This window comes from Eurosta solidaginis, chromosome 3 (assembly GCF_040869045.1).
Source record: "Eurosta solidaginis isolate ZX-2024a chromosome 3, ASM4086904v1, whole genome shotgun sequence".
NCBI classification, from domain to species: domain Eukaryota; kingdom Metazoa; phylum Arthropoda; class Insecta; order Diptera; family Tephritidae; genus Eurosta; species Eurosta solidaginis.
Window position 1 is genome coordinate 266152679 of NC_090321.1, and position 124293 is coordinate 266276971.

The window sequence follows — 124293 nt, forward strand, 5'->3', positions numbered from 1 at the left end:
ACAAAAAAACGTTTTATTTTTTACTTTTGTTTTGCCATTTGGCGGTAAGTTATCGTGCGATATTTAAGTTTATGTTGGGACGAGATATTTATGAAGGGCCTTAGACTTCAAAATCTATGATTTGGTCGTCAGAAGATAAATTATTATTATTGTTACATTCATAAATATTTTTTGTGTTCATTAATTTTAAGAGATCGTTGTTTATTTCAAAGTCATGACAGTATTTATTTAGCCAGACCACTTCGTATTGTCAGAAGCGAATTCAACATAACTAAGGGCGTCGTTCTGTATTGCGAACGATAGCTCAGACGAACGATTTGCCTCCAAATGATTTCGTCTATCAATATTATTCTTTATCTTTTCCGTTCGGTCATTACGTTTCTTACATTATGACAAACAGGAAGGCGAAATCAGCTGTCAAATGATATGTCACCATCGTTGAAAATATTGTTATTACACTATCGATTCATCTCTGAGGCGACACGAATGTTCGTTTCGTAATAGAGAATGAGAACCTAAATTCATTTTGTTCCTGTGTTTGCTTTTAATAAAATTCATGTTTAAAAACGTTCTTTCAACTTCAGCATTACTTAATGGCAGCAAAAGAAATGTAAGCACAAAATCGACAAGCTCTTGGAAAGGGTTTTCATTTAAAGCATTCTTAAACTCTTTAACCTCGAACCAAAAACTTAAAGTTAAAGCCACATTTTTCCAATTTTGGAATTTTTGCATTCCTAACCTAGTTATCAGTGCTATACTTGATTTTTTCATTTGTGAAATATGAAAAAATTGAGGTTTTACAATTCTTAGTGTGTTTTCAACTGAAAAGAAATCTATTTTGCTAAGCGTTTCTATATTTTGCGGCAAGCGTTGCCTTAATTGCGCTGTTAATTTAATTATGAAGTCGCGACATATACATATTACGTATCTTTCTTTCAATAAATTCGCCTATACATTTATCTTATCTTTTAATTCCAATATATTCTTCAAAGGTATAATGAAAATAAAGTACGGGAGACAATTTATTATAATCTGTAGTTAAAGGGTCGAAACCCTTAGAAGGTGACACTATGCTGTTGCACAAGCTGGAAAAGCAAATGTACAATCTCATGACACAGTTTATCGATTGAAGTTTTTGTTATCACTTGAGTACCGAGTTGCAATATGATATTGTAACGAATTTACTGCAAATCCTCTTATTCGCAACCTTCTACTAACGTTCGTATCGCTAAACGGTTGAATAAATAACTCCAATATTTAATAATGCAAAATGGCCTTTATTAAAGTACTTCACAATAACACTGATACTTCACAACCAATAGCTTGCTTAAACGAAACTGATTTTCATGCCTCTACTGTTGCTGCCTTTTATACTCTGTGATTTCTCGTTCGCATCTTCTAGGCGTTTCCATTTCTAGAACTAACTAGTTGGTTATCAGCTATAAAATTACGTTTATACATACAATTATAATTGCAAACTTTTTGGAGTATCTCACATAAGATATCTGCATGTGTTTGTGCGTCTCTTCTCCGCTGCGTGTACGTACATCTGTGTAGACATAACGATTGATCTATTGATGTGCATCAGTGAGCTGCAATTATTCATGTTTTAAGGTTATTAGTGGACTAACCAAAAATTAGTATTAGTGCGTACACCAACAAAGAATATCAAGCACTTATATCCACTAAAACACATTTACATAGTCATGCTTCGTAAAATGAATAACCGCTCATAAGCCACGAAGCAGTTCAGTACTCAATTGTCTTATTGAGCAAGAAAGTCAACTGTGTTATACGAAAACACTAATTTGAATCAGTATGACTAAGAGTACAATAAAATGAATATAGTCATATCAGTCTTCTGACGCTAGCAACATAACGATGTGCACGAAACTAAACTGAATACAGCGCTAAAGAAAAACCGATCACCAACATGCTACTGAGTTAAAGCGACTATGATTTCAGTTTATACTCAACAATGTCATATGTGTATGGGACATATGTGTTGCGGGGCACTCGTATGTATTTTCTATTTTATGTGCTAGTCACTCATAGTATTTGTCTGTACTTGACTAAGTACACATTTAGACACAATTTTTTGGCTCAAGACTAAGTGCACTAATTTTATTAGTACTCAAAGCAGACCTCTGATGTGCATATAAGTCACTGCTTAGCATCGTTTAGAGCTGACAGTACCCCTTAGTGTTGCTAATATTCGTAACAATATATAACGAAACAAATAAAATAAAACTTCACACATAAAACACATCACAAATTTCACATTACGTATTGCCGAAATAGATTTGGAGCCACAAAGGGGCAAACATTTTAAAAAGGGCCAAAAAAAGAGCTAGGAGCTAAACTGGAATTTTTGGAGCTAAACGCAAAAAAGGGCTAGATCTAACTCCAAAAGCACCAAAATGGCAACACTGATGTTTGCGGATAATGGGAAAGACACACATAAGCGCTTTGACGTCAAAAACTGTAACGTAAACACTCGATAAGAGAAACTTTGTATGCTAAATATTTTTCACATCTGCTAAACAAACTTAACACGGCGTGATTCGAATGAGGCTCATATTTCTGTACCTTTCGTTTGGTAATTATTTTGTCATATCTTATTTTGTCTTTTGAAATGGGTGGCAATGTTTTAAAAATATCCTGCTTTGGATTCTATGCGTCAACTTAATTTTATATTTCGGATCGAGATCGTATCTAGTTTGTATTCGAATCGAGATGGTATACTTTTGGGGCGATATAGGTACTAAGTATTATCGGGACTATTTTCAGATCTTGTGAATATTGTTTTCAGTACCAATTGTGGCCTAGTTTGGACGTTTTTCGTAACCATTTCGGGGATGTTTACGATATCACTGCGACATTATTTCGGGATCAACTTTAGGATCATATCTGCGCAATTTCAGAATCGGTCACAAGATCACTCCGAAACAGTTTTGACATATTTTTCAAGTTCAGTACACGACGCACACGATTATAATCCCGAACAATACTGAACTGGGGCGTAGTGACCCGAAATAGATGCAAAATTATAGCGAAATTTTGTAGAGTTGAACCCGTTAACAAACGCAAAATTGTCCTGATATAATCCTGAAATAGACCCGAAGTTCTGGTGAGGTGAATCCGTAAACAAACATAAAATGGTTCCAAAATGAATATTTTTCCGTGATGAAGTAATAGAGTATTAAATGTCGATGTTTCATTATTTATCTTAGATGAAAATAAAAATATTTTTTGAATTCAGTGGTTATCTATCGAATTTTGTTAAAAAAGGACGTATCTCAGATATTATATTTTGTTAAAGGCTCTATCTCAGCGAAGTCGTTAATAAAGTCGTATCTCAGAAGGCTGGTTATAAAGGTCGTTATTAAAATAAAAAAAGAAAATTTTGACAGGAGAGATATGAAATAAATTTAGTTTAATTTCCTTTCACAGTTCGTTAACTACTTAAAATGTTAAACTATACTAAAGAAGACACATGTGTTTATACTCTGGTTTACCAAGTTATGTCTTTTGCGAATAGTAAAAAGCAAAAAAAATAAGCTAAACTCAAAGCTTTTTTAAAAACGAAATAATTTTTTTAGTTATAGCCTTTTTAACCGCTTTTCTAAGTCTGACGACTACGTGATCAATATAAACTATGCTAGCCGAGAAGCAACTTGTATTCTCATATATTTTACAAGCTTCGAACGTTTCTAGAACTCTAACATCTTTTAAAATTTCCCATAAGAATGAATCTTTTATTGTAGCAACGCTTCTCGCTTCCACTGTGTCGTCAGCCTAAGATACGACGTTATTAACGTCTCGCTCAGATACGGCCTTATCAACAGAATATATTCGATATGCCCTTTTTAACAAAACTTTTAAGATACGACATTTCTATTAGGATAGGTCGATATATTCACATACATCCACATACAAACAGTGCGACCAAAATGTCATGGAATAGAATGAATTATTGAACAATACGAATAAATGCATTTAACTCAAGTATCACCGTTTGAACAGGTGGAAGTACAAAATTTTTCCAGCTTGATTTTTAAAGCACCATCTTAACGTAAGTACAGCTGCAAATAGCTGTGAAAGTTATCAGAAAGTTCTATCACTTATTTTCTTTTATTGTTTATTTTCGTTTATTTTAGAGACAAATTAAATGAATTATGTATGCAACTCTAACCAATCTCAAAACAGTTTTTGAAAAAATGTGAAAACTCGAGAAAATTTTAAAAATCTGCATGAATATTTCAAATTTTGTATATATAGTTTTCAGAATTGTTTAAATATGAAGTTTTTTAGAATTATCATTCATAGTCTCTCAAAACTAGATGTACATTGGAACGATTTTCCGTCATCCCTTGTCAAATTTGGTTTTGAGACAAACCGGTTTAGGCGTTGTGCCATCATCGTGTCGATTTTCGTTCTGATCTGTTGTTGTCATTTATCCTGTATTTATAGTTCGTAGGTATTGGTATTGTCAAAATTGATGCTTGTGTATATTTAGTTATGTATGTGTGCTGTGTGTTCATTCAGAACCGCGGGTGGTTTACTAATCGATTTGTGTGGCTGACTGGGGTAGGTAAAAATCCATAATTTTAGTCGTTTCTTTGTGGGTTTGTTGTTTTGGTGTGTTAATTGTTTTGTGTTTGTCTGGACCATGACAACAGCAAATGAAGCGGCTTTGGGAGTGTTCGAGAGAAAAGTTCTTCGAAAGGTTTATGGACCTCTACGCGTTGGCGATGGCGAGTACCGAAGAAGATTTAATGATGAGCTGTACGAGCTATACGCAGACATCAACATAGTCCAGCGAATTAAAACGCAGCGGCTGCGCTGGCTAGGCCATGTTATGCGAATGAAAGATGATGCTCCGGCCAAGAAAGTGTTTCTATCGGAACCCGCCTATGGAAGCATAGGTAGAGGGCGGCCCCCACTCCGTTGGAAGGACCAGGTGGAAAACGATTTAAACTCCCTTGGTGTGACCAATTGGCGCCGGTTGGCGGAGCGAAGGAGTGACTGGCGCGCCTTGTTGGACGGCCATAACCGTTTAGACGGTTAAGCGCCAATTAAGTAGGTAAGTAAGTGTTTGTCTGTTGTACCTGTGTGATTACTTTGTTTCTTGTAAACAAGTTTTAAAGGCTTGAATATTGTGTCAGAAATTGTGTTTATCTGTTCGTTTATTATTCTACCGTCGAATGTTTTCTGTTTGTAGATTTCCATGTTTTCGAGTGCGTTGAGACGTCGGCCTTTTGCTTGTATGTGAAGTATCTTAACTGTTTTATTGATGTTTGCTGGGGAACATTCATTCTCGACCATGTGATTCGCGAAGTTAGACTCGGGGATAATGTTTGAATTCCGTATTTTTTTGTTGTAATCTCTAATATGTTCTCTTAACCTCGTTCTTATTTGCCGTCCTGTTTCTCCTATGTAACTATGTGGCATCCTCAGGTAAGCTCGTATACGCCGTGGCTGCTAAACGGATCCTCCGAGTTAGTGTTAGTTCTTAGTTTTCGCCCTAGATTGTTTGATGTTTTGAATGCTGTGTTAATGTTGTATTTTTTAAAGAAGTTTGCCAATTTTGGAGTGGCAGTGCTAAAATCTTATGGGTAATACTCCCATACTGCTAGAATAATATGCTCGCAATGAGTTCCCAGAAAATATTCGGAGAGAGAGAAAGGAGTCCTAAACTGGAGCGTTTAAGAACTTTATGAGCTCATTTGGGACTCGCCCCTCGGCAGTGTTTAGCAAGCACTCCGAGCGTATTTTTGCTATGAAAAGCTCTCAGTGAAAACGCATCTGCCTTGCAGATGCCGTTCGGAGTCGGCATAAAACAAGTGGGACCCGTCCCGTTAATTTGTAGGAAAAATTAAAAGGAGCACGATGCAAATTGGAAGACAAGCTCTGCCTAAAATCTCTTCAGGGTTTATCGCACCTTAAATTTATTTATTTAATATTATAAATCTGGATGTTGATGTGGGAATGTACAGACGTTTTCTTGGCTCTATCACGCCAGAAAGGCATGACCGTCTTAAACGAAATGAGGCACAGACATAGCCAGGAAGGGAGTCATATGTGTTGGGGTTTAAGCAATATGAGAAAAGTGGGTAGTGTTTGCATCACTTCGCTTGAGGACCACTTCAAAATAGTTTCGGTACTGTTTTCTAGATGAATCCGCCCAGCTACTCTGCCTTGATTGAGTCACAAATGGAACCATCTGGACATACAGACATCCAAATATCCTGTCACCCAAACTTTTACTTTAACCTAATGCAAGACTCCTCTCCAAAAACTCTGTGTACAGCGAGTCTTTCGCCGTGAAAGCGAGGACAATGAAACATTACATTACAAACACTACGTTTTTCAATTCGGCGGGACAGTGTGGTCAGAAAGGATACTCCTCTATTCTATTCTACGCTAATTTGGATACTCTTTAAAAATGCTGTGCCCACTCAATATCTGCTTGAGGGGATGGTTTATTTCGCATTGCTTCCGCTCGTAGGATTCTAGTATATTAGCACAAGCATGAAGTTCCATCTGTGTATCATTCGATAATGTATCAATCAATAATATTTGGCATGTGGATTGGATATAGGTCCTAACAATTTTTGAAAAGGGGGCCAATGGACAACCATATCTTCTATCTTTACCGTGCTCATTTAGTCCCGGCTAATTACATGTTTGCGGCTTTGACTATTATCACTGTAGATAAGTGTTATATTAAAGAAATTGGAGGCGCACTAATAAGTCCGTTCACAGCCGTGAACAACAGTACTTTTAAGCGTGAGTATCTTTAAAGCCGGAAGACCAATACTGTAGATTCGCCTTGAGCTTAACCCTTTTGATCACTCAAGCAGACATCATGCCCTACGTAGCGTTGCTATCAGCCTTTGGTTTCATGGGGACATCAGCCAGCTGGGAATTGGTACTTTTTTATTGAAAAAGTTCGGACATACCAGATGCATGTTCTAAATAAAGAGTTCGTATGATGTTCGCCGTAGTCATACTCAGATAAAGGAGTTCTCAACCGAGGTTTTGATATCTTTTCCAAACCCCATGCCCTGGGCAACTAACTGTTCCCCATAGCAATTGACTCTTCTCATTTTGAAATGACGATTATGCATTTATAATTAAATGTTCCAATTTCCCTATAACGATATTCCATGTTCGACTGGTTATTCTTATTTACAATTGACTAATCTCAATTACAATTTTCGCCTTCGCATTTCAATTTGCTAACAAGTGACTATTCTCAATGAAAAATTACGCTTTCGCTTGAAAATATAAAATTGTTCTTTAACAACTGGAAATGGAGTTTTTGTGCATGTTTGCCAATGAAAAGTTGCTTAACTGTTAAGCGTATATAACGTCTTCGATCTGGCCTAATGATTCTGATATATCGATGCATCAATATTTTGAATCACTTCTTAAAATACTACACTTATACATATGTATATAGTAAATTACATGTGTAGATGTGATGATAACATGTCGTATCTTTGTCAATCAAAATCAAGTGAAAAGTAAACTAAATCGGAAAAAATCAAGACGATTTTTTTGAGAACTAAAAGTAAATGTGAGAGCAAGTAATCACCAATTGCAATGCCTAATTATTTAAAACGTATTCTGTTTTTCAAAACGTGCCAACAACAATAATTTTAACAATAGGGCACAACCATAGTGTATGTATGTGTGTGTTTGTTTGTTTTGCTGTGTGTTTGTGAGCGCTTTCAAAGTAATACCAGGCATATTCAGCAAAAAGGTAAGAGCAACAGAACTAACAAACACTTAAATATGCATATATGTATAGATATGAATTATACATGGGCAACGATCACAGACGGACGCCCACAAACCAAAAGTCGCTTTAAAATCAATTGGCATAACAATTAGAGTGACGGCAGCGCGGTAGTGATCCGCAAAACGTTGAGCATTTTGTTAATGAACGGGACAGACTTTGCGTTAGAAAAAATATAAATTTCAGTTAAGAAATGTTAGTCACAACGAAAGCAGATAGTCATGGCTGAGTGAATATTTGAAAGAAAATCTTAAAGTGCCTGCAAAAGAGAAAATTAGGAAAATGTGTCAGCACGCTTTACAAACATACAAAATTACATAAGTGAGTGTGTGTTTTAAATCATAGGGAGCAGTAAAATGACGGTCGAAGTCTAAAATGAGATACACATATCTTCGACAAAGGCTTAGAAAATTAAGACAACTAATTGAAAAAAAAAATAAGATATTTCAAAATTTTTTTATGTTTAGAAAATTACAAAAAAAGATAACAAAGAAAAAAAGAAACCAATTATAAAAAAATGTGTTTAACTGTTTTTTGTTTAAAATAAGAAAAAATTAAGTAACAGAAAAAAAAAAGAAAAATCAAATTAAAAAAATCTTTTTTGGGCATTTTTTTCTGTATAAACTTAAAATAAATTGTTAACGAAATAAAAAGTGATGCTAAATTGCAACTCAAAAAAATTTACCGGCCAACGGAAAAAATGAAAACAACTAAAAACAAAAACCAAAACACAAAACACAAAACCAAAAAAAAAAAAAAAAAAAACTAAATAAAATGTTAAGTAATAAAGAAACTTTGTTCAATTTTTCGTACTTTTGAAATTTAATTTTTGAGTTACGAAAAAAAGTATATTGAAAAAATTAATTAGAAGAGAATTAATTAATGAAATAAAGGAAATTAGTCTTAAAAACAACGCCAACAGCAGATTTATAAAAAATAAAAAATAAAAACAAATAAAAATACTTAAATTTTTTTAAATATTTTTTAAAGAAATTATTTTTATAACTGTGAGTTAAAAAAAAATACGTTTTTATTAAAAAAAAAAAGAAATAGAAAATTTTTAAGAAATCTAGGTATTTTTTAACCCAAGAGAAGAAGAAAAACGATTAAGTGAATTAAAGAAAATTAACTAATGGAGTGAAGAAAATTAAGTTAAAAGAGCAATTACAATAAAAAAGAAAAACAAAAAAGAAAAAATATTTAATTAAAAATCTCGAAGTTTTCAAAAAACGGATGCTTGAAATTATGTAACTTTTTTATTTTTCGAAGAAAAAAATTTAAATAAACTATTTTCAGGAAAAATATAAAAAAGGCGATTAATTCTTCCTCAGATTCTCCAAGTATGTTTGTTAAAATAAAATGGTTCTTCGTCCGAAAAAATTCTGATATTTTCGTATGAAATCTTAAATAATGAAGAAACAAGAAAACAAAAAACGAAGAAAAAATCCGTAAATTTTTCTATGAATTTTTCGGTTTTATAATACAGCTTTAAATTAAATTAAAACAAATTAATTGATTGAATAAAAAAATTAGTCGATGAAATGAAAGAATGCGAAACAAGAAAGTTTTAATAAAAAACAACTTAAACGCAAAAAATTAATTTTAAGAAAACATTTTAAATACATTTTTATTAAAAATTAAATTTTGTTTTGTTTAAAGCAAATGTTAACCAAAATTGATTTATTCAAAAATGAAGTAATGAATTAAATAAAAATAAAAAAAGTAATTATTTTTAAATCAGAAAAAAAAACAATAAAAAAATAAATGAAACAATTTTTGTGAAAAGTCGTTGGTAAAAATAGGGACAGTGAATTAAAAAATATTGGTGTTTGCTTCGGATTCTAAAACTATGTTACTTTTTTAAATTAAAAATTGTTTGAAATATTAAATAAGAAATGCATTAATGAAATAAAGTAATTGAAAATTAAAATAATGAATTAATAAAATAAATAAATGAGCTTTAAAAGAAATCAGTAGCATTAATAAAAAAATAAAAGTAGTTTAAATAAAAAACAAGTAAGGAAGGTTAAGTTCGGGTGTAACCGAACATTACATACTCAGTTGAGAGCTATGGTGACAACATAAGGGAAAATAACCATGTAGAAAAATGAACCGAGAGTAATCCTGGAATGTGTTTGTAGGACATGTGTATCAAATGAAAGGCATTAAAGAGTATTTTATGAGGGAGTGGGCCATAGTTCTATAGGTGGACGCCATTTAGGGATATAGCCATAAAGATGGATCAGGGTTGACTCTAGAATGCGTTTGTACGTTATAGGTATAAAATGAAAGGTATTAATGAGTATTTTAAAAGGGCGTGGACCTAAGTTTTATAGATGGACGCCTTTTCGAGATATCGCCGTAAAGATGGACCAGGGGTGACTCTAGAATGCGTTTGTACGATATGGGTATCAAATGAAAGGTGTTAATGAGCATTTTAAAAGGGAGTAATCCTTAGTTCCATAGGTGGACGCCGTTTCGAGATATCGCCATAAAGGTGGACCAGGGGTGACCCTAGAATTTGTTTGCACAATATGGGCATCAAACGAAAGGTGTTAATGAGTATTTTAAAAGGGAGTGGGCCTTAGTTCTATAGGTGGACGCCGTTTCGAGATATCGCCATAAAGGTGGGCCAGGGGTGACTTTAGAATTTGTTTGTATGATATGGGTATCAAATGAAAGGTGTTAATGATTATTTTAAAAGGGCGTGGGGCTTAGTTCTATAGGTGGACCCCTTTTCGAGATATCGCCATAAAGGTGGACCAGGGGTGACTCTAGAATTCGTTTGTACGATATGGGTATCAAATGAAAGGTGTTAATGAGTATTTTAAGAGGGAGTAGGCCTTTCTGGACCAGGGTTGACTCTAGACTTTGTTTGCACGATATGGGTATCAAACGAAAGGTGTTAATGAGTATTTTTAAAAGGGAGTGGGCCTTCGTTCTATAGGTGTTCGCCTTTTCGAAATATCGCCATAAAGGTGGACCAGGGGTGACTCTAGAATGAGTTTGTACGATATGGGTATCAAATTAAAGGTATTAAAGAGAGTTTTAAAAGGGAGTGGTGGTAGTTGTATATGTGAAGGCGTTTTCCAGATATCGCCCAAAATGTGGACCAGGGTGACCCAGAACATCATCTGTTGGATACCGCTAATTTATTTATATATGTAATACCTGCCAAGATTTTAAGGGTTTTTTATTTCGCCCTGCAGAACTTTTTCATTTTCATCTACTTAATACGATAGGTGTCACAACCATTTTATAAAGTTTTTTCTAAAGTTATATTTCGCGTCAATAAAACAATCCAATTAACTTACCATGTTTCATCCCTTTTTTCGTATTTGGTATAGAATTGTGGAATTTTTTCATTTTTCGTAATTTTCGATATCGAAAAAGTGGGCGTGGTCATAGTCGGATTTCGTTCATTTTTCATACCAAGATAAAGTGAGTTCAGATAAGTACGTGAACTGAGTTTAGTAAAGATATATCGATTATTGCTTAAGTTATCGTGTTAACGGCCATGCGGAAGGACAGACGGACGACTGTGTATAAAAACTGGGCGTGGCATCAACCGATTTCGCCCATTTTCACAGAAAACAGTTAACGCCATAAAATCTATGCCCCTACCAAATTTCAAAAGGATTGGTTAATTTTTGTTCGACTTATGGCGTTAAAAGTATCCTAGACAAATTAAATGAAAAAGGGCGGAGCCACGCCCATTTTTAAATTTTCTTTTATTTTTGTATTTTGTTGCACCATATCATTACTGGAGTTGAATATTGACATAATTTACTTATATACTGTAAAGATATTAAATTTTTTGTTAAAATTTTACTTAAAAAAAAAAAAAATTTTTAAAGTGGGCGTGGTCCTTCTCCGATTTTGCTAATTTTTATTAAGCGTACATATAGTAATAAGAGTAACGTTCCTGCCAAATTTCATCATGATATCTTCAACGACTGCCAAATTACAGCTTGCAAAAGTTTTAAATTACCTTCTTTTAAAAGTGGGCGGTGCCACGCCCATTGTCCAAAATTTTACTAATTTTCTATTTGGCGCCATAAGTTCAACTCATATACCAAGTTTCGTCGCTTTATCGGTCTTTTGTAATGAATTATCGCACTTTTTCGGTTTTTCGAAATTTTCGATATCGAAAAAGTGGGCGTGGTTATAGTCCGATATCGTTCATTTTAAATAGCGATCTGAGATGAGTGCTCAGGAACCTACATACCAAATTTCATCAAGATACCTCAAAATTTACTCAAGTTATCGTGTTAACGGACGGACGGACGGACGGACGGACATGGCTCAATCAAATTTTTTTTCGATCCTGATTATTTTGATATATGGAAGTCTATATCTATCTCGATTCCTTTATATATGTACAACCAACCGTTATCCAATCAAACTTAATATACTCTGTGAGCTCTGCTCAACTGAGTATAATGACTTAAACGCAAAATAGATGAAATTTTATGAAAAAATTTCAAATAAAATTTTACTAAAATTTAAATTTTTTTGTTTAAAAAATTTTTTACAAAAAAAATTATTATTTTATTAAAATTATTTTTGAATGAATTAATGAAACAAAGAAATAAAAATTTAAAAAAAATTTATAAAAAAAATAAAAAAATATTTTTTTTAATTAAGAAAAAAAAAAAAATAAAATAAAATAAAATAAAATAAAAAAATAAAATACAATTATTTTTTTTTAAGGAAAGAAGGTACAGTCGATTTAAAAAAGCTATTTAACATTTTTTTTTATCAAATTGAAATAATTTGATATATTAAAGTTTCCTGTAAAATTTAAAAGAATACGTTGGTTGGAAAATATATATATTAATTTCAAAGACTGAAATCGTGAATACTGAAGAAAATTGGAAAAAAATTAACAAACAAAGAAGAAAAAATTCATTATTTTTTGTACTGAATTTTCCGGTCGAAGATGGACAGTCTTACTAAAATCATATCATCAGTTAAAGGAATTTAAACATTGAAAAAATAAAAATTTAACATGTTGTTGTTATTGCTATTGTCGTTGTTGTAATCCTTGTAGAGGCATTCGATTCGGGACTGGTTTGCGACCTTAGCAAAAAAAAATTGATTTGCTCAATTTCGTAAAAAATAGATTACACAACTTTTTAATTTTTAAATACTAAACAATAAAAACAAGCCTCAAGGCAAATTACTTCATTATTGAAACAGCAAATGTATTAAACATAAAAATATTTTATAATTAAGATATCAACTTTTAACGAGCTTAGTGCCGTCACGCCTGCAAAAAGTGCAAAAATTGTTTTTTTTTTATTTTTTATTTTCTTGCCAAATTTCGCATTGAATCCCAAGGCTGCATAAAAAAAAAACAAAACGATTCAGGTCGTTGATGTTTTGGCGCCAAGAATCAGCTTTACAGCAGTGATAATATTGAAAAAGCCGACATGTTCTGTGATTCTATTTAAATTTTTTGTTGTTGTTGTGACTTTTTTAAATTTGTATCGAGCGCAAAGAGCAGGTCGCGTGATATTTATATTTTTTAATTAAACTTGCTTTTTTTCAGACTTATTTTTTTTTTTTTTTTTTTTAGTCCTTTGTTATCATTTAATTGAATTTCTAATATTCTTCGAGAATTTTCGCCACTACTGTTCGCAAAAGTAAACGAAAAACTTTAAATAAACGAATTTATGTAAATTCCACTATTAGTCACCATTAAAACAGAAACATTACACAAGAAATGGATTAAAATTTTTGTAAATTCATTTGCTAAGTTTTTTTTTGTTTCCCTAAAGTAAGCTATCGTATAATGTGTCGTGAAATATGTGGACATACATATGGCTGCATATATATTTGTATGTAGGTAAATATGTATATGTTCAGTACCTTATAATCTTAGTGACGTGATAAATTATTTAAACAATAACACGTTATGTCTACAACCAATTACTTATATATATGTGTGTAGGGTTGTGTAGGAGTTAATTTTTTAATACCGTTACTTATGTGGACTTTAGGTATGTTACGAAGCTTCCGATTCCGAAACCTCAGAAATTTCGATTGATGCAGACTTGAGGTTCTGTTTCGAAGTTATCAAGGAAGTTGATTTATAGAATTTTTTTTTTAAGTAACGATAGCACGCTCCATTGAAAACTTTTCGCAGCATATATTTTATGTACATCAGCGAGCAAAAAAATTGCAATTTTTATCAAATTTACTTTGCTGAAATTCCTTTTCCTTGTTCAAGATATCTTAAGAAAAAACTTCAATGTATTTTTCAACCACAACTGTGCAGGCCAACTTTAATAACGTTTTTAAATAAAATTCGCAACATCGAACAAAATTTTACGCAAACGAACTTTTAATTTTGAGTTACTGGAAGATTTTTGAGTATGCAGTTTTATACCCCGTGACTTTTGATCATTTTCTCTTTTCCGACGGATTTTCTTCCATGCGAAGGGCGCGTAATTTAATTTATTATTTGGAAGTGATCTGAAACACACTTGGAAAAAAAAAACCTACCAAAATGAATGCGAATTTTGAGAGGCCTGTGGCCCCTGACAAAAATTGATGGGGATACAAAACTGCATACTCAAAACAATTCAGAGAACTACAAAGAAATAGTTGGTGATATTCGTTAAATTTTTTCTTGGTTTGCTTAGTTTCAGGTACAACATTCGCAAGGATTTCAGGTTAATGTTACCCAACACTGGTTCTGTGAAAAATTTCTCTCCGCACTTCTATGTGAACACAGGCAATTTTTCCAAAACCTTTTTGATTTTTTTTTTCAAAATTCTCGTCCTTAATTAATTTCATTTATTTTTAAAACACTTTATTAAAGCAAAAAAAAAAAAAACTGTTTGGATAATTTAAAAAAACAATAATCTGACATATTTTTGCTCACTGGTGTACGTGCCGACAGACACTTGAGATTGCTTTTTTCTACCGATAGCTTATGATTTAATCATTTGCTTGGATTTCATTTTGGTAAATATTAATTAATAATTTTGTCTGGCTCAATCAAAATTCAACAGCTAATTCAAATGACTGACTTCACGTATTCACGGCGTACAACAACAAATAGCATAGAAGGCATGACACCCCCATGTGCCATATGTACCTCTGCACTTACTTCTCTGGACAGTACTCTCACTTCTTTCTGCTGTGATAGTTCTTGTGTCAACCGCAGCTCCTTCGATAGCCCTGAGCAGGATAAAGCCCTTTCATTGTCTAGAAAGGCGCCCAGAGCAAATTGTCTGTGCTCTAGTGACCCTTCCATTCATTTTGCAAGATAATTTAGATTCGGTGGAATGCCGACAGCTACATCCGAGTTGTACTATCCCATATAAACAGAAACAGGAGAAAATTCGATAGATTTATGCATCTGAAGTCCGTAGAGGATTTGTGAACACCTTTGGAATGTAAATAACTTTAACCATGTTCCAAGTTTGCGGTATATAATCCAGTTTAAGGCAATTCTCACGGAATTTTGAGGTTGTGCAGGAATAATGCCATCCGGTGTGAGACTTGTACTACTTAATAGTCTGCAATAGTTTTTTTCGCGCTGGAAGATGACATGCTTTTTTACAACACCGACGATCACAGGCGGGGCACGCAGTGTTTCCTACGCAACTGAGACCACAGTAAAACTATTTCCATCAGAAATGTGAGGGATTCCTTTCTGCTCAAAGGATTAGGATTTGTTTCGGAAAGTTTACCTGAACATTGCAGATTTGCTGCAAGCCTTCAAATATTCGCAGTAATTTCGCCATGAATACCACTGGCACTTTCTGCTTTCAGACTACTATATCCTCAACCTTACTTGATCTATCTCATAGTCCGAGCTTAGCTTATTATTCCTGGTGGCCTCTTGGAAGGACAAGTCGAAGCACTTGCTGTCATCCAAGAAAGAATTATTTACGCCTTAATAGTCTCGTCATTATTGACGAATATACTTAAATTCAAGAGTGTAAAGGACTTCTTTTGGAAGACTGTTTGAATTCCAGTATAAACAATGAAAAGAATGCAAGCTTAGAAATGAAACAGAAAATAACTTTTGGTTTTTAATCAGGACTCAGTTGGCAATTGAAAAGAAATGACAGACGGAAATCACGCTCTATAAGTTAGCATACTTTTCCTGATCTCTTGTTCGGAATCATGGACGTTGTTGTGAGACGATGTGATGGAACTTACAGTGTTGGAAAGAACGGTTCTCTGAAAGAGTTAAAGTCCTGACCATGATGACGGCGACCACAATGCAGAGGGGTACGATGAGTTGTTCGAGCATAGCGCAGAATGAACATAGTGCATAGAAAAAAATTGCAAAGGCTTCGCTGGGTCAGTCATGTTACGGCCCATAAAGTATTCCTATCGATACCGGTATTTCAAAGCAGATGAAGAGGAAACGTCCATTCGCCCGTGAAAGACAGGTGGCGAAAGAATTGATCTCCATTAGTGCTGCCAATTGTCGTCAGCTATCGCGAAATAGGTTGCTCCAATCAATGTTGCCTACTATTGTCTTTTGGAGGCTCTTATATAATCGAAATAGTCTTCTCACAAGAAGGCTTACCCTGCCCCCTCGATAAGTTTTCAAAGAACATGCCTTTTCAAATGCCTTACTTATTGCTTGCGTAGGTGAAATTTTCTACTAGGACGTCTAACTCAGTCTAGGATAAGGCCAAAGTTCAGAAGGCTGGTTCGCTTCTACACTTAAGGTCGCCGCTAGTTTTTCCCAGGTTAAGTTAGCAGAGAAGTGAAAACATTGGTGATACGAAAAGGAGTGCTTGCTTAAAATCTGACAGCTGAGTTAACAGTTCTTTATTAAAAAGTGTGAGACCCAATACCACCTCAGCAGATCCCTTAATCTTCTTTAGAAAATAAATGAAGACAACCCAAAAGCCTTGGTATGAAAGCTCCATTAGATGAGATGGTATGAATTCATTCACCAAAAATTAGACGGGCTCATCTCCGCATTGATTTGTCGATGATCTTGTTAAAAAGAATGACTATCTTCACAACGCTTCCATAAGTAATTTTAATAAACGCTATTTTATGAAAGCAGTATTTTTTTTACATGTTATGTACATGTTATGCACTTAAATTGACTGCTAAGTGCATAACTTTATCTACACTTATAAAGTTGTTTCGCATACAATTAGTACTAAAAAGTGTCTAACTTCAATATTCTCCACTTTGAATTTTGGTAGGTATGCATTATACAATATAACCAATAAGGTTTGTATACATTACTACTATGTGTTATTGTCGATGATGTTTTTTTAGTGGCAAATATAGATGTATATGCATTAAAAGAAACGGCTTATAATAGGAAATATATTTCAGGGAAATTCTGATTAGTTTCGGTCTCTAAAAACTGTTCAGAAGGGCAAGAATTTAAAAATATAAAAATATTTAAGTGAATATTCGCTTTAAGCTTCTGGAGGTGTTAGTTATGAAACATGCGCAATAACAGCAGCAAAAACAGCAAAAACAACAAAAACAACAGAATTAAAAGCTCTAAAATAATTGAAAAAAAACGATGAAATTTCTTTTACACCTTTTTCATTTTAAGTTCAGAAAGTTGTAATTGAAGTTTAGAAAATTGCAATACAAGATCGCAATTTTCCTTTTAGTGCAGAATTGGGAATGCTGAACTACATTTGTAACTTTCTGAATTTCTTTTCGAATTTTCTTAACTTAAATGGCAACTTTCTGAATGAAAGCTTAAAAGGGTGTAATTTCTTTGAAACCATTGAGTAAAACTTATAAAAAAGAGTCAATATATCAAACTTATAAAAGTAAATGAAAGCTACATAAAATATATTTAAAAAAAAAAAAATACTACCTGAGGAAGATGCAAAGATGAGTTAAAACGCGTTGGAAACCAAAACAGCAGGCTGAAAAGCAAAAACCAAAAAAAACACCAAAATGAAGCGAAAAGTTAATTAAGTGTTCAAAAACCACCAGATAATAGACGAGACAAATTTATGTACATATGTATATTAAAAAAAAATTCTAAAATTTTCATAAAATGTTCAAGCTTTAATTAAAATCCAAAAACCATTTGTGATATTAACCACGTTCACTAGAAATATTAAAAAAAATAATAATTAAAACTGGCGTCAACTAACTATACTGAGGTGTCGCATACGGCGCGCACCTCCTCAACGAAGCTTCATAAAAAAATGCGCAGCTGTTTTGTGAAAATAAATATTTTTCGTCGTCAAAAAGCCACATACGGCATACCTGAAAGTGAACACTTAAACAACGCTGCTCATGTATTCGACGAGCAAGTGCGTCACAGTCGTGCGTATGGAGACGTTGTTGGTGAGCGAAAGGGTGATGTAGAAAGGGGTAGTGCGGGTCATGAATTCAACGACGCTAACAGCAACAATACCAGTAGGGCGCAATTTAACGCCGACGTCGTTAAAGCCAAATACCCTAATAACGTACCCAGTGATAAGCTTAAGGAGTGCACTCATAAGGGCGATGATAATAATGAAAGCGATAAGGCCACCATTATAAGTAATGCTAAAAATACGATTATTGATAGTAAAGTCAATGAAATGCTGAATAAGCAATCAAATCTTTTGCCGCAAAATGAAGAGTTTGCGGTGAGAGAGCACGAGGGACGAAATGATAATAATAAATCAAAATATTTTAAACGCAGCGCAACGTCGCCAAGTCTAGGGGGACAAGCGACTGAAACACACGCATGTGGTGATAAGGCCAGAGGTGATATAGAAATGTTGAGTGACAATGACAAATGTGAGGTTAAGGCGTATCGTAGCAGCTATGGGGACGAAGCGACTGGTAATAACAACACAAACAATGCGCGTAGTGTTGGGCGTAGTAATGGCATATTTCGAATATTTTTGGGTGGCAGCAAGAAGAAGAAGAAGAATAAAAAGGGAGTAGAGACGAGTGAAAGCGAAAATGAATTTGGTATGAAAAAAAGAAAGAAAAAAGAATGTGAGATGGAGGGAGATAAAAAAGCACCGCTAGCGGCGATGGAGTCACAACAATTGGGCGTTGATGAAGATGAAGGCAGAACATTAACGAAAATCGAAAAGCCTATAGACAATGCGCCAAAAGCGACAAAAGAGGCTTGTAGTAACAAAGCAAACAATAAGGACGATTACAAAACAAAAACGACGCAAACAACATCAAGTGTGCTAGATAAAACACAAACGGAAGGCAAAACAAATAATAATAACACGGATTCGCGGCACCCAAACGAAACTGAACCACAAACGAATGTAATTGCAGTCCCCACAGCACCTGATAAAAGTAGCGAAGCACATAATGAGCAAAGTTACATAGCCGAATATAAGTCCTTTGTCGAGGACGAAAAACCAAATCTAATTGGCACACCATTCCCCGAAACGGAAGCTTTTAATTTTGAGAAAGTACTCAATCGTACAACGAGTAAATGTCATTCTAGCGATGTGCTATTACCACTACTACATACGAGTAAACAAGCTGACACAGGCGCCGCTGCTAGGTTTTACCTTACGCCATATAACAACACGAATCCAAATCCTCCAAAAACTCCAGAAGAGATCGAATATGAAGCAAATATTGCAGCAGAGAGTGTAGATGTTATGACACCATTACCAAATACCGCCACTTTCACCGCCGCACACAAATCGTTTAGTGTGGGACGTCCACATGCTTCAGATATCGTTGATATGATACGCAATTTGGATACGCACACTTTACGTATTAATAATATGACAATTGAGGAAAAAGTTGATCTTATGCGTCGCTTTGAAGAAGAACAGCGCGAAGGAGAGGAGACCTCGCATTCGCTATCGCAACAAAGCAATCAACAAAAGCAATACGCTCAAAATTCCTTGAGGCATTTCTTTTCGTCAGGTACACTTAATTTTAATTCCTTGCGATTGTTGACAATAGAAAATCGCTTTGCAGCGCCGGGGTCAACGCAAGCAGCATTCAACACCGCATCAACAATCGTACAACAATTGCAGGGTGGCGTCACTAGCGAAACAATATGTGATTCGGATGATGGTGAGGAGGTTGTGCTGCGTCGTAAGCTTGTTGATAACTCCGACGCCAAAAAATTGACAATGTCTACATGCCTTTATGAACGCAGGTTGCCGCAATGTCCCAAATTAAAGTTATACGTGTATTCACAATATAACGACAATCGTCTGGAAGACAGTGGAGAGGTAAGATGTATTTTATAGCTAAAAGAGAGTAAGGTTGTAAAATTATGGTAAAATGCGACTTTTTATAATGCTAAGGAGCTTATTGTATAGCTCTCTGTGGCACCGCTTTCACAAAAGTTCACATTTAACACTTTGTACACTGAAAGAAATGACACTAGTAAAATCATGCAAACGTCCTTGTTGTTCTTGAATTCACTTATATTCTTATATACTGATTTCAAAGATTTCATTTATAATTTGAGCAGCTAGCAACTTTTAATATTATACAAATATATTAACTACTTTCAGCGCGTAACCGAGTAACCGAGCACCGTGAACTCCCTACTTTGCTCTGTTATTTTATTATCATGTGCAAAGCCTACGATATTAGACTCACAAAGTGGCTCATATCTCTGAAGAGAGAACACTTAAGGCTCACGATGGGCATACTAACTGGACACTGCCTTCTGGCGGTACATGTGTTTATAGGTTAAGCCCCGCCAGTAACAGCAGCTGTAGAAAGTGCAAGCTGCAAAAAGAAACAGTTCAGCACGTTCTCTGATCGTGTCCTGTGCTCAGGAGGACTGAAGCGAAAAGGGCGCAGAATTGACAGATCCCGAAGCAGCAATTAAGCTAGGTCCTAGAAAACTTCTAGTATTTGCCAAGAGGACGAAGTTATTATATAACTTACGTCCTGACACCTTATTGGGATTCCTCCGTTTGGTCGTCAAACTAAATTCTGGTAACACAATGGACACATTCAGTCTCTGTGAGATATTTATTGACCAACCAGTTCAATCTACGTTAGGTTGGCAGATAATTTCCACTTTAACTAGACGTATTTTGAGCCTTGGCAACACTAATTGTTTGCCGGCGCCATCTGCCGTTTTCAATTGAAAGTTTGACGTTTTTAAGCATAACCTTCTTCAGAAAATTTTCACATTTGAGCCCAACTTGTGTTGTTTATAGTAACTTAAAAATTGTATATCAGGGAAAAAATGGAATTAACTAGCGGAAATTTTTGTGCAAAGATTTTTTATGACTTTCGCCGTGGATTATCAAGACAGGAGTGCTTTGAACAACTCACTTCCACTTTTGGTGATCAAGAGCCATCCTTTACCAGTGTGAAACGCTGGTATAACGAATTTCATCGCGGCCGCCGTTCGCTCAGGGACGAAAGTCGTGAAGGTCGTCCAAAATCAGTTGTTGTGCCACAAAACATTGACGCTGTGCGCGAACTTATATTGCAAGATCGTCATACGACTTATCGTGAGATTGAGGCATCCCTGGGCATTAGTATGACCAGCATCAATAAGATATTGCATGAACATTTAGCTGTGAAAAAAAAAATTGTTCTCGTTAGATCCCGCATAATTTAACAAAAGCTCAAAAAGATGCTCGTGTCAATTGGTGCAAAGAAATGCTCAAGAAATACAATCGCGGAGCATCAAAAGCTGTATATAACATCTACACAGGTGACGAATATTGGATTTATGCGTATGAGCCCGAAACAAAACAGCAATCCATTGTATGGGTCTTCCAAGATGAGCCAAATCCGACAAAAGTGATTCCTGCGCGAATCACTTCGAAGCAAATGATCGCCTGTTTCTTCGGAATAGCTGGACATGTGGCTACCGTGCCATTAGAGCCACGAAGAATGGCGAATTCCGAATGATACACAATCATTTGCTTGCCAGTAGTGCTTGGTGAAATACGGAAGAAGAAGAAGCGGCAACGAAGGATCATTCTTCATCATGACAATGCCAGCTCTCACACATCGTTTGAAACAATCGTCTATTTGACTGGCCAAAACATCCAATTAATGAGTCACCCTCCGTACAGCCCTGATTTGGCGTCATATTACTTCTTTTTATTTCCGCAAATCAAGAATAAATTGCGTGGCCAACGTTTTTCGTCGCCTGAAGAAGCTGCTGATGCATTCAAAAACCATGTTTTGGAGATACCTCAATCGGAGTGGAAAAAGTGCTACGAAAATTGGTTTGAACGCCTGTAAAAGGATATTGATTATCATGGAGAATACTTCGAGAAACAATAAAGCCATTTTCGATAATAAATTACTGTCTTTTCATTATTAGGCTCAAAATATAAATAGCAACCCTCGTATAATGTCAGGCTGTCTCTTTCACACACACACATACATATAACAAGAAGGAATACAAACACTCAATTTCCTTTGATAGGAGTGTAATAACGAAATCAACTTTCGAATAAAAGTTTGTATGAATTATTTCGAATGAAATTTCATGTGTTTGAAAATGAGAAAACGTGCTCTATACCTAAACAACCGAAAATTAGTGCAATAAAAAGATTTTCAGATGTTTCCAAAATTTCCACCCAAATATGCACTTGCATGTGATGTTATAAATAAACCTAGAGAATAGCTATTCAAGTACTTAAATAAAATAATTTCTATGCGTATTATGAAATTTTGAGATATAAGCATTCAAGTATTAAGTGTATACAAACAATAGCAACTGTGTAAACAAAATTCATTCATCAAGTCAGTCTAGTTCGCTCAGCTTCATTGTTGTATGCTGCTAGTTCATCCAGTGAATTGCTAGGTATTCATGCATACATATTTAACTACTTGCTAATAAATTAAGTAAATGTCAAATTGAACAAAAAATTAGGTTTTCATGAAATCGCTTGTTGTAGCTTTCAGGAACATGAAATGGTATATTAACTTTGGTCCGATGTTTGTAGCGTTGAGAAATATAGAAGATAGACTCACCATTAAGTATACCGAATTGATCTGGGCGACGAACTGAGTTGATATGGCCATGTCCGTCTGTCCGTCCGTCTAGAGCTTGAGCGAAACGGAGGGGTGTGTATGTGGGGCTGCATATGAGGATTGGGTGCATGTGTTGTGCGAGTGCCCGGAGTACTCGGACATAAGGGATTTGGGTAGTTGTGGGGTTAATGCTGATGAAGGTAGGGTTGATGTTAGTGGAGCGCTCTCCACTAGTCGGACTATTGATTTGCTCAATAGGTATGCTTTTGAGGTGTTTAGACGGAGGAGACGTGGTGGTGACCGTGGTGGTTAATTTGTGTGTGTGTTCGTGGATGTGGGGGGGGGGGGGGGTTCTAACCCCACCTCACCCCTAGGCGGCCGGTCCGGAGTAGGTGGATACTCAACCGGAAGTGGCTTCGGCTGCGAAAGTCAGACCAAGACTTTAAAGTGGTACCACGGGGAACAGATAGCCCGCGGAGCTTGCTCCGTTTCTGTTCAGTTGCGGTTGGCCCCTTTGGGAGCATCGTGGTGGCTGTGGTTGATATCCGAATGCGGTAAGAGTTGGTCAGCTCGAATGTGGATTTGAATTGCAACCGGGTGCCATGACCCATAGAATGGAAGAGGTGTTAGATAGGCCTCCAACCCCACCAAGGTGATGATGTGTCCACTCACATTATCGATTGGTACCAAGGTAAGCGAGCCTTGGGGGCTGTTCAGACCCGCTTTGACCTGTGTACTTGGTACATGCGTGAGGTTAGGTCTTCGAAGACAGGCACTCACGTAAAACCTACACTCGCTGTCCGTCCGTCTGTCTGTTTGAACGAAACCTAGCCCCTCAAATTTTGAGATATCTCAATGAAATTTGGCACAAGGATGTATTTTTGTATTATATTAGACATTTGTTGGATCCGGTAGGACCGGACCACTATAACATATATCTCCCATACAACCGATCGTTCAGATAAGATTTTGGTCATTCCTGCCGCAATTTAGAAAGTATAAACGTGAGACTCGATGATATATATTCTAATATATCATAGAAGTTATCCTGAAAAAATCACTTTGATCGGAGCTATATCCCATAAAACCGATCGTTCAGATAGAAAGGTTTTTGGCAATTTCTCCCTTAATTTCCAATATAAAAACGTTAAACTTGGTGATATTTATTCTAATATATCATAGAAGATTTCATGAAAAAATCATTTCGATCGGAGCTATATATAATATATATTCCATACAACCGATCGTTCAGATAAGGGGGTTTTTTGCCATTTTTTATTTTATATTTATCTTAAAAATCGTTTAGGTGTTTACATCTGTTCACTATATATTTCTTATCTTATACATCCGATTATTTGGAGATTAGGAACGGGATAAAAAAAATCTTTCAAAATAATTTGGGCAATAAATGTTAAGGGAGTTCAGAGTTTTGTGCAAATGGTCTAGCATCATTGCATTGCAAACTTCGTTAGTATATTTTTTACAGTACACTAACAATATACACGGTTATGCATTTGCTACGTCATTGCAAAAACGCAACAAAAAAACCGTAATTAATTTTTTCAATATTGAATAGCAAATCATTTAAGGGAGTTCAGGATTTTGTGCAAATGGTCCAGCATCATTGCATTTGCAAACTGGTGTACTTCATTTGCACAATACACTAACAAAATATACGACTATGCTTTTGCTACATCATTGCAAATACGCATCATCAAAAATGTAAATATTTTTTTTCCAACTCTGAATAGCAAATAAGTAACTGTCAATACAAACAAAATATAAGAAATGGGGGGGGGGGGGGGGGGGGGGGGGCGTTCACTATCCGTATCTTTTATTTGCTATAGCGTCAAATACACAAAATTATGAATTTCATTATTTTTTATAAGTCATCCGAAATTATTTTTGTAAATTTTTAGTTTGCTCGAGTCTACGATAATAATTTTATGGGGCTTCTTAGCAAAAATCCCTTTTAAGCAAAAATCACAACCCCATATCTAAGGTCTGATGATAATCTCTTCTATGATACTCATAGCTCTTAGCTTTTTGTGGTCTAAGTGGCTTAAAGTAATGCCTAAAAGCTAAGTCTAACCACAACATGCAATTTACGACCGTGTCCTTCTGCAACCTGCACTTCCTAAATCTGCTCTGAGTGGCTTAAAGTATCGCATAAAAGCTAAGTCTAACCACAACATGCAATTTACGACCGTGTCTCTCTGCAACCTGCCCTTCCTAAATCTGCTCTCACTTGATTTCTCCCGAATGTATTGTGACTTCTACTGTCTATTCAGCGAGTGGTGTACCCTCCTTTGCCAATTCAACAGCTTTTTAATTACTTTGTATCGCTTTATGACCGGAACCCAGTACAGATGTGTGGCCCAGCCTGAACGAAGTTTATCCAATGCTTCTATGCATTAAAGGACACTTCTTTAGTGCTATGCCCACACGGCCTGTACTCGAGTTGCCCCTAGATCCTCAGTCTTGTTGCAGTAGCTAACGCGATATTTTTTGCCTTTATGTTTACAGGCGGAATGTGTAGAATAGCAAGCAATGCTGCTGTAGTTATAATAATCATTGATAATCTGCTTACCCCCTCTAGCCTTTCGATATACGTACTTTTTTAACTGATTTCATTGCAGCATGACCAGCATCCACAATTATTTTCACAAGTTATGCAGACAGTGCTGCACTGAAAGAAAAAGACTGGTAAAATCAACAGAAATGCGGGTCAATTCAACCGAAATTTCTGTCAATTTTTATCCATCGCAACAAGATGTTGAATCAACTGCGCACAATTCGTAGATTCGTAATTGATCGTTTTAGTTGTCAAATGAACAAAAAAAAGATGTTGCGACAGCTTTGTACGAAAGTACATGTTTTATTAAAATTGTCTGCTAATTGAAACACCTTATTTCTAAAATTTTTATCTTGCTTTGTCCGGGGTGTGAACTCAGGGTCTTCGGTGTGGTAGGCGGAGCACGCTACCATCACACCACGGCGGCCGCCATATACATACGTAAATATGTGCATACATATAGTACACAGCATACATAAGTACAAAGTATTGAGCGCAGTGAGCGTAAAATTATCTTTGAAATTTGCTCATGTATTGACTGTTGATCGCTGTGGAAATGACCAGTGAGATCAGTTGTGTTAACAAAAAAATTAGTTAGATTGATTAGGAATCTGTAAATTTTACAGAATTTTGTTAGCTTAAGAGCGACAATTTCTCTTCTGTTGAAATGACTAAACTAATTTGTTCGCTTGACAAAGAACTCGCTCGAATTAACCATCAAGAACAACAGAACCGATTTGTTGATTTTACTAGCACCATTTCTTTCATTGTGGTTGCACGGTATAATATTTTAAATTGAAAACAACTGCGAGGAATGAAAAATATGACGAAAACCATTTTAATGCAGCTAACACGCAAGAAATTTTTAAAAGAAATTAAATTTGATGCTTTCATCAATTTATGGTTAAGTAAATTTTTATTTCGCGAATTTACTACGAATCAAATAAAAATGATATAAAATTTATGAAGCGAAAGAAACGCAACTTACGAATTCGTGACTCGGCGTAAAATATGCTTCCAATTTGCAAGGCCTTTTCGCTTTCCCATGAGCGGCTATTTCGGCCCATTACTCGTCTTCGCGCCTTTCTATTCTGTATACGTGCTACTATGCTGTCGTACACTGAGTCCTTCGCAGGGGAAATAATTGTATTTATTTTATGGCACATTTGATTTACAAAATTTATTGTTTCGTTTGTTTTCAACATCTCCTTTTACCTGAATTCTTAATATTTTTTTGAAACGGTTTTTTGCTTTTACTTTTGTCAGTTGTACAAACAAATATGCCCCATTATTTGGATCAGCGCTGTAAAAGCATTGAATTTCATCGAAGAAAGTAAGACAATAAAAAAAAAAATTTATGAAAAGTCCTTTAATAATTTCATTCTCTTCGACTGTCTCAAGTTGCTGTCAAATCCGGCATTAAAGAGTACGAAAGGACAGAATATGGAAATGAAAGGAAATCAAAGGATGATGGCTTAAAGTGAGCAGCATGCATACATACATATATTCATCTTTAACTCTATACATATTTAGACAAGCCCTATAAGATTTGCTTCAAACAGAGTTTATAACAAGTCATTTCAAAAGCATTGCCCGCTACCCCCTTCACTTTAAAGCTCTGAAAAAAAAATTTTCAAGCAAAATAATTTGTAGAAATGTAGATTGTGTTTAAGCGTGAAATGTACGAAAGTTAGATACTTGAAATTTTAGTGCGTATGTTCATTTGAACGAAGGAACGTGTATTAAGATAGGTCGCTCGACGAAATGCTTTTTAAAGAAAGAAAGAAAGAAAGAAAAACAAAATTCAAGCAATAAAATTGTGCACCACGTGAGGGCATAAAGCGCTCAGCCAGGCAAAATTCATGCTAGAAATACTAGAATACTACTGTAAAGCGCCATGAAGGAGCATTAACAGTACAAGCTTCGGATATCCTTGTGATCGTTACAGATGCTCACACTCCAGATGAACTTTGGTTGTTGCAGAAAGAAGAGAAAAGGATGCTGAGGGATAAAATTTTGCTAAAAATTGCCGGGTAGGGGACTACCATGTTCTACGCTGACTCCGAACGGCATCTGCAAGGCAGATAAGTTTTCAATGAGAAACTTTTCATGGAAGAAATACACTCGAAGTATATCCAAAATTACCACCAAGGGGGGGGGGGGGGTGAACCCGCTTAGAAAAAACGTTTTGCTATTTAAAAAAAACTTGTTTCTAAATTTTTGATGTTACTTTGCCGTGGAATTGAACCCAGGATCTTCGGTGTGGGAGGCGGAGCACGCTACCATCACACAACAGGGTCAAAATCTTAACCAAAAGAAAAATACATATACACCAGTGAGCTGCAATTATTCATCGTTTAAGGTTATTAGAGGACTAACCAAAAAATTAGTATTAGTAACGTATGCAAACAAAGAATATCAAGCGCTTATATCCACTAACACCAATTTACATAGTCATGCTTCGTAAAATGAATAACCGCTCATAACCCACGAAGCAGTTTAGTACTCACTTGTCTTATTGAGGAAAGTCAACTGTGTTATATGAAAACACTAATTGGAATTAGTAAGACTAACAGTGCAATAAAATGAATAAAGACATATCAGTCTTCTGACGCTAGAAACACAACGATGTACACGAAACTAAACTGAATACAGCGCCAAAGTAAAACCGATGATGTATATTATACACCAAATTTTACAAAACCACATATTTTTCTATAAAACAGCTTGGTAGTTAGTTATAGGGCTCGCCTAGTGGCGCCATTGTCCCAACCAACTTTTACGCATTAGGGATATCAGGCGATAGAGGAGAAAAGGAACTGAGTGAGCAGTAGAGAGTTTTGAAGTATCCGATTACTATGAAAATTGTTAAATTTTTTTGACTTACAGCAAAATGATAGGGCTGGATAGTGTTTGCTTAGTCATTTGATCATAAGAACAAATTTTTGAAATATCATGGTCCAAGCTTTATATAAACAATTTCTTAAAATTGATTTATTTTTGGGTTCTGCAAAATATTTAAATGTTTTTGATTTTAAGCTTACTCAAAAGTTACTTGAAAATCTGGTACAGGATTTTGTCGGAATTTAATTTAATGCCTCGTTACGTGCACCACCTAACGTCCCATTCTCCATCGCGGTTCTGAACTTTGTACCAAATTTAAGACCTTTTGATGCAGAGTGGGAATTCGAGTATGGCTTCATTTCCAGCGAGACTATTCCTAAATGATATATATGTATATAAGTTTTTCTTGAGATTCCTAAATCATAAGTTAAATTAAGCTCTTACCTAAGATTATCTCTCGCGTTGTTGCAATGATTTTTGTCTCCAGCCCAGCACAATCGGTAACCGATTTCTTATATTCTAAACCCCTTTCCCATAAAAAAAAACATAGGTTTATAAAGCTTTTTAAAATGACATTTCCATATAAATTTCCAATTATAAGAACTTTATAAACCTATTTTATTTTTTTAGGGTAACTCTAAGGTTAGCCTGTTATTTTTATTACATTATCGATCCGCACTAATACTATTGCAGAAAACCATACAATCGGAAATACGAAATTGTTTGTATGGCTGCTTGCTTGCCCATAAACAATGCATAAAATCCTCTGATCCTTCGGCTAAAGTCATAAAAAGCTTTACTATTAGATTGGGAATGTTCACAAAAGATGCCAAGATTGAGGGCTTCAAATAGCTAAACATAACACATTTCTACATACATATACATATTTATATGTACATACATATATATGTAAGCTGATGTTGTTAAGTTTATTCAGTAGCATATCTTTCTCACCTCTAATAAACATTGAAGCAATTTAATGTATTAGTAAAGAGTACTATTCTGCAGACATATTGTTGTTGTTTTATTAACGATAAAGACGCTCCCCTAAGGCTTTGTGGAGTGTATCGATGTTGATGGTAAGAAAGCACCATTAAGATACTAGCCTGACCATTTCGGAAACAATTAATATGACACCACTTAAACCTTCTAGGCCATCCCGCTCTCCCCACCCCCTACTTCCATGAGGAACTTGGGGTCGCCAGAGCCTCGCCTGCTAAATATTTGTAACAGTATTCCCCTCGCGTAGGTGAGGTCGACAATTGGGTTGAGGAAGCTTTGTAAGCGCTTATCAACCCCTTGAATTCTGCAGACAGAAATAGCAAAAACGCAGTAATGTTTATAAAATGAAATCGCAAAAAAATTGAATTTTTATTTGGGAAATAAAAATTTTTTGAGGCTAACATCAAATTTAGGACCTTTTTTATACATATCTCATAGTGAGTTTTATACGAGTACTTGTTCAGTGAACGAGTAAATTTTAATCGCAGAAATTTATTGACATAAAAATTTCTAAAAGGTAGTAAGTGAACTTAACTGCTTTTTGCCATGGATGGCAATATAAAATGCAAAAATTATGATTATCTTTAATTTTTGACTAAATTTTTATAATTTCCATAAATTGTAATCATATTTAGTGCCTTTATTTTGAATAAAACAAAATCTTCTTTTAATAATATTTAATTTCTCTTCTTAGTTAATAATTTATGGAATTTATACCAAAAAATTTAATTAAAATTTTTTGTTTTCCATATCATCGGTTTATATTCAACAGAGTTGTTCAACCCTTATACACTTATAGCACTTTTGATTTTGTTTTGCCCTGAAGAACAGGCACAGATATAAATTCACACTTTGCATATAAAATAAAACATTTCATCGGTTTGTTATCGGCTTGTTATTACCGGGTCGGCATTATCTAAATGGAATTTTATTGGCTTCCAGCTGATGGATTACAGATAAGTTATCGACTTTAAGTCAAACCGATGAACCATCGATTACAAAAACTAGTGTGACAACATCTCGAAGATAAACTGATAACTTTTCGATAAGAAATAAAACCTTTATTGAAAACTAGCCAATTACAAATCGATAGCTTTTGGAAAACATTTTATCGATAATAAATCGGTGGCACTCCGATAGCGAATTCGTTTTAACATTTAAATTAAGAATCCACATCGATAACTGTTTGATAAATAATCGATAATCGTTTAATAATAAATTGATAACTTTTCGAAATTAAGTGGGTGATGCGCCGATTACAAATTGGTAACACTCAGGTAAAAAATCAATCACTTTTCGATAACAATTCGATTTGAAATCGGTAGCTTTGTTGATAACAAAGCAAATACCTTTTCGAGAAATTATCGACATTTTGGATGATGTATCAATAACTCTTCGATTAATCGGCAGTAAAAAATTGATTACTTAGCGATAACCTCTATTGTCGATAGCGAATTTATAGCACTTGGAAAACAAATCGATAACCAATCTATACCTTGTCAATCACACGCCTGTAACAAACCGATAAATCTGGGATAGCAACCCTTAACACCTCGAAAAAAAATTTAACCCCCGTCCGGTTTCGGTTATATATTTTCTTTTAGCTTTGGTTTTGACTTCTAAACGAAAATATTTTTTCTATAATAAATCGATGACACGCCGATAGCAAAATGGTTATACATAACCTTTGGAAAAGAAATCGATAAAACGCCCATAGCAAACTGGTAACACTCGCATAAAAAATCGACCACTTTTCGATGACAATTCGATATGAATTCAATAGCTTTGTTGATAACATATCGATAACTTTTCGAGACATTGTCGATTGCTTATCGATTAAAACTCAATATTTCTTCGCTAACTCAGCAATAAAAATGTCGGTAGCGAATTTGTAACACCTATAACCAACCGATAACCATGGATAAGAAACTGTTTACTCTGTGATTACAAATTGATAACACGCCGCGGGGTTTCGATTCCGACTTCAGGCCTGACTTTTAATCTTTTCTTTCCTCCTTTCCTTTCCTTGCCTTGTCTTTATATGCTGTCTGATTTTGTTCACATTAACACTACCATATATGTACATCATTTCCACATTAAGTACACTACTCTGCGGCGCTACTTAGAAAGCCAATAATATTGTGAGCGGGAGTGGTACAGCGAATTCGATGATCCAACCAGCACTTCTTCCAGTATTGATAGCTAGAACCAGTACAGAAGTGATCATCTCGCATCGAAATTGGAGGCTGCCATATATAAATTGTACGTAGCGTTGAATTGTCACTCTTGGAGGCCCAGTTTCACACAGAAAGTCTTTTAGCTCATGTTGAAACAGATTGAATCCTCTTCAAACAATTTCACTCTTCAGTATGATGAAAAATTTAATAATTTCTGTTGTGGCGACAACACCCTTGCTCACTCATACATATAGGTAGACTGAGTTAACTTTTGTTGACGCGATGCTTTTTTGCTCAACGTCGAAAATATGTAGCCTCAACGAGAAAAATTGTCCGGGACTTAAACCCAGAAGCTTCGATTTGGTGGGCGAAGTACGCTACTATCGCATCACGGCGGCCGCTGATATTTTTCCAAAGCGATTTATGTAGCTATCACTTAAGAAATACTTAAAAATTTCATAAGATTGCTTGCTAACATATTTTGTGTCATATTCATATTGTAGTTTTTAATTACAAAAAATGTTAGAACAGTTAGCAACAAGTGGGAAAAATAATTTCACTTGCAAAGTGTGCCATCATCCTTAGCCAAAGCAAATGTCAAATTCTTCTTCTTATGCTTTGCTTGCAAACAAAATTGCAAGTTGGCTACTTTTTCATGTCAAATGGCGCCAGTGTGTCACTCAATATACAGTGCTCCATAAAAATACATATAATCTACTCATAATGCATAGGATTGATTTAAACGCATCTATATGGAAAACTTCGTATGTGACGGGGCTGTAAGTATTGTTGATTTGTTCTATGCATATAGGCCATCTTGCGGGTACCACTTACATGTGGGTGTACTTATATTGCACATCATTGTAAATCTAACGCAAGCAACTTCTGTTGTAAATTAAGCACATTAAAAAGCGGCCGCCGTGGTGTGATGGTAGCGTGCTCCGCCTATCACTCCGAAGAACCTGGGTTCACACCCCGGAAAAAGCAACATCAAAAGCTTTAGAAACAGGGTTTTTTCAATTAGAAGACAATTTTTCTAAGCGGGGTCGCCCCTCGGTAATGTTTGGCAAGCACTCCGAGTGTATTTCTGCCATGAAAAGCTCTCAGTGAAAACTCATCTGCCTTGCAGATGCCGTTCGGAGTCGGCATAAAACAAGTAGGCCCCATCCCGCCAATTTGTAGGAAAAAATAGGAGCACGACGCAAATTCGAAGAGAAGTTCGGCCTTAGATCTCTTCGGAGGTTATCGCGCCTTACATTTATTTTTTTTATACTCAGCTGAGCAGAGCTCACAGAGTATATTAACTTTGTTCGCATAACGGTAATCCGTAATGGCATAAACTAATCGAGATAGATATAGACTTCTATATATCAAAATGATCTGGGAGAAAAAAGAAATTCATTTAGCCATGTCCGTCCGTCCGTCCGTCTGTCCGTCTGTCTGTAAACACGATAACTTGAGTAAATTTTGAGGTACCTTGATGAAATTTGGTATGTAGGTTCCTGGGCGCTCATCTCAGATCACTATTTAAAATGAACGAAATCGGACTACAACCACGCCCACTTTTTCTATTTCGAAAATTTCGAAAAACCGAAAAAGTGCGATAGTTCATTACCAAAGACGGATAAAGCGATGAAACTTGGTAGATGGGTTGACCTTTTGACATAGAATAGAAAATTAGTACAATTTTGGACAATAGGCGTGGCACCGCCCACTTTTAAAAGAAGGTAATTTGAAAGTTTTGCAAGCTGTAATTTGGCAGTCGTTGAAGATATCATGATCAAATTTGGTAAGCACGTCACTCCTATTACTATATGTGTGGTAAATAAAAATTGGCGAAATCGGATAACGAGTAAAATTTTAATAAAAAATTTAATATCTTTACAGTATTAAAGTAAATTATGTCAACATTCGACTCCAGTAATGATATGGTGCAACCAAATACAAAGATATAAGACAATTTCAAAATGGGCGTGGCTCAACCCTTTTTCATTTAATTCGTCTAGAATACTTTTAATGCCATAACTCGAACAAAAATTTACCAATCCTTGTGAAATTTGGGTTCCTACCATGATACCACGATTCTATGACGATAACTGTTTTCTGTGAAAATGGGCGAAATCGGTTGAAGCCACGCCCAGTTTTTATACGCAGTCGACCGTCTGTCCTTCCGTTCGGCCGTTAACATGATAACTTGCGCAAAAAACGATATATCTTAACTAAACTCAGTTCACGTACTTATCTGAAGTCACTTTATCTTGGTATAAAATATGGCCGAAATTCGACTATGACCACGCCCACTTTTTCGAATTCGAAAATTACGAAAAATGAAAAAATGCCATAATTCTGTACCAAATATGAAAAATTTTGGTAATTGGATTGGGTTTTTGAGGCAAAATATAACTTTAGAAAAAACTTTGTAAAATGGGTGTCACACCTACCATATTAAGTAGAAGAAAATGAAAAAGTTTTGCCGGGCGAAATCAAAAGCCCTTGGAATCTTGGCACGAATAAATTAACGGTACCCGACAGAAGGCGTTCTGGGTCACCCTGGTCCACATTTTGGTCGATACCTCGAAAACGCCTTCACATATACAACTAAGGGCTACTCCCTTTTAAAACCCTCATTAATACTTTTAATTTGATACCCGTATCGTTCAAACACATTCTAGAGTCACCCCTGGTCCACTTTTATTCCGATATCTCGAAAATGCATCCACCTATAGAACTAAAGCCCACTACGTTTCAAATAATCATTAACACCTTTCATTTGATGCACATGTCATACAAACACATTCCAGGGTTACCCTAGGTTCATTTTGCTAAATGGTGATTTTCCTTTATCTTGTCTCCAAAGCTCTCAACTGAGTATGTAATGTTCGGTTACACCCAAACTTAGCTTTCCTTACTTGTTTTTTTTAAAGCTTAAGGCTGAGACAATTATTATTTGTTTTTAGAAATTACAAAATTAAATATTTACATATATACAAATAATTAAATTTTGCTCATATTTATTTTTTATTTTCCAGCGATCTCTCATGGACGTAAAATTTCCAACTGTTTTACCACCGAATCCCCAAATTAAGGTGAGTAAATTATTTTTAACATTCGCAGCCATAATAAAATACATTCCGTTTATTTTTACATTAAAAAATTCGAAGAAAACCAATTTTTAAAAATAAATTTAAAAAAATGTACATACTTTTATTGATTTTGTATTTGTTTTGGTATTATTAGAAAATTATATATATATAATGCGCTGTTTACCACATTCATACAAACACTCTCATTTAGGTTTTATTGGTTTTCCACAAGTCGGACAATATTTGTGAGGTGCTGACGGAGGCATGTAATCGTCAGCAGCTTGATGTGACGTTGGCGCGCACAAAAGAGAGCGCACTGGAGACATTGTCAAGTACAAGTGAAGAGTTTTATCATTTGATTATAATCGATGCACGCTCTACCAAACATTTGGATGCTGAATATATAGCCAGGTCAGTGGTTTAATAATGCTCGGTTTTTTATGTGTAGGAGAAATTCTGTGCAATTTTATTTTATGGTTAGAACCCAAGCAACATAATAATAAGCAATATTGGGCCCAATGGAAAACATCGCTAAATTGCACTTACTGTAACTTCTCAAAAACGAACACTGAGACTTTTTATGCGTGCTTAAATACGAGTTTAGGGTGGGTCATTTCAACTCAGTCAATGTTTTAATCGAATGCAAAGTAAATGTAGATAAAATGCATAGTCTAGTGAGTTTATGGACGATTTGACATGTCGTATGAGTAACATTCGACATGTTCAGTACAAAAAGATAACAAATTGATACCCATTAGACCAGTCGAAAGGTTGTCTCAGTTTGCGTAAACATATACAAGATTCAGTTAGGTTAGGTTAGATTAGATTAGTTTGAACTGGCTGTTCCGTGAGGATCTCATTTAGACTAAATAAGTACATAGTGTTACCAGAAGCTCAACGACTTAACTGAAAAACATATCAAAAACCAGGACTTGAGTATGTTATAAAATAACTCCGGCGAAAAAGCCCAAATAAGCATGCATTTGTACGAGACAGCAAAAAATCACCGGATTTTGTGCTAATAGTCAGGTGAAACTTCAGCGAAACTATTAATATTTAAAAAAAAAAAAAAACAAATTCCTCATTTAGGAGTATTTTTTATAATATTGTGACGGATATTAGCAACACTAAGGGATACTATCATCTCTAAGCCGATACTAAGCAGTGACTCGTTTGCACATCAACAAATCAATCATTATGCCTACCCATATGTCCATACAAGCGGCGGTGAGCAACGCACAAACACATGCATATATCTGAGATGCTCCCAAACGTAGGCTGTGGAAGTGTCACTCATATATACACGCGCATATGAGAAGCTATACACGTGCATCTGTAGTTATAATTTTATAGCAGTAACTAAGTAAATTCGGGAAACGCCTAGAAGTATGGAACGAGGAAATCGAAGAGTATAAAAGAGCGCTATCCGAGCAATTAGCAATCAATTTGATTTAAGCACGCTATCTGTTGAGCAGTAGAAGTGTTTTGTGAAGTACATACTTTAATAAAGGCCATTTTGCATTATTGAATAGCGGAGTTATTTATTCAGCAATTTAGCGATTCGAACGTAAGCAGAAGTTTGAAAATAAGAGGAATTGCACTAAATTCGTTACGTAATCTAAGTTTGTTAAAATAACAAAAAATTATCCGAAATTTATTTTTTTTATTAAATTGATTTTTATGGGACAAGTACGAAATTCAGATTTAAACTCCGAAAGAAAAGTTTACGCAGTCGTTATCTAAAGCAACGTTTATACATGGAAATTTACTACAGTTGCTTATATTACGGGAAATTCACAATTTTTCTGCTAATTAATATGAAGGAATAAGAATACTAGGGTTGGTAATTACATACTTGATATTTCTCCTTGTTTTTGTGTTTCTTCACTATTTTTTTTAACTTTCTTTTCTCAAGCTGATACTTATTTTCCTTGGAATATTGAGGTGTGATATATTTAATATATACTGGAATTGAGGAGGCGGGACTGGGGAAGAGCTCGCCCCCTTGTGGATCCGCCACTGTGCACATGTAGCTGAAACTGAAAATGTGCAAACCAATTTTAAATCCGTTTTCGAAACATTTCATATGCTCGAAAGTATTTTTTTCTCTTTTGCGTATGCAGTTTAGTACGATAATCAAGTTTAGTATAAACAAAGTACAAATTACTTGTATGAATTAATCGGGGGTTGTATGAATACATTTTTTTGAAGCAACTCTTAATTTTTAATTTATGTAGTAATTTCGGTAAAATTTTTTTTAGAGATTTACAAGATGTAATCGAAACAGCTGTCACCTTGTCCGTCCTGATATCACGTTGTTAAAATTATTCCCAAATCGTTACATACATTACAAATTATTGGTTTCTCAAAATTCGCGTTGATTTTTAACCATTTTGACCATATATGGACAAATCGGATTGGAATTTCGTAATGCTCACCCAAAATACATATACCTGGGTGTTTGGATCTAGTTCAATGTACAGGTCTTTTTTAATTTTTTTGTGCCGCCGTGGTGTGATGGTAGCGTGCTCCGCCTACCACACCGGAGATCCTGCGTTAACGCCCCGGGCAAAGCTACATCAAAAATTTTAGAAACAAGGTTTTTCAATTAGAAGAAAATTTTTCTAAGCGGGGTCACCCGTCGGCAGTGTTTGGCAAGCACTCCGACTGTATTTCTGCCATGAAAGGCTCTCAGTGAAAACTCATCTGCCGTACATATGCCGTTCGGAGTCGGCATAAAACAAGTAGGTCCGGTCCAGCCAATTTTTAGATAAAAATCAGAGAAGCACGACGTAAATTGGAAGAGAAGCTCGGCCTCTCCTCGGAGGTTATCGCGCCTTAAATTTTTTTTTATTTTTAGTTATTTTTAACCGTTATCTAATTGATTAATACTTTACTTTCTCTTTCTCACTTTTTCTTAGGTCAATACGTCATACAAATGGCCATCATTTCACGACAATAATTGCTGTGGTTAAAAAAAGGTACGTAAAGGTTTATCTTATGCAATTGTAATTTTTTTTTGCACCAATTCAACTTAAATTATGTTGAAAAACTTAATTAAAAAACACATTTTGCGGTCTGATATCCGCAGCGAGCACGAAAACAGCATTGGCAATTTTTCTGTTTTTTATTTTCGATAATTTTATTTAAAAAATCCTTTTTAAAATTTGTTACTTAAACTATGCAAACCAATTTTAAAATTAATGTTTGTTTGTTTTAATGGTATGTTCAATTTATACTTATTATTAAGAATTCATGAGCGTAACACCGGCTTATAATAATTGAATATTCAATTATTATATTTTTCTAAGAAAAACTGAAAAGAAAGAAAGAAACATTTAGTGGCATACAGATAAACTGAATTAAGCAAGGAGACAAATACAAGCAGGATAGCCTAGTGGTTAAGGCAACTGCAGTTTCACCGTGTGATTCGCGGTTCGAATATCGGGGAAACCTTTGATAACATTACAAAGTTGCCTGACGATGAATTCGTGGCGGTTTTCGAAATGGTACCATCGCAATATGCCAGTAAATGTTTCTTTCTTTCTTTTCAGTTTATCTTAGAAAAACATAATAATTGAATATTCAATTATTATAAGCCGGTGTTAAGCTCATGAATTCTTAATAATTTTAAAATTGTTTTTCGAAAAAATTTTAAAACTCATGAATGTTTTAGGAAATTCCGTATATTTTATTTGGAGCTTTCAAAATTTTTTTGAGTATGCAGTTTTGTAGCCCAATAAACTCTAGTCCTTAAATAAAATGAAATAGGTCTGTCAAACTTCGTGTTGATTTTTGAAAAATTTATTCCCAAAGGGTGCTTCACATTTTCTTCCATACGAATGGCGAATAGGAGATATTTAGAATTGCTGTGAGAATAAGGGGATACATATATTAGGTTTATAGTTCAGATCAGTTATTTATTGCTAGAACCTAAGAATATCGTAAAATGCTCAGCAAAGGACAGATTCATCGACGGAATGAAATGACTAAAATCAGGGCTCTACATTCCATAGCACAATTGTGCAGTCATTGCGTATGTGAAAAGGTATTACTTTCGAATATTTGGAGCTACATGGTTTAAGCGTACGTAAATAACAGCAACCTAGCAATACCAGGAGAGGCAAATGTGCCCAGTGCGCTGCTTGTGCTTGTGGTTTTCTTTAAGCACGGGGTAAAAGAGCAATCAACCTATTAACTTATTCGGTCAAAGGGATCCGAGTTGCAGCTGTCTGCGATCATGCTCAATGAAACCGTTGATGTTTATGATGATCTCAGACATTTCCAGAGAACCCACATGTGAGCCTAGAATCGTTATTGGCTCTTTGCTAAGCAGTAAATATTAAATTTCATAGCCCTGATGAAACGTACAAGCTTCCTATGACCATCATCCCTCATCGCTTCAAAATGCGTTTGGAAGATACTTTAGTGAATTATCAATTTGAATATACGGTCTACCTTGTATAGCCCTTGCAATCCTCTCCTCCAGCACATTTGCAGGAGCAAAGGGATTTGTACAAGTGGCTTTTAGTATACATATGTGTCTATGGAGTCCCTTTTGGATTTCCAGGCATAACAAGTTTTCTTTTTTTTATAAAAAAATGTATAGCGAAAATCATCGAAAAAATCAAAAAGAGCTTTCAGAGTCTCTAAGACCTAATTCGCTAGGGTAAGAAATACATAGTTTAAAGTGTCTTACGGTCAAAACCAATAATGATACGTGAAAAGAGATCTTCTAAAATCGCTTTGCAAGGTGAGCCAATAAAATTGCAGTTGGCTTAATTTTTTCGAATATGCCCGAAGCTGTTGCAATTTTTATAATTTTTCTCTAACTAAATTCTTCTTTACTTATTTTTTATACTTTGATAAAAATTTTCATTGAAGCTTGTAACAAAAACTATGCAATGCAATCTCAAAAACATTTTCGAAAAATTCGAAAATTAGATAAAATTTCGAATTTTTTATTTGGAGTTCTCTGAATTTTTATACTCAGTTGAGCAGAGCTCACAGAGTATATTAACTTTGATTGGATAACGGTTGGTTGTACAGGTATAAAGGAATCGAGATAGATATAGACTTCCATATATCAAAATCATCAGTATCGAAAAAAAATTTAATTGAGCCATGTCCGTCCGTCCGTCCGCCCGTTAACACGACAACTTGAGTAAATTTTGAGGTATCTTGATGAAATTTGGTATGTAGATTCCTGGGCACTCATCTCAGATCGCTATTTAAAATGAACGATATCGGACTATAACCACGCCCACTTTTTCGATATCGAAAATTTCGAAAAACCGAAAAAATGCGATAATTCATTTCCAAAGGCGGTTAAAGCGATGAAACTTGGTAGATGGGTTGACGTTATCACGCAAAATAGAAAATTATTAAGATTTTGGACAATGGGCGTGGCACCGCCCACTTTTACAAGAATGTAATTAAAAAGTTTTGCAAGCTGTAATTTGGCAGTCGTTGAAGATATCATGATGAAATTTGGCAGGAACGGTACTACTATTACTATATATGTGCTAAATAAAAATTAGCAAAATTGGATGAAGAAAAATAATTTAAAAAAAAATTTAATATCTTTACTGTATATAAGTAAATTAAGTCAAAATTCAACTCCAGTAATGATATGATGCAACAAAATACAAAAATAAAAGAAAATTTCAAAATGGGCGTGGCTCCGCCCATTTTCATTTAGTTTGTCTAGAATGCTCTAATGCCATAAGTCGAACAAAAATTTACCAATCCTTCTCAAATTTTAGTAAGGGCATAGATTCTATGACGGTAACTGTTCTCTGTGAAAATGGGCGAAATCGGTGAAGCCACGCCCAGTTTTTATACACAGACCACCGTCTGTCCTTCCGCTCGGCCGTTAACACAATAACTTGAGCAAAAACCGATATATCTTTACTAAACTCAGCCCACGTACTTATCTGAACTTTATCTTGGTATAAAAAATGGCCGAAATCCGACCATAACCATGCCCACTTTATCGATATCGAAAATTACAAAAAATGAAAAAAATGCCATAATTCTATACCAAATACGAAAAAAGGGATGAAACATGGTAACTGGATTGGTTTATTGACGCAAAATATAACTTTGGAAAAAACTTTGTAAAATGGGTGTGACACCTACCATATTAAGTAGAAGAAAATGAAAAAGTTCTACAAGGCGAAATCAACAGCCCTTGGAATCTTGGCAGGAATACTGTTCGTGGTATTGCATATATAAATAAATTAGCAGTACCCAACAGATGATTTTCTGGATCACCTGGTCCACATTTTGGTCGATATCGCGAGAACGCCTTCACATATACATCTAAGGGCCACTCGCTTTTAAAACTCTCATTAATTCCTTTAATTTGATATCCATATCGTATCATTCTAGAGTCACCCCTGGCCCACCCTAATGGCGATATCTCGAAAAGGCGTCCACCTAGAGACCTAATGTCCACTCCCTCTTAAAATGCTCAGTAACACCTTTCGTTTGATACCCATATCGTACAAACATTCTAGAGTCACCCCTGGCCCACCCTAATGGCGATATCTCGAAAAGGCGTCCACCTATAGACCTAATGCCCACTCCCTCTTAAAATGCTCAGTAACACCTTTCGTTTGATACCCATATCGTACAAACATTCTAGAGTCACCCTTGGTCCACCTTTATGGCGATATCTTGAAAAGGCGTCCACCTATAGAACTAAGGATTACTCCCTTTTAAAATACTTATTACCACCTCTCATCTGATACCCATATCGTACAAACACATTCTAGAGTCACCCTGGCCCACCCTAATGGCGATATCTCGAAAAGGCGTTCACCTATAGACCTAATGCCCACTCCCTCTTAAAATGCTCCGTAACACCTTTCGTTTGATACTCATATCGTACAAACATTCTAGAGTCACCCTTGGTCCACCTTTATGGCGATATCTCGAAAAGGCGTCCATCTATAGAACTAAGTATTACTCCCTTTTAAAGTATTCATTACCACCTTTCATTTGATACCCATATCGTACAAACACATGCTAGAGTCACCCCTGGCCCACCCTAATGGCGATATCTCGAAAAGGCGTCCACCTATAGACCGAATGCCCACTCCCTCTTAAAATGCTCAGTAACACCTTTCGTTTGATACCCATATCGTACAAACACATTCTAGAGTCACGTCTGGCCCACCCTAATGACGATATCTCTAAAAGGCGTCCACCTATAGACCTCATGCCCACTCCCTCTTAAAATGCTCAGTAACACCTTTCGTTTGATACCCATATCGTACAAATATTCTAGTCACCCCTGGCCCACCCTAATGGCGATATTTCGAAAAGGCGTCCACCTATAGACCTAATGCCCACTCCCTCTTAAAATGCTCAGTAACACCTTTCATTTGATTCCCATATCGTACAAAAACATTCTAGAGACACCCCTGGTCCACCTTTATAGCGATATCTCGAAACGGCGTCCACCTATAGACCTAATGCCCACTCCCTCTTAAAATGCTCAGTAACTCCTTTCGTTTGATACCCATATTGTACAAACAAATTCTAGGGTCACCCCTGCTTCACCTTTATGGCGATATTTCGAAACGGCGTTTACCTATGGAACTAAGGATTACTCCCTTTTAAAATACTCATTAACACCTTTCTTTTGATACCCATATTGTACAAACAAATTCTAGGGTCACCCCTGGTCCACCTTTATGGCGATATCTCGAAAATGCGACCACCTATACAACAACCACCAGTCCCTTTTAAAACCCTCATTAATACCTTTAATTTGATACCCATATCGTACAAACATATTCTAGAGTCACCCCTGGTCCACCTTTATAGCGATATCTCGAAACGGCGTCCACCTATAGAACTAAGGCCCACTCCCTTTTAAAATACTCATTAACTCCTTTCGTTTGATACCAATATTGCACAAACGAATTCTAGAGTCACCCCTGGCCCACCCTAATGGCGATATCTCGAAACGGCGTCCACCTATAGACCTAATGCCCACTCCCTCTTAAAATGCTCAGTAACTCCTTTCGTTTGATACCCATATTGCACAAACGAATTCTAGAGTCACCCCTGGCCCACCTTTATTGCGACATTTAGAAAAGGCGTTCACCTATAGACCTAATGCCCACTCCCTCTTAAAATGCTCAGTAACACTTTTCGTTTGATACTCATATCGTACAAATATTCTAGAGTCACCCCTGGCCCACCCTAATGGCGATATTTCGAAAAGGAGTCCACCTATAGACCTAATGTCCACTCCCTCTTAAAATGCTCAGTAACACCTTTCATTTGATTCCCATATCGTACAAACACATTCTAGAGACACCCCTGGTCCACCTTTATAGCGATATCTCGAAACGGCGTCCACCTATAGAACTAAGGCCCACTCCCTTTTAAAATACTCATTAACTCCTTTCGTTTGATACCCATATTGCACAAACGAATTCTAGAGTCACCCCTGGCCCACCTTTATGGCGATATCTCGAAACGGCGTCCACCTATGGAACTAAGGATTACTCCCTTTTAAAAAACTCATTAACACCTTTCTTTTGATACCTATATTGTACAAACAAATTCTAGGGTCACCCCTGCTTCACCTTTATGGCGATATTTCGAAACGGCGTCCACCTATGGAACTAAGGATTACTCCCTTTTAAAATACTCATTAACACCTTTCTTTTGATACCCATATTGTACAAACAAATTCTAGGGTCACCCCTGGTCCACCTTTATGGCGATATTTCGAAACGGCGTCCACCTATGGAACTAAGGATTACTCCCTTTTAAAATACTCATTAACACCTTTCTTTTGATACCCATATTGTACAAACAAATTCTAGGGTCACCCCTGCTTCACCTTTATGGCGATATTTCGAAACGGCGTCCACCTATGGAACTAAGGATTACTCCCTTTTAAAACCCTCATTAATACCTTTAATTTGATACCCATATCGTACAAACATATTCTAGAGTCACCCCTGGTCCACCTTTATAGCGATATCTCGAAACGGCGTCCACCTATAGAACTAAAGCCCATTCCCCTTTAAAATACTCATTACCACCTTTCATTTGATACCCATATCGTACAAACACATTCTAGAGTCAGCCCTGGTCCACCTTTATGGCTATATCCCTAAATGGTGTCCAGCCATAGAACTATGGCCTACTCTCACTTAAAATACTCTTTAATACCTTCCATTTGATACACATGTCATACAACCACATTCCAGGGTTACCCTAGGTTCATTTTCCTACATGGTGATTTTCCTTATTTTGTCTCCATAGCTCTCAACTGAGTATGTAATGTTCGGTTACACACGAACTTAGCCTTCCTTACTTGTTTGAGTATGAGTTTTAAAGTCCCATCAATTTTAGTCCGACTTAAAGGTTTCTCCAAATTCACATTGATGTTTGAACATTTGTTTTTCGAGGTCTTTCCGATTTTCCTCTATACAAACTGTAAAGTATTTTTTTGTAAACACCCTTCCAAAAAAAGTTCTAAAAAATCAATATGAGTTTTGAGTGACCTATAACTTGTGCTTTGTCGGATTATAATTGTTTAAGAAAAAATTCAGGAAACTATAAATAAAAACTTAGGAATTTTCCTCAAACTTTCACGAATTTTCGAAATTTTTGAAAAACGATTTTGGTCTAGTTTGGCAATATTCTGAAGATTTTTCTTAGATTATCGAAAAAAAAATTTAATTGACGAAATTTAATAAAAATTGCAACTGCTATTTTCGTGCTCGCAACTGTACGTGCTAATGCGCTCATCTAACTCTCATGCACTTACTCATTTTAAAGCCAAATAGATTAAAACTGACTGTACGAATTAAAAGTTTCCTCATACTTTATCATAGAAAAACAAATGCACATGGGGAATGAGTTGAGTGCACATACTCGTACATATGAAACTGTGCAACCACTTGTTGATGCCAGTTTAAAAGCTCTCAAGTGGAAAACACAATTTTCACAAGTCAAAGATTTATACTTTTAACGCATTTTCATTACAACTTTTAATCAAGTTGAAGTTTGAAGTAAAGAGTGCAGAGCACGTTCGTTTACACTTCCACAATGCAGCCAGCAACTGAGAAAACCATGGAAGATCCATAATAAACAAATAAAGGTGTCTAGGTTCGGGTGTAACCGAACATTATATACTCAGCGTGAGCTTCAATTGTACATTTCATTTCAGATAAATTACTTTTCTACATAACACGTGGCACCGGCCGTTTAAAAAGTGTCTCCCCATTTCCTCTTACAATAAAACTTGATAAGTGAAATATCATTGATTCAAAACTATTTTTTGCTAAGTTATAGCTTATTATTCTAGTCTACGACCCTTTTAAACATGTTTTATATCTAAGTTGCCGTGGTCTTTAAGCGATCCCGTCCAGTTTTTACTAGAAATATTTTCTGCTATAAGAAAAATATATGTACACAATTTCATTACGATCCGTTAATTTTTCTTCGAGTTATGGCTCCCGAAACACAGAAAATTGCTTAGTCGTGAAATGGGCGGTGCCACGCCCATTTTTCTTTATTTGAAGTTTTTCCTATTTATTGTTATAAACCCACTTGTGAATACCATTGATATAAAGCTCTTTTTTGCAAAGATATAGCTTATTTTATTCGACCACGACCCTTTTGAAAATCTCTTATATAAAAGTGGGCGTGGTCCTTAACCGATTTCGTTAATTTTTCTTCAAAGCATTCCTTACACTAAAGGCAACCTCTCTGCCGAACTTTGTTACGATAGGATTAACGGTTTTTGATTTATGATTAATAATATTTGTAAAATTGATTTTATCACAAGTGGGCGGTGCCACGACCATTTTAAAAAAAATTTTCAAATTTTTATCAAAAGTCTCAATATCAGTCCACACGTCAAATTTCAAAATTCTAGGTGTATTATTTACAAAATAATCAGGTTTTTTGTGTTTTACAAAATGTTATATATATAAAAAGTGGGCGTGGTTATCATCCGATTGCGCTCATTTTCAACTCCAATCTATTCTGGGTCCAGATAAACTCGTGCACCAAATTTGGTGAAGATATCTCAATATTTACTGAAGTTATTGTGTTAACGGACAGACGAACGGACGGACGGACATGGCTCAATCAAATTTTTTTTCGATACTGATGATTTTGATATATGGAAGCCTATATCTATCTCGATTCCTTTATACCTGTACAACCAACCGTTATCCAATCAAAGTTAATATACTCTATGTGCAAAGCACGCTGAGTATAAAAATTAAAAGGAGATAACTTAAAATATCCTTCTTATGCGAGCTATATAACCACTAAATTAAGTACCGGCTAAATTAATAAAGTAAACCAATAAGTGATTTTCTATCACAACCATACTCTTTTCGATTACTTAGCGTTATTCTTGAGTGCTAGATAACTGGCAGCTGAAGCAATTATTTACGCTCGCTGGAATCCAAGTGCCAAACAGATTTCTACTTACCACATAGGTTTATTCAGCAAAGACTAGTGAAGATGGGCAAACAAAGAGAGTGCGTAGTTCAAACGATGAGAACTAATAATAAATGAAAACTTAATCTGTGTGCGGTAGGGTATGTGCTGAGTGAAGTAGTGCTCTTTTAACAGTTGAGCTCATTGGCTAAGTAAGACGAAGATGATGAGGAGTACGGCAGAATGGAATTTGCATCTAAATTGAATGTCAACAGGTATCATTCGACAAAAAGAGATTAGCGTCTGACAAAAGTGTAAATGTGTATGTGAGCGGAGGAAGGAAGTAGGTGGTACTAATTGAGTAGTTTACTATATGTATGAAACTAACCCATTTGATCGATTGATTATGTGCCAGAACATTCGAGATAAGCTTTCAGGTACAGAAATGCACCCAAAGATTCAAAATATCTCTTGATGTGGTAAAATTAGAGAAAAGGAAAGGAAAGAAGGAAAGCAAAGAATTGAACGAGCGAAGGGGAAAGGAAATATTAGAAACTGACGCCAAAACCGTAAGCCGGAATCGAACCCGGACGAAGTGTTAACAATTTGCTATCGAAATGTTAACGGGTTGTTATTGATAAGCTATCAGTTTCTTATCAGTGGGCTATGGGCACATTCATATAGGTTTACCATCAAATAACCTTAGGCTGCGTTTAGAATAGTTCACAATAGTGAATGCTGTCGATTCATTATCGAAAATATATCGATTGCTTATCGAAAGGTTTTAGATTCTTTATCGAGAAGATATAGGAGTATCGTTTCGAGTATCGTATTTGTTATCTAAAAGTTATCGACTTTTAACGCAAAGTTGTCGAATTTTTATCTTAAAGTTTTCCTTTGTTAGCAAAAAGCTATCGATATGTTATCGGAGTGTTTCCAATTTCCTTATTGAAAAGTTATCAATGTGCTATAGAAAAGTTTTTCAAATCATCTATTGAATAAAAAACCGGAAATGTAAAAACTCAGGCTTGGTAGATAGACATATTAATCGCATCCTCCCGCAAATATCCGCCTCGCCACATTCCATGCTATACAGCCGAGTGGTCCAAACCAGGACGTGAAATGAAAAGGCTTTCTCAATTCAGTGGAAAAGAACGTACATTTACAGCTTCTATTACATTACTAGACGTTGTAGAAACAGCTCAGATGTAAAAAGCACTGGTGAGTCCTTGAAGTATAGAAAGGAAAGGAAATGAAAGGGAAGGCAAGGAAAGGAAAAGAAAGGAAAGGAAAGGACAGGAAAGGAAAGGAAAGGAAAGGAAAGTAAAGGAAAGGAAAGAAAAGGAAAGGAAAGGAAAGGAAAGGAAAGGAAAGGAAAGGAAAGGAAAGAAAAGGAAATGTGAGAAAAGAAAATGAAAGGAAAGGTGTATTATCGACAAGGTATAGACAAGTGATCGATTTGTTTCTTATAAGTTTGCGACAGATAATAACGGCTATCGATTTCCTGTTGACGATTTCTTTATCGATTATGTATCTAGATTTATCCATATGTTATCGAAAGGTTTACGGAGTGCAACAAATTTTTTACCATAATGTTATCGGAAATTGATAAAATTTTTATCGAAAAGCTATCAATTTGTTATGAGAAAGTTATCGGTTTGCTATCTTTTACTTATCGCGGTGTTAACAGTTTGTTATCGTAGTGCTATCGATTTTTTAACAACTAACCATCGGTTTGCTATGAAACAAATGCCGATAAAATATCAATATAAAATCAATGACACATCATTAATAAGCCGAAAAGAAACAAATATAAAGTCGATGACAACAACACCAAACCGACAACGCGACGATAATAATTCGCTATCGATAATAAGACCTGTGGATGACGGTTGTTACCGATAAGAAGAAGACGCAGCCCTTCTCAAAAAGACCGAAATTATTTATTTCTGGCGAATTTACTTCTATTGTGGTTTTACTTCAACCGCTGGGTGAGTTCTAGTTAACTTGAAAACATCAGTTTTCTAGACGTACTGTTTATGTTTACACATCTAACTTTACGAGTAGTTTGTACTTAAGCCTTTTTATAAACAATAAAACCCTTTGAGACAGGATGTTCTTCCATTCTGGGAAATTGAGTTTTGAAACGACATTTTAGAGAGGATGATATTTCACACAGCCGATGCTATGTTGTCCCAATGATCCCTCATGCAGCCATTTCAAACTAATCTTAATCGATGACATTTTCTGGTGGAGTAATTAATACTTTTTTTTAAATAACCATCTATACTATTTTCTTTAACCTTCCCTTGTACATACATATGAACACCGTTATTCTACTTAAAGCCACTTTGATTTGGGTATGTCATTGTTTGTCTTTCTAACTACACCTTTAATTAAACTCCTACAAGTGAGCAGCACCTTCTACGTCAATTCGAACATATATTTTCTAATTGCATCCCTAGGTTTTTAACACTCACTTCAATTTGCTTCACTCCATTGTATTCTTCTATTTCCCATAGAGCATTAAGCTTGTTGTTACTTTTAAAGTGTTCATCGAAGCATTGAAATTAATTTCCTTTAAAACTTGTAGCAAAAGGGAAACTGAAATCTAAAAGTAGGCACATGTTTGTGTGAGTGCGTGAAGAAAGGCATTTAGTTCGATTGTTGCCGATTTATAAAACAGCCAATTTGCTTTGAAAGGAAGTTGGATTGAAAGACTTTTGCTTTGTTTTGCTTTTTTGGTTGTGGCACGAGTTTTCACTTTTTAAATTAACACAAAACGCTTTCAATAATTTCGAGTATGTTGTTAATTTATTTAGGCTTGGGTGAACTTATTTATACAGAGGGAATCCAATTTTCCATAAAGTCCTTAAAGTATATTAAAGAACGAAACCTTTCAGAAAAACTTTTTTCATATCCATTTATCCATGTAATATTCTCTAAAATATTAAGTTCCAGAAATATACATAGGTATAAAATTACAATTTCTGACCAACCTAAGGATGTTTGTAGCATGACTGCACAAAGTGACTCCACTCGTGAAGTTGAATGTGTAGAAATACGTCCATACATATGTACGTCTATAAAATTAATGCTTTTAAGTTAACAAGAGCTCTTAAGTTTAACCACAATATACGTAGTTTTGCCAGAAACAAATAATTTCAGGCTTTTTGAGAAAAGTTTCGTCGGCTTCTTTTTGAGTAACAATCAATACCGACAAGTTATTGTGCTGTTATCGGCCTATTATCTATAGCGTATTGTTATGGTGGAGTCGGTTTGCCATCGGTTGGGGTTTCGCCGAATCATCGACTTATTATTGGTTTTTAATGGCTTGTATATGTGTCATCGATTTTATATTGAAGTTTCATCAGTATCTGTTTCATAACATGCAGATAAGGCGTCGATAACAAATCGATAGCACTGCAACAACCAAATGGTAGCCCTTAGATAATAAATCAATCACAATCCATAGTTTTTCAATAATATTCCGATTACAAATAGATAACTTTATGGTGACATATCGATAATTTTTCGATAACTAATTGATAACTTTTTGATACCAAATCTATAATTTTCTGATAACACGTTGCTTAAACACTGGTAACCCATATAACCTTCGCTTTTGATAGCAAATTTATAATACTTCTATAACAAATCGATAACCCGACGGTAATACATCTGAAACAAACCGATGATTATTCGATAAGAAATGTATAACACGCCCATGAGCCGCTCATCATATATGTAAATCTGTGAATATGTAGTTTCATCTCAAAAATTTTAACCATGACGTAAAACCTATATCCAATGTGAATGTGTTCACGAATTGGACTACTCATTTCGACGACAACTTGAAACGCTAGAGGATTTGGATATACGGAATCTCAATTTGAAATGTGCACACGCCTGGTAGTTTGATGCCCTTTGATATCAAAAGCTGAAATTTCGCTATAGATAGAGGAAGGCATAAAAACGATTAGATAAAAAATATTAGAAGACGCACACAGTTGTTTTGTTGGAACTGTGGTGAGTGAAAGAGTGTGACGTTTTTCAATATCTGCAGGCGAAAATCGACATGGGAAAGAACTTCACGCGAGACTAAAAAGAGCACTATCTCCACAAAGGTAAAATACGCGTGACTTTTTGACTTCAAGGCCATGGTCATGCATTGTAAAAACCGTCCTTGAAGCAACCAGCTGATCATTTTTTGCTGTTGTTTGAAATTTTAGACTAACCAATATAACCAGCGTTATTATTGCTCCTGGTAGCATACATAATGTCATACTGCTGCGGAGAGAAGATACGTTGCCACTTTCCGTAAAAGAAGAGGTTTTAGTGTTGTAACACTTCTAGAAAGTATAGGCTACCCTGCAAAAATCGCGAGTACTCCATGCATGCATGTATGGAGTACTCGCCATGGAACAACCGAGTACTCCAAAGTTAACCACAATTCATACAAAAAATATGGTCAAATTAACATTGCGATGTCCTAGCACTGGATCATATACTCCAGCTCCGCATTACATCAGAGTAATCCATGGAGTACCTACAGTCCAATAAACATCGTGTAGTGATTACAACCGTTAAAACGAGCAATGATCGGCTTACAATATGTTCGTGTAGAAACATGAGTTGTCCATTGCTGCATTACAGTGGAGTATAATGGTAAGTACTCCAGTGGACCACATGATTCAACGATTTTTGCAGGGTAGTGTTAAAGATATGAATAGCCTCTTTTGGGATAAGCACCCACTACGCTCGGGTTGTTTCGCCTTATCAAACAAGTCCAACTTGCAAGATAATGGTTTTTTACCCCTCAATACTTCAGGTCTGTGGATTTTTGTTGCCTCTTACGACAGGTATACGTTATCCGTGGTCATATTCAAGCCGTCACACTCTTAAAGAAACTTAGGTGAGGCAAATCCTGTTATAAACAGGAACGCTTACGTTATATATTAAGCAAGCGATACCATTTTAACCCCAAGTTCCTTACGGCAGCGAGAGTGAAATGGTGGGATGGCTTAGAAATCGTTCTCGTCATAGTCGGGCTATTAGCTTAATTTCCCTGCTCCTGAGCCTACAACGAGAAAAAGGAGTCAACACCTAGAATACTCCTGAAAACTTAACGAGAGCGTCTTTATTGTATAGACAACAACAATATGAACAAGTGTCTGGAGAAAAAAACGCATCAGGTCTACAGACGTTATGCTTGTGATTTGAGCTTTGGTAGGAAAACCAATCCTTGTTGTGTCACTGCCCCTATGCCTGACGTGGGAACCTTTGTTCCAGCACGGGATTATGCTTTTCGATGGTTAGGTGGGGGTTTGGTGAAAACGGAAAGGTAAGGAGGTGGTAAAAATATGTAGTACTTGAAGCCTCAAACGAAATGAGTGCATGCATACCGATTAAAAAAAATATCCTCGACAGATTAACCCCAAAACTTGCCTAATTGTCGCGTACTCAATATCGTTAATATCGCTTTTAAGGCTCGGTCTAGCGTATTGTTGAAGTGCTTGTACTAAGCACCGCTGCGCGAATTGAACCTTACCAGTGGCTTAGATTTGGTTAGTGTAATATCGACAAGATTTTCACGATGAACCATATCATGGATAACACCCATCATAAGGCAGTGAATGTACATGCAACATATCTTAGTGGATTTTATGGTAGGTTAAAAGTGTAGAAGTCGAATTTGCTACGAATGATGTCATAAAAAATTTACTCACCCCAATAGACATGTATGCATACATACATATGTATAACCCTCCATTTATTTGCACCATTGTTTCCAAATACTTAAATATGCTCATACAATTTTAAATTTCAATTTAGAAAATACATATTTGTTTAGAACTTATTTTCATATTCAACAAAGTGTGTCCAGAAAGCTGTGTGCAAGTTGTTAAATCTTAAGTCAGCAATATGGGCCATTAAATTAAAATAAAATCGTAAATTTTTAACGACCAGCTTCCTTATACAAAATAAATATTTGGTTAACCAAAAGTTATTTAAAACAATTTCCACGAGTGTAATAGCAAACATTGAACATATGAAATGTTTTGGATTAGTTGAGCTCGTTTTTTCGTGGAAGGAGGAAATGTTTTGTGCACTGACCGGCATGATTTCAGCCTCAACGAAAGACTTCGAGAGTGTTTTGAAGGGCTATCCGCTAAAACCTAATATACAACGCCTTTGGCCTTACTTCGCCACTACGATACTCACGCTAGTGGGCTTGGCAACTGGCCTCTCATTTAGCAAAAAGTACATAGGTATATGCCTGACATAGATGACACTGCTAGAAGATAGGTCATCAATTGTAGCTTCTACCCTTCTTCGCTCGTGGATGAATTGAGCGCACGGGTTCCCTAGTTTTGAAATTTCCACGAAGATTTGCAAGAACTTCTCAAGTTATAAATTTGACTTGTATGTTTATTAAAGCGGGTAAAATTTTTGTTGAAAAGGACATCCAGTTTCGTTTTGTTAGAAAATTTCATATCAAAATTTTGTCACTTGATTAGGGAGGCTCGAAATTCATTTCAGACCTATGGTCCCATGGACAATATTACTCAGTATGACCCATAGATTTAGAAACTGGATGTGCACCTGAAGTTTTTTTTCCCATACAATTTGACACGCCCTAATGTTTATACTATTTGTTCAAATCTTCGTTAGAGTCACGTTAAGGTACAAATTAGATGCTAGTTTCTCATTAAAACATATGGTACAGCCAATTTGTCTGAAGTCGGAATGTGGAGTCTTCGATTACATATGCCTGTAATTTCGTAGTCCCACTCATCGCTCATAGAAGATGGCCAGTTTTCGTATGAATAACGGTAAATGAGGAAAAGACGAAGTACTTGCTGTTAACCAAGAGAAAATCGGCGTGTTCGTGGCTTGGCAGTCACGTCAGTGTTGACTAATACTGTGAAGGGTTTCGTCTATTTGGAAAGCAGCATTAACAGCAAAACCAATGTCAGCTTCGAAATCAAACGGAGAATAACTCTTGTTAGGACATGTTATGCAAATGGTCGCAGACGCTTCGGGCAATAAAGTATTTCAGTCGACTCTGCAATTTGGAAGCAGAGGAACAGGGAGACCTCCACTGCGTTGGGAGTGGAAGACTTGACCTCCCTTTGTGCTCTCAATTGACGTCAGTTGTTACGAAACAGGGATGACTGGCGTGACTTGTTACGAAACGGTCAAAATCTCTTAAACGGTTAAACGCCGGTTTTCTGAGGGGGCCCACGATTTAGAGGTACTATGACTTTTTTTTAATTCAGGAGAGTCTTTAGTTGCGTAGAGGGTAATTTTCATACCCCTGGGAGACTAGGATCTCGAGATATAGGCCACAACGTGGGCCAGTGAATGCCTAGACAGTGTTTATACAATATGGATATCAAACGAAAGCTGTTGATGAGTGCTTTGGTACAGAGAAATATATTATCCAGAGACGGACTGGGACTGGGATTAGGACTAGGATTGGAACTGAGACACGGAGTGGGACTGGGACTGGAACTGGAATAAAATACATACCATCCTCTGGGACAGGCAATAAGGGATGCAGAAGAATGAGAAGGAATTGAGAGAAGAGAAAAGAGAGAAGGAGATTGAGAAAGAGAAAGAATGAGACGAAGATGGAGATAGATGAAGCGAAAAAGACAGAGGGAGGAGTGAATAAAAGGATTAGGAAACAGTGAAGAGGGGGGGAGGGCAGAGTCAGACGGAAAAAGCTTATTAAAATGAATGCAGATAGGCCAAATTTAGGGCAGGACAACGTCTGCCGGGTCTTCTATAATATAATAAAAACCTTGGATTTATATCGCATTCTTAACTCGAATAATTTTATATTTCCAGTTTCTTTGAAAAGGATGATGTCCTTATCGCACTATTGGACGCTGGCGTTAATAGGGTAAGCAATAAATCAATTAAGCTCACAGCAAATTAATATAGTTTCGATCGAAAATTGCTTTCAGTCTAATCATGTGCTGTGGTTTACGTACAACAACTACCAATTGCTAATCATAAATTTTTTTTTTTCGTTTTTACAATTTTCTTACCCTTTTCTTATTACTTTGCAACGTTGGAAAACTCCCCAATCATGCTACGTAATTGAATGACAATTTGACCACAAAATCCAATTTACCACATATGAATTCCACTTTGACGTTGCATTTGCGGATGGTTTTTCTTTTGTGAATAAGCAGTGCGTACCCGAGACCACAAATCTTTCAATGTGCAACATTGAACTTAAACAAATCCTGCATTCAATTGTTCGACCGCACAATGTCATGTCAACACAGCAAGTAAGTTAAATGTTAGGAATAAAATAATAAAAATGAAGCTTGAATTAAATGGAAAGCAGTGATAAAGAGACAAATGTGAAAGCACTATAAGTATGTATATGTATGTGTACTACGAATGCTACTTATTTGTCCTTCAACTTTCTGCAAATAATAAATCTTACTTTGTTATATTTATATGGTATTTTTTTTTTTTTTTTTTCACGGTTAATTTAAAATATAACTTTTAATTCAAAATCCCGCTTACAGGCCCTTTACACAGCATTGCATCGGCTGAAGGAAGTCATCCTCATCACAGATAACCACCTGCGCATTCAATATGCCAATCGATCAGCCGAACGTTTGCTCAACATGCGCTTGGTAAATAAGCAGAAATTAACTTAATTGGGCCCGGTTTATCAGTAGTTGGTTAAGCTAAGCTTAAGCTAAATTTGCTTAAACTCTAGTCAAATTTCAACTCCAGTTAAACTATTGAGCAGCCTTTCAGTCACAGTTCAAGGCCGCCTTTGGGGCAGCCTTTTTTGTACGGAAACATTGTTTTTTTATTACCTAGATAATTTGTAGATACGACAGCAGCTGGATTTTACCCACCCAATAAACATTTAAAAGATATTTGTTCAGCGAAATATATATTTATGCTGGGTGCGTGTTCGCCTAAATTTTAGTTACCTAAACTAATATTCCACTGGAAATTTGCAGCACTACAATAATTTGGATAAAAAGCTGTCAGAACTGTGCGAGTTAAATTGACAACCTAAATTATTTTTATGCTAGGAAAACGATGAGAAAAGTTTACATTTTTCCCGTTTGCAATATTTATGCATGCACAGAGTAGGGATCACTATAATCCACGACAGGTAAATAAACTCTAGATAGAAAACAAGAAGGTTCAGCGGTTGTGGGGAAGTTGGCCACATTTTTATCAGCTGGTGGAGAGGAACGTCCACCATGATATTGCTTACACTCGGCATGTGAACTATATGTCACTAACACTCTAGGTCCACATGGCTGGTTATCGTGAGAAAATTGTGATGCACGCTTGATCTTCTTTTTGCAGTCGTCTAAATCCAGCATCCACCAGAAACCATTTGGAGACTCCGCCAACAGCACCACACTATATTGGAAGCCCAGTTGCCACACCAACTAAAGCACCAGCCACCGTCCACCGAACAATACGGTACATGCCATGGTACATGGATAAGCGCATATCGGCAAAAATAAATAAAAATAAAAATCAATTTCTATTTTTTTGTTCAAGCTTGACATTTCTATTTAGGTTGAAAATTATGCTCAAAAAAATTCTAAATTTTTTCTTTTGCACTGCCTTGCTGACAGTTTCCAGTGATTTAGATCTTTTCGTGTATTTAGGTAGCAATTTAGGCAAACTCCCACACAGCCTTAGTTTCGGAGGTGATATCCAACATCATTATCTGGATATTATTAAGTTGATATCCAACTTCATTCTCCAATCCCTATCCAACCTTTGAGAAATCTTGTAAAATTTATAGTTCCCGAGTTGATCTACAACGTCATTAGCATTTTCAAATTATTATCCAACCTTTGAGAGATTTTGAGAAATGTACAGCACTCAAATGAATATTCAACATGTTTCTCCCGTTGATATACTACATTCGATATCGAGTTGAGGTGAAGTTGAAAAAAAATCTCCAAGGTGGTACCATCAAAGCCAACAGCTATTTATTTTGAGAAATAAACACCTGATTGATAGCAGTAATGAAGCGTAATTTATCAAAAATAAGTTTTATATATTTTATCTTATTTTCATGTAAATACTGTAGTATTGGAATCTTACACTTGAGTCCAGTCAAAGAGCCACATGTTGAGAACTATCATTTTTTCAACTTAAGTAATAGCATTTTCCGCTTTATAAAAAATTCCCTCTTTTGCTGAGTATGCTATGTTTCCCGAGTTCAACCACTGTTTTGAAACAACTCTTGAGATTTTAGAAGTATGCCTAGTTATCAACATGACATAGAACTCAAGCTCAAATGCTTGTTGTGTATATTCGACGCCATTTCGAACGAACGCAAATCGCCGATAGGTTAACTAGAGTATAACCCTACCAGATCGGCCGCTTAAGTTAAGCTTAAACTTGAGTTAAAGTAGACTGAAAAACTGCAGAATAAATTTAAGCGTAGTTTAGCTGACAAACTGAGCTAAACTTGTACTGAAAAACCGGGCCTTAGGAGTTATACATACTACGAACGAAATCCAATTGATCGAGTTCCCATAATTTCTTCACATAAGTACAGTACAACAGCGAATAAAAAATAGCAGTGGCAATTTTTATCAAATCTCGGCAACTACCTTCTGTTATATTATTAATATTTTAAGAAAAAACTCCTATCAAGTTCATAACGAAAAATATACTACAAACCATAGATGTTAAGTAATGATTAGCTAATGCTAATGATTGCTAATTAACCTTCAGTTGCGAAATTCTCTAATTCATTAAACAATTAGAAATAGTCAACTAATTCCCATTAGATAATTGAAATTTTTTTCTAATGGTAAATCTAATTGCAATTAGTTGCAATTAGCAAAAAAAAATTGTGTTACCTTTACAATTAGAAATGTAGTTGACTTCTGCTAATGCAATTAGATATTCAATTAGCTCGAATTAGAATCAATTATTTTGATAAAGATACATTTTTTTCAAAGAATGATTGAATTGAACGAATAATGATGTAAATAAATATAAATAATTGATTCTAAATCGAGCTAATTGAATATCTAATTGCATTAGCAGAAGTCAACTACATTTCTAATTGTAAAGGTAACACAATTTTTTTTTGCTAATGGCAACTAATTGCAATTAGATTTACCATTAGAATAAAAATTTCAATTATCTAATGGGAATTAGTTGACTATTTCTAATTGTTTAATGAATTAGAGAATATAAACCAATTGCATCAATTACTAATTCTAATTGCAATTTAACATGTATGCTACAAACCAATCTCAAAAATATTTTCGAAAAAAAAAAAATCAATTACATTTGAAGTTGGGTGAATTTTTTTCGGTATGCAGTTTTGTAGGTAAATCAATTATACACCATTTCAAGTTAGATTTTAGAAAGTGCCAACTGTCTTTTAGAAAGAGTTAATTGCATTAAAGAATAGTCGGTTGGATTTTCGAAATCGTCAGTTGGTAGCGTGCTCCGCCTACCACACCAAAGGACTTGGGTTCAAATACCGGACAAAGTAACATCAATAATTTAGAAACAAGTTTTTTCAATTAGAATACAAATTTTCTAAGCGTGGTCGCCCCTCGGCAGTGATTTGGCAAAAACTCCCAGTGTATTTCTGCCTCTCTGTCAAAATTAATCTGCTTGCAGATGCTGTTCGGAGTCGTCATAAAACCTGTAGGTTCCGTCCCGCAAGTTTGTAGGAAACAATTAAAGGCGCATGACTCAAATTGGAAGAGAAGCTGGGCCTAAAATCTCTTCGGAGGTTATCGCGCCTTTCATTTACATTTATATCTAAAGTCCAATTAACGCTTTCCAAAGTTAATTAATTAATTTTTTTTCCGAAAGGTGTTTTAGATTTTCCTCAATACAGTGTAAACATTTTTTACACTGAAAGAAAAAGACTGGTAAAATCAACCGAAGTACAAGTCAATTCAACCGAAATTTCTGTCAATTTTTATCCATCGCAACAAGATGTTGAAGCAACTGGGCACAAATCGTTGATTCGTAATTGACCGTTTTATTAGTCAAATGAACAAAAAAAGTTGTTGCGACAGCTTTGTACGAAAGTACCTATGTTGCGGCATTTGCAAGGCAGATGAGTTTTCACTGAGATCTTTTCGTGGCAGAAATACACTTGTAGTGCTTGCCGAACAGTGCCGAGGGGCAACCCCTCTTGCGAAAATTTTCTTCTAATTGAAAAACCTTATTTCTACAATTTTTATGTTGCTTTGCCCGAGGTGTGAACCCAGGGTATTCGGTGTGGTAGGCGGAGCATGCTACCATCACACCACGGCGGCCGCCATATATACGTAAATATGTGCATACATATAGTACACAGCATACATAAGTACAAAGTAGAGAGCACAGTGAGCGTAAAATTCTCTTTGAAATTTGCTCATGAATTGACTGTTGATCGCTGTTGAAATAACCAGTGAGATCAGTTGTGTTAAAAAAAATGAGTTAGATTGATTAGGAATCTGTCAATTTTACAGAATTTTGTTAACTTAAGAGCGACAATTTCTCTTCTGTTGAAATGACTAAACTAATTTGTTCTCTTGACAAAGAACTCGGTCGAATTAACCATAATTCGATCAATTTCACCGAATATCCGTTAAGTCAAGAACAACAGAACCGATTTGTTGATTTTACTAGCAATATTTCTTTCAGTGTATGTAAGGAAAAAAATTTGAAACTTGCTTTGGAAAAAAATTGTGAAAAATTAGTGGGAATTGTGAGCGGCCTATACTTGTACCTTGTTAGACTAAACTAGATTGGACTACAAAAATGTATACCCAAAAGAATTCAGGAAACTCTAAATAAAAAGGGTCGAAATTTTCGTAAAATTTTTTATTATATTCGAATTTTTCGAAATATCGTTTTTAAGATAGATAGTTTTGCATAGTTTTTGTTACAAAATTTATAGAAGTTTGTTTCTTAAATTATCGAAAATAATAAGAGAACATTGTTTTACTAAAATCCAACCAATTTCACGCAAACATATCCGAACACAGCGGGTTATAGGGATTAGAATATACCAGCGGCAGATATGCCTGTCGTAGCAGGCAACTAAAATACCCAAATGATTCAAGCAATAGTGTAGCGCAACCCTTTCAAGGGTTTACCAGAGCAATTTATAGCCAGAACCTCGCCTAATATGTGTATGTTACATGTATATTTGTAAGGATGCGCCTTGCGTAGGTGAGGTGAACAATTGGGTTGCGGAAGCTATAAATTACGCTTATCAACCTCTTAGATGATCCGCTAACAAGAGGCTAATGTAGGATAAGAAATGCCACTGCCAATTTCGTGTTCGCTGCTGTAAATAACAATCAATTAAATAAATTTGTACCTTATTAATTAATTTAGGATGAAATCATCAGCAAACCATTAGCGGATATATTTGTTTCGGATGTCTCAACAGTTATGGTGCACGGCCGTAAAAATAAAGAATTCGATGAGATACTGACTGTGCGGCGTAAGGGGCAGGAAGATGTCTCTATGCATATACGGGTGATACCAGTCGCATGTATTGGAAGGTGAGTTGTATATCACCGTAAGTCGCTGAGTGTAACATCACCCTATCTCGCCCTATCTCAGAATTTCCCATAAACACCCCAGCTAATGCCAAATTGTAATTCTCTAATAGGGCGTTATTCAAACGTTTTTTGATATAGAGCGTTTGCAAAACGGCAGCCAAAATAGGGTGATATCCACTCAGCAGTTGATTTATAGTCTAAACAAGAGCAATAAATGCATTACATAAAGGGTAATCCAAAATTGCACTTCAATATTTTAGCCACGTATTCCTTAGATTAAAACAAACCAAAAGTATTAGATAAATTTGTTTGAATTTCAAACCTTTCGCGAAATCGATGCTCAAATCCCCCATTTCTGTCCCATGTCACTCATCACAGCTCGGTTGATTATGAGCGTATTTTCATAGTAGAAAAGTCAGACATGGCGTTGGAGAAGTATGGACTTTCCCGTCATTTCTGAAGATAGAGGGATTCGCTATGATTTCTAAAAAAATCCCAAAACTTGGAAAATAGTCGTTTTTTCCATCTTTAACAAAACATTTAACAACGTAGGAAAAATATTCTAACGCAATTTTGGATCACCCAGTACATCCAATCAAAAATAGAAAACAAAACCGCAATTCTCTCAGTCTTAAATCTGTAGAAAGTGTAGAATATTTTCCACGTTTTTTAGGCTAAATTTAACACACGCAGAGAATGCACTGTTTACACCAGCACTTCCCTTTCGATTTAAAAATATAATTGGCGGCGCAGATGTAAAATGCATATTTTCTACAATGAAACATATACAAAACTGCAACCCACAAAAATTCTTGATTTTTTATTTTTTATGTCAGTTTTCAAACAATTTTTCAAAATTATACGTTTACTATTAAAATTGTAACGAATTTCGTGCAATTCCTCTCATTTGCAATCTTCTGCTAACGATCGAATCACTAAACTGTTGAATAAATAACTCCACTATTCAATAATGCAAAATGCCCTTTATTAAAGTACTTCACAATACAACTTATACTTCGCATCTGATAGCTTGCTTAAATCAAAGTGATTGTGGTGCCTCAACTGTTGCTGCTTTTTATACTGTTTGGTTTCCTCGTTGACATATATCTAGGCGCTTCTATTTCTAGAATTTACTAGTTAGTTATCAGCTATACATTTCTCAGCTATAACCACAGATGCACGATTTTATAGCTTCTCTCATGGCCCATGCGCGTGTATATGTGAGTGATACTTGCACAAATGATTGCATACTTTTGGGAGTATCTCAGATATATGCATGTGTTTGTGCGTTGCTCTCCGCTGCTTGTATGGACATATGTGTAGACATAATGATTACTTTGGTTATGTACATACAAGTCACTGCTCAGTATCGGCTTAGAGATGATAGTACCCCTTAGTGTTGCTAGTATTCGTCACAATATATACATGGGCATGATTCAGTTACCAGAGGTTTGTTCTCAAATGCTAACAGAGCTTTTACACTCCCAAATTTAAAAACCTGGACGGGTTGCTTTTACGAAGTAAGGAAAACGGGAAATATTTTAATCCCCTTCAGTGAAAATTGTAGTAGAAATGTACCTTTAGTAGTATATTAGTAGTGATAATAAATTTGTAAATGCCAACAGGTTTTGGGGAAATAATTCATTTGCTACTAAATATTTCGTGAATTCATAAAGAGATACATTGGTTTGGTATTTTTTTCAGAATTCGTTTGAAGAATGCCGTACATCAGAATTTTATTCAAAAATACATTATCTCAAAAATTGTTTCAAAAACTCGCTATCTTAGTATAAGTTCAATGTATTTTAACATAAGTGGGAGTTAATGAAAAGTATTTTGATATAGGGCATTTTTGTGATAAATCCAGAAATGGGAAATTTTTTAAAAATATTTTGAGATAGAACGATTTTGAACTGGCAGCCGAAACGGGGTGATACTCTACTCAGCAGCGGCTATGAACACACAAAAAAAATGGCTTATTGTCTTGGAACTTTATATTCCGACCTTGACTTTGGCAGAAGAGTTAAGCTTTTGCCCGGTCCTGCTACACAGGGAGTATTTACCTTTTTATTGTGAAATCTCGGAAAGCTCTTCTTAGTTTAAGTATTCATGGAAGTTTTCATGGGGTTGAATCATGATTCAATCGCAAGAGGTTTGTTCGGCTGACAAACTTTTTGACAATTTCAGCCATTTTGCTCCCAAATCGAATTGACATCCGTAAACTGTGTTGTACCTTTGCGATTTTTATAAAAATATTAGTAGTAGAAATAGGAAGCAATCAGTTTATGAATACCCGATAAGTACTGAACGGCATAATTCCTTCAAAATATTAACTATATTAGTGTGGATGAACATAGGTAATTTTCTGAAAAGTTTGGACACCAAGGAATCGTGGACTTTCGTAAACGTATGAGAATACGAAACGCAAACCATTTCAAAATTCATCGTTGAACCTCAAAAACTTTACTAGTCGAGTCGATTCACGTAAAAATGTTATTAGTAAGTAATGCAGATGCCATAACGAAATGTACTGATTGAGCATGCTAACTTATTCATTCCGTATGTTCGGAATATTCATCTCCATTGAATAATTTGTGGAATCGGTTTATATTTGGTATCTAATATCTAATATTCTAATATATATTATAAATGGGAAAGTTTGGATGTTAAGATGTTTGGATGTTTGGATGTTTAGATGTTTGGATGTTTGGATGTTTGGATGTTTGGATGTTTGTCCAGACGTTTGTCTTTGTGACTCAATAACGCAAGAACGGCTGGACCGATTTGGATGAAATTTTGCACACATATAGCCAATAGTCTAGAAGGATCTACTAGCTATATATTTTTCAAAAGGGGCGTGGTCCCCACCCCCTAGGAACAGTTATAATTTAATTATTATATTTTTTCGTCTTTGCGACTGAATCACGCCAGAATGGCTACACGGATTTTGATGAAATTTGGGACACAGACAGTAGTCTACTAGGGAAATTTTTTTCGAACATGGAAAGAGGGGTGGGGGTCCCACTACCCTTCGAGAAATTATTTTTCATAATTTTTACACATTATAACTTTACGTATACTGGCCTTCACCAATATCACAGACTCAAGGGGTCAAATAAGTCGAGGGCTTACAAAGTAAGCAGTGACACCCTCCGCCCGTCCCCCTTTATCTCCCCCTCTGGTGTAAAATCCATAAATTGTTATAACTCAATCTAAATTTTCTCCTAAATCAATAGTTTTTGGTATCTGGTACATACAGAACGAGATCTAGACAATTTTGGAGGAACGATCAGTGCTCCTCTCCTCTACTCCCGCCATCCGCCCTCCATCAATTGTTTTTATTAGCACGCTTTTATTAGCTTTACCTGTATGTTTCTATCTAACTTTTTATTCGCTCCAATGACCCTGCTGCCTTATTAACATGGTTTTATAATTAGCTTCACCTTATTTGTAATCCCGTAAGGGTCATATCGAGACCCTTCCGGGATCATTTCTGGATGGTTTTCGGGATCGGTCCGGGATTACGCCGCGGTAATTTCGGGACTTTTTCGGGACTATTTCGGGATCATTTTGGGACCCTTCCGGGATCATTTCTGTATAGTTTACGGGATCCCGCCGGGGTTATTTTGGAACATTTTCGGGACTATTCCGGAATCATTTCGGGACTATTTCGCGATCATTTGGCGACCCTTCCGGCATCATTTCTGGATGGTTTTCGGGATCCGTGCGGGATCTCGTCGGGGTCATATGGGGACTTTTTCGGGATCATTTGAGGGCTCTTCCGGCATCATTTCTGGATGGTTTTCGGGATCCGTCCGGGATATCGTCGGGGTCATTTGGGGACTTTTTTGGGATCATTTGGGGGCTCTTCCGGCATCATTTCTGGATGGTTTTCGGGATCCGTCCGGGATCTCGTCGGGGTCATTTGGGGACTTTTTCGGGATCATTTTGGGGCTCATCCGGCATCATTTCTGGATGGTTTTCGGGATCCGTCCGGGATCCCGTCGGGGTCATTTCGGGACTTTTTCGCGACTAATACAGGATCATTTGGGAACCCTTTCGGCATCATTTCTGGATGGTTTTCGGGATCCGTCCGGGATCCCATTAGGGTAATTTCGGGACTATTAGGGGATCATTTGGGAACCTTTCCGGCATCATTTCTGGATAATTTTCGGGATCCGTCCGGGATGCCGACGAGGTCATTTCGGGACTATTTCGGGATCATTTGGGATACCTACCGGCATCATTTCTGGATGGTTTTTTGGGATTCGTCCGGGATTTCGTCGTGGTCCTTTCGGGACTTTTTTTCGACTAATACGGGATCATTTGCGGACCCTTTCGGCATCATTTCTGGATAGTTGTCGGGATCTCGTCACGGTCATTTCGTGACTATTAGGGGATCATTTGAGGACCTTTCCGGCATCATTTCTGTATTGTTTTCGGAATCCTTTCGGGATCCCGTCAGGGTCATTTTGGGCTTTTTTGGGGCTAATACGGGATCATTTGGGGATCCTCTAGGGGTCGTTTCGTGACTTTTTCTGTTTTATTTCGGGATCATTTGGGGACCCTTCCGGCATAATTTCTTGATGGTTTGCCGGATCCATCAGGGTCATTTCGGGACCATTTTGGGATCATTTGGGGACCCTTCCGAGATCATTTCTGGATCCGTCCGGGATGCCGTAGGAGCCATTTCGGGATTTTTTGTTACTTTTCCGGAATAGTTTTTGGACCCTTCCGGGATCATTTCTGGAACTGTGCGGGATCCCATCTGGGTCATTTCCGGACTATTTCGGGATCATTTTGGGATCCTTCCGGAATCATTTCTGTATGGTTTTCGCGATCCGTCGTTGATTCCCTCGGAGCCATTTCGGAACCTTTTCTGGAGTATGTCGGGGTCATTTGGGGACTTTTTCGGGATCATTTGGTGCTCTTCCGGCATCATTTCTGGATGGTTTTCGGGATCCGTGCGGGATCTCGTCGGGGTCATTTGGGGACTTTTTCGGGATCATTTGGGGGCTCTTCCGGCATCATTTCTGGATGGTTTTCGGGATCCGTCCGGCATCCCATCAGGGTAATTTCGGGACTATTAGGGGATCATTTGAGGACCTTTCCGGCATCATTTCTGGATAGTTTTTGGAATCCTTTCGGGATCCCGTCAGGGTCATTTCGGGGCGTTTTCGGGATCATTTAAGGATGGCTTTTAGGATTCTTCCGGGAACCCGTCAGGGTAATTTCTGGACTTTTCCGAGACTATTTCGGGATCATTTTGGGACCTTCCCAAGATCATTTCTGGATGGATTTCGGGATTTGTCCGGGATGCCCTCAGGGTCATTTTGGGACTATTAGGTGAGCATTTGAGGACCGTTCCGGCATCACTTCTGGATGGTTTTCGGTATCCGTTCAGATTCCCGTCGGAATAATTGCGGGACTTTTTCGGGATCATTGGGGTCCCTTCTAAAATCATTTCTGAATGGTTTTTGGGATTCGTCCGGCATCCCGTCGGGGTCATATCGGGACTTTTTCTCGACTAATACGGGATCATTTGCGGGCCCTTTCGGTATCATTTCTGGATAGTTGTCGGGATCCGTTCGGGATCCCGTCAGGGTCTTTTCGGAACTATTGGGAGATCATTTGAGGATCTTTCCGGCTTCATTTCTGGTTAGTTTTCGGGATCCTTTCCGGGTCCCATCAGGGTCATTTCGGGACTTTTTCGGCATCATTTAAGATTGGTTTTCAGGATTCGTCCGGTATCCGTCAGGGTAATTTCTGGACTTTTCTCAGACTATTTCGGGATAATTTTGGGACCCTCCCAAGATCATTTCTGGATGGATTTCGGGATCTGTCCGGGATGCCGTCAGGGTCATTTTGGGACTATTAGGTGATCATTTGAGGACATTTTCGGCATCACTTCTGGATGGTTTTCGGTATCCGCTCAGGATCCCGTCGGAATTATTGCGGGACTTTTTCGGGATCATTTGGTGTCCCTTCCGGCATCATTTCTGGCTGGTTTTTGGGATTCGTCCGGCATCCCGTCGGGTTCATTTCGGGACTTTTTCTCGGCTAATACGGGATCATTTGCGGGCCCTTTCGGCATCATTTCTAGATAGTTGTCGGGATCCGTTCGGGATCCCGTCAGGGTCTTTTCGGAACTATTAGGTGATCATTTGAGGACATTTCCGGCATCATTTCTGGATAGTTTTCGGGATCCTTTCGGGGTCCAGTCAGGGTCATTTCGGGACTTTTTCGGGATCATTTAGAGATGGCTTTCAGGATTCGTCCGGGAACCCGTCAGGGTAATTCTGAACTTTTCCGAGACTATTTCGGGATAATTTTGGGACCTTCCCAAGATCATTTCTGGATGGATTTTGGGATCAGTCCGGGATGCCGTCAGGGTCATTTTGGTATTAGGTGATCATTTGAGGACCTTTCCGGCATCACTTCTGGATGGTTATCGGTATCCGATCAGGATCCCCTCGGAATCATTGCGGGACTTTTTCGGGATCATTTGGGGCCCTCCCAAGATCATTTCTGGATGGATTTCGGGATCTGTCCGGGATCCCGTCAGGGTCATTTAGGGGTGCGTTCGAGATCCCGTCAGGGTCATTTCGGGACTTCTTCGGGAATATATCGGGATCATTTCTGGATGGTTTATGGGATCCGTCCATGACCCCTTAAGGGTCATTTCGGGACTATTAGGTGATCATTTGAGGACCTTTCCGGCGTCACTTCTGGATGATTTTCGGTATCCGTTCGGGATCCCGTCGGAATCAATGCGGGACTTTTACGGAATCATTTGGGATTCCTTCCGGCATCATTTCTGGATGGTTTTCGGGATTTGTCCGGGATCCCGTCGGGGTTATTTCGGGACCTTTTCGGGGCTAATACGGGATCATTTGGGGATCCTCTAGGGGTCGTTTCGTGACTTTTTCTGTATTATTTCGGGATCATTTTGGGACCCTTTCGGCATAATTTCTTGATGGTTTGCCGGATCCATCAGGGTCATTTCGGGACCATTTTGGGATCATTTGGGGACCCTTCCGAGATCATTTCTGGATCCGTCCGGGATGCCGTAGGAGCCATTTCGGGATTTTTTGTTACTTTTCCGGGATAGTTTTTGCACCCTTCCGGGATCATTTCTGGATCTGTGCGGGATCCCATCTGGGTCAATTCCGGACTATTTCGGGATCATTTTGGAATCCTTCCGGAATCATTTCTGTATGGTTTTCGCGATCCATCGTGGATCCCCTCGGAGCCATTTCGGAACTTTTTCTGGAGTTAGTCGGGATAATTTAGGGACCCTTCCTGGATATTTTCTGGATGGTTTCTGAGATCCGTCCGGGAGCCCGTCAGGGTAATTCGGAACTTTTTCGGGACTATTTCGGGATCAATTTGGTACCCTTCAGGCATCATTTCTGTGTGGTTATCTGGATAAGTCTAGAATCGTGTCGTTGTCATTTCGGGTTTTTTTGGGACTACTTCGGGAACTTTTGGAAACACTTCCGGGGCGTTTCTGGATGGTTTTCGGGATCCGTCCGCGATAGAGTCGGGGTCATTTCGTGGCTTTTTCTGGATAATTTCGTTATCATTTTGGGATCCTATCAGGTTATCAGCTCATAAAGTTCTTTTTTTTACTCAATTACAAAAATAAAATGCATTAGACAGAAAAAAAATTTTAAACAGATAACTTTATAAGCAGGCTAACGTGAATAGCCCACATATTTCATTTTCTCCTTGCGGACGGGGCCGCGGGTAAAGGCTAGTATCTAATATATATTATAAATGGCAAAGTTTGGATGTGAAGATGTTTGGATGTTTAGATGTTTGGATGTTTGGATGTTTGGATGTTTGGATGTTTGTGCAGACGTTTGGCTTTGTGACTCAATAACGCAAGAACGGCTGGACCGATTTGGATGAAATTTTGTACACATATAGCCAATATTCTAGAAGGATCTACTGGCTATATATTTTTCAAAAGGGGCGTGGTCTCCGCCCCCTAGGAACAGTTATAATTTAATTATTATATTTTTTCGTCTTTGCGACTGAATCACGCCAGAATGGCTACACGGATTTTGATGAAATTTGGGACACAGACAGTGGTCTACTAGCGAAATTTTTTTCGAATATGGAAAGAGGGGTGGGGGTCCCACGACCCCTTCGAGAAATAATTTTTCAATAATTTTTACACATTATAACTTTACGTATACTGGCTTCACCAATATCACAGACTCAAGGGGTCAAATAATTCGGGGGCTTACAAAGTAAGCAGTGACACCCTCCGCCCGCCCCCCTTTATCACCCCCTCTGGTGTAAAATCTATAAATTGTTATAACTCAATATAAATTTTCTTCTAAATCAATAGTTTTTGGTATCTGGTACATACAGAACGAGATCTAGACAATTTTGGAGGAACGATCAGTGGTCATCTCCTCTACTCCCGCCATCCGCCCTCCATCAATTGTTTTTATTAGCACGCTTTTATTAGCTTTACCTGTATGTTTCTATCTAACTTTTTATTCGCTCCAATGCGCCTGCTGCCTTATTAACATGGTTTTATAATTAGCTTCACCTTATTTGTAATCCCGTAAGGGTCATATCGAGACCCTTCCGGGATCATTTCTGGATGGTTTTCGGGATCGGTCCGGGATTACGCCGGGGTAATTTCGGGACTTTTTCAGGATCATTTTGGGACCCTTCCGGATCATTTCTGTATAGTTTTCGGGATCCGTCCGGGATCCCGTCGGGGTTATTTTGGGACATTTTCGGGACTATTCCGGAATCATTTCGGGACTATTTCGCGATCATTTGGGGACCCTTCCGGCATCATTTCTGGATGGTTTTCGGGATCCGTCCGGGATCCCGTCGGGGTACTTTCGGGATCATTTGCGTACCTTCGAGAGATAAATTCTTGATGGTTTCCGGGATCATTACGGGACTTTTTCGGGGTTATTTTGGGTCCCTTTAGACATCATTTCTGGATGGTCCTCGGGATTCGTCCGGCATCCCGTCGGGGTCATTTCGGGACTTTTTCGGGACTAATACGGGATCATTCGGCATCATTTCTGGATGGTTTTCGGGATCCGTCCGGGATCTCGTCGGGGTCATTTGGGGACTTTTTCGGGATCATTTGGGGGCTCTTCCGGCATCATTTCTGGATGGTTTGCGGGATCCGTCCGGGATCTCGTCGGGGTCATTTGGGGACTTTTTCAGGATCATTTGGGGGCTCTTCCGGCATCATTTCTGGATGGTTTTCGGGATCCGTCCGGGATCTCGTCGGGGTCATTTGGGGACTTTTTCGGGGTCATTTTGGGGCTCTTCCGGCATCATTTCTGGATGGTTTTCGGGATCCGTCCGGGATCCCGTCGGGGTCATTTCGGGACTTTTTCGGGATCATTTTGGGGCTCTTCCGGCATCATTTCTGGATAGTTTTCGGGATCCGTCCGGGATCCCGTCGGGGTCATTTCGGGACTTTTTCGCGACTAATACGGGCTCATTTTGGAACCCTTTCGGCATCATTTCTAGATGGTTTTCGGGATCCGTCCGGGATCCCATCAGGGTAATTTCGGGACTATTAGGGGATCATTTGGTAACCTTTCCGGCGTCATTTCTGGATAATTTTCGGGATCCGTCCGGGATGCCGACGAGGTCATTTCGGGACTATTTCGGGATCATTTGGGATACCTACCGGCATCATTTCTGGATGGTTTTTGGGATTCGTCCGGGATCCCGTCGTGGTCATTTCGGGACTTTTTCTCGACTAATACGGGATCATTTGCGGACCCTTTCGGCATCATTTCTGAATAGTTGTCGGGATCCCGTCACGGTCTTTTCGGGACTATTTCGGGATCATTTGGGATACCTACCGGCATCATTTCTGGATTGTTTTCGGAATCCTTTCGGGATCCCGTCAGGGTCATTCGGGGACCTTTTCGGGATCATTTGGGGCTCTGCCGGCATCATTTCTGGATGGTTTTCGGGATCCATCCGGGATGCCGTCGGGGTCATTTCGGGACTTTTTCGCGACTAATACGGGATCATTTGGGAACCCCTTCGGCATCATTTCTGGATGGTTTTCGGGATCCGTCCGGGATCCCATCAGGGTAATTTCGGATATATTAGGGCTCATTTGTGGACCTTTCCGGCATCATTTCTGGATAATTTTCGGTATCCGTCCGGGATGCCGACGAGGTCGTTTCGGGATTATTTCGGGATCATTTGGGATACCTACCGGCATCATTTCTGGATGGTTTTTGGGATTCGTCCGGGATCCGTCGGGATTATTTCGGGACTTTTTCTCGACTAATACGGGATCATTTGCGGACCCTTTCGGCATCATTTCTGGATAGTTGCCGGGATACGTTCGGGATCCCGTCACGGTCATTTCGGGACTATTAGGGGGTCATTTGAGAACCTTTCCGGCATCATTTCTGAATAGTTTTTGGAATCCTTTCGGGATCCCGTCAGGGTCATTTCGGGGTTTTTTCGGGATCATTTAAGGATGTCTTTCAGGATTCGTCCGGGAACCCGTCAGGGTAATTTCTGGACTTTTCCGAGACTATTTCGGGATCATTTTGGGACCTTCCCAAGATCATTTCTGAATGGATTTCGGGATTTATCCGGGATGCCGTCTGGTTCATTTTGGGACTATTAAGTGATCATTTGAGGACCTTTCCGGCATCACTTCTGGATGGTTTTCGGTATCCGTTCAGGATCCCGTCGGAATAATTGCGGGACTTTTTCGGGATCATTTGGGGTCCCTTCCGGCATCATTTCTGGATGGTTTTTGGGATTCGTCCGGCATCCCGTCGGGGTCATCTCGGGAATTTTTCTCGACTAATACGGGATCATTTGCGGGCCCTTTCGGCATCATTTCTAGATAGTTGTCGGGATCGGTTCGGGAACCCGTCAGGGTAATTTCTGAACTTTTCCGAGACTATTTCGGGATAATTTTGGGACATTCCCAAGATCATTTCTGGATGGATTTCGGGATTTGTCCGGGATCCCGTTGGGGTTATTTCGGGAGCTTTTCGGGGCTAATACGGGATCATTTGGGGATCCTTCCGGAATCATTTCTGTATGGTTTTCGCGATCAGTCGTGGATCCCCTCGGAGCCATTTCGGAACTTTTTCTGGAGTATGTCGGGGTAATTTAGTGACCCTTCCTGGATATTTTCTGGATGGTTTTTGAGATCCGCCCGGGAGCCCGTCAGGGTCATTTTGGAACCTTTTCGGGATCATTTTGGAACACCTTCAGGGATCATTTCTGTGTGGTTCTCTGGATACGTCTAGGATCGTGTCGTTGTCATTTCGGGTTTTTTTGGGACTATTCCGGGAACTTTTGGGGACCCTTTCGGGGCATTTCTGGATGGTTTTCGGGATCCGTCCACGATAGCTGGGGGTCATTTCGTAGCTTTATCTGGATAATTTCGGGATCATTTGGGATCCTATCAGGTTATCAGCTTATTTAGTTCTTTTTTTTACTCAATTACAAAAATAAAATGCATTAGACAGAAAACCAAATTTTAAACAGATAACTTGATAAGCAGGCTAACGTGAATAACCCATATATTTCATTTTCTCCTTGCGGACGGGGCCGCGGGTAAAGGCTAGTGTTATATATATACTTATTTGATATATTCGGACCTCGTGACGTCGTGTAAAACGAACGTGTTCTGAATAGTCTAAGTTAACGGTCGAACCGGAAATCTCCATGAATACTTAACGGAAAAGAAATTTCCGAAATTTCAGAAAAAAAGGTGAATACTTCCTGTGTAGCAGGACCGCACACAAGCTTTATTCTTCTGTCAAAGTTAAGGCCGGCATATATAGTTCTAAGACAATAAGCCATTTTTTTCAGTTTATTGCGGCTGCTGAGTAGAGTATCACCCATATCGGCTGCCTGTTCAAAATCGTTCTATCTCTAAATATTTTTCAAAAATTTCCCATTTCACAATTCCTCGCAAAAACGCCCTATATTAGAGTTAGAAGAACGACTTATCTCAGAATGCTTTTCATTAACTCCCTCCTATGTCAAAATGCATTGAACTTATGCTCAGATATAGAGTTTTTGAAACAATTTTCGAGAGATAATGTATATTTGAAAAAAAATTCTTCAAACGAATTCTGAAATAATGACCAAACCAACAAAACTCTTTACGAATTCACGAAATATTTAGTAGAAAATAAATAATTTCCCCGAAAACCTGTTGGCATTTACAAATTTATTATCAGTACCCATATACTACTAAAGGTACTTTTAGCTGAAGGGGATTAAATTATTTCCCGTTTACTTACTTCGTAAGAGCACGATTTTTATACTCAGATGAGCAGAGGTCACAGAGTATTTTAATTTTGTTCGCATAACGGTACCCCGTAACGGCATAAACTAATCGAGATAGATATAGACTTCTATATATCAAAATGATCTTGGCGAAAAAAGAAATTCATTTAGCCATGCCCGTCCGTCCATCCGTCTGTAAACACGATAACTTGTGTAAATTTTGTGGTATTTTAATGAAATTTGGTACGTAATTTCCTGGGAACTCATCTCAGATAGCTTTTTAAAATTAACGAAATCGCACTATAACCGCGCTCACTTTTTCGACATCGAAAATTTCTAAGAACCGAAAAAGTTCTGTAATACATTACCAAAGACGGATAAAGCGATGAAACTTGGTGAGTGGGTTAACCTTATGACGCAGAATAGAAAATTAGTAACGTTTTGGACAATGGGCGTGGCATCGCCCATTCTTAAAAGAAGGTAATTTAAAAGTTTTGCAAGCTGTAATTTGGCAGCTGGGTATGTAATTTTCGGTTACACCCGAACTTAGCCTTCCTTACTTGTTAAATTTGAGGGTGTCAAAACTCTGTCATCATTGGAAAATGTAGAAACTGTAGAAAATTTTCCACAAATGTATTTGTTGTTGCGTGTAGAAAACATGGATGGATTTTAGATAGAGAGAATACGAATACCCTTAATATAAGAACCTAAAACATTATTTTGCCATCAAATAAATATATTATTTTATGTTTCAACAGAACACCCACACATTACGTTTTTAATCTCGATGTACCTGGATCACATGTTGACTTTGTCGCCACATTACCCCAAGCCAGAGAAGCACCACGCGGTTCACAGCACTCCATACGACGTGGCAGTAGCGATGTACGTTCTGTGGCATCAGATGGACTGCGGCGAACAAGTTTAGCTAAACTAACATCACTTCCATTGGAGGCGCCCATAACAAAAGTAAGATTTATTATGTAGGGGCAAAAAATTAAATAAAAAAAAATAAATTACAAAAAACGCAATAACAGTTGTATGTATTCTTACTAAACCAAAAATAAAATTTTTTGTGTTGTTACATTGAAATTCCATTTGCTCGTTAATGCACACATTTTGGCTTTATGCGTGTGCATTACTGTTTTTGTCCTCGAAATAAAATTTGTTCCAGTATGCACTTTAAGTTAGGAAAGCAGTACGAATAATTTGCAATAATAATTAAGCAAGCAAATTCTTTTTTAAGAAATTAGTTTAAAAGCAAATGTTTTCCATTTGACGGAAATAAAAATATAACCAATGTTATGTGCAATTTGATTTTCTATCCAAAAATGATGATCCTGCTCAAATGAGGTCTGTAGTTTCATACACAAAAAAAAAAACAAAAATAAATTTAAGGTGCGATAACCTCCGAAGAGATCTAAGGCCGAGCTTCTCTTCCAATTTGCGTCGTGCTCCTCTTGATTTTCCCTACAAATTGGCCGGACGGGACCTACATGTTTTATGCCGACTCCGAACGGCATCTGCAAGGCAGATGAGTTTTCACTGAGAGCTTTTCATGGCAGAAATACACCCGGAGCGCTTGCTAAACACTGCCGAGGGGCGAGCCCGCTTAGAAAAATTGTCTTCTAATTTAAAAACCTTATTTCTAAAATTTTGATGTTGCTTTGCCCGGGGTGCGAACCCAGGGCATACGGTGTGGTAGGCGGAGCACGCTACCATCACACCACGGTGGCCGCACCGCATACACAAAAACGGAAGAAGAAAATGACGAATTAATTTCGATTCATAAAGTTAAGTCATAGTTAAGATCCACTGAAAGATGCGATTTTATTTTACAAATTAAAAGGTTCTGAAAACCTGCCTTCTAAAATATTATAGTGGTTAAGGACTTCTCTAAATGATATAGTGGTCTAAATTATTTTTAGAGAGACCATAAAATATCCTCAAATATTTCTTGCCTAACCGCTCTGCAGGTTATGGAAGTTTAGAATGTAGCAGCAGCCGTAAGAGGTGACCATAATCCAAATCCCGCTCCTGGGTTGTGGGCTAAGCTTGAGATATGTCACATAAAAATACTTTCCAATGAAATAAACTAACAAGCCTCTGTGCCGATGCCCGACTACTTCGGTTGGTAGATGTCCTCGTCAATGCAAAGACCGTCATCATCGCCATACCGGAAGCGCGATGAACGGAGCAACGCAGAAGGACGAGAGGGCCTTCCGACAAATCGGTGGCAAGGTGCTGGTTTTATAGAGAAAAAGAAACTTCGCCGTCAAGCACTGTCGTTCACGACTGATAAAGAGCGTCTCGGTGCGATCCGCATTGGGGTGAAATTTTATAATGTTTCGTTAAATACGCTAACGCACAAACTTTTCAATATCTCGTTTATGAGCGCTTACACACCAAAAGACGATGTGGACGAAAAAGAAAAGGAATCGTTTTATGAGAAACTAAAAAATACATACCGTGACCGCTCCCGCTATGATATTAAAATCATGCTGGGTGATTTTAAAGCCATGGTGGGCAAGAAAGGGGTCTTTGGTCCCACAGTCGAAACATAATGCCTTCAGTATGTAACATTTCCCAACAGGTTGAGACTGTTTGACTTCGCCGCGGCGCGAAATATAGTGATTTGCAGTGCCACTTTTCAGCATAAAAAGATAAACCAAGCTACTTGGCTGTCTGCTGAAAGAAAACACGAAACTAAATCGATGAGCACCCCCTACGAGGACGGAATATCGTCAGGCCACTATCTTGTGGCAACCAACATATGTACACGCCTCTTTGCCGTGAGGACCGTGCGCGTAGACACGCAAGGAAAGCAAAATGTTGATTTTTTCTAGCAATATTCGACCCCACGATGCGGCCGATCAGGAACGATGACTGATACGATATGGAATGTCTTGCTGCCTTGGAAAAATGGACACTGCTTACCAATATGTTCGAAAGATGACGGAGCGGGACAGATTCTTGCACGAATGATATTGATAAATGACGTACAAAGTGTGCTTAAGTAGTAGAAGCACCACTTCTCCTCATTCTTAGCTAGCAGGTGAGAAGACGAGCCTGACACCTTAATCGCGATACGGAAAACACGTTTTGGCGCCCGACTATAAAAAATGGAAATATCCCAGCTAAAGAAAACCAGGCCGCATAATAATGACGGAGCTATTCAAACACGGAGGCGAAGAATTGGTAAAGATGCATCAAGTCCTTTGCGAATAATTTGAATAAAGTAGGGAAAAGTGACAGGCCTTTAATGGCACATATAGAACATTTTCTTCGAGCCAACAAATATAATAATATTGGTGGGCTCCAGACAGTATGTATGGGACATTAGATAGGCTGCAGAATGGACACGTAGGCAAACATACGTTGGCCCTAGATAGGGTTGTCTACCATAGAGCAAAACTGGGCAGGATCCAGATAATATATAGTTTTTTCCAGTTAGTTTAAAGCCAGGTAACAACTCCCGCAGTTTTTTTTTTGCTAATCCAGGCAGAGCCCTAAAGAAGCTCAGATCGAATTTTCTGTTCGGGTATCATTCAGAACAATATAGAAAAATCTACTACTGGGTGCTGGGTCCAAGTCCCTTGCAAAGCAACATCACAAATTTAGAAAAAAGTTTTCTAAGCGGTATAATCCCTCGGTAGTGATTTGCCATAAGGCGCTTGGAAGTGAAAAATCACCTTCCTTTCAGATGTCTTACGGAGTCCGCATAAAACGTGTAGGAGCACGACGCGAATCTCGGCCTAAATTGCTTCGGAGGTAAAACTTGCCAATTATTTATTTTATTTATTTAATTGGTTCCTAGAGGAAGTGCATAAAAAAGGCGCCTAGAGCTCTTCTTTGGTCAAGTCTCCTTGCCCGGCAGGACAACAACCAACCAACCAATGGTATTCATCCACTACCTGCACATTGCCTGATCAAAAGCTGTAATAACAACACCACTAACACTGAGATTGAATTTTTGTTAGATGTTCCTAAGGAGTTTAAGACCACTGCGCAACCGCTAATGTTAAGAAGCGCATAGCATCAGCCACGACTTTCTTCTTCACGCAAATACAGTGGTTGTTTTTTTAAAGCATTGCCTCACAATGCAAGCTATTAACATCGTGATCTCAAAAGTCTGCCAAAAACGAAACTATCTGCTGAGTGGAATATCACCCTATCTTGGCTGCTATTGTCCTATCTCAGATTTCCTTTCAAAAACATCCAATCTCAAAATTTCTTTCAAAATCTCATAAATTCAATACATGTTAACGTTGGATAAGGAGTTTATCAGATAAGTTTTAAGATAGGTCATTTTTGAAAAAAATCCTCAAGTGTCTGCCGAAATAGGGTGATATTCCGCTCGGCAATCGATATACTCTTAGATCAGGCATGCTTAACCAACGAACCGATATCATTTCGTTACGATAATTAACGTTAATAAACGAAACAAAGTCATTTCGTTTCGTTTATTAACGTTAAAAACGTCAAATTAGCGAAATGATTTCGTTTCGTTTTCTGCCATATCAAAACGAAATCAAATCGTTTATGTTGATTATTAATTTAAAACTATGCTGGCAAAGCTGATTGATGGCGGAGTCATTAAAGGTGAAAGCATTCGCCAAGCTGATTGCAACTTTTCTCATGAATTTTGACAGTACGAACATTTCTCAGAGTATTTTTGACATTACCACCAACGAATTACACAAACAAATTACATGGAGTTTGTGTGTGTATGTGCCCTCGTTGTTACCACCTTACCGCTTCACCATGGCTATAGCATTGCCAGCACAATTCAAACATAAAGTATCACGTTTTTGTTAACGTTTTTAACGTAAACGAAAGCTTTTCGTTTCGGTTAAAAACGAGATACAATTTATCTTGATAATTTCTTTATAGATAATATTTCGAAGTGTTTCAACGGAAACAGTGGAAATTTTTTGATAAACGATTAGCTTAACGTTAAGGAGCATCCCTGTCTTAGATATCGAGTGAGATAATCAATTTAGATTGTAAGTTAGTAGCTTTGTAACACATACCAATTTTACTAGATAACTTGATAAACCGTCTACATGAAAAACTGGATGAATTCCCTCGCGGTATTTAACCTTAAATAATTATCAAACTAAGAGAATATCTAGATAGAACGGCTTAACCTAAATTAAAGCGTTGTGCATTAGCTCCGTATTGCCGTCTCTATCTAACACATACTCTTACCTTCGATTAGAGGAAGAAAAACAACCAAAAAAGTGTAATGCGCTATTTTAGGTTAAGCACTAAATCATTTTTTTTTTTATAAATTAACTTAAAACTAAATGTTATACCAATTGTTAAATTCTAATGCACACTAAAACTATGTTTTTTCTTTCTCTTTCATTCTCTCCTAATATATGATATTTTACGTTACATGTTTCTTGTTAAAAAAAAACCAAAACACATCAACCATAAAACTGTTTTGCTCTTGCTGCTCACTCGCTGCTCGTTCGTTCGTTTTGTTCTCGTTTGATTGCGTTATAACATCATTCAATAAATCAATCAACCAATGAAACAAACTCCAAATAATAAATGAAATATCAATAAATCAACCACAAAATCCATCAAAAACAAAACTATCTGCTAACGCTTCACAAATATAGATAATCAATTTACTCTCCCAAGTACAGGAGAATTGTTCGGCAGACGAAGCCCGTCTTATCGATAAAGTGTTGGAATTTTTGAAACGTGAAGGTCTTTATAGTCCACAAATGAAGGAAATTCGTACAGATGATCCAATAGCTACAGATTTGATTGGCGCATTATTGACGGTGAGTTGTGCATTAATTAATCTGTCGAAGTACTTGTGCTCATCTTTTTTTTTTGTTTTTTATATATCTTTCGCTCTCGCTTCCCATTTTTAGGGCCCTAGTCTTTATTCATCACGACGTAGTTCAAATGACTCGATTATACGCGTTACTGGCCGTCAATCTACTTGCATGCCGGCTAAAATGAAGGTAAATTAGAAAAGAAAATTTGATAACAAAATTTTATAAATATGGAGTCCTTATTGTGTGGCGCTTTTCTCATATTAAATGTCCTTTAGGCTACACCACACATAATGGAACTACTTGAAGAATCTCTAAGTTGGGAATTTGATATATTCAAACTTGAAGAAATCACCGAGAAGCGACCTCTGCTCTATTTGGGCATGGAACTGTTCCGACGCTTCAATGTGTTCGCAACATTAAATATCGATGAGAATGTCTGCAAGAGCTGGTTGGCTGTAATGGAGGCCAATTATCATGCCAACAATTCATATCATAATAGTACACATGCTGCCGATGTTATGCAGGTGAATATTTTTCATTATTTTTTTAGTATGCTTGCGTAAGACTAGCGTCGCAACAAAAATGTTGACTTAGTCTGTAAATAGTGATACCAATTTCTAGTTCAGAACTAGACCGAAAGCATCAAATAAGTACTAGTTGGTTGGTAACTATACTTTCTCTAGTTTTAAAATCAACAGTTTGAGTTTTTATGTATTATATTTAATAATTACTTGATAAATATAAAAAAAAACGGATGCTAGCTTCAAGGAGCTTCGATTTTGAGTATTCCACACTTTCCCTTACGTAAACTCTATAGCATACATACTGTTACGAATATTAGCAATACTAAGGGGTACTGTCATCTCTAAGCCGATGCTAAGCAGTGACTTGATGCACATCAATAATTTAATCATTATGTCTACACATATGTACATACACGCAGGGAGAAGCAACGCTCATAAACATGCAGATATCTTATCTGAGATATGCAATATAATTGGTGAAGTGTCGCTCACAAACACACGCGTATATGAGAGCTATACACGTACATCTGTAGTTATAATTATAGCAGATAACCAACTAGTAGATTCTACAACAGAAGCACCTAGAAGATGCAACGAGGAAATCAAAGAGTATAAAAGGCAGCCACGGTAGAGGCGCTACAAGCAGTTTTGATTAAGACGCTATCTAGCGAGCAATAGCAATATTATTTATTGTGAAGTACTTTAATAAAGGCCATTTTTCCATTATTCAATATTGGGAGTTATTTATTCAACAGTTTAGTGATTCGAACGAAGATTGCAAATAAGGGGAATTGCAGTAAATTCGTTACAATATATTTCGCGATAGATCCAATATAGTACATTAATACAATGACAAATAACTTACGCTTAAGTCAATTCATATTGTAACGAATTTACTTGCAAAAGTAAAATAATTTTGCGGATAATGAGACTTTTAAATTTTGATAATCGTTATAGATTACAATAAATATTCATTGTTTGAAAAGTTTGATTTAATCTTATATTGAATATCAGTAGTTAGTCATCATCATACGTGGATCAATATTCATAAATTCACTTTATATTTTATAACATGCACAAACTTTTCCATTTTAATCATTTCGATTGATAACTATTTAGCAGGTCTGACATAATCTTAGTAATAATCTTAAGAAATAATCAAAGATTATGAAAACCAATTAATAAATGATTAAAAATAAAACAAAAAAATCTAAATTGAAAAAAATGCTAAGATTTTTAAATTTTTATGCTCGTTTAAAACTGTTCATTTACATGTTTTAATTAATTAGAATGATATCAACCAAAATAACGATTAATATGTTACAAGTTTGATCTAATGATTAATCACAGTCATCATTGTACGTGGATCTGCATTCCATAATTCAGTTTCTAATTTGTAAACATTTACATAATATTATTATTTTTTTAAAATTTCTTTACAATAGGCCACCGGCTGTTTTCTTACCCAGTTAGCTGCCAAGGATATGGGCATGGATCATACTGACGAAGCCATTGCGTTAATTGCTGCCGCAGCACACGATGTCGATCATCCAGGACGCTCGTCGGCTTTCCTCTGTAATTCGCGCAATACATTGGCACTACTTTATAACGATCTTTGCGTGTTGGAGTCGCATCATGCTTCAATTACCTTTAGACTTACTTTAAGTAATTAAGAGCAATACGATATTATTATTAAAATCAAAACTAATTGTTTGTCTCCGCTACCTCAGGTGATGACAAAGTCAATATATTCAAGAATTTAGACACCGAAACTTATAAATCGGTGCGTAGTGTTGTGATCGATATGATTTTAGCCACAGAGATGACAAGACATTTTGAGCATTTGGCCAAGTTTGTGAGCATTTTTGGCACAGATGAAGAACCGAAGGATGTAAGTTTGCAATTCGTATTATTTTATTTGTTATTTGTTTTTTATATTTATTTTCATTTAAAACTTACAGATCGTTCAATCCGAGGATGAAAGTGCCATTTTAATACGTCGCATGTTGATCAAAGTTGCCGATGTGAATAATCCATCACGTCAGCCTTCATATTGCGTTGAATGGGCACGCCGTATTGCTGAGGAATATTTTACACAAACTGATGAAGAAAAGGCGAAAGCTTTACCCATTGTTATGCCGATGTTCGATAGAAATACGTGCAGCATACCGAAGAGTCAGATTGGTTTCATTGAGTACATTATACAGGATATGGTGCATGCATGGGATAGTAAGTAAAATTTGTTGCTAAATATCTATGGACAACGTCGTTGCAAGTGCGCACATGTGTATACATATATCAATGGATATGAAATGCCGCTCTTCTGCCTTAAGATGGGCAAGAAGCGTTACCATTCCAACGGTCTCGATAAAATTGTTCTGTTGAACAGTCGTTGACATATTTAATAGAGTAGGGAAGAAAATCTCCAAAGAAAAGCATCAACACGGTCTATTACCTCCTTACCCTTGCAGCTCTTTAGAAATCATTTGTTGGAATGCATATTCTATCACCATTTATTTCCATTATACCGTGAACTTCCTTATTAGCTCATCTGTGCTACTCATTGCTACTTTCGATATCCGGAGGGACATCAATCAATGTTTGCCCGTCAGAATCGACATATATGAAGGCTGTTATTTAAACCAAATGAATGGTAATCTAGTTCGGTATTTCTACGCTTAAGGCGACCAGTAAAGTTTTGGGGTAGTTACCACTGAACGTCCTGCAACAGGTTCTGCCACTATCACTATTCCACAGAGAGAGTATATGTGGCTTCCTGTTAAAAAAATGTATAAGTAGTTATACATCGTGGGTTCTGCTTATACTCTAACATCTCCATGTATGCCCTCTAAGGCACCCGATAGCTGTAAGAAGTTTCCATACTAACCTACCTAATTCGGATCGATATTCTGCTGACTGCTGTAATTGCGCTGAACAGGCGTGGCCTGGCCATAATCGAATAGGAACCTTAGAAGGTACATACATTAAGGAAAGACATATTTATAATCGTAGCAGTAATAACAGGACACTGGCCGTCATCCGCTTCTTTCACCGTTATCCATTAAGGAAATATCAGATACAGAACTTTGGACTGTTTTTTGCTACAAATTCTTAAGGCGGTATTCAAATTATCTACAAAAGATATCAGTAGGTGAATGGAAAATGTGTTCTTGAGCACTAATTCGCGCATTTTTCGAATAGTTGGTGTAATTCTTCGAGTTGGAGTAGTAAAATCCGTCTCTAGCAAACTTTAACTTATGTTATCACAATCACTGCAGGCCTGTCCAAATCTAGTGTTGCTCGAAGGCAAGAACAAATTTAGTCTAAAAGTATTACAACTTTCCTGTAGTTTAGCATGCAGATATATGGGAAGAAGGTTGCGTATAACCTCCATGGCGGTTGTGGATGTGTCTCATTCGAGTGCTGGCCGCCATACTGAAATATCGCAGAGTAGTGTAACTTGTAGGTCTGCCAATTAGCATACGAATTTTTATATGCGTTTTAGCCGGGCGAACCCCCGACTATGTACAATCTATGCTCTTTCAACATTGCCATGTTATTGAAGTTGGCATCCTGACACACGTAACAAACAAAAAGGCCTTCAAGAATATCACACCCCAGCCTTTACGGAAAGGCATTCTGCCACTTACTTTTTAAGCTTAATGTCTTAAGAAATGTCCACCGAACAGGCTTGATGATTGGTATTCGGGCCATGAGAAAAAGCTTATAGTATTACGAGCTTGGCATAATAACAGGGGAGGCTTTTTAAATGTGGTATGAGGGCATTCTATATGTATCTTTGTTAGTTCTGGTTAAGTTTCGGGTCCCAACCGTCGCCGAGGTATTTATGTCTAATGAAAACTTGATTCTGACTCCATTTAAACGTAAAAACAAGGCTTGAGTGCCAAGTACTCGTGAATTTTGATTTACAAACTACAGAAGTACGTCCTGAAATCTACTGGATTTAACTGAACTAGAGCTCGCCCAGGGGTTGAAGTTAAACCACAAAAGGTGTAACTTCACTAGTCATAGATAATTTCGGCGCTATTTGAAAAAAGTGTCATCGGCTACTTATCGGTAAAAAAAACGATACCGACAAGTTCTTGTGTTATTATCATCTTGTTATCTATAGTGAAATCGTATACGAGTTATCTGTTTGCTATTGGTTTCTTAACGGCTTTTATAAATGTGTTATCGACTTATATTGAAGTGCTATCGGTATTCAGTTGATAACAAACCGATAATTCGTTAACAATGTTGTTCGATAAATTTTTTAAAACTAACCTTTCGTCCACAAATCGAAAACATTTCGTTAACAAACAGTACACTCGCCGATGAAAATCCATAAGTCAGCGATCAATTTTGTTTTCGATAAAAATGTATAACTTCGATACTTACCTCTACTTCCGCCGCTCCGACATAATACGCGTTCAGTATGACACTCCCACTCATAAGGCCTACACTTTCCCTTCACCTACATTCTGTATACCTCCATACAGCATATCACTTCCAAATATTGTAACGAATTTACTGAATTCCGCTTATTCGCAACCTTCTACTAACGTTCGTATCGCTAAACTATTGAATAAATAACTCCAATATTTAATAATGCAAAATGGCCTTTATTAAAGTACTTCACAATAACACTGATACTTCACAACCAATAGCTTGCTTAAATGAAACTGATTGTCGCGCCTCTACTGTTGCGGCCTTTTATACTCTGTCATTTCCTCGTTGCATCTTCTAGGCGCTTCCAGAATTTACTTAGTTACTGCTATAAAATTATAACTACAGATGCACGTGTATAGCTCTCATATGCGCGTGTATTTGTGAGAGACACTTCCACAATTATAATTGCATAATTTTGGGAGCATCTCAGATAAGATATCTGCATATGTTTGTGCGTTGTTTCTCCGCTGCGTCTACGTACATATGTGTAGACATAATGACTAAATTATTGATGTGCATACAATTCACTGCTTAGCATCGGCTTAGAGATGACAGTACCCCTTAGTGTTGCTAATATTCGTAACACTGCCCTCCACCAAAGTCTGATCGTCCCGATCAGACAAATCTCTCGATCTAAACGCTGCCAGCCTTTCCAAATGAACCACCCTTCGTGGTTTCCCAATAGCATGTATGCGGTAGATGGTATTACTGATCTTTTTCACAACTTTGTACGGGCCTTCCCAACTGCACCGAAATTTGTATGGAACACCTTCCTGCCGGTTAGGGTTGTATAGCAGTACCAAATATCCATCCAAGAAACCTTCCGTATTATTGTTCACATTGTACCTGCGTTTCATCTTACTACTCATTATCCTGGATCGTTCCCACGTTTCACAACATTGGTGCGCTTGAAACTACCCTCGCATTCCTTCTGGGAAATTCTTTCCTTCGTTTTCGTGCGTCCCTTTGGTTTTGCCAATGCCAGTGTTTCTCTCGAAGGTACTTTTGATTTCGCTTTATTTGGCCCATTCGATCCATCAACCTTTACCGTTAACTTCCGTGATCTTTATCGAATCTTCTCCACCAGTACTCGATTACTGCTGAACTCTTCCTCCATACTGAAGTTAAGTGGTACATCCTGGTTCTCATAACGCATAACCCTTATCTGCATATCGATCTTGATGTCAGGGTCAACTAAGAAGTCCACTCCCAATATGACTTCATCAACAATCTCCGCCACAATGCATTTGTGTAGAACCATTACCTTCCCACTTCACATATCACTTCTCCCTGGACTTGGTTATACTCGCCTGTGACCGTATGAAACCTTGCTCCAGGTAACGGGCTACTCTCCTATTTACCAAATCAGATCGGATTAAGGAGTGAGATGCGCCAGTATCTAAGGTCAGTACACGCTTCTTGCCATCCAGCTTTCCTTTGACGGCAAGACTGCTCGATTTTATTTCAACAGCTGGAGCTAGCTCTCTATCTTTAAGTCTGGCACGCTCTTGCTCATCTCCTCCAGCTTTGCGTTTACGTTGGAACTACCAGGACCGGTGCTGCAATGACGAGCAATGTGACCTGGGTTACCGCCCTTGAAACATTTGATTGCACCATTATTCCTCTGTTGAATTCCTTTTAAAGCTTCTAAAATTGCGTCTACCCACTCTGGCCTTTCTACTTCCAAACGATGCTGTTTCCCTAATGAGAGCATGTGATACCGTTTCTGCGAATGTTGGCTTTGGGTTTGCGTATGTAGCTCGCTTTGTGTATTCCACGGGTGCATCCGCATTCCCTAAATGTGCTAGCCTTTCAACATCCGACGCAAACTCTTGCAATGTTTCACCAGGCCTCTGGAAGCGGTTCAGCAACTCCATTTGGTATATCTGTCTCATATGTTCAGTTCCGTATCGTCTCTCTAGAGCGCCCATCAATGCTTCACAACAGCTCCGTTCGCCCTCTGGAATGGTTTGAAAATCTCAGCTGCAGGCCCTTTCAATGCCATGAACAGTGCAGCTACTTTATCATCCACATTCCAGTTGTTCACTGCTACCGTCTTCTCAAACTGAAGCTTGAATACCTGGAAAGGAACAGAACTGGGCGGTTGAATAGTAATTCCTGGATCCTATCTTTCAAAGCATCCATCTCTGCCTCTACTTTATCCTGTCGACCACTGAAGCCTTCATGAAACTGGGTTAGTTTTTGTTCCATATGCGCTTCCAGTTCAGATGATATACGGACTTCCTGCTCTTCTAGTTGTGTGGAGATCTGAGATGATATCTGTGCTGAAATTTGTGCCGACATTTTGAATAAATGTGCCTCTTGCGCATCCAGTTGTACTTCCATCTTGGATGTTATACGTGTCTCCTGCGATTGTAGTTGGGATGCTATACTTGTCTTCTGTTCTGCCAGTTGAGTTGACATTTCGCTTGATATTTGTTTCAAAAGTGCTAGTATCGCGTTAGTGTCAACACTTGCCAATGGATTCGGAGTCTCTATCTTCTCCTCCATTTTAGTCGCTGGCTCTTCCAGATCAGGATAAAAGACATACTCGTCCACGTCAATTCCTTCCAACTCCATTACCTCTCGTAGCCGTGCTTGAAGTTCGATCTTATTGCCGGTTGTATTCAATCCACGGGCTTCCAACTCCTTTTTCAGTTGCTGGATCCTTAATTCACTTAACTTTGCCATGTCCAGGTTGTATTCGAAGTCTTCGGAATTTATTCAACAATTCCTCTTCTGATACCAATTGTAAAGAATTCACTGAATTCCGCTTATTCGCAACCTTCTACTAACGTTCGTATCGCTAAACTGTGGAATAAATAATTCCAATATTTAATAATGCAAAATGGCCTTTGTTAAAGTACTTCACAATAACACTGATACTTCACAACCAATAGCTTGCTTAAATGAAACTGATTGTCGCACCTTTACTGTTGCTGCCTTTTATACTCTGTCATTTCCTCGTTGCATCTTCTAGGCGCTTCCAGAATTTACTTAGTTACTGCTATAAAATTATAACTACAGATGCACGTGTATAGCTCTCATATGCGCGTGTATTTGTGAGCGACACTTCCACAATTATAATTGCATAATTTTGGGTGCATCTCAGATAAGATATTTGCATGTGTTTGTGCGTTGCTTCTCCGCTGCGTGTACATACATATATGTAGACATAATGATTGAATTATTGATGTGCATACAAGTCAGTGCTTAGCATCGGCTTAGGGATGACAGTACCACTTAAAAAAAAATAAATGTAAGGCGCGATAACCTCCGAAGAGATCTAAGGCCGAGCTTCTCTTCCAATTTGCGTCGTGCTCCTCTTGATTTTCCCTACAAATTGGCCGGACGGGACCTACATGTTTTATGCCGACTCCGAACGGCATCTGCAAAGCAGACGAGTTTTCACTGAGAGCTTTTCATGGCAGAAATACACCCGGAGTGCTTGCCAAACACTGCCGAGGGGCGACCCCGCTTAGAAAAATTTTCTTCTAATTGAAAAATCTTATTTCTAAAATTTTGATATTGCTTTGCCCGGGAGTTGAACCCAGGGCATACGGTGTGATAGGCGGAGCACGCTACCATCACACCACGGTGGCCGCCGACAGTACCACTTAGTGTTGCTAATATTCGTAACAATATTATGATCGCACTTACATTTACCTTACAGATACGTTCTGAATCGTGAACAAAGATGTTTATATGTACATGAAGAAGGTACTTTTTTCACTGCGCTATAAAGTACCACCACTATATCTTGAAAATGATGTTGAAAAATCTTCACGCCAACACATACTAAAATAAAAATTTATTTCTAGGTTTCATCGATATGCCACAATTGGTCACCTACATGCAAATCAATTATTCACAATGGAAAAAATTCGAAGATCAAGGTGTACACACATTGGCGGATGTTAAAAGCAAACAGCATAGTTTAAGTGCAAAGAAGAATGTCAAATAGCATTTGGCATTCAAGAGGTTGTTCTCAGGGCTATTAAAGCCACAGCCGGTCCAGCCTCCGTGTGCAGTGACAATTGGTGAAAATGAAATGGAATATTGCTTGCAAAAATAGAGTTGAAAAACATGAAGCGAAAATTGAAGGAAAATCAAAGCACACGCAGAATATTGAGGAAAAGAGCAAGAACAAGATAAAGAAAGTAGTACAGCAAGTAAAGTGTTAAGACAATCAGTAATACATAAACAGTTATTATGAACAAAACTGTAAATGTTTTGCTGGCATACCTTAGAAAGTAATGACCAACAGCAACCAATAGCGGTATTCACAAAATACGACAAACGCTTTAAAATTTTCGTTTTTATTTGCAAAAAAGACGAACTTAAAAAGGAATTTTACAAAAACAGCATGCTTAATTATATTTTTTATATTTGAAATTGGACAAATATTTGAACACTTGGACAAGTGCTTTGACAAAGGGTGCAATTTTGTGAATACCGCTATCATTTGTTGTTGTAGAGAAATGGCAAACAAAAAAATATGGAAATGAATTTGAATGCACCAGGCACCGGCTGTACAGCACACAAACATAAATAAAAATAAATGTTCATTTTTCTTGGGCTGGACTCAAAAATAATAATTTCACAAAAAAAAAGAAACAAAAATATTGATTATAAAAAATCACAAAACGACTAAAATATAACAAACAAAAAAAACTTTTACAAAAAATGTTTTCTACTCTTTAAAAACATGCAAACAAATATTTTAAGATGAGATCTTTAAATTTATAAAAGTTATTGTTATAAAAAAAAAAAAAACCAAAAGAAAAAGAAAAACTATTGTAATAAATGTTGTTGGATGTTATGAATTGAAATATTTTTAAAGAACTATTATTATGCAGACTTATTAGCAAAATTTTAATTATGAACCGTCTACCTAATATAAGTAATTTGAACAGGGTGCTTATTCTTTTACTCGAAATTTCTTACGTATATGTAAAAGAAATGTATGAAATTTGACAGCTTTCGAATTCACTTTCTTATCGAATCGAGTAAGATAATAAGACCCGATGAGAAATTTCGTTTTCAAAAATCGTTACTTTGTGAAAATGGCGTCAAGAGCAAAGTGCACAGATATCGAGTAAGTTGAGCTCACTTACTTGCTTTTTATTGCCTTTCTTTTGCACAACTTTTTTTTTTTTTTTTTGAATTATCCAATTTTTGAAGTTGGTTTTTAAATTGTCAGTTATAAAGGTGCAATTGTTAACTTTATTATACGAAAAAATTATATTTTTTTGTTTACTGGGTTGGAGCTTTACAGGCTGTAAACTAGCAAGAAAAAATTTAATATTTCTGTACTGAACTCGGCGTTTCGATGCTTCCGTTTTTTGCTCAGGGTTTCTCAACTTTTTTTTAATATGATGTTTGCTGCTACTTTTATTTATATTTTCATAAACGGTGTAAACATGAATACTTTGTTTGGCGTTTTCTTCTCTGCAAAAAAATGTTACCCTCATGCTACACTCTTACAATTCTTACTTAAGAACAAGATCGCCTATAGTTCTACAAAACGGCAGAATTTCCAAGAAACGGTAGTCCTTTTCTTATTCAATGAGCAATATTCGATGAAAGGCAGGCCGACTTTACTTTCAGAAGAGTAAACAGTGAAAAAGAGTGGAATTTATCGTCCAAATTTTAATTGAGTCGTTCACGATCCCTATGTTATCTTAAGACTATGGACACTCATGTATTCGTTAAAGGGTTGGTTTCAGTTCGTCCAGAATATAATATACCGCTCGAGTTGCACCCACAGGTTTGATCTTCCAAAAACTAGTCAGTCCCACAGTTAGATTTAAGCTAGTCAATTAGGCCAGCTGTTTTAAAAAATTATTAATTATTGAACAGATTAGATTGACATTCAGGGCTTCACCGTCCTGGGTTTTTACGTTTTACGATCCGTGATCGAAACTCATTTTTTAATCATAATAGCTCTTAAATGGTGAATTAGATTAATGACATATGGGAACTAGCGATAAACTCATAAAGAGTTGACAAACTTTGAAATTAGCTCTGAGTTTAAACGATTAACCTGTCGTTCTCCAAGATCCCTTAAAATTGAGTTTATGGCGCAGTGTGAAAACAATATTAGGTGATAGGGTAGACTATAGTGCTTGGTATCCATTGAAAATTGTCTTGAGGGCAGTAAAAGTTTGTTCTGTTGCCTGAACACTTTTTTCATTCACTGTAACAAATAGTACCGTTCTGGATGCTTTGCTGGAGCGCATAGAGTACTGTGAAATGGTGACGTTTTAGTAAAGTGATACGTCACCTCTTAATCAGATTCAGTTTATGAATTTTAACGCGCAGAATCCGAATCCACTACTAGAATTTACCTAACGGTGGCTAGGTCCTAACCTCAAATCAAATACAAACAAGTGAGGAAGGCTAAGTTTGGGTGTAACCGAACATTGCATACTCAGCTGCCAAATTACAGCTTGCAAAATTTTAAATTACCTACTTTTAAAAATTTACTAATTTTACAAATTTTCTATTCTGCCCACCTCCCAAGTTTCATCGCTTTATCCATCTTTGCCAATTAATTATCGCACTTTTTCGGTTTTTCGAAATTTTCGATATCGAAAATGTGGGCGTGGTTATAGTCCGATTTTGTTCATTTGAATAGCGATCTGAGACGAGTGCCCAGGAACTTACATACCAAATTTCATTAACATTCCTCAAAATATACTTAAGTTATCGTATTTACGGACAGATGGACGGACATGGCTAAATGAATTTCGCCCGGATCATTTTGATATATAGAAGTCTGTATCCATCTCGATTAGTTTATGCCGTTACGGGGTACCGTTATGCGAACAGAATTAAAATACACTGTGAACTCTGCTCAGCTGAGTATAAAAATCAATGGCGACTGAGCACTACGAAATTTCTTAAAGCAAATTAGGATTCAACGTATCAAATGCATCGGACTAAATGTGTCGCATACCAAAAGTTTTAGAATTCATTACAAGCATTTAAATTGACACAAGCCAGATTTCTCAGCTGGGCAGATGACAAACTGCCAAGAGGTCGCTTACTTCTTTATTGTGCTGTACATGTATAAAGAGGTAATTTACGGTGACTTAATCTGATATGTCGTTATATCTGGTCCTGAAATTTTACAATGCCTTCCTTATAATGTCCTTTGAGCTCTGAAGTCATTTTCATATAGTGAGGGCAGCTTACCTAGTGGTATTCATATATAATGTAATTTCATATGACATGCTGGGAAGCGGACACTGTGTAAAAACGACTTCAGCTCAAAACAACAATATAAGGAAAAGATTCTGAGGATAAAATTAATGATCTACCTAATTCAAAAATCAAATGTGAAACAACAAAGTTAAAATAAATTAAAAAAAATCTTTGCATCAAAATTATGTCGAGATGCGCTCATATTGTATGGCATACTTTTAAAACATGTTTGTAGGGAAGCCAACCCAGTCTTTTATGTTGCATAAAGTTACATTGATCAAGTTTTTATGTTGTTTTTCGAATTTAGTCTACTGTTATAAACAAGAAAACATATTTATACAAATTTTTTTGACGAAACTTTTTTCTATCAAATGACTGATCTAACAACTGAAAATTAAATAAAAAAATAGCTAAAAATATTTGAAGCTGTGTGTTAAAAAAGCAGCAAAAAGTACAAAAAAAATCAAAATCTAAAGAAATCGTCAAAAGAACTATAAGAATTTGAAATACCACTACAAATATGTTAGATTGAAATTAACTGGACCACAAAACTGCGTATTCAAAACATTTCTGCAAATTTTAAGTTTGTGTTACAATTTTAATCGAAATTTTCGAAAACTGGTCGAATTTTTCTTCGAAAATTTTTTTTTTAATTTTTTTGATACCAATTTTCTGTACATAATGCAGAAACGTTTCTTCCAAAGTTAACGTTTCTAAATAAAAAAATATAAGTTAAACTTTTTCAAATAATTTTTGCTGCAACTTTTTTCCACACAGTTGTACAAATATTCTATAAAACCAGTTTTCCTCAATCAAGGAAATTTCGAAACCTGATTACAACAACAACACAAACAATGCTCTGCAAATAATACATTAAAAGTTCAGAATGTAGTTAGTTTAAAAAATTTCTAAATATGGCAACAACACAAAATCACAAACTAATTAACAAATCGGAATCAAATCAAATATTAATATTTAAGATATAAAAGTTTTTCTTATTGATGTGAAACTGACTAAAAGTTAATTATATATTTAAAACAATTTACATACATACATATATAGTGTAACGTATCTAAACATAACTACTTACATGTGTAATTACAATTTAAAAACAAAATTTAAAAAATAATTGAACAAATTTATACGGATTTAAGTAAATAATGGTTTGTTTGTGACAAACAAGCATAATTTGTTTAAAAAAAAGTTTCAAACCCACGTGACTGATAACATTTGTCAAATTTTTGCGGTTTCCTTGTTGAGCTCATTAAAATTGTAAAAAAATTTAATTGCTTAAAATTTTTTTTTAAATACAAAATAAATTTACATAGTCTTTTTAACGATTTACGCTTCCTTTCTTTTAAGTAACTATCACAGAACTAAACTTAGTTTAACAAAACCAATTTGATTGTACTAAAAGTTTACAAAAAAAAACACAATTTCGTGAGAAACATAACTACAACAAAGTAACAAAATAAACAAACAAAAATATTTGTTTGCTCCTTGCAGGTTAAGGATAAAAAGAAAGTTTAAAATACATAGGTTAAGAATTAGTGAAATTTGTTTTAAGAAATAAAAGAAACCACAAAAAAATTATTTTTGTTTGGTATTTTATTTAAATTTTGTTTCTACACCTTTCATTTTATTGCCAGAACTTTATAGAGAAAATATGATAACTGCCATATCATCGTAATGATCTGGAAGAGATACAAAATTTTACATGTAGGTGTACAATAACAATTTGAGTTAGACACATCCAGACAGATCAAGACATATACCTAATTTAATTTGAAAATCAGATAATTTGTTTTGTTCCTCAGCTCAAGTTTGTTGGTGTTGGTGAAAACAGCCTAATTGGTTTAAAGCCGCCAGTATACTGGATCACGGTTATTGAGATTCACAATTTAAAAGCCGTAACGATTAAGGCGCTACGTGGGTTAATCGGTCACGGATCAATACTGTCGATTTATGTATTTCATATCTCTTGAATCAAGAAAAATTACGAAGTTTTTGTTTTTGCAGTGTATAGGTACCTACTTTTAGATTAACACAATTTGTATACAAATGACCCAGCACCGAAATTGCCCTTTATCTCTTGAACCAAGCAAGATTTGCTAACTTTTGCTTTGCATTCATAGAGGCACCCATTTGTAGATTGATCCAAAGTTTGTTTCAAGGTTCTATCATTAACGGTTCAGGCGCTACGTGAGATATCCTATTTATCGATAACTACTGACGACTAAACCGATTATAGTATAATTAAAATTTTTTTTGTTGCATTATATATTTGTATATATGGGGAAATCCGCCAAACTTTGGTTTTTTTGGAGAAAAAAAATTTTTTTTTGAAACATGGTATCACGCAAATATCTTTTTGTTAGGAACATTGAGGGGTAAATTGGAGCTAGAGTGCATCGCCGTTACTCGTGTTACATAATGCCTCAAAAAGATATAGTCAAAAGATCGAGCAAAATATATATAAATTTAGGTCGCAGTATTTAATATACATTTATTTCAACACTTCTGGACCGATTATATCGAAATTTTAACAAAATATGGAGAAATGTATATGCAGCTGTTAGCTATGTAAAATTTGTTTGATACACGAGACCCGGTTTTGTAGATATCGGTAAAAATATAAAACCGAATAACCGCCAAATATTTTTTACTGCAAAGTTTGCAACACATTTATTTTAACACCTTTCTACCAATCCTTTTGAAACTTTAAGAACGTATAGATATGTAAACGAAGTATGATCAGGTAAAAAAATTTTAATACCCGAGATCCGGTTTTGGAGATATTGATAAAAATATAAACCCGGAAAACCTTAATTTTTTTTTACTTATTTAAACACTTTTTAACCGATTGTGTTGAAATTTTATCAGGATGTACATATCTGTGAGGGGTATATTTAGGTAAAATTTTGTTGATACCCGAAACCCGGTTTTAGAGATATTGGCAAAAATATGAAATCGGGTAACCGTCAAATATTTCATACACGTTTGTTAATTTTTTCTCTACACCACTGTAGTATACCAACAATTGCCTCATCTTCGAATGTTCATGCAAGGAAAGTTATTGATGTTTGTACATGGGGCAAATATACGAAATTTCCGACAAAAATTGGCAATCGTAAAAAAGTGTAGAAAAAATGTTTATTTTTTTTTTAATTTTTGTACCAAATTTGTGTTTCTTTTCATTTACTTTAAACTAAAAAAAATTTTCTACACTTTTTGACGATTGCCAATTTTTGGCGAAAATTTCATATATTTGCCCCATGTACAAACATCAATAACTTTCCTTGCGTGAATAGTCCAAGATGAGGCAATTGATGGCATACTTCTGTGGTGTAGAGAAAAAAATTAACAAACGGGTATGAAGTGATAAAAGTAAAATTGTAGCTATGTCCACAAAAAAACATGCTCCTGAAAAAAATTTAGGCAACCAAGTGCTTCCACTTTTCTGTATCTACCTTCAAAACTGAAAGGGGCATATCGAAGATGAAGCCCCAGGTATTTTTAGTCCCTGATAGGCTATTATCTTGCATAATCCAAATTTCAGTACTCAGTTGCCTCAAAAAGCTATAAGCAAAAAATTGTCAATATTGAAAATGACAAAAAAAGTATCGCTACTTTGATTGATGCTAGTTTTGAGTATTGGAGGGGCATATTAATTTTGCTCATACTTTTAGAATCTCCGTCTCAAAAACAATATTCAGTTTAAACTCCATAGCGTTTCAGAGATGCCTCAAAATTTTATCGAAAAAATTCAAAAAAAAAATCAAGGGTATCGCTTGAGAAAGTGTAAAAAAGTTTTTTACGTTTCGAAGTTCTGCAAAAACTTACTATCAACTTTCTTGATTTTTAAAATCATCAGATCGGATAGTCAAAAAGTCAAACTTAATGGCCTTGTACTTTTTTTTGGCCGTGTGTATAACCCGAGTATCCAAAAAAGTAAAAGTTTTTGGGATTTGCCCATATATATCTCTGGAACCAAAGCCAATGCAGAGCTTTCGTTTTCGCAATTTCGACTATAGATAGACCCACAATTTAAAATAAATGTCTATCATTAACCCTTCAGGGCAAAATGGAAATTTATCAGTACACAAATTACCCAGCGCATAAATTGTCCTATCCCTCTTCAACCAAGCAAAATTGTCTTAACTTTTTTGCATTATTTACTTACTTACTTAATTGGCGCTTAACCGTCTAAACGGTTATTGCCGTCCAACAAGGCGCGCCAGTCGCTCCTTCGCTCCGCCAACCGGCGCCAATTGGTCACACCAAGGGAGTTTAAATCGTTTTCCACCTAGTCCTTCCAACGGAGTGGGGGCCGCCCTCTACCTCTGCTTCCATAGGCGGGTTCCTATAGAAACACTTTCTTAGCCGGAGTATCATCATTCATTCGCATAACATGGCCTAGCCAGCGCAGCTGCTGCTTTTTAATTCGCTGGACTATGTTGATGTCTGCGTATAGCTCGTACAGCTCATCATTAAATCTTCTTCGGTACTCGCCATCGCCAACGCGTAGAGGTCCATAAATCTTTCGAAGAACTTTTCTCTCGAACACTCCCAAAGCCGCTTCATCTGCTGTTGTCATGGTCCATCCTTCTGCCCCATATAGCAAGACGGGTACGATAAGTGACTTGTAGAGTATGATTTTCGTTCGCCGAGAGAGGACTTTACTTTTCAATTGCCTACCTAGTCCAAAGTAGCATTTATTAGCAAAATTGATTCTTCGCTGGATTTCAGTGCTGATGTTGTTGCTGGTTCCCAAATAAACGAAGTCTTTTACTATTTCGAAATTATGGCTGCCAACAGTAGCGTGGTTGCCAAGGCGCGTATACGCTGACTCTTTGCTGGATGACAGCAGGTATTTCGTTTTGTTCTCATTCACCATCAAACCCATCTTTACCGCTTCTTTTTCCAGTTTGGAGTAAGCAGAACTAACAGCGCGTGTGTTTAGGCCGATGATATCAATTTCATCAGCATATGCCAGTAATTGCACGCTTTTATAGTATATTGTTCCAGTGCGGTTAAGTTCTGCAGCTAGTATAATTTTCTCCAGCATCAAATTAAAGAAATCGCACGATAGGGGGTCACCCTGTCTGAAACCTCATTTAGTTTCGAACGGCTCGGAGAGGTCCTTCCCAATTCTGACTGAGCTGATGGTGTTGCTCAACGTCATTTTGCACAGCCGTATAAGTTTTGCGGGGAAACCAAATTCAGACATAGCGGCATATAGGCAGCTCCTTTTCGTGCTTTCGAAGGCGGCTTTAAAGTCGACGAAGAGGTGATGTGTGTCGATTCTCTTTTCACGGGTTTTTTCCAAGATTTGGCGAATTGTGAGAATCTGGACGATGGTAGATTTACCAGGTCTGAAGCCGCACTGATAAGGTCCAATCAGCCGGTTCACGGTGGGCTTCAATCTTTCGCACAATACACTTGAAATGACCTTATATGCGATATTAAGAAGGCTGATTCCACGATAGTTGGTGCATTTTGCAGTATCCCCCTTCTTGTGGACTGGGCAAAGAACACTTAGATTACAACCGTCGGGCATGCACCCGTCCGCCCATATTTTGCTAAGAAACTGCTGCATGCGCCTTACCAACTCCTCGCCGCCGTACTTGAATAGCTCCGAAGGCAATACATCAGCGCCCACGGCCTTGTTGTTTTTCAATCTGGTTATTGCTATTCAAACTTCGTCATAATCGGGCGGGGGGACATATATTCCATCATCATCGATTGCGGGATCGGGTTCTTCATCTCTGCGCGGTGAATTTCTGCCTCCATTTAGGAGAGCAGAGAAGTATTCCCTCCATAATCTAAGCACTCTCTGGACATCAGTTACAAGGTCGCCGTTTTCATTCCTACAGGAGTTAGCCCCGGTCTTAAAACCTTCCGTCAGTCGCCGTATTTTTTGGTAGAATTTTCGGGCGTTATTCCTGGTGGCTAGCAGCTCAAGCTCCTCGCACTCAAGCCTTTCTGCTTCTGCTTTTTTCTTCCTGAAAAGGCGTATCGCTTCCCTTTTCAACTCACGATAGCGTTCACACACTCCTCTTGTCGTGCTCGCTTTTAACGTAGTCCTGTAGGCAGCGTCTTTTCTTTCGGTTGCAACGCGGCATTCTTCATCGTACCAGTTGTTTTTTCGTGGCCGTCGGTAACCAATTTTTTCCTCGGCGGCAGTACGAAGTGCTTTGGAGATATGCTCCCACTGCTCCTGTATTCCTTCAGGATGAGTTGTGCTCTCAGAGAGCAGGTGTGAGAGTCGAGTTGCGAAATCATTGGCAGTCTGTTGTGATTGAAGCTTTTCGACGTCTTGCTTTCCTTGTGTTTTTTGTTCCTTGGTTTTAACCGCGTTGAGGCGGGTGCGTATTTTGGCTGCAACGAGATAATGGGCCGAGTCGATGTTAGGTCCTCGGATCGTGCGCACATCTAAAACACTGGAGGCATGGCGTTCGTCTATGACAACGTGATCGATCTGATTGCGAGTATTTCGATCAGGAGACAGCCATGTAGCTTGATGTATCTTTTTATGGATGAACCTCGTGCTGGATATGACTTGCATTATTTAGGTAACTATTTTTAGATTTAGGCACAATTTTACTCAAGGTTCCATGTAAATTGGTTCAAGAGATGTACACAAATGAATAGTAGTTATCGATAGGCCGATTAACCCACTTAGCACCGTAACCGATAACGCTAGCAGTTGCTCCTCAATCTAAGAGTAGGTAGCCGCATGATGCAACAAAAAATAGTTAAAGTCTTGCTTGATTCAAGAGATATACACAATAATGGATTTAGTCGTCAGTAGTTGCCTATTAACCGGATATCATACGCTTAAACCGTCAATGATAGAACCGTGGTGTAAATTGTGTATTAGCCTACAAGTAGGTGGCTATATAATGCAATACAAGAATTTACAAAAACTTGTTTGGTTGAGGAGATATAGGACAATTAAATGCTTTGGTCATTTGTGTACCAACAATTCCCACACACTTGCAAAAACAGCAATTAAGGCTGAGCTACATACATATATCTATCTAAGTTAATTAATCAAATGTAGTGACTAGCTCATGTGACTAGCACTTGATAAAATTGCAGGCGAAAGTTCTGCAAATTATGGCAATTGCCATTTCGTACGACATCACAATGATTAAGGTGTCAGTTGTAAGCACTGCCAAGGAACAGAATTTGACCGTATCGTAAATCTATAGTTCTGTGCTAGTTCAGAACTATTGCCATTCGCCACAGTGTAGATTCAGTTTCCGCCGTAACTTAAAAACTTCAATGTCTGGTTTACACATCATGTACATGTAAACAATTTATAGATATCCTTCACTAGGTACGTTTGAACCCACTCGCTCCAAAGTGGTGACTTTCTAAAGAAGGGTATTGAAGAATCAAGCGAGTTATGACTGACAGGTCCATGGAGACAAATAAAACTTCGTCAACCTGCTTTTATTTCAGCCGTGCTAAGCCTATGAGAAATAGTACGTCATTCGGGGGTCATGAGAAAAATTTAGTCAGAAATGTTCAGAAAGCTCTGTTTAAAAAATTTTTTACCATAGACGAACAGAGAGACCTTGTAGGAACGGGATTCGAGGGGTTGATAAGTGCAACTCAGAGCTTCTGAAACTCTATTGTCAATCTCACGTGCGCGAGGCGAATCCTTTAACAAATATGAATGTAGCATACAAATAATTGGGAGGCGAGGCTCTGGCGACCCCGAGTTCCTCATGGAACTCATTGTGGTCATATTAAATCGAACGTACCAGATCTATATCCAAAAAGGACCATCAACATCGATAACACTCCCCAAAACCTCTCAACATATCCATGTTTCTGCTATACTTTAATGACCTTTCAAATGCTTTGAAGTACTGCAGGCCGTTAATGTGTGCTTAAGACGTCAAACTTGTTATGACTATCCGCTCACCAGAGGATATATCAAGTCTTCAATTAGACCAGAATAGCCTAGTTGAATGGTGTAACGTAAATTTAATATCACTAAACCTACCTAAGTGCAATTTCAAGTGCTTCAAAAGACTTACCAATGACACGAGTATATGATTGATGTGTATACCATTAACAAGTCTTCAGCAATCAACTTTAAACAGCACATTGAATGTTGCGTGAACAAAGTCAAAAGAACTTCGGCGTTCGTCAAACATTGGTCTAAAAAATTCAATGATCCATATATTACTAAAGCTCTCTTTCTACCTTTGGTCAATATTGGAATATGCTACGATAATCTGGAACCCACGTTATCAGGCCCACAGCGTCAAATTAGAATCGGTTCCAAAGCAACTTCTACATTTCGCGCTAAGGGATCGTCCAGGAGTCCTCCTCCCTACTCCAGCCGCTTGAAACTTATACAGCTTCCTACGTTAGAGGAAAATTTCGCAGAGAAAGTGAAAGGTTTTGTATTTTTAGTAAAACTTATTAGAGGATTGTAAATTTCCCGTTTCTGCTTGGTGTAATTATATTTAATGCTCCCATAACCCCATGCAAATTGAATTTCGAAAGGCACGAATCTATTCGTTGTCTGTGCACTGATTACCATAAGCACTGCCAAAATATTGACACCAGCGACTCGTAATAAAAAAAATATCTAATGACTACCTTAAATATGTTATGAATTGGGATGGTGGCTTGGAATCACGTCCTTGCCAACCTCCCACACTAATTCTCAGCTCCAACTCAGCTCGCAATTTTTTTTTTTTGTATGGGGGCAAACCTAATCCAATGTACTCAATGTAACTATTTTTTAAACGGTTTTATTTAGCTTGAGTTGACAGGCCGGCCGGCACGAATTTTGTAATTAAAATTTAAGTAACTTCCTGATAATCTACAAGCTTCAAACTTGGAATATAATTCAGAACCCGATGACAATACAATAATAAGAAAAAAAATTCCGATAGGTCATGGATCGAAATATTTAAAAAAATCGTACTTTTGGTCCGATTTGGCTCGTATTTTGTAACAAATATTACGGTAGAAGTGACATCAAAATATTTTGAAGTTCGAGGACTTATGTAGGTCGTAACAAATTGTCAGGAAATAGTCCTTGTAATAATCAGTCACTAAATGAACTAAATAGAATGAGAAATAATAGGCAAATAAGACTAAAAACTTGAAAATAAAATAACTAAAAAAAATGTTTAAGTTAAGCGGTTTTATTGAAAACAATATATATATTAAGTAATAAAAATACTAAAAGCTAGAAAATAATTGGCTAGGTCGTAGGTACTAGTCATCACATTCCTCATCAATCTAGGGCGTGGATCAGACAATTAAATAAAAGCGTTGGGCGCGTGAAATTTCTAAAAATGTGAGGCGTAGGAAAACCTGATTAAGATTCAGTTGGTCTTACTTATGACTAACTATCAATAGAAATTTGACGGATGATATCGGTTAAAGACCACGCCCACTTTTATATACAAGATTTTTAAAAGGGTCGTAGACGAAAATAGTGAGCTTATATCTTAGAAAAAAGAGTTTTGTATCAATAGAATTTTACTTTCTAAATTGAATTATAACATTTAATTGGAAAATACTAAAGTTTTTATGACTAAGCAATTTTCTATGTTTCGTGAGCCATAACTCGAAGAAAAATTAACATATCGTAATGAAATTGTGTACACATATTTTCCTTTTAGCAGAAAATATTTCCAGTAAAAATGGCCAGGATCGGTTAAAGACCACGGCAACTTAGATATAAAACAAGTTTAAGAGGTTTAAAAGGGCCGTAGACTAGAATAATAAGCTATAACTTAGCAAAAAATAGTTTTGAATCAATGATATTTCACTTATCAAGTTTTACTGTAAGAGGAAATTGGGAGACATTTTTCTTGCAAAAGGGCGTTGCCACGTGTTATGTAGAAAAGTAATTTATCTGAAATGAAATGTATAATTGAAGCTCACGCTGAATATGTAATGTTCGGTTACACGCGAACTTAGACACCTTTACTTGTTATAGTTCAATTTAAAAGTTTTCATGTGGTTGTTATACATGGAAAGAAAAGTGGTGTGGAAAAAGGCTTTGCACTGATTTAAGTCCCAAAAACGTGTTGGACCGGGAAGTGTAATTTTTTATAAGAGCGGCCGAAGGCCGCCAATGCAAAAAATGTTATGCGAAAAAATACTATGACCCCCCATTTTTTTGAAGTCTTTTTTACAGCCGCCGCATTGCTTGCCGTCAATCTTTTTGAATACAAAAACCTTTTTTAACAGGTAACTCATAACTTTGTAATTGTTGGGAAAATTGGGATTCTTGTTTTAGTTGACGATACCTACATATGTACAAAAATAACAACTGAATCAATTCCCAAATATCTTTACTTTTGTCTTTTTGTAGAACTCAGGCGTGCTCCATAAGAGCTTAGCTGCCGCTACGAAGATTTCTCGATAATGCCCTTCGATACTATCGGCGTATATCGATAGTCCGGACTATCGCTAGTTTTCCACTTCATATTGCTTAATACAATTAGTTAAGAGTAAGAGGCTCTTCTTACCTTTGGGATAAAAACAACCATGCAATTTTGACCAGATTTTAAATATAACAATTATGAAACTTCCAAACAAAATTGTTCAGAGTATCATAATACAAGAACAAAATCAACATGTCTACTTGCATTTATGTATTCTGTTCTAAACTAAAAGTAAGTTGATAAAACATTGTACTATTATAATTATATATAAAAATTCTCATAGAAGTAAGTACTTGTCTATTATATTTTCTAAAAGTGTATTGTAATGTACTTTTGTAAAAATATTATAGATACATACTATACCAAAATGAACTAGTGACTATGCTGGTCATGGCTAATAATAAATTGTACTTTATATATTTATGTATAATTGATATACATGGTAATAGTTTTCGAAATATTTTTGGCATTCTAACCAACTATTGTTAAAAAACACTGCTCCTATGTAACTACATGTATGTATGTAAGAAAATGTAATGTCTATGTTATATGCCAAAATTTCTTAAGCGGAATATATTCTAATGTGTACTGCATTAATGTTAATACATAAATACAAACAAATTTACAAAATAAAGTATGTTTCACAAAATTCATCTAAAGATTGTTTGCTTTGTATTTAATTTAATTTTTATGGTTTTATCAATCTACACTCACTCACAAAATAATAGGTGTATACAGCTTTGGTTCTCTATCATTACAAGATCTTGCAAATGAAAACGAATTTTGTGTGGTAATATTAATAATTTCAGTTACTTACACTTAATATAATTATCTGTACTAGAGTTCGCCCAGGGGTTGAAATTCAACCACAGGAAAGGAAAGGACGGGAAAGGAAAGGACGGGAAAGGAAAGGAAAGAAAAGGAAAGGAAAGGAAGGAATATGAATGGAAGAGAAATGAAAGCAAATGAGAGGAAATAAAAAGAAAATTAAAAGGAAGGAAAGGAAAGGAAAACAAAGAAAAGGTAAGGAAAGGAAGGAAAATGAATGGAAGGGAAATGAAAATAAAAGAAATGAAAGAAAAGAAAAGTAGAGGAAGGGAAAGGAAAGGAAAGGAAAGGAAAGGAAAGGAAAGGAAAGGAAGGAAAATCAATGGAAGGGAAATGAAAATAAAAGAAATGAAAGAAAAAAAAGTAGAAGAATGGAAAAGAAAGGAAAGGAAAGGAAAGGAAAAGAGAGGAAAGAAGGGAAAGGAAGGAATATGAATGGAAGAGAAATGAAAGTAAAAGAAAGGAAATAAAAAGAAATTTAAAAGAAAGGAAAAAAAGGAAAAAAAAGTAAGGAAAGGAAAGGAAAGGAAACGAAAGGAAAGGAAATGAAAGGAAAGGCAATGAAAGGAAAGGAAAGCAAAGAAAAGAAAACAAAGGAAAGGGAAATAAAAGAATAGAATGGAAAAGAAATGAAAGCAAAGGAAAGAAAAGAAATAGACTTGGTGTATGATCAGCTATGTATTTTTGTTTAATTTTTATTGTGTACAAAGCAACTCCTCGGCCATGCTCACGATTCAGCTTAGTACACAAAAAGCAAGTACACACACACAGCGTGTCTATAGTATGAATAAGTGCATGTGTTGTGGTGTGACCTTTATGTTACATTTTTTATATTAAAATAATTTTCCAAAATTTTTTATTTATGGATAACTGTGCAGCTCAAAATTTCCTATCAATACATATATAATTTGTATACCTTAGAATTATAGTTTAGCAGAAAACGGTTCCACATTTTTTTATCTTGTATATTTATATATAAGATTTCATTAGTGAAATATGTTCATATTACTTAATACAATTGTTTTTGTTATTGATAATAGTGAAAATTGCAAAGTTTACAAATGGCGACGGGTTGCTAGGACATGTTTCTGAATTTTACTTTTTCATCAGCTAGCTTCTCGGGTGCTGAGCATACATGTTAAATTCCAATTAGAATTAGCAATTGATGCAATTGGATTATATTCTCTAATTCATTAAACAATTAGAAATAGTTCAACTAATTCCCATTGGATAATTGAAATTTTTGTTCTAATGGTAAATCTAATTGCAATTAGTTGCCATTAGCAAAAAAAATTGGGCTACGATTAGAAATCTAATTGATTTCTGCTAATGCAATTAGATATTCAATTAGCTAGAATTAGAATCAATTATTTATATTTATTTACATCATTAATCGTTCACTTCAATAATTCTTTAAAAAAATTTTATTTTTATCAAAATAATTAATTCTAATTCTAATATCTAATTGCATTAGCAGAAGTCAATTAGATTTCTAATTGTAAAGGTGACCCAATTTTTTTTGCTAATGGCAACTAGTTGCAATTAGATTTACCATTAGAACAAAAATTTCAATTATCTAATGGAAATTAGTTGAACTAATTCTAATTATTTAATGAATTAGAGAATTTGGCAACTGAAGGTTAATTAGCAATCATTAGCATTATCTAATCATTACTTAACATCTATGGTGCTGAGTATTGAATTAATTATAATTCATTCATTTAAAAGAAAACTGTATCATAATACAAAAATTTCGTTGCTCACAATAATAGGTGTATGAAACTTTGTTTGGAAATCAAAGTACACCATTCAGTTTAAATTGCTAATGACATTGTTTTCTTTATCACCGGTAGCTCCTCCATGTTTTGTATATACTTTTGCATATTCTATTGGGTGTGGCTTTAATTAATTATTGGCAGATTTCCAGTGGTATCTCATCCGAATTCTTCGTCTTCTGCTAAAATTGCTTCTTGTTTTGAAATAAAAAGGATACCAATTTTCTCCTAATGCTGGGTGATATATGACTAACTTAAAATTATTATTTTTCTAAACGTAATGTTCAGGTTTACACATCGAATTTCACGAGTATTTGGCCATTATTATGTTATTTTTACTTTTTACTAGCGTATGGATTTTTTTATTTTGTGGTGGCTCTTTGCTTCTCAGCTTTGTATTTGCTTTTCAGATTGTTTTTATACTCAGATGAGCAAAGCACACGGGATTCTGATAACGATTATCTGTAACGGTATAAGTTAGTCGGAAAAGATTTACATATTTTAAAATGATCAAGGTGAAAAAAGAAATTTATTAAGCCATGTATTGTATCTTCACGTTGATTGGCTAACCGTAGTACGTAATGGTTTAAAGGAATCGAGATAGATATGTATATTAAGCTGGGTCGACTTATTAACCTATATCGCGCCATCGATTTTTCGGTAGGTTTTGGGCTCAGGAAAAAAGGTTTCACTAAGCATACCCAAAAAATAATTTTCGAGCCTGTAAAATTTGAGTTCTTTTACTTTTTTTCTTTTTTTTAAGGTTTTTTTCATGACCTACTTAAAAAATTTTCATTTGATTTTAAAATTTTCATGTATACCCTGTCCGTCTCAAAATTGTCCGCTTAAAACTTTGGCGATAACAGTTTTTTGAAAAAAAAAAAAAAAATATTTTTTGAGTTTTGAGGAATGTTTTGGTGAAAAAATTAATTTTTTCGCGATTTTTTTAAGGGTTTCTTCAGAAACGTGCAAAAGTGTTGCCGATGAAAACAAATTTGTCTCATAGTTCCTATCCCACTTAGAATTATGCGATAAAATCGTTGGCATTAACAGTTTAAAAAAATAATTTTTTTTTTTTTTTGGTTTTTGGGACTTGTTTTGATCGAAATCGATTTTTTTCATTTTCAAGGCTCCAAATCATTTTTTATGTATATGTTTCCGTTAGACCCACCAGTAAGTATACCAAAATGATCAGGGGACGAGCTGAGTTGATTTAGCCATGTCCGTCTGTCCGTCCGCCCGTCCGTCTGTCCGTCCGTTTGTCAGTCTCTCCGTTTGTTTGAACGCAAACTAGTCCCACACTTTTTGAGATATCTTGATGAAATTTGGTAAGCAGGCATATTTTGATGAGGGATTTGACATTTGTCGGAATCGATCGGATCGGACCACTATAGCATATACCTCCCATACAACCGATTGTTCAATAAGAGGGTTTTCGCCATTTCTGCACCATTTCTGCCTCATTTCAACAGCTAGCAACATCAAATTTTACCACAAGCTTACGTATTGGGCATAGATGGTTGTCTGAAAAAATCGTCAAGATCGGACATATTTATAATATATATCCCATACAACCGACTGTTCAGGTAAGAGGATTTTAATCATTTTAGTCCGATCCGGTCGATTCCGACAAATGTTAAATCCCCCATCAAAATATGCCTGCGTACCAAATTTCATTAAGATATCTCAAAAATTGAGGGACTAGCTTGCGTTCAAACCAACGGACAGACGGACGGACGGATGGACAGACGGACATGGCTAAATCAACTCAGATCGTCCCCTGATCTTTTTGGTATACTTATTGGTGGGTCTAACGGGTCTAACGGAAACATATACATAAAAAATGATTTGGAGCCTTGAAAATGAAAAAAAATCGATTTCGATCATAACAAGTCCCAAAACCCAAAAAAAAAAATTATTTTTTTAAACTGTTAATGCCAACGTTTTTATCGCATAATTCTAAGTGGGATAGGAACTATGCGACAAATTTGTTTTCATCGGCAACACTTTTGCACGTTTCTGAAGAAACCCTTAAAAAAATCGCGAAAAAATTAATTTTTTCACCAAAACACTCCTCAAAACTCAAAAAATATATTTTTTTTTTTTTCAAAAAACTGTTATCGCCAAAGTTTTTAGCGGATAATTTTGAGTCGGACGGGATATACATGAACATTTTAAAATCAAATGAACATTTTTTAAGTAGGTCATGAAAAAAAACTTAAAAATCAAAGAAAAAAGTAAAAAAACTCAAATTTTGCAGGCTCGAAAATTATTTTTTTGGGTATGCGTAGTGGAACTTTTTTCGTGAGCCCAAAACCTATCGAAAAATCGATGGCGCGATATGGGTTAACTTTCGTCCATGCAAATCAACCCAGCTTAATGTATATACTTCTATCATCAGCATCAACAAAAACTTTGATTGCGCCATGTACGTCCGTCTCCGTCCGTCCGTTAACAGCATAACGTGAAATCAAAAGCCATTGAAGATATCGTGTTGAAGTTTGGCATTGAGTTTGTACTATACATACATTTTATGGAAATTAGAAAAATTGGTGATATTCCCTATATGAGCAGTGTATAAGTGAATTTAGAAATCGATTACAGATATTCTTATCACGTCATATTCCTAGCAAGTTTGTTATATTCTTTATATATGTATGTTGGAAAGTCATATGCACTTTAGGGTGAGGCAAAAAATTAAATTTTTCTTTTGATGTATTAAAATTACTGTTTAGTACGTAAAATTGGCAATACTGTTATAAGATGTATGTACTTAACGAAACATTTTATATGGAAGACACAGTGAAAAAAAAAAAAAAAATTATCAAATATCATCGCGAATTTCGAGATAGAATAAATAAATTCACGGCGCAGTAACCTCCGAAAAGGTTTATGGCATAACTTCCTTCCTCTTTTGCGTCGTGCACCTTTAAATTTTTCCTATAAATTGGCGGGCCTAAATGTTTAACGCTGACCCTGAACGGCATCTGTAAGGTAGATGAGTTTTCATTGACAAGAAAGGCTTTTCCAATTTAAAAACCTTGTTTCTCTTGTTTGCATGAGAATCGAGCCCAGAATCCTCAGTGAAGTAGGAGGAGCACGCTACTATCACACCACGGTGACCACCTTTTGAGATACTTGTATTGAAACCGGCTAAGCTGAAAAATTTAAAATTTAAAAATGCTTAGAAAACTTCTAACAAAAGTTTCGAATATTTCATAAAATATTCTCAATTCGAGTTATTTCGAAAAGGTTTTTTTATACTCAGTTGAGCAGGGCTCACAGAGTATATTAACTTTGATTGGATAACGGTTGGTTGTACAAAGGAATCGAGATAGATATAGACTTCCATATATCAAAGTCATCAGTATCGAAAAAAATTTGATTGAGCAATTTCCCTCCGTCCGTCCGTCTGTCCGTCCGTCCGTCTGTCCGTTAACACGATAACTTGAGTAAATTTTGAAAAACCGAAAAATGCTATAATTCATTGCCAAAGACGGATAATGCGATGAAAATTGGTAGGGTAGTTGACCTTATGACGCAGAATAGAAAATTAGTAAAATTTTGAACAATGGGCGTGGCACCGTCCACTTTTAAAAGAAGGTAATTTAAAAGTTTAGGAAGCTGTAATTTGGCAGTCGTTGAAGATATCATGATGAAATTTGGCAGACAATTTACTCCTATTACTATATGTATGCTTAATAAAAATTAGCAAATTAACAAAAAATTTAATATCTTTACAGTATATAAGTAAATTATGTCAACATTCGACTCCGGTAATGATATGGTGCAATAAAATACAAAAATAAAAGAAAATTGCAAAATGGGCGTGGCTCCGCCCTTTTTCATTTAATTTGTCTAAGATACTTTTAATGCCATAAGTCGAACAAAAATTTACCAATCCTTGTGAAATTTGATAGGGGCTTAGATTCTAGGACGATAACTGTTTTCTGTGAAAAAGAGCGAAATCGGTTTCAGCCATGCCCAGTTTTTATACACAGTCGACCATCTGCCCTTCCGCATGGCCGTTAACACGGTAATTTAAGCAAACATCGATATATCTTTACGAAACTCAGTTCACGTACTTATCTGAACTCACTTTGTATTGGCGTAAAAAATGGCCGAAATCCGACTATGACGACGCCCACTTTTTCGATATCGAAAGTTACGAAAAATGAAAAAAATGCCCTAATTCTCTACCAAATACGAAAAAAGGGATGAAACATGGTAATTGGATTGGTTTGTTGACACAAAATATAACTTTAGAAAAAAACTTTGCAAAATGGGTGTGACACCTACTTTATTAAGTAGAAGAAAATGAAAAAGTTCTGCAGGGCGAAATCAAAAGCCTTTGGAATCTTGGCAGGAATACTGTTCGTGGTATTACATATATAAATAAATTAGCGGTACCCGACAGATGATGTTCTGGGTTACCCTGGTCCACATGTTGGTCAAAATCTCGAAAACGCCTTCACATATACAACTACCACCACTCCCTTTTAAAATACTCATTAACACTTTTCATTTGATACCCATATTGTTCAAACAAATTCTAGAGTCACCCCTGGTCCACCTTTATGGCGATATCTCGAAAAGGCGTCCACCCATAGAACTAAGGCACACTCCCTTTTAAAATACTCATTAACACCTTCCATTTGATACCCATATCGTACAAACAAATTCTAGAGTCAGCCCTGGTCCACCTTTATGGCGATATCTCGAAAAGGTGTCCACGTATAGAACTAAGGCACACTCCCTTTTAAAATACTATTTAATACCTTCCATTTGATACACATGTCATACAAACACATTCCAAGGTTACCCCAGGTTCATTTTCTTACATGGTGATTTTCCCTTATTTTGTCTCCATCGCTCTCAGCTGAGTAGGAAACGTTCGGTTACACCCGAACTTAGCCTTCCTTACTTGTTTGTAATTGTTTTGAATAGTTTTAACTACAAAATTCATACACGTTTTTACTTAAATTGTTGAAAATAAATAAAGAAGAATTCAATGGACGAAATGTGATAAAATAATTGTCACAGCTATTTTGGTGTTCGCCGCTTTCCTATAGCATCTGCTTTTTTTTCAAAAATTAACTTTAAATGTAGGTTGATGGAGCAGGAGCTAATGCATCAACCTGGCATAACATAATATCAAATATTGACCACTCACAGAGTAATTCAACTATATGGTGGGTTCACTTTCCATGCTGGACGCCATTTAGGGATATAGCCATAAAGGAGGATCAGGGTTGACTCTAGAATGCGTTTGTACGATATGGGTATCAAATGAAAGGTGCTAATGAGCATTTTAAAAGGGAGTAATCCTTAGTTCCATAGGTGGACGCCGTTTCGAGATATCGCCATAAAGGTGGACCAGGGGTGACCCTAGAATTCGTTTGTACGATATGGGTATCAAATGAAAGGTGCTAATGAGCATTTTAAAAGGGAGTAATCCTTAGTTCCATAGGTGGACGCCGTTTCGAGATATCGCCATAAAGGTGGACCAGGGGTGACCCTAGAATTCGTTTGTGCAATATGGGTATCAAACGAAAGGAGTTAATGAGTATTTTAAGAGGGAGTGGGCCTTTCTGGACCAGGGGTGACTCTAGACTTTGTTTGTACGATATGGGTATCAAATGAAAGGTATTAATGAGAGTTTTAAAAGGGAGTGGTGGTAGTTGTATATGTGAAGGCGTTTTCCAGATATCGACCAAAATGTGGACCAGGGTGACCCAGAACATCATCTGTTGGATACCGCTAATTTATTTATATATGTAATACCTGCCAAGATTTTAAGGGTTTTTTATTTCGCCCTGCAGAACTTTTTCATTTTCTTCTACTTAATATGGTAGGTGTCACAACCATTTTATAAAGTTTTTTCTAAAGTTATATTTCGCGTCAATAAAACAATCCAATTACCTTACCATATTTCATCCCTTTTTTCGTATTTGGTATAGAATTATGGCATTTTTTTCATTTTTCGTAATTTTCGATATGGAAAAAGTGGGCGTGGTCATAGTCGGATTTCGTTCGTTTTTCATTCCATGATAAAGTGAGTTCAGATAAGTACGTGAACTAAGTTTAGTAAAGATATATTGATTTTTGCTCAAGTTATCGTGTTAACGGCCATGCGGAAGGACAGACGGACGACTGTGTATAAAAACTGGGCGTGGCATCAACCGATTTCGCCCATTTTCACAGAAAACAGTTAACGCCATAAAATCTATGCCCCTACCAAATTTCAAAAGGATTGGTTAATTTTTGTTCGACTTATGGCGTTAAAAGTATCATAGACAAATTAAATGAAAAAGGGCGGAGCCACGCCCATTTTTAAATTTTCTTTTATTTTTGTATTTTGTTGCACCATATCATTACTGGATTTGAATCTTGACATAATTTACTTATATACTGTAAAGATATTAAATTTTTTGTTAAAATTTTACTTTAAAAAAATTTTTTTTTTTAAAGTGGGCGTGGTCCTTCTCCGATTTTGCTAATTTTTATTAAGCGTACATATAGTAATAAGAGTAACGTTCCTGCCAAATTTCATCATGATATCTTCAACGACTGCCAAATTACAGCTTGCAAAATTTTAAATTACCTTCTTTTAAAAGTGGGCGGTGCCACGCCCATTGTCCAAAATTTTACTAATTTTCTATTTTGCGTCATAAGTTCAACTCATCTACCAAGTTTCGTCGCTTTATCGGTCTTTTGTAATGAATTATCGCACTTTTTCCGTTTTTCGAAATTTTCGATATCGAAAAAGTGGGCGTGGTTATAGTCCGATATCGTTCATTTTAAATAGCGATCTGAGATGAGTGCTCAGGAACCTACATACCAAATTTCATCAAGATACCTCAAAATTTACTCAAGTTATCGTGTTAACGGACGGACGGACGGACGGACGGACGGACATGGCTCAATCAAATTTTTTTTCGATCCTGATTATTTTGATATATGGAAGTCTATATCTATCTCGATTCCTTTATATATGTACAACCAACCGTTATCCAATCAAACTTAATATACTCTGTGAGCCCTGCTCAACTGAGTATAATAAATAATAAAAACCAATGCTTAATACTTTGACGGCCATGCGGAAAACCAAAAAACATTGTCCACCCTAATGTCGGTAGATCTGTCTGTATGCACATCGTGCCCACTATTATTTCTAAATTTTATCTCTAATTTTTGTTTTAATATTTGTTGTTATGTTATGCCTCTTAGTTTCAATGCTTCAGTGGTATTTAAATATTTGCTAGGTGTGGTTTGAATGTAGATCAGCTTATCTCACAACATTTAATTTCAGTTCGTTAAATTTAGTTTTCATAATTTGTGAACTTTTACGCAGCTTTAAGACCGTTAGATACTTTTTTTTCTTAGCAAGCGCTTCATTACAAAGAGTATAAACTTCAGTAAGTCAACTGTACATAATTTGATCAAACATAAGTGAGCAAAAAAAAGCAACGTAAGTTTCGTTATCTTCATTAAATAAATTGGCATGCAAAGCCTTATACTATTTTCACACAGACGGCTTATTGAATAATAAAGGCAGTTTTCTACATTAAGACGCTTATTGAGCTCAATATTCCCTACAAAATTCGAATCGATAATTATTTCATTAGTAGCTAATCGAATGCCTAATGAAGTCAAAAGCACAATGCAACTCTGTTGGCCGCGTTCCGCTTCTTAGTTTTTGGTGTGTTCAGTGCTTAGAAATGTCATTTGTCAAAGTAAATGTCATTGTCTGCATGGCGGAACGATACAAGGTGGCCGCATCGAACAGCTGATTATAACCTTTTTTATTTGATTTGATACATCAACTACCGGCGCAGTACGATTTTGACATTTGTCCATCGAATTTACAAGTACATGGAATTTTGTTTGTTTGTAGGTATGTCACCATGCTGCCACCTTGTATCGTTCCGCCATGATTGTCTGTCATATACATTGTCATTTTATTCGCTTGACATTTCATTCTTCATACTAATCGAGCAGTTACTTCTGTGTGAAAGCAAAAAATTTACGATTTCATTAGAAGGTGAAATAAGATCATTAAGTTTCTGTGTGAAAACAGTATTAGACGTATATTTATATACCCACTTGCACTATATAGTCATTGCGAGCAGTGCTTAGATATGTGTAGTATACAGTTGAAATACTTTTCAGGAGTGTAATTTTTACTTTAAAATTTTTAACCGTGCATTGATTACACAGTTCAACAACTATCTAACATCTGCTTGAGACGAATTTTTTCATAGAAAACTTCTTGGTGTCTTCACATATGGCTTCCTACTGTGTCTTATTATTCCTTGTGTTTACCCCAGTAATCAAAAGGCCCTACATTTGGACTTAGACGATTTTTTCAAAAAATCAAATTAAGGGCCCAGATATTGTTTTCTTCAGCACAACCTACTTACTAGGGTGGGTCGATTTGTATGGACGAATGTTAACCGATATCGCGCCATCGATTTTTCGAAAGGATTTGGGCTCAGGAAAGAAAAGTTCCACTACGTATACCCAAAAAAATAATTTCGAGACTGCGAAATTTCATTTTTTTTTGGCATTTTTTTCGACTTTGAATTTTAAGGTTTTTTTCATGACCTACTAAAGAAATTTTCATGTGTATACCCTCTCCGATCCAAAAATGTTCGCTAAAAACGTGGGCGGTAACAGTTTTATGAAAAAAAAAATTTATTATTTTTTTTATACATGAAAATTTTACAATCAAATGAAATTTTTTTAGTATGTCATGAAAAAAACCTTAAAAATCAAAGTCGAAAAAAAGTAAAAAAAAAAAATTTAATTTCGCAGCCTCGAAAATTATTTTTTTGGGTATGCGTAGTGGAACGTTTATTCCTGAGCTCAAATCCTATCGAAAAATCGATAGCGCGATATCGGTTAATAAATCAACCCAGTTTCTGTTTACACCAAAAGAATACAGTCGATACTGTACTGCATAAGGTGGCCATGAGCTCAGAGAAAGCTCTGGAGTACTAGGATTTGTCTTGGGGGTTTCTCTGCCGGGACATTCAACAATGTCTCGAAAGAAGCAATCATGGACAGTCTCAACTCGACTTAAACAAACTGCATCGGCTACATGCTAAGTTGCAGAAAGATTGCACCACAATGGCGTCTATGCGAGGCTTGCAGACCTTACGGCCAAGAATACAGCGTTAACAACTACAACAAGGCCTAAGGCCTCAATGTAGCCTTAGTGCGGGCCGTACGTCCATAGTACTATAACGCTATTTAAAAAAGTGCGAACATACATGGTGCTTGTTACCGGAACGTACGGGATCTGCATCCGCAAAGCGAGTGAAAGGTGATCCTCCAGCTCATAAGGTATTATTGGAACCCACCTATGGAGGTGAAGGAAGACGGCGCCACCACTCGTAAGGATCAGGTGGAAAACGATTTAAATTCTCTTACTATTGCCAGTTCGATGCTTCGAAAGGCAGCTCAACCTAACCCAACCTAGGATGATTTGGAGTGTTTCTTTAAAGTTTTATCGGCGGCCTACTTAGGCTCATCTTCCACTGAACGGTCGATTAAGTTTCTGCTAAAATCAAGGCCCTCCCGTTAAGTTTTGTTTTAATAAGTATTACTTTTCAGATGTCTTACAAGACTTTCCACGCTGAGAGTATACCACTGGATCGACTTCAAAAGTTGTCAGTTTTCGGTGGTTTTTCATATATATATCCAAATTCAAAGCCCAGCGTCGATGTAGTGGGAAATTGGCAGAAGCGCTACTGTTCACTGGGTGACACCTTTTTACCGGTATTGGATCGCGTAAAGAACTTTGAGGTACGAGAAAATGATGTTTGGGTTGTAACAAGTGCTAAATGTGGCACCACCTGGGCACAGGAGATGACTTGGCTGATAATGAACAGTTTTGACTATGAAAAGGCAAAATCTGTGGATATTGGTGAACGTTCACCATTTTTAGAGTAAGTATTTATATACTTATATATGAATAGCAATTAAAACAAGACTGGTATAGATCAGGAGACTTCGTATAATTTAATGACTCTATAATCCTTAGTTTAACAAGTCTGCATGCTACAGAACGATGTCTGTTGTTTTTCGCACCTTAGTGAATGCATTATCGTTCCTCTGCTCTCGAAGTAAGGTCCACATAAGAACACCTGCGCGGCCGAAACGTCTTAAGCTATGACGCTTCTATAACAAGACGTGTAATGCGAAGCTGTCGGAAATTTTACGCTGCTTTATTTGCATATGGCCGTTAAGCCCGTTCAGCTCGTCCAACCACAAATCTTGTGAAGAGATTTTCTTTCGAATACTTAAACGGTCATGTTCTCTGATTTTTGTGTCTTGGAACCATCCATACATCAGGAGAGTTATGATAGAATACTTGTAGACCAAGGACGACCACGTAATTGCTCTCTGCGGCCGATAGCAACGCCGCTTTCCCTGCAAAAATCGTTGGATCATATGGTCCACTTGTGTCATACTGGATTACTCTGATGTAATGCTGAGCTGGAGTATATGGTCCTATCCTAGGACATCGCAATGTTAATTGAACCATATTTTTTGTATAAATTGTGGTTAATTTTAGATCACTCGTTTGGTCCATAGCGAGTACTTCATACATGCATGTATGGAGTACTCGCGATTTTTGCTGGGTTGTTTCGTTTGGGTCCCAACAACAAACAATTTTATTTCGTTAGAAATATGCGGTAAATTGATATACAAACATAGTTTGGCTTTGAAATAAGTTGGCTTCGCCTTGTGCACACTAAAATCTATGCTGGCCGGTCTTCTTCTAAATGCGTGGCTATACCGATACGCTTATATATTTGCTTATATGTTTTGTTGTAAATTGTATACCGTACAGCTGATCTAAATGAAGTAGCCTCAAAGTTAAACAAGTTTTCTACATGCAGGTTTAACGGAGTTGCACCATCTGCACCCGACGTTATAGAAGCTGCCAATAAATTAACTTCACCGCGTTTGATGAAATCGCATTTACCGGCTTGGCTACTACCGAAACAGTTATGGACCAAGAAGCCAAAGGTAATCCGTAGCTCTAAAATTTTTATTTTTCAGATCATCTGACCATGGTGTTCTAAATGTATGTTCCTGAACTCTTTTTCAAGAAGGCAGCTCTTCCCGACTTTTTGATGTTTTCGAAGCGGAACTTAATTTATAACAAGGTGTGATTCAGAAATCTCACTAGACTTTCTAAGCAGGCGTCTTGCAAGGTGTATAAACGCTCAAAGCGCTGTGAAAGTGTGCATTGTTGTGACGCCAAGCACCGATCGTATCGTAAAGCCTCACTTTACCAAAATCGATTAGATCTCGATCTTTACAACTCATATATCAAATATAATTCCCTACGTGCACCAAATTAAAGAACATTGAAAAGAGCGTGAATACCAAGTACTTGTGAAGTTCGGTGTGTGAGTACGTTAAGGAAACAAGTGTTTGTGAATTAGTTAGAGCTCACATAGGGATTGAAGTTAAGCCACCATAGACTTCGTTATACTAGAAACAATTAATTTTGTACTTTTTAAGAATAGCTTCGTCGGTTTCTAGTCGGTAGCAAGCGAAACCGAGAAGTCACTGTTTTATTGTCGGCTTATTATCGTCAGCGAATTATAATCGGCTCTTTGGCTTCTTATTGGTTTCTTCTCGGCTTGTTATCGACGTGTTTCAGATGCGCCAACAATATTTTAATAAATTTTTCTCGGTATCTGTATATTAAAAACCCGATGATTCATCAATAACAAATTTTTAACCCTCTGACAAAAAACCAGTACTATTCCATATCAAATCGATCACTTTTTGTTAACAAACCGATAACAAAAAATATTACTCTGATAACAAATTGGCAACAAGTAAATACATTTTTGAGAACATATCGATAACACTTTGACAATAAATTAATAACTTTCTAATACTGAGTTGATCACTTTTCGATAACAAATCTATGGCACGCCGATAATAAACTGATAAAACTTCGAAAGCAAGTAGATAACTATCAGATAACAAATTGATGATGAATAATTAATAACTTTTCAATAACAAAACGCTATTTTGTCGATAAAAATCGATAAATTTTGTTATAAAAACCAAACTTGTAACACTTCGATAATAAATCGGTAACTCGTCTATGACTCGAAAATTATATATCTATATTAAACCTTTCCTTCTCTTTTTTCCTTTCCTTGTTCTGACTTGTCTTGAATCCCCATACAGCATACGACTTTCAAAGTCTTAGGTTACGCTTACAGCTACACTTACGCTTACATTCTGGATTTCCCCACGTAAAGAACAAAGATGTTTACAAATTAAAAAAGTATTTTGCAATATTTCGCTACCTCACTGGGTTAACTGACGTCAACTGGTCACACTAAGGGAATTTAAGTCGTTGTCCACCTATTCCTTCCAGCGGAATGTGGTCCGTCCACTTCCTCTGGTTCCGATGAAAATACTTTCTTAGCCCGAGGATCATCATTCATTCGCACAACATGGCCTAACCAGATTAGTCGCTGCGTTTTAATTAGGTGGATTATGTTGATGTCTGCGTAAAGCACGTACAGCTCATCACTAAAAATACTTCGGTACTATGATGTTGTCATCTTCCATACCTCTGCACCATGGAGCAGGACCGGTACAATAAGTGACTTGTAGAGAATGATTTTTGTTTGCCGAGAGAGGAATTTACTTTTCGATTGCCTACCTAGTACAAAGTAACATTTATTGGCAAGAGTATTTCTTCGCTGGATTTTAGAGCTGATATTATTGTTTATGTTAATGCTGTTTCCCAAATAAACGAAGTCTTTGACTAGTTCTACTAGTTCTTCTACAGTTCTACAGTGCGGTACATCACTGGCTCTATTTAAGAGACCTCAGAAGTGTTCCCTCCATATTGTAAGTACTCTCTGGACATCGGTTACAAGGTCACCGTTTTTGTTCTTACAGGATTCTGCGGGCGTTTAGCTCATCAAGCTCGATCTATATGCCCATTATGTTAAATATCATAGTTATAAGCTTTTCCTGAGAAAAACATAGTTAATCATTTCTGCGTTTTATTAACTAAAATACACAACGAAGAGAAAGATGTTGACTATTTTTATCTTATCATTTTATCTTTCAGATAATTTATCTGTTTCGTGATCCTAAAGATGCTGCGGTTTCATATTATCATCACTGGATTGGTATCGTGAGCTATCAGGGTAACATGGCAGACCTAATTCAATCGTACATTGACGGTCTTGTATTTTATACTCCATTTTGGCCACATGTACTCGATTTTTGGCAAATTCGTAATCAACCACAAATCTTTTTCACCAGCTATGAGCGCATGAAAAGCGATTTGTGTGGAGTTATTAAGGATGTGTGTAAATTTTTGGAACGCGAAATTTCAAAAGACCAGTTGCCGCAATTAATAGAACATCTTTCCTTCAACAAAATGAAGAATAATCCCGCCTGTAATCATATCAAAGAGCATGAAATTATAAGAGAAGCAACAAATCATGCTCTTCCGGATTTTAGGTAAGTTTTGAGAGAGAATTATCTAATAAACGACTTCAAACTTAATTTTTTCACATTTTTTTTCGAAATATAGTTTTATACGTCGTGGCATAGTTGGGAGCTATAAAGATGAACTTCCACAGTCTAGTGTACAACAACTGGATAATTGGATTGAGAATAGTTTGAAAGATTACCAGCTCACCGTTGATGATTTTATCAATTATACTAAATATTAATTCTACCGATTATTTTAAGTATCCTTTAACTAGAATAAAATAATACGCCTGCCAAATAGATTCGCCAATAAAGTAAAAATTTCAATAGCATCAATAGTTCCGGACTTCAAACTAAAAAAATAGCCCTAAATGTAGACTATTTCTTTGGGGCTACTTGAGTAGCGAGCTTATACCAATGAAACCTTAGACAATCGCAGCTTTTTAAGAGAGTGTTTTGCAGGAAATCAACAATACGGCGGGGAACCGCTTAGTGGAAGCATTTTTTTCACGTAACAGAATGTTACAGATCCAAATAAAGATTTACGTAACCTTTTGTTTTCTTTGGTTGTTCAGTAAAAAAAAAAAAAATTTTTAAAACAATTAAGTTTTAGATCAGGCAGGGTTTGTACTGCACACATATGTGGCATATTTCCACATTTTTCGTTTAAAGCTCCGTCACATAAGCAGTTTTTCTTATAGATGCAATTAACTCAATCTTATGCATTATGAGCAGATTTCGAGTCTAAATACATAACTGAGTGGTATTTTGACGCCACTTCTACCGGGTTTTGAGTTTTTTACTTGAATTTCACTTACAAGATTTTAACTTATGTGCTTGATGTCACTTCCACCGGACTGTATGTAATGCGTGTTACAATGATATTTGTTGTGTGAATGATATTTGTTGCTGGGTAAGAGATAGTTCTTTTATCTTTGTCATACAACTACATTTGTTACAAACTATAGATTTAGAATTAGATTTTTTTGTTTTAAATAAACTTCTCATTTAATTCTGATATTTAATTTGATATTTTATTTGCAGCGTGGACCATCTATTCCTATATACTTACAATTAGGCAGCTCACAAGAGTATCGTATTCGTTATATATATGGGGAAATCCTCCAACCTTTGGTTTTTTTGGAGAAAAAAAATTGTTTGTGAAACATGGTATCACGCAAATATCTTTCTGTTAGGAACATTGAGGGGTAAATTGGAGCTATAGTACATCGCCATTATTCGTCTTACATAATGCCTCAAAAAGATATAGTCAAAAGATCGAGCAAAATATATATAAATTGAGGTCGCAATGTTAAATATACATTTATTTCAACACTTCTGTACCGATTATATCGAAATTTTAACAAAATATGGAGATATATGCAGCTGTTAGCTATGTAAAATTTTTTTGATACACGAGACCCGGTTTTGTAGATATCGGTAAAAATATAAAACCGAATAACCGCCAAATATTTTTTACTGCAAAGTTTGCAACACATTTATTTTAACAATTTTCTACCAATCCTTTTGAAACTTTAAGAACGTATAGATATGTGAACGAAGTATGTTTAGAAAAAAAAAATTTTAATACCCGGGATCCGGTTTTGGAGATATTTATAAAAATATAAAACCCGGAAAACCTTAAATTTTTTTACTTATTTAAACAGTTCTTAACCGATTGTGTTGAAATTGTATCAGGATGTACATATCTGTGTGGGGTATGTTTAGGTAAAATTTTGTTGATACCCGAAACCCGGTTTTAGAGATATTGGCAAAAATATGAAATCGGGTAACCGTCAAATATTTCATACACGTTTGTTAACCTTTTCTCTACACCACAGTCGTATACCATCAATTGCCTCATCTTGGTATATTCACGCAAGGAAAGTTATTGATGTTTGTTCATGGGGCAAATATACGAAATTTCCGACAAAAATTGACAATCGTCAGAAAGTGTAGAAAAATTTTTTTTTTTTTAATTTTTGTACCAAATTTGTGTTTCTTTTCATTTACTTTTAATTAAAACCTGGTTAAAAAAAAATTTTTTTTTTACACTTTTTGATGATTGCCAATTTTTGTCGGAAATTTCGTATATTTGCCCCATGAACAAACATCAACAACTTTCCTTGCGTGAATATTCCAAGATGGGACAATTGATGGCATACTTCTGTGGTGTAGAGAAAAAATTAACAAACGGGTATGAAGTGATAAAAGTAAAACTGTAGCTGTGCCCACAAAAAACATGCTCCTGAAAAAAATTTACGCAACCAAGTGCTTCCACTTTTCTGCCTCTACCTTCAAAACTGAAAGGGGCACATCGAAGGTGAAGCCCAGGTATTTTTAGTACCCGATAGGCTATTATCGTGCATAATCCAAATATCAATACTCAGTTACCTCAAAAAGCTATAGGCAAAAAACTGTGAATATTGAAAATGACAAAAAAAAAAAAGAATCGCTAATTTGATTGATGATAGTTTTGAGTATTGGAGGGGCACATTAATTTTGCTCATACTTTTAGAATTTCCGTCTCAAAAACAACATTAAGAATAATTCTCAAATTAATTCTTCAATCCATACAGAGGTAAGTTTCATAAATTTTGAGTACGTTTCCTAACTAATTTAGTGGCGGGAGAACCAACACAGCTAAGAGTTTTTCTTTAGAACTTTTCTTATAGAAATAGTGTCCAATTAATCCAATTTGTGTGAAAAATGTAAATGTTTTAAAGAAGTGACAAAATTTATAATAAAGAGTGATGTACTCGTAATAAAAAAATACCCTCAAGCTCAAATTACCAGTACTGTAATATTCTTGCATGTATTGTGAAATATATACTAAAAGAGTATGCCGCAGACATTTTTCTGTCCGAAAATTGGTTTGCCTATATTTAAAAATTGAGCCTCGCTTCCCCTCTTCTCTATCTGTCCCATTTTCTTCTACTCTATCTTTCATTTTTCTTGTCCAGGCCCTATTCCATTTGTTTTCCTCCCACTCCCCAATCACACCACCACTCCCCACTCCATTCCTGCTCCCACACCCACTGCTACTTTCGCTAAACTTAACATTTTCATTCCAATTTCCAGTCTTATTACCACTTCCAGAATCTTAAGCAAATTACAATATGAAGCTGATGAGACGAGCCAACCATATAATTGAGCCATGACAATAATTATAAGTCAACGTTTATTTTTTAGATGCTTTATAATTATTATGAGCACTATAGTTTAGAATAAAACTATATATGTATTTTAAAATTAAATTTTTTATTTTAAAATATTAATATTCATACAGAAAATTCATGATTCCATCACAAGAGGTTTGCTCGACAGACAAATTTTTTGGCAATTCCGTCCATTTTGCTCCCAAATCGAATTGACATCCGTTAACTGTGTTGTTTCTTTGCGATTTTTTGAAAAATATTAGTAGTAGAAATAGGAAGCAATCAGTTTACAAATACCGGATAAGTACTGAACTGCATAATTCCTTAGCCCTTTTTTTTTAATTTTATAGTGAATTTATTAACTATGCCTCGATCCATTAGTATGACTGAACATTGAACATAGGGGTAATTTTATGAAAAGTGAGGACACCAAAAAATCGTGCACTTTCGTAAACCTATGAATATACGAAACCTAAACCAAATCAAAATTCATTGTTCAACGTCAAAACTTCGACTAGTAAATCGATTCACGTAAAAAAGTCATTAGTAAGTAATGGAGATGCCATAACGAAATGTATTTATTTGGCATGTCAACTTATTCAGGTAAAATTCTAGAACAGGGGTATACGGCTAATACGCGTCCAAAAATATCGAGGGAGGTGACCTCGGCAACAATAATCCTAAGGCGGAAAAGAAAAATTTTACCACTGTCCGCGGATATTTGCAGTTGAAGTTGACAACTTTCATGTGATTGCTGTAATGTCTTTGTACACATAAAAAGATTTTGTGTACAAAGGGATTTTGCACGCATTTAATTTTGATCTAAACTCATTGGTGGACCGGCCAGGGTAATTTTTTATAAGCTCGGCTGAAGGTCGCGAACGAAACCCGGGGTCATTTTTTGGTTTTTCGTGAATATCTTTTGAACGAGCTAAAATTTTTATTTCCGTCTTCGATTTATTGTTATTGATGTCAATACGCGTCTTTTGACACTTCTCTCGATATTTTTGGGCGCGTATTAAAAGTCGACCTTCTGTTCTATTAATTCCGTATGTTCGGAACATTCGTCTCCATTTAAGAATTTGGAGAATCGGTTTACATTTGGAATATTTTGTATATACTTATTTGATATATTCGGATCTCGTGAGGTAGTATCAAATGAACGTATTCCGAATATTCTAAATTAATGGTTTGTCCGGAACGCTTCCATGAAATCTTAACGGAAGAGCTTTCCGAAATTTCAGAATAAAAAGATGAACACTCCCTGTGTAGCAGGACCGCACAAAAGCTTAACTCTTCTGTCAAAGTCAAGGTAGGAATATAAAGTTCTAAGACAATAAGCCATTTTCTTTTATATTTGTTTTTGTCAGTTCATTGCGGCTCCTGAGTAGCATATCACCCATGTCGGCTGCCTATTCAAAATCGTGCTATCTCAAAATATTTTTCAAAAATCTCCCAATTCAGGATTTGTCACAAAACCGTCCTATTTTAGAGTTAGATTGAAAAACGCTTCATCTCAGAATGCTTTTCATTAACTCCCTCTTATGGCAAAATGCATTGAACTTATACTCATATAGAGAGTTTTTGAAACAAATTTTGAGATAGTGCATTTTTGAATACAATTCTAACGTACGGCATTCTTCAAACATTTTCTGAAAGAATGACCAAACCAACATAACTTTATCAATTCACGAAATATTTAGTAGAACATGAGTTATTTCCCCCAAAAACTTTTGGCATTTATAAATTTATTATCACTATTAATATACTACCAAGAATACTTTTCTACTACAATTTTCACTGAAGGGGATTGAATTATTCCCCGTTTTCCTTACTTCGTAAAAGCAACCCGTCCAGATTTTTCAATTTGGGAGCGTCAAGGATCTGTCATCATTGGAGAACAAACCTCTAGTAATTGAATCATGCAGAAAATTTATAAATACTAACAAGAAAATTTTCTTTTTGAAATATATTCAAAATAAAATAATTCAAAAATAATTTACAAAAATATAGTATTTTTAAATAAAGTTAACAACTCTACAGTTAATAACTTTACTCCCCTCCAGTGAAACGAAAAATTAATTTTTTAATGTTAGTTTACAGTGTATATTGATCACTGTAATAATTTTGTGTTGTAGTGTGAAAAACATTTGAATTTTGTGTTAATTGCGTAAAAAGTTTATGTTGGTATTGATGTAAGTACCCAATCTTTTGATGATTCGATGTACTAGATAGTTTGTTTTTAGTTGTTGTTATTATATTAATATTTGGTTGTGTTATTTCTATGTTGTTGAGGTTAAAACTTAATAGCTGTTTGTTAAAAATTGTCAATTATAATTATGTTTTTGAAGGACCTAGAATGAGGTTGAATTATAATAGATGGCAACTTTGTGTGCACAATTACTCCAAAAATTAAACCTTGTATTATGCAGAATATATGTTCAATATATAATTTACTCTTCTAAATGATGCCATTTCAATAATGAACATTTTTATTTTAAATATGATTAAAATTATCGCACAAACACAATGTTCTTAGTAGTATTTTATCTTATAATTTGGATTTTTGTTTGTAATAGATTGTATACATGAAATAATTGTAAATTTCACAAAATTTAATTTAGTTTTTAGTATCACTTTTATTTAAATTTTAGTGGTTTTCTAGTTGTATGAAAACGCACTGAATTTAATTTTTAAAATTTCTTTGAAAGTCATATTCAAAGTGTCAAATTTAGGTTCGTTGGTAGGATCGCCATTATAGTTTAGAATAAAACTATATATTTTAAAACTTTATTCTTTATTTTAAAATGTTAATATTCATATAAAAGGACTTTTAAGGAACTACTCATTAAGCTAAATACTAAAACCCTAACACGTACTTCAGCTCACCTTGACAATGCTACAAAAGGAGGAAATAAGAAGAAGATAAAAAATGTTTCCATACTTTCTCTTTACTTTTGTTCCTTATACAAATTTTTAAAGTGGTTATGTGTAAATTCGAATATCAAAGTTCCACAAGATTTTGTCTTTGTTTACAGAGATATTTTTCGTTTCTTTTGATCCATTTATATAAAGGAAGTATTTAAACATTTTTATCTTCTTTATATTTTGTTCGATCATTACCAACATATACATACATATGCATACAAACATGTTCGTATGTCTACAGAGAAAGAAACTTTCGTTTTTATTGACCTAGAAATATTGAGAAGAAATGAAGAAACGAAAAAGTGAGTTAATGATCAAACGCATAAACATTGACTTATTAACGGTCACAGCCTCTATATTAATATATATACTCAGAGCAGGGAGAAAATGCAGACATACAAAACAAATAAGGTGTTCCAAGTCCGGGCCAAACTAAATATTATATAGCTATTTGCGAGCTTCATATTTTATATATGTATTTTATGAAGTCGGACAGATTTTGAAAACGAAAAAAAACGTACCACACTTCCTATTTGCTTATGATTCGTGTCAGATATGCCCGTCATAAAAAAATTAGTCCTACTCTCCCTTTCTTACACCTTCGCTCTTTCTCAGCGAAACAGGAAAATTATATCTCATAGAAGAGAACTATTTGTGAATATAGTATTCTTAGTAAAGATAAGAAAATATTCAAGGATTTGATAAGCGCAATACAAAACTTAATAGCTTCACAGCAGAACTTACTGCACGTTTGTGAAGGCAAATGCATTGTGTAAAATATAAATGAGGCTCGATTCTCATATCGTGAGCCTTATACAGGGTCTGGCGTATCGTGAAGACGTGATTGCTGTTGTTGGAGCAATAAACACACCGTCCGAATGTTTGTAGGAGCGTTATCGAAGTCGATGGTGGTTTTGTCGGATATACATAGATCCGCTAGGTTTCGGTAACAAGCACCATCAAGGTACTAGCCCAACCATATGGGGAACGATTTAATATGACCACATTGAATCTTCTAATCTAATCCGGCCCCACCCCTTAATTCAATGAGCCTAGGCCTCGCCTGCAAATATGCGTATGATACATTCACTTGTAACAGGATTCGCCTCGCGTAGGTGAGGTTGACAATTAGGTTGGTTTTACCAGGTCTGAAACTGCACTCTTACTCATCACCAATGATATATTATACAGCCGGTCCCGTCAATCAGGTAATCAAAACTATTCGTCAACATCAATTTCTACTTGCAGGTTTAACGGAGTTTTACCAAGTGCTCCCGAAAATATTGAAGCTTTTACAAAACTTCCTTCCCACGATAGATAAAATCGCATTTACCAGATTGTGGTAATAGTGGTAAAGTTTAATGACTTCTTTTCTTATTTAGGTTAAAAAAAAAAACTTTTGACTTAATAAGGATGCTTTCAAGTATGTGTTACGATACTTTTGCGGGGTAAAAACGTCCAAGGACTTCGACATCGACATGTTGTTTTTGACCTGGAAACATAAAAAACAATCTTCATAAAGTCTTCTACGTTTCTTAACAAGCTTTACTTACATTTTTGTTAAAATTCTGTTATAAATTAATAAAAAAATAAAAAGAAAATATTTTTCCGCCAACTAATTTGCAACTTAGAAAAACGGAACTACGATCGAAATGCAGAATACACAAAATCGAACGATTCGACGTTGGATCGAAAGAGATTGGAACACATAATACCAAAATTGCCAAATCGAAAAAATTCCAATCCAAGTCGAAATGAAGAATAGGGCTGATTGTTCCCAATTAATTATGCGGATTAAGAAAATTGCCAAAAATATTTTATTCAGATCATCGTACTCGTGTTGGTCAAAAAAGTAAATAAGTGAAACATTGGATCTATCATTGGATGGTCACTGAATTCCTTAGAACTCTTTACGAGTTGGGCAAGCACCTAAATATTAGATTAGATACTGTGAATTAATGGGCGCGCGACAAGCGGAAAAATTCGCTTAAGAATAAACTGGAAGAAGCTGAAAGCCTGAACGAAAACACCGCGCTCAGA

At 36.3% G+C, this 124293-nt stretch overlaps 2 protein-coding genes across 4 annotated transcripts; both read left to right on the forward strand.

Moving 5' to 3' along the window:
- The first annotated feature begins 6386 nt into the window (after nucleotides 1-6386).
- Nucleotides 6387-90528, forward strand: Pde8 (phosphodiesterase 8). 2 transcript variants are annotated; one of them, XM_067776305.1, is made up of 17 exons: nucleotides 6387-8128; nucleotides 17518-19986; nucleotides 34345-34401; nucleotides 34610-34809; nucleotides 37320-37379; nucleotides 53686-53740; nucleotides 54036-54134; nucleotides 54381-54491; nucleotides 59209-59378; nucleotides 72413-72623; nucleotides 77312-77452; nucleotides 77546-77638; nucleotides 77728-77976; nucleotides 79422-79641; nucleotides 79707-79867; nucleotides 79938-80205; nucleotides 86247-90528. In XM_067776305.1, the coding sequence occupies exons 2-17, from the start codon at nucleotides 17980-17982 to the stop codon at nucleotides 86387-86389; spliced, it is 4245 nt and encodes a 1414-aa protein (XP_067632406.1). In that variant the 5' UTR covers nucleotides 6387-8128; nucleotides 17518-17979; the 3' UTR covers nucleotides 86390-90528. The 2 variants fall into 2 exon arrangements, with proteins under 2 accessions (XP_067632406.1, XP_067632405.1); XM_067776304.1 differs by having other exon boundaries at nucleotides 6388-8128; nucleotides 77285-77452.
- Nucleotides 90529-109932: 19404 nt separating this feature from the next.
- LOC137247147 (luciferin sulfotransferase-like) lies at nucleotides 109933-116505 on the forward strand. Of its 2 annotated transcripts, none has more exons than XM_067778224.1 (5): nucleotides 109933-110141; nucleotides 112289-112623; nucleotides 113581-113710; nucleotides 115797-116194; nucleotides 116268-116505. In XM_067778224.1, the coding sequence occupies exons 2-5, from the start codon at nucleotides 112289-112291 to the stop codon at nucleotides 116407-116409; spliced, it is 1005 nt and encodes a 334-aa protein (XP_067634325.1). In that variant the 5' UTR covers nucleotides 109933-110141; the 3' UTR covers nucleotides 116410-116505. The 2 variants fall into 2 exon arrangements, with proteins under 2 accessions (XP_067634325.1, XP_067634326.1); XM_067778225.1 differs by lacking the exon at nucleotides 109933-110141 and adding an exon at nucleotides 110690-110714.
- The last annotated feature ends 7788 nt before the right edge of the window (nucleotides 116506-124293 follow it).

What these genes read in the sequence shown, in the direction of transcription:
- LOC137247147 (XM_067778224.1), top strand. Translation starts at nt 112,289, where the DNA reads ATGTCTTACAAGACTTTCCACGCTGAGAGTATACCACTGGATCGACTT. An exon ending in GAACGTTCACCATTTTTAGA is followed by an intron (nt 112,624 to 113,580) that starts GTAAGTATTTAT and finishes TTCTACATGCAG; the next exon opens with GTTTAACGGAGTTGCACCAT. An exon ending in TATGGACCAAGAAGCCAAAG is followed by an intron (nt 113,711 to 115,796) that starts GTAATCCGTAGC and finishes TTTATCTTTCAG; the next exon opens with ATAATTTATCTGTTTCGTGA.
- Pde8 (XM_067776304.1), top strand. Translation starts at nt 17,980, where the DNA reads ATGCGCAGCTGTTTTGTGAAAATAAATATTTTTCGTCGTCAAAAAGCC. An exon ending in GTTTGCTCAACATGCGCTTG is followed by an intron (nt 54,492 to 59,208) that starts GTAAATAAGCAG and finishes TAATTAATTTAG; the next exon opens with GATGAAATCATCAGCAAACC. An exon ending in GCATGCCGGCTAAAATGAAG is followed by an intron (nt 77,639 to 77,727) that starts GTAAATTAGAAA and finishes AATGTCCTTTAG; the next exon opens with GCTACACCACACATAATGGA.